We start from the raw sequence: 144,179 nt of genomic DNA, 5'->3' as shown, positions 1-144,179 counted from the left end.
AATACATGCTTTATCGATACTTTATAAAAAACATTTTCAGTAGATGAAAATATTGTACAACACAGTGCTCTATTAAAAGGTAAAACAAGAATATTCATTCACTGTTTTAGTTGTGTAACAAGCTGAAAGTCAGTCAAATCCATAAACAACCCTATGCTGATTCCTCTGCCTGCTCCACAACTCACTGGGCTTAAATGGCATCTCTTCGTTTTTTGCTCACATGGGTAAAAAACTCATTAATCAGAAAGTTTTTCCCAAGTATGGCAATAAAGTCAAAGGAATGATTGGCATTACACAGAACACTCTGTAACATACACACAGGAATATAGGCTCTCATTAGGCACAACATGTTAAAAAAAATCCAAAACAAAATGCTGTACATCTTTGCTTGTGCTGTATAGGATGCAGGAAAGGCAGGGAAAAGAACCACATGTAGGGAAGTGGAGGTGAATGGAGACAATTTGAGGGTTCTGGAATCCCAGCAGGAATAGAAGGAATCAGCTCTGGGGAATTCTGACAATCTGCCTTACTGCTATGGGGAAGGGCTGTAGATGGCAGAATCCCAAGGGAAGCTGCTTTTGTGCAGGACACTGAAGTAAGGATTTATTGGGACAGAATTACTCCATTTCTGCATGGCCTGTGTGAGGCTCTTGAGCAGCTGGTTCCATCCCCCAGCCACATCATATGTGGGTAAGACTTAGTGAAACTGGCTTTTTCATGAATCTTGCTTTTATCAAAGTGATACTGGGGCATTTTTTGCTGTCAGATCCCAGTACAAGTCTCTCTACCACCCACCAGAGAAAGAATCCTATTCCCAGTAATTTGGGATATACCATAGCTATTATAAGGACTAGACTAATTTCACAAAGCTATCAGTCGTTTAAAACAGCATTCTTGTGCTGAGGTGGGCTCATTCTAACTGTGTCTAACTAGAAAGTCAACTGAATTGTGGAGAGTAGGATGAAATATACCACAGCCAAATGTTTAGAAATAAACAGACACAGTGCTCATGGGAAACACACACAGTGCTCATGGGAAACTCATGCAGTTATATTACTCATAGAGTATCTTAAGTAAATAAATAGTGGCAAAATTTACAGCATTAACAATTACCACATTGGAACAATTCGGTAGCAAGCCTGGAATTTTAGCATAGTTATGTGGAAATGGGAAAGGGACAAAGAAAACTAGCAAGTGGAGAGATGGGCTTATGATTTGAGAGCAGAGACAAAGGTCGTCCTGGGAAGAAAAGGCTGAATACACCTGGGAAAGTGTAATCAAGAAAAATACTTATTTTAAAGAGCAGACCTTATGTCACATTTACAATTTACAATTACAAGCTGAAACATTGTTCTTTAATAACAAAATAGTAACTGCCCTTTTGTTTGTTTGTTTTCTGTGTGTGTGATATATAAAGGGAGCTTGAAAACCTTTTGTTTTTGGGGGTTTTCGTGGCCTTCTTAATCCTCAAAATATCAGATGTTAACTCCAGTTTTGCTGGAGGACATTTTTGCGTTTTTGCATTTTTCCTGTACTTTAATTGAACTGATAAGAGAGAGGGGACTGAACATTTAATAATACATTCTTCCTTCAAAAAATTAATGAAACAAGAGTATGAAACATTAATGGAATTACTTCATATTAAACTATCCAGAGAAAGTGCTAAACATGAAGGGCCTCATCATTGGGGTGATGGTGCGGGTTAAGTGCTCTGTTTGCAAGGATGGGGATTGGAGGAATCTGGGCTCCCCTGGACATTGTTTCATCTCTCGTCCCTACAAGGGGCTGGGCTGTTATATCCACTTGTCTGAAGCCAGGCAAGGTTTCAAAACATCAAACTGAAGACTCGTTCCTTTGTGCTGAGGGACACCTCAGTTCAAAAGCTGAGCAGAGGAAGGAAAAGCGAGTGGACTAAAAACAAGAGAAAGATATGAGAGAGAAGAAAGGGACTTTCTTGGCATCAGAGCTGACTTGGTGCTGTCTGATTTGAATATTTTGAAAGCAGAATTACTTCAATTTGGATGAACTCTGTTAAAAATAAAACATTTGGTGTTCATGTTGAGTACAAAGACACTCAGAAGCTGGTGTCTCTTTTGGCTGTAGAAGCCTTGGAGCCATTGTAAAATCCTGATTCTGCTATGACTTGGAATGCAGCAGCATTCATTTCATACTGAGCTGACAACAGAAGACATCCCATGTAGGAAAAGTTCCTATCTCTGAGAGCCTCCACAGAAAGAGTTGGACTGGCAATAGTAACTTGATTTCTAGACAATTTTTTTACTCTGATAATGAAGAAACAGCCGATGACTGAAGTTGGAATTTCAAGAAATTGCAGCTGGTGGCTTTTTTGTTTAACAGTATTGTGGTAATTTACAAACTGCCAGGTACAAAACTAACCATTTTAAGGTTACTTCTTCAGAGCATTTTGTCATTAGGATGACTGTATTCTCTACCAGTTGTTTTGCAGGAAGTTGTTAGCTCAGGAAAACTGGCAGACAAGTGCCCTGCTGGTGCCAGAGCAGTGATTCTTTGCTTACTTGGATTGTTCTTGTCATGCTCCAAAGAATTATCAACTTGTTTCACTTCCCAATGTTTTATTTAAATCTCAGTGAGATAATGGATCATGGGAACATACCTCCTATTTCATGGCTGAGCCTGCTTTCAAATCTGCAGGCTCAAACAGAATTGCATAGTGTTATGTGACCCTTTGCACTGCCTGCTCTGTCAAAGCTTTGGCCACATCCTGCCCAGGTGGTCAGTGATGAAGAGATCTCTGCCATGATTTCTGGATTAGAAATGGTGTGAAAATGCAGCTCTTCCATTAAAAAAAAATGAAACAGAGAAACATACAACTTGGTTTTGTTTAAAATCTTTTTCTACTTTACTCCTCATGCTAATACATTTGTGACAAATATTATTTTCCAGGATGACATTTGTACAGACGGTCTATAGGAAATGTCAGCCAGAGAAAAAAAATCCTGCATTAATCTGCATGCTGAAAGACTCCTCATTATTTCTTATTCAAACTAGGAGCTTAATAAATAACAAAATAGAATGCAAATAATTAAATAATGCAATTAAGCTCATATAAAGTTAGAGTCATCCAGAAATAGCAGGGAAAAATTGCACACCATATTTATGGGTGTATATATGATTTATAACAGAAAAAATGATGGGGTATTGATTTTAGGCACACTTCTTATCACTCAAAAAATATCTAAATTAAGGCAGTACTGTGCTATGGAACAGCTTACAGTGATGAAATCAATGGAATCTGTCAGGGGTCATCTTCATGGATTCTTTCAAAACAAATTTCTGCATGGGAACTGCAATGGGCAAAAAAAGGAAAGTTCAAAAATATCAATGTGTGAGATTTAAAAAATGAATGAGAGTAATTTCTCCATCTTTTTAGCAGATTTGATTACCCCTAATGTCAGCAAGAAATTATTTCCCAAATTTTTGTTCTGAAAAGTGGGACAATGAGCAATCGTTCCTTGATGACTTTCTTCATACTAGTAAAGATTATAGCAGCCTCCAGTTACTCCTGTTTTATCAACTCTTTCTAGTTCATGTCAGCCTTTCTCTTACAGAAATTCTTCCCTATCCTCAGTTGCCTCAATGATTATGCACAGATCCAGGGATGGACCCTCAGGGGGAATGTCATGGAGAACAGGGGAACTCTATACACAGTCCTAGTCCCCTAAGACATGAGAAATGCCCACCATGCCTTAGGAATATAAAACTGTGCAGTATTATAAATGTGCTTGTCCAGAAACTGAGGCACAGTCTAACACATTACAGAGTCTCTGTGCAATTTTCTTTAACAAGACAAATTGCTGTAATCAAAGGGATTTTTCTTCATATTTTATTTTAACAAGGAAGATTTAGAAAGTTCCTTTTACCAAAATCAAAAAGGGTCTTAGGGCGAAAAGAAACATTCTTTTGACTATCTTAAAAACAATCCAATTTAAGCTTAGAGCAGAGAACAGAAGATACTTGGTTCAAGAGGTTGAACTCATCCCCTTGGGGACAAGGAAATGTGTGGCCTGCATGGCCACATAGAGGGAAGAGTCTTTATAGTTTGGAAACCAGAAAAAAAAACTGCACAGCAGCTATTGATAGAACATAATAAGTAATAACTTTGTGTAAATCATTTCAAATAGATTAGAAAACATCTGTTTGTGGACAAGTGGTCTTTATCTAAATATTAGAGGCCCTTTCTTGAGTCAGGTTGTGAAGTTCATGCAGTTGTAAAACACTAAGAAATTAGTCTGAGGCAAAAGCCTTTCTTATAGCTGAGAATTTAAAATTATTTTTAAGTTAATGAAATCAGTCAAACTTAGAATTCAGATAATTTTATATTTAATCTTTAGTCTATTGAACAAGTAAACGTAAATGAAACTCAATACAATTGCAGGAATTAGTAACAGAGAATATCTAAGGAAGAAGAAATCAGCTCTTTTGCTAACATGCTAGGGATGATGAGAAATAGTCTTAATTTTAAATAATTTGAAGGGTGTTTAACACTACAGTAGGGACCAACCAAGTAATAAGACACAATTTCCTCTGCCTTCCAAAGGGTCCCTGTTTATCTTCAGTACTCTGCTCAGATTCACTAGTCAGATCTGACTACTGCATCCTACTTTCAACCACTCATTTATACCCTGTTACTCTTCAGCCTCCTGAGAGTATTTTTATTCTATCCTAAATTTAGGGACTTTTGAGAGAGCATTTGGGAAGTTGTATTAAATTATAATTTGTTTCTTCCTAATTTGTTATATTGTTGACATGCCAAAAGAAAGTTGGAAGTTGCTTACAGGTATTTATAAAGTGAATTATCTTTTAAATATACAAATAGGCACCGCTAGCAATGAAAACCTATCCCTTATGTACCAAATCATGAGCAACACGCCCAGGACATTTTAGACATCTCAGGAAAGTGCTTCAAAAGTCTCTGTTCTACAAAGACTATGAGAGTCTGACATAAAGGGTGATCTCTACTGAGAAGAGCAACAAAAGTGCTGCTCGTAATCGTGAGGGCAACTTTGCTCACAAAAAGCAGGAAAGCGGAAGGCACTGAAGTTACTCCCAAGGAGTTGCAAAGGTCCAGGTGTGCGTGTGATGCCCACCCCCAGTAGCTCCTCTGCTCCACAGCCATGGCAGCAATGTCAATAACAGACAGCCCGTCCTACGTGTCTGAGAATCCACAGAAGAGAATGCTCTGAAGAGTCTTGACAAGCAGTGCCCTGGGAGTTACTTTGCTTTCAAGAGGCTGACTGCACTCTTTGTGCTTTTGGCAGCATCACTAAAAAAAAAAAAAAAAAAAGAAAAAAAAAAGAAAAAAAAAAAAAAGGCATTCTTCGATCTCAATTTTGTTTTCTATTGTTGAAAATTATTTCTGAAACCAAAAACCAAAAGAATGCAGCCTTGCATCTGCTAGACTGGAACTACAATGTTAAAAAGATCAAAAACTTATTTGGGCTGGTAAACTGAGCAAACACAGTATTGAAGTGAAAGAGAAAACATCTACAGAAACGATGCTTTTAGACACTAGATTTTTGAGAGAGAGCATGTGTTAGTGTAAAAGAAATTTAACATACTTTTCCATCAAGTTTTTTAAAATAAATTTTGAATTCTCTGTGCATATTTTTGGGTAAATTCAAAATTTAACTCAAATTTGAAAAGCATAGATAGCTTGTTTTGTGCTGTGTCTCTCCCCTCCTTGTTTTTCTTTTTATCTGTTTCTCCTGTTGACAAAAAGTCAACAACTTTCAGTGTAGTATTTTCTAGTGTCACAAATGTGACCTTGATCACCCTTTCTTCTGTTAAGCCTTCACAACCTTCTTGTCACAGCCAGCCATACTTTTCCAGAATAATACTAAACAGCTTGAGAATTTATTCAGTCTTCAGTTCTAACTATATCTTTTTCTGCTCCCTCTGATCAATCTGTCTTGAGTGCTGCTTTACCCTGGTGTATTGTTTTCTTTCCTGCCCATATTTCTGAACAAGTCTATTTAGATAGTCTGTTTCATCAATTTTAACATCAAACTCTATCATTACCTGTTTTGCCTTAAAAAAAAAAAACAAAAAAAAAAAAAACCAACTTTGTGGAATCCCATAACATCCTAACTTCAGAGCAGCTGTCTGCCTAGTAAATTAAAGACACAACTTCATTATCATCTGTTGGCATCCCTGGTTAGCTAAACCCAGCTAGCTCTGGAAACAATAGCCCAACAAAGGAGGGTGCAGCACAGCCTTGTGAGGAGGAGTGCAGAGGATCCTTTTCCCAGGATCCTTGGAAACACTGCACTTGGCTGTGCAAAGCCAGCACAGCCCTTGATCTGACCACAGAAAATAAGGAACTGCTTTTTCGTGAAGACCTTATTCAGTGCTCTAGACTGGAAACTTCTTTCTTCCTAACTGTATTTAATTCATTCATTCACTGTCTCTGCCACTGCAGATCCCACCTACTGTCCTGAAACAAAGGCACAAGCTGTGAGTGTGGTCAAATACTTTGTTAATAAATTTTTTTTATCCCATAATAACACAGTGCAGTGTCATAACTTTTTACTAAAACATTTTCTGCACTGTTTAAGTAACATCCCTTATTTATCCTCACAAGAGGATAAACACATCTTCCAAATCAGGCAGAAACAGATGTCCTCTCTTTATGGTAATTTTTCTCTCACCTATACAAAGGCATATGACATCTCAGTGCAGAATTGTGACACAGTCTTTCCTGTCTGGATGTTTCCTTCTCACCCTTCTATCCACTGGTTTACACTTGGAAATAGCTCTATGTATTCTTTTCCCCTTTTCAAAGCCAGACACAGTTCTACAGTTGAGTACTAAACTTTTTCCTTTTTTTCTTCTTTTTCTTTTTCTAGTTGACTATGTGTTGCTGCATTTTAAAGTGCTATTCAAATCTGGAACACAATGCATTGATGAGCTGCTAGACTTAATATGTGCATATAAAACCACATATATATTTATATATGCTAATCCATTTAGAACACCCCTTATTTAGGAAATGTATTATTAATTATGATCTCAATAACAGCAAAACAACTAAAAATCAGTGCACTATGAATAATTCTGAAAGTAAAGATATTCTATTCCCTAAAAATTTTTGTAACAGGTATGAACTCTGAAACATGTTTTCCTGACTTTTCTTATTCAGAGAATATTTCTGAAAATCTCACTGGTTTAATTTTTTTTTTTCTATTTCTAACACATGATACAATAAGTGAAAGGAGGTCATAGGCCATGTTCTCAGCTTGTGAAAAATGGCATGGTTAAGTGAGAGATCCTTTATGCTAGCTGAGAATATAGCCCCAAATTTCTAAATGTTACTCATTTACAATTTAAAACATATTGTTAATTTAAAGAGAAATTAAGAGATCCAATAACATTTGATATATATACACAAGAAGCTGTGAAGCATACTGCCTACAATTACAAAAATGAAGGTCAGATTAATATATAATATTAGTTTTTGCTAGGATAATTTATGTTCCTTCTGGACAAAAGAAACACAAACGATTTTTTATCTGCACTTTAGAATGGAGCCAGGTACAATGCTATGTGGGAGTTATTTTTACAGTGGAATTTTTAAAAGAAAGTATGTAGGGAGTTCACTGAAGAGGAGATGCTGCTATACTGTTTTGAAGGCTGAAACAGTCAAGCTAAGAAGAAGTTATGTGTAGAGTATATAAAGTAGTGGTAAGGGGACAAATCACATGCAATATGTCTAAAAAATGTCTTGGCAATTAGGAATAAATGAGTCAAAGCTGAGAGTTAAAGTTTCAAACAAAGGGAAGCATCCAAATATGCAGAGATGAAAATTACACTGAAGGCTGGACTGATTTCAGTGACACAAAATGTAAAACTACAGAACACAAAATAACGTATTTAGGGACTAAATATGGAGAATGTTTATGCAAGACCAAGTTAAACTTCTGAGCAGGTTCAGTTTTCAGAATTACCATTAATTAAATATCTGCAGCCTGCAGAAGGAAGTTTCAGTACATGGTGGGAATGACACGTTTTAGGAACAACTTTGGAGCCATGAGGTCCAGGGCATGTTATACAAGAGCACAATTTCTTTCCACACAGAACAGAATTCTAACTGGGATCTCATTCAAGATCTTGAACTAAAAGGGTTCTATTATGTAGGGGGATACAATACAAGAAAATAAAGGTAGCATAGAAAGTAATCTTACCCCTAAAGAGTTGTAGCTGGGTTAATTAGTAGGGATTGGGAGCAGGCCTGATGTTAACAGGCCACACCTGTAGCCAATAAGAACAGTGTTATAAAAGAGTGGATTGGTAGGAACAGGAGTCAGTTGGCTGCTGTGAGGGTGAGGAAGAGTCAGTGTTAGAGGAGCTGCCTACAAGAAGCATCAAGCAGGTATGAAGCTCTGGCAACATGGAACCCTTGCAATGTAATGACAATAGAACTCTTGCACTATAATGACAATGCTATTAGTGTCACATTATTGCATTTTTCTAAGTCGCCGTCATCTTAGCTAATCTCATCCCTGGCACAAAGAGACTCTGTCTGCACTTGCTATCTTGTCCCACTTCCTCTGATGCTCCTGCTGTTAATACCACAGCAAGGCATGAGATTTGTAGGGTTTTATCCCTGGCAAAACAGGTCTGAAAACTGGGCTGAGCAGCCACTGCTCTTCAGCTTCAAATCTGGCTACCAGGTTTGTGTGTTTTGCTGGAATGTTTTATATCAGTGTCAGAATTTTAAAATTTTAAATATAATTACTCTATCAGACATAACTGATCATATTCTATAGCAAATAACTTATTTGGGAGCTTGAAGTTTTTGGCCACACCAAAATCATATGGGGATTCTTAAACATAAATCCTCTCTTCTCCCATAAGTCTATGTGCTTTACTGGAATTTTCTTCTCAGAAAAAATTCCTTTTTCCAGCATCAGTCAGTCCTTTATCTCAGCTCTGGCAATACTGTACAGAAAAGGTCAGCTCCAAGCAACACTATTGTGTGTCACTCTCTTGACCTAGTACTGGATCTCTCTTCTCATCTCTGCTGGATGCAGCAGTGCTGGTTTCTCTTCTTTCAGAAGTAGCTTAGGAAGAGAACTCTTCTCCATTTCAGAGTCTGCTGCTTTCCTCCCTTTTTATTTAGGAAAGAATAAAGCAAAAATATCAGCACCTCCTTCCAACATGGCACCTATTCCCTGGCACCCAAACAAAAAAAAATCAAAGCCACCACTATTAATGTGTTTTTTGCAACTGAGATAATATGCTAAAAGGACACTTTGTGTTCCTCTTATTAAGAGAAATGCCAGATAAAACTGTTACTGTTTAAATGGTGCCTAACTAAACATCATTAACATGTGGAATAGAAAAAGCAGTAAGAAAATACTTTATCAAGACGTTCCCATCTGGCAGTTCAAATCTATCCTACCAAAATTAGCTGAGAATGGAAATGTCATATCTGCCCTGGACATCTCACCTACCCTTCATAACTGCCAGGCACTGTAGTTGGCAACTCTGAGATTGGTTGTATTTTCACTCTCCTTTTCTCATACAACCTCTAGCCTGACAGTGTTTCTCCTGTCTTTTCTCTCCAGAGGTTTATTCAGCAGGTAACTTTTCCACTAATATAAGTTATTCTTCTTTTTCACATTCTAACTAATATCTTTAAACCTTTCATCCTCCTCCACACTTCCTGGTCTTTCTTCACTAACCATTCATATTTGTTTGAACTACTTCTTTCCTGTCAGAAGTTTATTCTCTTTCTCCTTCTTATTCAATGTTTTTCTCAATGTCAGTTTTTATTTCAATCTTTATCTTTTTCTGAAAAGTCATCCTGAATTTCCACATACATCCTTTTCCAAAAAAATTTAATTCTTAAAGTGATATTCCTGGTCCTCCTACTGGTAAGCCTCAGGTCAGCTCAAAACAATGATGGATGAATGTCTACAAATTTGCACTAAAATACAGTTTATTACAGTGGCTCTTTCCAGGGCTTTAAGTCCCTTCTTGTTTTAAAAGTTCCTTTACTGTGTTTAACTGCATCACTGTGGAGAAGCTTGGCATGAACTGACAGCAGTGGGTGTAAAGGCAAATTATGAAATGTACCAGCAATGGTTGCATATCTTACACAGCCCTGTCCAACATTATTTTACACAAAGCAATCTGGGCATTTTCTCCCCACTAATAACTAGCAGCATCTAACCTGTATAATCAGAGAACAGTATAACCACTTTAAATTTCACCACTTAACATTTCATTTACTAACCATGAGTATCTATTTTGTTTTTTAAGATTAGAGAAGTCAGTTTATAGTTGGTGGTTTTGTAATACAACAAAATTCTAATGAAAATAAGCACAGAACAAGGTAAAGACACTGCATTACAGAAGAAGGAGCCTTCTGCCTCAATGAATAATTCATTTGTGAGCCATGGAGGCCATAAAAATCTGAGAACAATAAATAAACATAATCTGCACCACAAAGCTTGGGAGTGCTGGGTGGGGGTTACTCACTTGAGCCCAAAGACAGTGATAACAGTTTGGTTCTGGCTGCCCTGCCAAAAGCTCCAGGACTGTGTTAATGTAATAAAAGCTCTGATCAGATCCCTTCACCCTTAAGTGCAAAGGAAACGCTGCAGCAGAAAAGCAGCTGTCAATTGTTTCTAAAACAACTGAAGAAAATAAATAGAACATGTTGCTAATCCAAGCTGATGAGGAGAATGTAGAAAATTAAGAGACCTTTACTCCAAAAAGATCTTCAGTGGCTGGAGGCAACGAGTGCAGGAAATTTACTGTGGGCTATAATAATTGCTGCCTGCCCTGGGAAACAGCATCAAGGCCAGAGCAGTCATGGCTCCATGCAAGCACATCCTCTAATTATTGAAAAACCTGTGTGGAGTCTCAATGTTAATCAGTCTCTCAGAGACTTCAGCTTTATGTAGTTAGTGCAGATTTATGGCATTTTTCTTTTCTTGTTATTAAAACTGATATTTCACAAAGAAGAAACTATCTCTAGACAACTGTTAAAATGCAAAGTTTCAGCCATAAAAGAGAAGTGCAGAATTATTCTGAGACTGTTCCACAGAGAACCCAAACAAGAAGGCTGAGAAACAAAACATCAAAGACACACGGAAAAATGGAAAAGATGAGACTTTAAAATATTAACTAAAGACGCAACAGTTGGCCTATAGATTCAAGAGGTTATAGTGTAATTAATTAAGTGCTTGTTACAATTAGGGAAATAAACAGTGCATATGCTAATGCAGCATGAATAATGCATAACTATAAAAAAGTAAAACAAATTGAGAGGTTTGCACAGTCACATTACCAGAGTCATTTGCATTATTGTATCAATGATGTACTTAAAAAACAAACACAGAACTTCAGAAATCTATTGCAAGGCTGGAGTTTGCTTCCTTTTATGATTGCTGCAATAATAGTATAATGTACAAATTCTGATTATTCCACTGAGATGATTTTATAATATATTTTGGTCCATAATGCTGAAGCAACTTTGAAACATTATACACAGTGGTCTTGGGCAAATAATATGTTTAGTCAATGTTTCAGATTTTCTAGCAGCTGGGTCTGCAGATTTCTGGAAAATAAAGTGGGAAAAGTTGTGTGTCTCAAGATCTTTTCTCTTGCATATTACATCAATCCCTACTTTCCAGAAGTACCTGCCACTTCATAAATAGATGAACCCTGGGAGAGTTCACAGAAAAGAAACCATAAAAATTGCGAACTTCCACATCACTGACAGGATTTGAGAAGGGTTTGGGGGTGGGGAGGGCAATAGATGTGTAATTCACACCTCATTTGGTTGTCATTGTTCTGAAAAATATGAAATAATAGGTCTGATTTGTCTACAGGTTTTAATTTACTGGTGATGGCTCACTGTGCTCTTCAGTGGCCTGAATTAGCATCAAAATAATCTTTCTGGAAAGATGTGCATAAATACTGCATAAAAACTGACCGTAGATTGCACTCATAGCCCAAAAGTGGTACATTTATTCTGTCTAGAAAAGGACTGTGCAAGATACCCAATTATCTATATGGGAACAGGAAGTTCAAAAGATGTAACTGGAATAAGCAGTGGGAATTTCTGAATCAGAGCACAAGACTGGAGTCAGAAAAGGAGATGCCAAGTGACACCTGACATCAGCTCTTTATTCCACTTAAGATGCTAACACTAGAAAAGAAAATAAGGACTAAAATACCATGGCCGTATGTGCAGGAAAGATGCAGAATCATTTGATGTACAAAAAATGTTATGCAAAAGCAAGCAATGTGTTCAAGAATTCTCTTATCAGTGTAGAAAGCTCTTAGATGTAAAGACATCTGGGACATTATTTTAGACTAACTTGCAGCTGTAACCTTAACTATGGTCGTATGATAACTTAAATCATGTCTTGCACTCAAAAGTGAATCACAGCAGATTTTACTGCTGGATTTACTCTAAAGGTGCCACCAGTTACGACAATGAAAATACATTAAAGCATTCAAGTGTTTTATCTTCTGTAAAGATTATGACCTTGTCCTACTCAGAATAGATATTTCTCATTTCAAGACTGAGTTTGAACAAACACCAGCTAATCCTGGGAGGGAAAACATGCAGTGGGATTGGCATTTTATTCCCAGAATGATATTTGAAAAATGTATCCCCATGTGAAGTTGGGTGTTACCAACAAATGTAACACCCAACTTCACATGGGGATACATTATGTCCTGATAAAGTATTTTCTTACTGCAATAATTGTGGCAATAGCAAATAGAAATAACAGGGGTAGGGTGGAAAGCTGTGTGTGCTGCTGTGTTTGGGAGCCAGGCTCTGCTGGCTTTGGCTGCAGCAGAGTTAATGTATTTCCAGTGGCTGCTATGGATCTGTGCTTTGGATTTGTGCTGAACACGGGGCTGACAATGTGGAGATGTTTTCTACTGTCATGCTGGCAAGGGGGTGTGGGAAGGTGGGAAGAGACACAGCCAGGACAGGTGACCCTAGCTGACCAAAGAGATGTTCCACACCATGTGACATCATTCTCAGTATGTTGAAGTGATGTTTGTCTTCCCAAGTCACCTGTGACAGGTCCCTGCTCTCCTGGATATGACTGAACCTGCCTGTCCATGGAAAGCAGGAAATTAATTCCTTCTTTTGCTCTTTGCTTTTTGTGGGTTTTGCTTTCCCTGTTGAACTGTCTTTATCTCAACCCATGAGTTTCCCAGCTTTTACCTTTCCAATTCTCTCCCCAGTCCTGCTGGTGGGGGAATGAGCAAGGGGATGCCAGAGGCTGGGTTGCTGGCTGGGGTTAAACAGTGGCACAGGCAAAAGTAGTTAGACCAATGATTACTAATTACAAATCATAACTCAGATGTCTATCAAAGAATAAAGCCACTCCATGATACTCAATGTGTTGCATTTCGCACTTTAGATCCACATATTCTTACTGGTGTGAAGTTCTGTTTCCAGCATTAGCTACCACTTTCTGCCTTAGTAATAAGATCCACATCCAGAAAAATCTGATGTCTTCCTTGCCCTTTTATAATAACAACATGCTGAAATGCAACTGTATGCAGATTATATCAATATAGACAGGGAAGTCTGGATTTTCACACTTGTTTCTCTATCTGCATAATTGTATCTTTGCACTTTATTATTTACCTGTTTGCCTTACAGCACATTAATTTTAAAACATGAATAACTGAGTTTTACTGAGTGAAATATGAAATTCCACCTTTATAAAATATCGTATTCTATAGTAATTACTGCAAACTGCAGTATTGCTCTTATTACTTAGAGTGTCTGAAATCATTGCTACAGAAATCCTGTAGAATTTTTAAAGGAGGAATGCTTGATTTGTGTAGGTACATAGGATTTTCAATCCCAAAACTTTTTTAACCCACAGGAAAATTAACAATAACTTATCAATTTTACTTTCAAATTATACATACAATTATCAGGTATATTTATCCTCTGTTTCAACTTTTGTGCAAACATCAAAAAGTATAGCATGTCTATTAATTCAACAATATATTATTGTCAATTACTGAAAATACAGCTGGCAGCTTTGAAGATATAAACAGAAGGTAAATTTTCTGAAGACTTGCTTCTCTGCTTTTCTAACCTGCCAATTATTAGCATTATAATAATGAGGGATTATCTCACCTTTTAAAATAAGTACAAAACTTTTTGGATAAGAAACTGTTTGAATGAACAGAATCTTTTAAGACTGAGTGGCAGATTTGACTAGACCTTCTTCACTTACAAATGAAACAGATACGCTACAAAGACTTAAAAATTTTAAATCAAAATTGTTCCATTAAGTGATCAGTGACTGTATAAGAACAGATGTGTGATTTTAATTTTATTTCATCATTTAATGGATCTTCATTCATTTCATTTTATAAACCACCTAAAAATTTATGTTGAAATTTTATGTTTGCCACTACTTTTACTAGACATTGTATGTGGTGTCATGATGTGTCTTCATGTAAGTAAATAAGCGATCTGAGATGAATGTTTCTTGACTAAATCTTTCCTGGGAAGAACAAAATATGTAATTTTTGCCTACCTTCCCCGTGCAAATGACTGTGTCATAAGCTGTATGACCTGCTTTTCTGGGCATGCCTGCCAGTGTTTCTGAATGATGTGCTGCCCTGTTTGCCTACTCCCTATCTGTATGGACACAGAATTATGTCCCTCTTCAAAAGACACCATAAAAATACTGAGAAAAATTCTGTAAGATAAAGACAGCAAAACCAAAGGACTGCTCTTTTAGGGAGAAGGTCCATGTTGCTATGAGTTCTAGAAAAACAAAAATTTAGCTGTAATGAGGGAAAGAAACAGCAATACTGGAAAACACAAGGAAAGGAAGGAGACACACAATGCACAAGGAACGAGACTCACCATCTCATCAGAAAAAAGCCAGGCAGCTGCCTTTATCTCTCACCCTTTTTTATATTGTTAAAATCTAGGTAGGATCTCAACAATGCCTGTATTTCATCCACTTCACTCACCATATTTCTCTGCTATTATACTTTGAGAACATTTGCCAATTAATTTGCAACTGAGAAAAGAAAGAAATTCCTGATGGCTCCTGGGGAGCTTGTCTTTGTAAAGTCTTTCTTGGTTGGTCAGCAGGGACCCAGCTCCCAGGGAGTGTGCAGGGAAAGGGCACGCTAAGGCTGAGTGCAGAGGCCAAAAGGCAGTGCCTGAGCTCTGCTCAGGTTAAAAAGGGCAAGGATTCACTGTGAGGCCTTGAGGAGAGTTCAGAGGCAAAGTTCACAGGGAGGACAAGAAGGTAGTTGTTAAAATTACAAAATTAGATTATTATAAGATTATAATATAGGTCCTTATAAACCTATATTATGCAAAATTCTTAACCCTGACCTTATGTAAATTGTTATGGCAGACAAGACTGGTTCTGCAAAGCAGAAGTATCTTGGCTGAATCCTCCATACTGGGTTCTGGACACCAGAAATTCCTCTCAACAAATCCAACACCAAGGACAGATGGATGCTGATGTTACAGTGTATCATTCAGGAAGATTTAATGTTGAATTTCATTATGGACATTTGTTTCCAATCTTTCTAGCAGTAAACTCAAATTATTATTTTTACTACTGCCATAACTCATCTCCCAGCTGGGCCGTGTTACTAAAATACAATTTCAGTTCAGCTTGTTCCATGTACTTAGCTCAAACTGTTTAATGAACATTGTTCAAAGAAATTGTCATTAATCACACTGTAAGAACATCTATCTGGCAACACTTAAGACAAAGCTGAACTGATGTTGTTACAACATAAAGGTAATTAATGGGTTGTTATAGAATCACAGAACCACAGAATGTTAAGGCTTGGAATGGACTTTAGAGATCATCTAGTTCCATGTCACAGCCATGGACTGGAACATCTTGCACTAGACCAGGCTGCCCCAGGCCTTATCCTACCTGTTCTTGAACACTTCCAGGGATGGGGCATTCACAGCTTCTCAGGGCAACCTGTGTAAGCATATCACTACCCTCATAGTAAAGAATTTCCTCCTAAGATCTAACCTAAATTTCCTTAAATTTTCTAAATTTCCTACCACTGCAGTTTCTACCAAAGAGTCCCTCTCTGGCTTTCCTGTAGCCTTGCTGTAGCCTGAAAAGTTGCTACAAGGTCTCCACACAACCTTCTCTTCTGCAGACTGAAAAGCCCAAATTTTCTTTCTTCCCAGCTTGTCTTCCTTCATAGGAGAGGTGCTCCAGCCCTCCATCTTCTTGTCCTTCCTCTGGACTTGCTCCAACAGATCTATGTCCTTCTTATGTTAGCAGGACCAGAACTGTGCTCAGTACTCCAGGTTATGAATGTTTTGAGTTCATGGTCAAGGCCCAAGAAAAGCCACCTTTAATATCATCCTTTCAGGAGCTGAGAAATTTAAAATTCAGAGCACTAGTAAATTTGTGGAAAATTATAGACAGGATAGAGCAAGATAGACAACATGGCTAAATTCTCTGCATCTTAGGAAGCAGTGGTGTAAAAAGGCTACACAGAAGTGTACTACAATTACAATAGCGTGAAGCTTGTCCATGGAAGAATGCCAAAACCATCTGTTTTCAATAAACATGCTCTCCCAAAGCCTGATTCATGAGAAATGGACACAAACGTCTGTTTCACATTTAGGGCAGAATGTGACTCAACCCTTTGGGCCTTGCAGCCACCACAAGACAAAGGCGTTTGCGTCAAAGCCTACTGCGACTGCACGTAGATCCAAGTTCTGCTCCTAGCGTAGTGATAATGCCTTTCTCAGGATTTATGGCCCTCATCTGTCATTTCCAGCTGCTGTCTTCTGCTTTATGCTCCAAAAGATTTTACTTTGGTCAGATAAGCAAGCAAAATAAGGGTAGAGTTAGACTGGACCAGTATTAACTGGAGTTACATTTGGACATCCTTGTAAACTGAGGGACAATAAATATCACCTTCATATGTGAACACTTTGTTTTGAGGCAGATCCATAAAGAATGACTGAAGCCAGTGGCATTTGCTGTGAAACTCCTGCTTCTCTGTTCTGAACATCTTGCAGGCAGCTAAAAATCTTCCTCTTCTTTGCGTGGTAGTGAAGGAAATCAAGCAAATGTTTCTGGTTCCAGTGAAGGATCATTCCAACAGCAGCACTTCACTGAATTATCTGGCTTTATCAGTTCAGTTATTATTTTTGTATTATCTGGTAATTTTGATCCAGTTATTGTAGATTCTTCAGCCTGTGTTAGATATTCCCTATATTCCCCAGAGTTTTGTATCCTGTTTTATACTTCTTCTCTTGTTTTTATCAGTTGTCACCTATTGTGCCTCAGTACTTTACTCTTGGGTACTTCAATTATATATGAATGTGATGTTCACAGCAGCTACTTTCCATTTGCCATCTAAATATCTTTGTAGATGAATGTAGTAACCTACATTTAACTTCACAGGCAGTTGTGCAAATCTACTGCGTTTCAGCTTTGTGTTTTGGTGTGGTTATTTTGTCTGCTTGCTTTTATTTGATAATTGATTTCTAGATGTTTTGGGGTTTTTTATCCTCTCTTTCCAAATCAAAAATCAAATGGGAAAAGAGAAAAAAACCAACTGCTTAGGAAAGTCACAGAGCCTATTCCCAAATATGAATGGAAAGAGGCTAGCTTGGGATATTAGAGGGCTCATATCTAAGGTTTAATCATATTGGCTCCCTTGGTGGTCCTCATTTCCTTAAGTTCAGCAATTTTTAAAGAAACGTTGTATTACAAGACAAGTTAGCTTGTCTGGTTTCAATGTCTTAGCAGAAGAAATAATTATTTGCAAAGCATTGGTAATGCCTCACCAGACTGATTTTCAGAAGTGCCTTTATCTCACAATTAAGCAGAATCTGTTTTCACTGTACTCCTATAAATAAGACACTTTGAAAACAGAGAGGCAAGATCCCTGCTCTAGTATTGCCTACAGAGATAAAAGCCAGGTAAAGAAGGTGGCAGGCATGTGAGCTGGCATTAGCATTTATAGGAATACTCTTTGACTTATTTCCAGAAAATATCTGTAATCTCTGAGACACAAATATTTGTACGATACTTTTGTAATTTTTTAATGTAAATAAAAACACACTGAAGGAAAATCAAGTATACCTCACATCATGCTTGCTTCCCTGTGCTCCTTAAAAAGTATCACAGTATAGTGAAATAGAATTTAGTATCAAGCTCTTATAACTTTGAGGTTGAGCTCTAAGTCTTATTAATTATATGAAATAAGAATCAGTGCACTACATTATTTAAACTGTTTTTATTTTTATCAGAGGGGTTTTTTTTTTCCCTTGGCTACTTTTAAAATATCTTTGCCTCAGTCTACAATATTTAGAAAATGTTCTGGGTAGAAAACATGTGTTGAAAAAAAATAAAATTGTACTGCTCACAAAGCTTATGACTGACCACAAATGTTTCAAGGGTGTTCTCAATTCTTAAAGTCACTTCACAGAACAGATAATGATCTTCTCAAACTCACCAAAAGTAGGGGGCTTTTGTGGAAAACTGAATTTTAGACTAATATAACAGTTTCTTTAGCAGTCATCTTCCTGCTTGAATCTAAAAATACATTTAATATAATATGCCAGTATTCAGGAAAACATATAAAACAATAAGCATATATTCTTGCAGGAAAAAAAAAAATCTCAGTGCTAGAAGAACAGAAAATAACTGCATTGGACAAAAATAATTCAAAAGAGAAGCCTTCAATTCATAGCAATAATACATCACATTTGTTTGGATTTTTGCTTTTCTAAATCCCATGAGTACCTAACATATCTTTTAGACTATTTTGAAATAATTTTAAAAGTAAATAATTTGGTAGGATTTTTTAAATCAATTGTTAACCCATGATTTGAGTGGCAGTCTGACTAATCAGGAAAACAGCATGAACAAATGGTAAGTAAATACAAATCAAAACACATCAAGAAATAAATGTCTGAAAAAAACCCCCAGCAATGCACTAGGGAATTCTCTGGCTTCAAATGCTCTGCAAATACAGATTGAACTTTAGATGTGTTGTTATTGGTTCAACAATTTTTAATGAAATATGAAGACCTATGTACTCTTAAATGGATAATTTATGTGCAATGTTATTGTCTCCCAAGGTTTAATTAAATGTTTGCCTTGTGGCTAATCAGCTACAATTAATAAATGAAGCCTATATTCATGTCACTGATAGGGAATGTTAAAATGGCCTCCATTGTAATTTCAGTATCACTTTTGTGTCTGGTTGATAACAACAATCTAATGTGTGAGAAACTTCCACAAAATAATTTGGTAGGGACACTATGACAAAGTTCTAGCAGTATAATGGACAGGTTTATAACAAAGGTTTGGAGGTAAGTACCAGTGGTACTGGATGTGGAAGTATATGCATACAAAGTGCTTTTCACCCCAAAGTTTCCAAAATTCAATTTAAACATCTACTCTACCAAAAAAGGAGCAACTGTTCTTAGCCTTATGGATAGAAAGGAGTTTACCCAGTGGAGCATAAACATCCATTAATCACCAGACCTACTGAACCCAAAGGATGTGAGCTATCTCTGGTGTGACACACCTAAATGTTGCCTTAGACTATGTAAGAACAACACATTATTTTCCTAGATGTGACCTTTCCATGCCTTTTCACTCCTGCTACTTTAAGTTATACACCTCTATAGGTAAGCCTTTAAAACGTAGGTGAGCCTCTACCGGTATTCTCCCATCTGAACACATCCTATAAATCGTGGGCTAACAGAGAACAGGCCAAAGGCAATGCTGGCTCTCACTGACAGTGCTCCAGAAGTCATCTAGAAAGATAATTTTAGATCTGCCAAACTCAAAAGACATCTGTTCTCTGTAGTTAGCATGTTGTTATTTGTTAGTTATCATTTCCACTGCACTAGTGCACACAGGTCTCAGGGCTGGGCTCCATCACAAAAAAGGATCTGTTGCCTGTATCAGTGTTTTAGATGTTGCCTGCAATGATAATTGTTGTTGTCTGTATCAGTGTTTTAGATGAGATGCAATCAATGGGTGTGACCAGAAATAGAAAATTATAGTGAAAGAAGAGTTTAGTAGCAATTAAGAGCAAACAATCTTCAGGAGCCAAGAGCAAAACTTAGGAGTTTCAACTTGTTGGGAAAAAAATAATTCATCTGCCAGCTGAATATGAGCATGTCTTGCTGGCAGTCTTTCTTATTATCTCAAACATTTTTTTTTCACCAATTTAAGCATAATTTATCATGCAAGGAACAGAAATGTACAGGATAATTCTGCTGTCATCACTTAAGTCATTCATTTTGATTGCACCTCCCCGATTTAGTTAGATTCTCATTCAGCCACAAGCCATACCACGTACAGCATCACGAAATTCACTCAGAGGAGTGTGAAAGGCTGTAAATACTGCTGTCTTCCATTAGGATAAAGAAAGGCATAATTAATTGCTGTACAGTAAGAATATTGGCTGCATATTTTGTCTCAGGAAATGAAAACTTATTTAAGAATAACTTATTTCTCTTAGGGTTGTAAAGACATCTTTATCTGTACATCACTGTTCTTTTACCCAAGCTTCCATTTATTACAGGATGAAGACTATACAAATTAATGTTTTAGAACTATTTAGCTCAGTTTTTTATGGCACAGCTTGTCCCAACACACACCAGAATAAACAGATAATTTCAGACTGAATACTGAAAATACAGTGGAGTTTTCTAAATGTGATTACAGTGGCTTTTTCCTCTTAGTTACTAATATCAGTCCTACACATAAAACATTTTTTTAAATACTCTATAGGATAAACAGCCATAACCTAATTCTGATTACAATTTTCTATTCAATCATGAAGGAGACCTTCAAACTCACTTGCCTGAGGCACTGAGAAGCTCCAGGTCTTTGACGCTCATGAAAGAAAGATAACAATCACTCTTCAGGGGAGAGAGATTTTATTATACATACCCCGTGGGTTTTTTTTATCCTTTATCAAACTGCACCTTTGTGGGCCTTTAATTTCTTAATGGGTTGTTTATCCTTTCCCCCATAATTCATGATGATAAGCTAGATGTCACAAAGATATTGTTATGGTGATGAAAAAGTTGTTCTGATGAGCTGAGTCAGTGATGTAGTTTGATTAACTTTTTATATAAATCTTTCTAGACAGCTTTCAAAAGAAGGCCAAACAAGTCAGTTGACATTGTAACAAATGTTTCAGTAGGTGAAAATCCATCTGATGCAGACCTATAAAAATACCTGAAATAAGTAAAGAGAACCAGGAGGAGATATCGATGGCATAGATTTTACTTTATTATAACATATAAAGTGCATGCTGGGCCACTTTTGTCTGTAATGCATGTAGAATTGTAGGGGGATACAGTATGGGTAAGTGAAGGTGGTACAGAATGTAATCTTATCCCCCAAAGAGTTGCAGCTGAACCAATCACTAAAGATCAGGAGCAGGCCTGATGTTAACAGGCCACACCTGTAGCCAATAAGAACAGCGTTATAAAAGAGTGGATTGGTGGGATCTGCAGTCAGATGGCTGCTGCAAGGACCAGGAACAGTCAGTGCTTAGAGGAGCTGCCTGTGAGAAACATTGAGGAGGTACCAAACTCTGGTGATATGGAATCCTTGCACTGTAATGATAATAGAACTCTTGATACATAAGACAACAGCATGATATAAAGACTTAGGAGTATGAATTTTGCAAAGCTGTATTATTTGGAATTTCAACATTCATGACTAAGTTTATTAGGTGCTCTCAGGAAAATGCCAAGAAAATCTATGTATGCTGATTGCTATCTGGTAGCACACTCAGTGTTGTCCCCCTCCAGTTCCCTGATTTTGTATTTTTAACAGTTTGGCCTTTCCTCCTTTTTTTTCCTTCGTACTTTTCGCCATGATACTTTAGTGTTCACCAAGCCTCTCCCTCTTCCCTCCCTTCTAAAGTGAAGGACTGGGGACGCTTCAGGCATTTTTGGGTAGTGGACAGGTGGATAAGTAACAGGAAAATCAGAACTACCATGGACCAAAGATGAATAGGTAGGCAGGAATCAAAACACTTTTTTTTTAAATCAGCAGTATTCAAGTATTCAGTAGTATCCAGATATGTCCTGGTAAGTTTTGGATATTGCCACATTTAAGCACAGCAATTTGTTTTCCATGTGACCATATTTCCTAAGGGTAGCAGCTACTCATAGTGATCCGTACACTGCACTTTTTGCCTCGCTAGGTTGCATTTTTGAATATGCCAATGTCTGAAATGAATTTTTTGTCAAACAAATTAATTCTTCACATAGTTTTTGCAAAGAGCATCTGCTATAAAATATTGTCATTCCTTGGAAATTATCATTACTTACAGAACTGGGAGAAAACCCACTCTAATGATAGGAACAAAAAAGTGCTAGCGACTGAATTTTTTTTCTGTGGACTGACATCCTTTCTCTTCAGGACTTGCAGGCCAAACACATCTAGGCAAATTAAATTGGTGCTAGAACACAGCATTGTAATAGGAGTTGGTTTCATCCTTAACCACAGAAAGGCCACTGCCTCTTCATATTACTATAGAAATGTAGACTGCCTTTGATTCTCTGCTAAAGAGTGTTCTCTCTAACTTACATATTGTTTGGCATGTAGGATCCTTTGAACACATCTCCATAAAAATATTCTTACTTTGCTTCCAAGTAAAATGAATTATATATGTTTCACACAGGAGATGTAGCCATGGCGTAAATGTCTGCTTGTGAAGTACTCCAGATATCATTCCAGAATATTAAGAGTAATTTTAAATCTTCTGGTTTATCTTTTCTGTTTTTACAAGTTTTCTTTGTAAGCTTGTGTACAGGATACAAATAATTGTGTTGTTGAAGTGTTTAATCCAAAAAGCCAAAATGATAATAAGTCAAATGCTTTCCTGAAATCGAATTAAATTACATCAATAAGCAAAACCTGCAGCCTCATTAAGACAGCAAAGTCTGATTGCCAGGCTCTATTTTTCTGCCAGGATATAAAGATTTTTTAGCAGGAGCCCACAGTAATTGGAAATGTCTTTTTTCTTTGACATTATTTGTTAACTGAGTTAACAATATTGTCTAATCTGTATTTTGCCTGATCAATGTCACACTGGAAAACGATTATCATGCCATTTATTCTTTTAAGCTATTAGAACAATACTAGCTTCACCTTCCTTAAAAAAGTCTTAGTGTTTCAAGAACTTCTGAATATGAACATTGATAGATATGTTCATTCCAAAAGCTCTTTCTTTCAGTAACTGAACCATTCTCCCTCATCTGTGAATAGAAAACAACTCTTCAACATATTTAACAACTTATTTAGGTCAGCTGCCATCTTCCCAAAGGACAGAACAAGTATGTGTATCTTTAACATTTGAAGTTTGTCACTGATTAAGGTTTAACCTCTCATCTTCAGGTCTTAATAGGGTCTTCTATTCAGATAATTTTCTGTATTCTATACTTGCAAATCCCCTCTAATTTCCTCATTTTAACTCAGTTGGCCATATGTGTATTTCCCTGATAACCTTTTACTTGCCACAGCAATTTTCTACAATTCCTACCTGTAAGTGTACATGAATGACACCACATTCTTTCTCCAGTTTTGCAGATGTTTGCCTTGTAAACCACCCTGGCTTTTCAGCAAACGTATTCCTTAGTTGTGGCATTCTGGCTGAGTGGGTATCTGCACTACCACCCTTAAACCACTTCCAATTATTATTCTCCCACTTCAGATTAAATTTCTTCTCCCAACAGACTTACCTTATAATAATATTCACCTTTATAAAATTAGCACTTCCAAAGGATTAGGTATATGTATTATTGGCTTGGACTTAATTCTGTTTGCACATATCAAATGTGATCAAATCATTATCAGTTATACCTAAGCTATGGCTAATTTTTAGTTCTGTGATCAATTCCTTTTCATCTGACAAGATGAGGTCTAATATAAAATTCCTCTGTGTTGGATGCAACATTTTTTGAGTTAGGAAATTGACATTTTAAATATTTTGAAATTCCAAGTACATTTTAACACTGGCAGCATGAGACCTTCAGCACATGTCACTCAGCCTGAAATTCACTCAGTCCAGCAGTGCTTTTCCTATGTGTTGTAGGTGGGTAAGGCATGGGTCAGGCTGTTCTCTAGTGTGATTTGATATCAGCTAAGTACCCTGTCAGCTTCTGACTTATCCACTAGAACATTGACCCATAAACATGCAAGATCCTTTGTTTTCGATTGCCATCAACTCAGAAACAGGTAATGACGTTTTTAAAGTGCTTTCTGTCCACTTGATCCTTCCAAAATAGATTATGGCAATTGATTCTGACATTCCTGTTTTCCAAACAGTTGTAGCAATAAAAACTAGGTCAAATCTGTACTAAAAAAAATGATCTCCTGCCACTGTCAAGTTTCCAACACGAAAAGAGAAGTCACTGAAAAATCTCTGCTCTTTATATTCTGTAACATCTCAATTGGGTTTCTCTTACAGTTTTCATTTGCACTTTGCAAAAGCTCATTGATTCCTTCTCAATATTTCCATTTCTGACCAGCCCCCAGACAGCCAAGCAGGCCAGTCCCTTAGAACAGCTCCTTTGTGACAGTATGTGTATCTTTAACATTAAATTTAAATTAAGCAGCAAACCCTCATCAAATGTCCTCAGAGTGAGGACATTTTCCACAAACCAAATGCCTTCATGTTGTCACATACTCAGAGATTCAGTCTAATGTTTTTTTCTACTTGCTCTTTCCCTTACTGAGAAGTCCTGAAGGACTTCAGGAAAGTTCAGAGGTCCTGAAAGGATGGAGGGCAACGGAGATGATTCAGGGACTGGAGCATTGGTCTTACAGGTAAAGGCTGAGGGAGCTGAGCCTGAGTTGAGATGACTGGGGGGAAACCTCATGAAGGACTGTCAGTATCTGTGGGAGGGATGCCAAGAGGATGGACCAGGCTCTGCTTGGTGCTCTGATGAGCAATTGGACAAGAAGCAACAGCAGAAACTGATGCACAGGAAGTTCCACCTGAATATGAGGAAGAATTTCTTTACTGTGCAGTGACCACACACTGGAACTGATAGTCCAACTGGAACTGATAGTCCAGAGAGATTGTGGCCTCCCTCACTGAGATATTCATGGACGATCTGGGCACAATCCAAATGCCCTGGGGCAGCCCTGCTAAAGCAGGGAGTTTGGACCAGATGAATAACCCACTGTGGTCCCTTCCAACCCTAACCATTCTGTGATTCTGTGAAAGAAGAAAACCTGCTCGCTGCAGGTGACCCTTGAGCATCTAAGAGCCTGCCCACACTTCCCTAGATGTCCGCACGATCCTGGCTCTTTGCTTGCCAGCTGTAGGAAGTCTCTCAGCTTTCAGGGACGCTCCCGTTTGAGGCAGCTCGTTCGGAGCCCACGTGAGCTCCTGGGAAGCGCACCAACTCCTCGGGCCGAGCCGATTCCTCACAGCCCCCGCGCTTCCCAGGGTCTAACCCGACTTCAGCGCCTGCCGAGCCCCCGGGAAGGGGTGGGATGGTCCGTGAGAGCTCCGGGAGCCCGGCCCTCAACGCCGCCCCGCCCCGGCCCCGGCCCCAGCGCCGCCCGGCCCCGTCGCCATGGCGAGGCCGCGGCGTCCCGTGAAGGGCCGGGCCGGGCCGGCAGAGAGAGCTCGTCGTGCGGCCGCACCATGAGCCCAGGTCTGTGCGCCGGGAGCTCCGGCCATGGGGGTACATTTTATCGGTACCGGAGCCAAGGGCCGGGGTGTGTAGCAGGCACACGCTGAGGTGTCCCTGGGCAGTGGTTGGTGGCAGCGGCGGATGGCGGCTGGATTCCCAGCGCCGCAGGGACGGAGGGCATTGAGGATACGGGTCGGGCTGAGGCCGTGACCGCGTCCAGGTCACTTGGAACAAATAGCATCTATCACGCTGGCTGTAGATTTCAAAAATGTGTTGCTCGTTTTTATTTTTTTAATCAATTTACACTATTACTTCCAGTGTAGTAAAGCTGCGTGCCAGTAAGTCTGTCCTGTCACTTTCTGATGTCCCTTTATCTTGCGAGGTGCCAAGTAGCAGCAGATGTGCCCACAAAGGTGTGGTGTATCCATGCCTGCTTCCTCTCCTCCTTCCCAGGGAGGGAAATCCTCAGCCTCCAGTTAATACCTCAGAAAATGTGTAGGAAGAGCAAAGGGGTTTCCCAAAAGGTGCTGGGAAAGGCACCATTGCTCTCAGCTGGTGTTTTACTTTGGTTTCAGTGCACCTGAGAGCAATTACATCCATGGGGAGATTCCCTCCATTGCGGGATTAAGTGAAGCACTTCTTTAGAAATAAACGGCACTACCTCATGTTTCACTGAATTCTGTGGGTGTTTGATGAAGTAAATGAGACATGGCTTGGACTTTATCATAAAGGAGCAAGATGTAAAGTGGTCTTTAAATGACCAGCAATGAAATTTACAAGACTGAAATAACATGAGTTTCAGAAGGATGTGATGCATTTTGTCGTGTGTCTGTGGTTGTAATTTACCTGTAAGAATCAGTTACCTTGGAAATGAGAGAAATAAGAGAAATACACCCTCCATTTCACTCTGAAAGCAATCTCCCACATCTAAAGTAAAAGTTCAAAGTAAAAGTTGGCATTGTTATGAAGCAGCTTGGGGTTTTTTTTTTTCCTCTCCCAAGCTTTGAGTTTGAAATAGGAGCCACGGCAGTATTTTAGTCCTTTTGAGGCAAAAACATGCTAAGGAAAATGTCTGCATATGTGCCTCATATGACACCTGTGTGCCTGATAGCCTCTTTTCTGTGAATTGGGAACATGGAGCATGTGAGCCAGCAGGGACTCATTGTGTGCTCCAGCCAGGTGCTTTGTGGCAGTCCCCAAATCACAGCTCCCTATCCATAGCTTTCCATGGCTGCAGTGGCTCTATGGGGGTTTCCTTGCAGCTGCTTCCCCCCCCTTTTCTGCCCCGTAGCTGCAGTCAGCCCCTCTGGCTTGCCATTCCTCAGCCTCCACTAAGGCATGGCTGTGTTCATTTTCCCACCTAATACCTCACAACAAAGCTTGTAGAAAGCTTTGCATCTTCTCTGGGCTTCAATATTGTTGTTCCAAAGACCAATTACTATTTCTCACTGAATAGCATCTTCCTAAAAAGGGGTTTTCCTTCCTATATAGTTTTTGTATACAAACCTGTCATTCTCTGTGAGAAGTGTAATCTTTTATAGTGATGAATTACCCATATGTTTTTTGTTCAATTGATTTTTTTCTTTTCTAGGACACACTTCTGTTAAATTTTGCTGCCTCTAATTGCAGACCAGTTTATCTATACATAATACCTATTTTCTTTCTGTAGAAAATATCATTAGTACAAGGCCCCAAAAGAATGACTTAGAAGAAAAATCCTATCCTGTCATCCTTTCAAAATATGATTCTCCTTATTATTCAGTTCTCAGTAACACAATTAAAAAAATTACTTCAATATAACCACAGCAAAATACTGCATCAATGAAATGGCTTTTGATCCCAGAAAGGCTAATATATAAAATATTTGCTAATCTGATGCTGATCATTCTGTAACACATTGAGTTGTATCTAATACCTCTTTCCAAAAAAATAAATTTCCTACTAAATGTAGCAAGTTTCTTGTAAAATGTAGCAAATAGTTAAATTCTTTTCCCCCTCTTATTATATTCTGTTTTTCCATCCCTATTAAAAGTTTATGCCTTCAGGCCTACCAGCAGGGCATGCAATACCTACATTAAACCAAATTTAAAAGTAAGGGTGCTCCTGCTGCTAACGTCCTCAGATCACAGACATGCAAAATGAAGGAACTGGCAGCTGAAACTTTAATGGTAGGAAGTGTAGACTGAATACTTGGGGAAAAAACACAGTAGCTCTATATGACAAAAAAGTCCTATTAGCATTTATGTACTTCAAGATGACAAGCCAGCCGTTTCTAAATAACTGTGAGGCTTTTGGCTTTTGTTGTAAGTAAAACCCGTGTTGTAAGTATAGCATTACTTACCTTTTTTTCCTTCAAAAGCTTTTTTTCTAGTATGATTATGTAGGATTTTGAACATTAACACAGTGCCTGTCGTTGCTTTGCACCCTGTATATTTCATCACCTGTCCACATTGTGTATTAAGTTAAAATATTATCACTACTTGGACCTAGATAGGAAGTAATGAGATAGCTCAGGGGAATCCCATGCAGGTATTGGTTCCTGAATCAGCTATCCCTATGGAAATCAAAAGCACCTCAGTGAAAGAGAGAAATCCATGGAAAGTTAAATAATGACCAGTCCTTTGTGCTATGTCCTACGGAAGTAATGCTGAGATTTGTGTGGAACTGGAGTTGGGTTTTAATTCACTGGAAATACCAGAGAGTGGCCTGGGAAGCAGCAAAAGAAGGAAAATAAACCACATTGCTGTGAAGGGGTTGTTTCAAGTAATGTTGGTTTTGTTTGTTTGTTTTAGTGCAAATGAAGGTGTTGCCTCAAGCAGTCCTCCAAAGCCCAGGAGAGCATCCCAAGTTCATAGAGGAGCCTCTTTGCCCCCCATTAGAGTCTGCAAGGTAGGTACCACTTCTCTTTCAAAGCATCATTTCTTCTGTGAACAGCTTCAATCAGCTGTGCCCCAGTGACAAATCATATTAAAAATATGCAATATTAAAACTACAAAAATCATAGGAAAGGAAATTCTCTCTTAGGAAAGTTCCAAAATTAAAAGAGAGAGAAAAAAAAAAGATTTCCATTGGATTAAAAAGGATTTCTTGTTAACAACTGAGTGATTTAAAATTAAATAGGAGCCAGCTTATAGGTGAAGCAGACTCTTTTTGTACACTTTGAGGTACTGTGAGTCATTATGGAAACACCAGAGAAATAAGGATAAAGTAGCTTGAAAAAGGCAAGTGACAACCTCTGGAAGAAAAGAAATTGTGTCTTTTAGCAAATGCCATCCTCATCTCAATTCTGTAAAAAGAAACAATGTCCATTCCAAGTCACAATCTCTTTTCTTCACATTGATTAATTAATTCATTTTAATGTTTTTAATTTTCATTGCATATAGGAAGCCATAATGATTTTCTTGAGCTGATGGAATTTCCTAGTATTTTTAACTAAGTTTCACCTGCCCATGTTTTCTGTGTTATTGCTACACTAGCATCATCCATAATAACAGCCTGAGTGTGATTATGTATTTGTATTTTTAGTAAGTATTTGTTATTTTTAGTATTTGTTATTTTTAGTAAGCTCAGCTCTTTATAATGGATGACCATGTTTGTAGTTGCATCAGTCCAATACAGGTTATTACAGAACTTCTGCAATACAGCAATTAGTTTGCAAGGTTTTGCTTATGGGTTTTTTTTTCCCTTGCTGTAGTTTTCTTTAAGTTTGAGGGTGTTGCCAGTCAGAAGTCAGAAATTCATACTTTGGCTATAAGGCAGGTGACATTTTAAATTGTATATGATTCTAAGGGCTTTCCCTCTGATTTTTTGATATTTATTTATTAAGGTACCTTTGTAAAGACAATGGAAAGGCATCAGGCTTTCCTTTGTTTCTTTTTGAGATGCTTTTTAACTGCAATGTGGATTGAATTGCAGTAGGCTGATAGGAATTTGCCTGCTGTAGTTCACTGTTTCTGTTTGGGGGTTTTGACTTTCCCTTCTTTCAAAGATCTTCCTAAATTTTTATCATTCTGAAAATTTTGATATTGAAAACATTTTGGTATTGATTAAAAGTGAATTTTCACAGCAGTATCATTAAGGTGTACATCAGCAGCAGCTCCTGTGGATTGTGTTAAGTGCAGCCTCGAAGCACAAGCCTCTGGTGGTGCCACTCAGCAGCAGCAAATTCTGGAACAAATTTAAAGGCACTATTTATGAGGGAAGTTTTCACTGTTACATTGTTTTAAATACAGATATGTCAAAATATCTCTGCCTTGCTTAGCTATTTTGTTTTCATTTAAATGAACTTTGTGAAGTGTCTTCAGTATTCTCAGAGCAATAAGGAGTGTGATGCTTATAATAGCTAACATTATGAAAAGAGTTTACTCTCATCACTGTAATGAAAGACAGCAGTGTAATACAGACAGAGAAAGAGCAAAGTAATGGATTTATGTGGAACACTAATGCTGAATTTCTTTTATCTTTGAGTGATTAACCAGACAATCTTTGTGCTCTTTCTCAGAAGGATAAAAATAAATTCACATTACTTTTATAAAGATAACATCCTCTGCAGTTGGGATATCAGATGCTGTTTATGTACACCTTATGGCCAGTGAGTGCATATTACCCTTTCCAGGCATCTCGTGTATCAGAGGGGAGATGCAAAGATATGGTGGCTGAAGTGAAAGGTGAAATGCTGCACAGTTCACATTTTAAACCTACATCCATGCATCCTGAACTTTGCTCTTTATTTTGATGACATTCAAATTATCCCCTCAGTGGAGAACCTTTTGCACTAAGCTACTCAAACTGTGGAAAGCCAGGGACAGTATTAAAAGATTGCATTGCACCAAGGAAAACATTTTGAGTTGGATTTGGGAATTCTTTTCCTGATTTGCCTTTGTTTTTAATTTTGGAGAAGCTAAATATGAAATACATTGTACCACTCTGGTCCATACTCATAATACAAAAATGTAACAGTTCTGATTTAGGAAACAGTTTAAATATGGATAGCTTAATCAATTATTACTGATTTAGCTAATACACAATTTCTTTTAGTTTATACAGAAATATCAGATAACCAGATCTCCTGAAAGCTTGTATCACCTCTGTTTTCTTTCAGAAATGAAGATTTGAACTAACTACAGACCAAAAAATTAAAAAGATACTTGTATGTGCTTATAGAATGTCTGATATATTACTTTGTCAATATTTCAGTGTTTAGCTCAACTTGGCGATGATAATACATTATACATGCTGCAGAAGTCTATGTTAACACCTTACAGTGCTTCTTTTAATTTTTTTCATTTAAATTTAGGATTCATTTGATCAAAGACAAAGATGCCATAGATGATTATTTGGCGAAGAATATCAAAGGGGTGTCAGCACAAGAAGCCGCAGCGTAAGTTGGCTTTTTCGAGGCATTTTAACATCCATAAGTTTATTGTTTCCTTTGTTTCTAGTCGTCATAGTAATTTAAATTTAAAGTTCCCTAGGCCCTACCCTTTTTAGTGGAACTTGGCATTTAAAAATTGAAGTTGATATTAAATAATGATGTTTCATTTCTCCTGATGTTAAATATATCAAAGCATTTATCTCCTTGGTTTTACTAATTTGTATATTTACCAATTAGAGCAGATTTGTAACATTATTGTTAAGAATGTGTCAGTAATTATATTGTGCTGCTGTTTTTTTATTTTCCCTTCTTTTTTTTTCTGAGCCTTTGTGAAATATCTCCTTTGGGGTGGGAGCTGAGTGTACTGACATACACATTCATGTAATTTTGAATTACTATTTAGCCAAGCCCAAGTGCTGACTTCTGTGGTGAAGCATTTAATACCCCATTAGTTATTTAAAAACCCAGTGAATGAAAGAAATCTAGATAACTCTTGATTTCTTACAGCTGAGGTATTTACATTCAGAAGTTACAAGAGACTATGACTAACTTATTCTTCTGGAGTATTTTAACAGATCTGGGGTTCAGCACCATCAAAATTAATGAAAGAATTCTAACAAACTGGATTGCTGGTTGCTTAAGTGAGCTGATTTATTTATTTCAATATTTAAATAATAAAAGGATGCATATACAAGGGCTCTAGGCACCTTAACAATGAATATTGCAAGATCACCCTTGCAGCATAAAAACATTCTATCAGTCAGACAGGAATTCCACCAACTAGTTTCTTGCAAAATATGCTTCTTTTCTCCTTCCTATCCTGGGAATGTGCCTGCAAAGCTTCCCTAAAAGCTTCCACGTTGAAATCTAGAAAATTACTGCAGGTGTCAGAGCTCAGGGAGCAAGCCCAGAAGTGAGCACCTTCCCTTACTGCCCCCCTGGTTCCACACCAGCTGGGGAACTGGCTGCTCTGCTCATTGCACTCCAACAATTGCCACAGGCTGAGGGGCCTTCCCAGGGAGCTGTTTGAGCCCTCAGCCCCAGTGGATTTCCACACTATGCCAGGGACACAAGTGTTCTCCCTGAGGTGATTACTCAGGAGGTCCCTGCTATTTTAGGAAGGCCTTGGGGCTTCAAAGTGAATTTTACAAACAAAAAACCAATGCAAAAAATCCTCCTAAGTGATGTTTTTGTATCCAAACCCGGAGTCTGAACATTGTGGCAAAAGAAACCAGTGAGGACATCCACAATGAAGTAAGAATTTTATCATCTGTCCTGCAATACCTATGCTAAATGGAGTTCCCTTACAGTTTTGTAAGAGGCTGTTTTTCCAAAGTTACCAACACCTCTTAGAAGGTTAAACTGAAATATCATATGTATTTTTGTTTATTTCTGTGGAGGTTTTTAAAGTACCTACTTTAAAAGGTTACATTCATGTTCTGTGCATTTAATTCTCCTAGAAGTTTAGCTTTTGATAATTAATCAGCAGTTACGAAATTTCTCTCTCCATGTATAATTTACTAATGCTCTTCCATAACCTTGATAAAATCATTTGAGAGCAAACAAAAGGTAGCAAGCTAACTACACAGTTACATTAGTATTATGCTAATCTAATTAGAAAAAACTAAATGCAGCAAATGTAATCTAAAACAAATTTATTAAGTAAGGCAATGCCATATCTATAAATGCTCTTACTGAAATCAGTTCAATGCTTGGTATGTCTCAGCAGGCAACGGTATTATTATTTTAAAAATATGAGAGAGGGCTTGTAATATGCTGTGTAGTTTTTCAATATTGCTTCCATTCCAGAAGCAGATTATTACACTGCTTTATAAAAGGACTGCATTTCTTTCCTCTGACATATAAAGATCTGTACTTTTGTTTAATGTTGAGGTTAACTTTATATGCCAGTGATTATTGCACCAAGACAAATTCTTGTAGCTACACTTCTGCTTAATATTAAACACCCTTTTTTTTTAAGTTTGCATTAGGTAAATAACACATTTATTATCTTCTAAATAAAGGAGTGTATAGGTAGTATCACATTTATGGTAAAAAGGGATAGTCTCTAAAATTTTCCCCTAAAATCCTATCTATCACAATATGAGATGAACTATTGAAGGAAAAATGTTGCAGTTATTATTGTATTGTAAAATATTGTCCTGTGTTCTAAACTTCAGCAAAAGAGAAGAATTCCATTGTGTCTTCATTATATAATCTCTTTTTCTTCCTGTGAAAAAATGACGAGATGTTTTTCGTTCTTTTTCTTTGTAATATTTTTTTTGTCCCAGGCTGATATGATAGACAAGGGAGAAAAATAGTGCTTGGGAAAGATAGTACTTTAATTATATTAAAACAGGATATTGCTTTGGTTTTTTTCATTGATTTTGTTTTGCTTCCTTCTCAAAGACTTTAAATTGAAATAAGAAGTAAATGTGATGCAAGGATCTGGAAATGGAAAAAAAGTAAAAGGTCGTTAATGCAGAATGTGAGTGCTTTCTTGCCACAGAAGCAGGCTTTTGCATGCAGAGATTGGCTGACTCCTGTGGCCTTCAGTGTTCTTTCCTTGATACCTTCTGTTCTTAGTCCTGACTCACCAAGTCATTACCAGCTCAAAATCAAATTGCAGTAAAAATTAAAAATAGTTCATATGACTGAACCAAGAGTCAAGAAGTTCATGATGAACTGTGAAGCATTTTTCATTAAGATTTCAGGATTGAATCTTCAGATTAGTTTAGAGCCTAAAATGGTCCAGAAATTGATATTGTCATTCTTGTTTCCTGACCTTTTTGTCAGGGCCAGAAAGATCAAGTAACAGTTCTCTCCTCTTCATACAAATGAAAATTGTCGAAAGAGGAGCACGTCATCCAAAAAGAGTTGAAGACCAGAAAGAGAAACTTTGAAATGTATTTGATTAGAGGAATAGCTTTGCTTAGCTGTAACTAAAAAAATAATTACATTAGTGATGTTACTACATGTATTTTAAATACATTTGAGTTCGATGATGGAGTTCTACAGTCCTCAAGGCTCTGGTGGTCAAAAGAAATCCAAATTGTTAGACAGAGATGGTGAAGGCTTACCTAGGTATGCAGAAAATTTGTATTTGTGTTTTGTGTCTCATGAGTGGTGGATCAGTGTGTTATAGAAAGCTTGCTTGATAAATCTGTGTCAGCAAAGACAGGCTGTGAGATGAATTTTTTCAGGCGGGAGACAGCATTCTCTTACACGCATTCTGTCAGATGTTTTTGACATACAGTGGGCTGTTCTGCTTAGAATTCTCCAATGGCTGGCCCACTTTAGGATTACCTGAAACAGGAAAAGGCAAAGGCTTTCATTCTCAGGTGTTCTGTGTCCTCCAGAGCAGTTATTGGCCATCTCTGCCAATGTATGGTGAAGGTGGATCATTAAACTATTTTTCAAATTGTTGGCTGCAAAATGGAACATAAAATTTCTGCTCTAGCAGTGAGGAGTGATGAATATAGTGAAGCATAGCTTCTGAAAATTCCCTGCAAAAAGAGCAGAGGGACTTTGACCCAAGCTTGACTGATCCAGGTTAATAACCCCAGCCTTGTGATTAGTTGAGCCCCATCTTTCAGGATCCAGACAAGTGCTTTAGAATAAGGTGAATTAGACTTTCGAAACACCTGTTTCTCTCCATTGCTTATAGAGAGATCATAGGGTGATGAGCTCAGATGTAGACACATAATTTACCACTCAATCCCATGCTGCAGAACTATGGAATTTTGAAAGCTGTAAAAAGGGTCTTAGAGACTGATTCCTGAGGCAACATTTTTACAGGAAGCTGTCAACTGCAGAATATAAGTGACCTGGCATCCATGTTAAAACTTCTGTTGGTGGCATCTGAAAAAAAATTATTTTTCCATTCTTCAGTCAGAGACAAATTATTTACTACTCTCCCCAAGTTTCTGCTCTTTTCAGTGTCAACATCAGCTAAGTAGAGTTAAGGAAGAAAGAAGTGGGGAAATTTGTGAGGGATTAAGTGTTAGAGGAGTTTGTGGAAATAAATTGTTTCCTACATCCATACATCTTCTAGCAGAGATCTCTGAATACTCAGCCCTATCTGTCCTCCAGGACTAAAGAGGGAGAAACTTCCTCACCTGACTAGAGGCCAGGAGAGTTCACTGAGGGAGAAAAATGGGATTTGTGGGCTGATGGAGAGGAGACCTACTATGAAGGTTTGTTCTGTATTTTCATCATAGCCATGATGGACTAGTAAGCCTTAGTTTTAGACTGGGATTTTCTGACCTTGTCCTTTGTTTGTAATTTATTTAAATCATGAGAGTTGTTTCAGCACTCAGTTTTTTATTTGCTGCTTTATCTGTCTGTATTCTATGCATTGAAGGAGCAGTGCTTTAAGGAAGCTGAACAGAAATAGCTGATTGGGGATTTGATTAATCCATACTTTTAGTAGCTGTCACCTCTACCACATAAATTAATAAGGTGACTTCTTAGGTTACTCAAAAACTAATTGGGGACCTTTTTTTCATTGACATCATATTGCCATGTTCTCTTTTTCTTTACCTGGAATTTTTACTGGGGCTTCCCAATTTGAAGGGGCTTGGTCTAGACACAGGGGTTTAATGTTGTAGGGTAATTGACCATTCCTCTGTTCCTGAGGCTCTCAAAGAGAAGCACTACCAGAAAAAAGGTGAGGAAAATTTCTTGTTGGTGTGGGATTAGGCAAGGAAGCACAAGGTGCATCTGCTATTACTAGCAAGCTTGCAAAAGGCAATTTGAGATGCAGACAGAGTGTAGGAGCAGATTCTGCTTTTCCCTTGTATTTCAGCACTTGATTGGGACAGTATTTGGTTCCAGTGATGCACTGCTGTGAACTACTTCCATTTCTTCTGTGTACAACGCTGTGGAGACAGAGGGAGAGAGGCAAGCTCAAGGAGATAGCAGCAAACAGAGAAAGAAGTAAACTTCTTTCCCTTTTATGTTCAGTCCTAGCCAGAATTTGCTGTTCTTCCTGATGTCAGTCTTTGGACAGGACCTGTAAGCACCTTATGGCCCTCTGTTCTCATTACTCTGGTTGAAAACTGGTGGAATGTTGTGTAAACTCATTTACATTTTATGAGGGTATTTCTTCACTTTTAGATACTAAAAACTATGGAAGAGGGTAAATCAGAACCAAAGAAATTTATCCTTTCATGGCAAAAGAAATTTTAAATTAAGGCACTCTGTCCCAAACTCCCTGCTGGTTGTGGAAAGGGAGATGGCACAAGTCACTTAGTGAGCTAGATGATAAATTTTAAATTCCTTTCACAATATTATTTAAATATGTATTTTTTTCAGTCTGAATAATTCCTAACAATTTCGCTTGCCATGACCAGGATTCAATGTTTATTAAACAACTTTCAAAAAGAGATTTTAGAACTTAGAGGCACACATTCTTTTTGGTCAAATGAATGATCTCTGTGAATTTTGGGCCTGATAAGCATATTATTTAGTGTAATTAGGCAGTGATCTAAGGAACAGAGCTGTGTAGGAAGCGAATGGTTTGCCTCTCTTAAAGAAACTTCTCTGTGCATTTGTGTAATGTGCAAGATTTTTCTTGAAAAGGTTAAAAAAAGTTCTAATCAACTTCTGTACATTATGTAGAACTTCATTTTCTAAACTCTGCAAAAGAAAGTTTCATATTTAATGGGAAATCATGAATTATTCCATTTATTATCTACTTCCTCCTTTCAAAGACATGATCTGGATAAAAGGCGGGGTGAATAATTTCAAAAAATACAATACATTTTTAATGGGAAGGTGCAAACTACAGATTCTCATGACTATTAGCAAGTATAGAGGAAACAGAATTTTACTTGCAAAAACTCATCAAACTCTTGCAAAGATAAAATACATGACATACTTTAATAAAGAAGAACACAGTGAGCTGAAGTTTTTCTTTTTTTATGTAACTTGTTGTTTTTACTAAGTTTGGTCTTACGGTTTTTTAGTGCTTTCATTTCTCAGTAGTTCAGCAATATTTACTACCGAAGATAATGTACAAGCAGTACAAAACTGACTTCTATTTTTAAAACACTCCATAAAGGTGAAGCATCTCTAACACACAAAAAGAAGCTGAGATGAAGAAAGATTGTCTAATCTGCCTTGATACAGTCATGACTTTTTCCTAATAATTTTTGCAGTGAATCCTGCATTGTGTAAAATCCTCGCCTTTCCTTTCTTATCAATCTCTTTGTGGTCTATTTGTCCTTATCCTACTGAGTAAATTCAGCTGGGGACTTGAATAAGAGATCTAAATAAAAGCGAAAGTACTGTGTGAATTGTTCATATCAATACTGCAAAAAATGCAGAGCCTTGTATAGGGTTTTATGAAATTTTGTGATAGCAGCTGGAGAGGATAGAGAAAGTAAATAATTACGTTTATCTGTCCTGCACACTGTAAAATAAACGTGCAGAGAAATTTAGTGACTGCTTTGATATCATGCAAGTCAAATGGAAAGGATTCCAAACTCACATGTTGCTAGCTCTCAGACCATCAGGTCAGCTCTGAAATAAAAGAGAGAAGTTGAGAAATACTTCATAAATAGCAGTCCATAAAATGTGGTTGGAATTGCTCTTGGTTAAGGAACATTATTAATTTGGAAATAAAAGTGGAAAGATTAATGATGATAATGTTGTTTTTCTGATTATTCTGGAAATAATCAAGGTGTGTTTACTTATGTAAGATGAACATTTTTATAAGGGCAGAATTTTTATCTTTAGTTTTAATGTTTTCTTTGCATTTATGTTTAGGGACAGAATGTTTCAAAAGTTCATTCCCAAATTTATATTTCCATTTTCTGGGTTAATGAGGATTCTTAATTATTACAGTGCTTACATTCATTTTAAAACACTTTTTATGTGTCATCCTTTGATGTTTATAATTGATTAATTTTTCATTTTATGTAGCTTTGAACAAAAGGAAGTGAGTTCAATATATGTGTTCTTTGCGGGATCCTACTGACAGGGTGTGCATCTCCCTTTGATTGCATGATTTCGGTTAAAGTGAGGTTTGACAACAATCCAGTGACTGAGGCAGCAGATAGAAAACACTGCATTGCTAAAGCTGAAAGTTCTTTTACATAAAAATATATGTATATAGTATAAAGTACCTACACCTCTTTTTTTAAATATATGCTTTATTTTCATCTTTTTGTTAATACTTCTGGATAAATAGCTCCATTTAAAAAATCTGTATTGTTACAAGTCAATTCCAAGTGCTGTTTTGTTCCTCCCATGGTGTGTACAAATTATCGTGCAATATTTTTTATTTGTAATTAGAATAGGGAATCCTTTTAATAATATTTTGGGGGGTTGTGGATTTTATTACTTTTTGTAATGCGATATTAGCTATTTCAAGTTTGTAATTTGGAATTAAAAAGCAGGCACCCCACCCCAATGTAATTTAACACTCAGCCTTAGTAGTAAAATATTCTGAAGTGTAAGCTGTCTATTACTGCTTAATGGCATTTACTGTACTGTCATATCTTTTTTTAATGAGATTACTATAGTCTACAATTTAACATATTACCATGCAGTAAATATTTCATTAAAAGAAAAGTATTTAAACGGACAGTCTTTAAAGCAGGATTAAAGAGGCTGTGCCCTGATGCAGTTAAATAGCTTTGTATCAGTAGCAGTACGTGGTACTGAAATGTGCTGAGTGCCTGGACCATACAAGGGCTTGACTTACCAAAATACTTGTGTGGATAAATTCTCCCAGAGAATTGGAATAGCACAGGCCTTGGATGTGTTTTGAGTTAGCTGTGTGCTCACCTTTGGTGGGTTGCAGCCCAGTAGACAGCAGCAGTGTGAATACAGGGGCTGACACCACTGGAACCTGGGTGCTAAAGGCACCTCACCTTCCATATTTCCCAAGTGTTTGCATGAGCCCTTTCTGTGTTCAACAATTCCCTGCACAAAATTTAGCTCATTTTGGGCATGGGTCGCCTGTGGTGTTACAAAACTGTTTTGGGTTTTGGCTGTCCAATTATAATGAAATAATAATTCCTCTTTCAATTCCTAGGCAGAGAAGCCTGAATGTATAAATTCTTACAGCATATTTGGCTTTTTTTGTATTTTATGTACTATATTTGTTTTTACTTAATGCATATATTTTTCAAATTTTAGGGAGTAAACTTTGATATTCCCATGTTTATGATGTGGGTTTTTTGCATATAGGTTAAGCAAAAAGTAGCTAAGTATTCACATACTTTATGTAATTTTAATTTTCTTCTAGATTTATAGACAGGAAATGGGGGGGAATTAAAATAAAATTGTTTAAATAAACATAAGCAAAAATATCTTTATTATTTTTTCATAATTTTGTGATGCTTATCTAAGGCATTTGTATCAGTCATTGACTTGCCAACTGCAGAAGGAAATCCCAAGTGGATGAAACCTATTTGAATACAGTTTTTAAACATTATAATAATTGGTAGAGTAATTATTTTACACTGGAAATGCACTTTAATATTTTATATACTATCGTTGTTTAATCCGTGCCATTTTGTTCTTTACAAAATGGGATTGCTACAGTACAACAACTTGTATTGTAATCAGCAGCTGGAATTAATTGGAAATACTAATTAAGCCCTACAAAATCAAAATATATGAAACCTAATATTAAATATATATAGCTATAAATATATAAATCTACTATCTGAAAGTAGTAGTCTTCTGGACTTATTTTGCATGTCTGTAATTGACCACATCAGACAGGAGGCATAGAGAATTAAGCTCCTGATAAATGATTCTGTTATGCTATGCTGGCTGTTTTGATTATTTCTAACACCAGTTCCTGCCTCTTGGCCTCTTATTTTCCCTTTTCTGTTCTCTCTTTCAGTTTAAAGGGTAGAATGCAAATAGCCTTGTTGTGGAGGATTTTAAGTTGGAGGGAATGTTGTAAGGTGCTGTGTTGATCTCCCAGCATTGCTTAGGGGTCTTGTAAAAGTGCACTACCATAATATAGGAAAGTCCTTGAGACTGGAACAAAAGTAATTTCATTAATCTCACTGAACATTGCTATTTATTATTCTTCCACTGGTAAAGAGAGATTAGAATCGGGTTTCTGTGATTTCTCAGCATGACTCAAGATTGTTTTGTAATAGCAATGATAATGCAAAAAGAAATCCATATAAGAAAATTACTGAAGCAGCTGTATAGTTTAGGAAAAATTCAAAAGTCTGTAGCAATATCTGAGTACACTTAACACAGTTTTAACAGCAGTGTCTTTTCCAGCTCACAGATCCACATTCAATAAGTAGCTCCTTCCACACATGTGATATTACATAGCGCAAATTTGTCACTTGTAGCAAGGTGCCACTAAAATGGCAATTTTAACTTTTGGTTATTTATTTGGTGCCAAAAACTCTTGTGACACACAACCCTCATCATGACACAGAGACTCTCAGAAGCTCACAGAATTTTTCAGCAATTTCTGATGCAGCACTGCATCACAGTAACTGCTGGTGTAGGATCAGATCCACCTGGAGCTTAGTGCCCTGCCCTGGTTATTTATGTGTAAATAAATATTTAGCAACAGCACGGGGTAGCAGCAATGACAGAAATGAGTGCACAGGCAGAGGATCGGGGGATTCTCAAAATCAGCTGGCTCTGTGGTAAGTGTTGAGGTTCTCATCTGTTGAGTTTCATGGATGAGAAAAGCAAGCCAATTGTCCTTTAAATTAAAACCTGATTAATTGATATCATTGTTGTAACCATAAATACATAGAGATGCTCCAAATTTAATTTTAAAATAGTTTGCTTTAAAAAAAATCCATCTGAAACCTTTTTCTCTGGCATGATCTCATGATCACCCTAGGGGAGGGAGGACTTTGGGTTTGCAGTCACATCACATTTCAAAACGAACCCCGGCTGCCCTTACAGAGCTGTCTGCTCTCTCTGGTCCGGCACATTGCGTGGCTCGCAGCGGCCGTGCGAGCCGTGGTGGCCCCTGGCCCTGTGCCCTGTGCCGGGGCCCGGCCCTTTGTTCCGCCGGGATCCGCGCTTTGTGCCTGCAGTTTCCCACATCTCCAGTAGATGCCCCCAGAGACCATTAAACCCCGAGATCGGCTCCGCTCCGGGCACCGCAGAGGGCAGGCAGTCTTCTCTCATTTCGCTCCTGGAAGTAACTTAATTGTTCCAAGGAAACCTCGAGTCAGCGCGGACGAATGCAGAAAAAGAAACTCGCTTGTTTAACAATAAATCATAATTTATTAGGTAGCAAGGTTCGAAAGTGTTTTGTGTAATGCTTATCAATGTAGAAACATACTACACTAATGCTAACAGTGGGATTTTATAAAATAAATCACAGAATCATAGAATATCCTGAGTTGGAAGGAACCTTAGGTATCATGTTTTGATATTGATATTAGAAATCAAGTAATCTTTATTTATCTAAAACAGGAGTTGTTCTGCTTAAACTCAGATTTTACAGGCTGCATGACATCATAAAAAGCAGGGTGGAAAGTGTTTTGAGGACTGAGGATTTATAGTTTATCTCAAGGTATCATGAAAAGTTTGCTGCTCTCATCTGCACCATGCCTCTGTTCAAAAGGAGTGTTTGATGGGGAAAAAAAGGACCCTGGAATTTTCATCTGGCAATGCTGATAACTGTAACTATCTTAGATTTCATTGCCGTGTCAAGCTCTTTTAGGGGATACAAATACCATTTATCCCCATAATACCATTAATCTCTTACCCAATTTCACTGTTTGTGTGTGATCAGTCACTTGTAGCTTATATATTACAGAAATGTAAGGAATAGTATTATTATATAGTATTACAATAACATTGTATTATAATGTTTTTTATTATTATTATTATTATAATACAATAGTATTATTATTGTGTGCTTTGTGCATAATAACTGACATGACTTTCATTTTTATGCCACTCAATTTGAAGGGTTTTACAATAGCTTCATTGCTTGTGTGCTAAAATCAGTCCTCTTTGCCTCAGAAAAAAAGTGCTCTGCACAGTAGAATTATCTCAGCATTATTTCAATTTCTCCATTAATTGGGATGGGATTTATTAAAACACGCTTGACACTGATTTTTAAAAATTACATGTTTTACTATATGCTTTGTTTTCCTGTACTGGTTTGCTAATAATGCTTTCCTGTGGGGAAAATATGCTTTGACTTCAAGTAAAATACATCAGTCTACAGAAAATAACATGGACAGAGTTTTTCTATTTGTATGAATACCAGTTCTGTGCCCAGTGAGTGTTAAAAATTACCTGAATGGCATTTGGGGTAGTGACTGCTGAGATCTTTTAGCACTACTTCCTTGTTATTTCTAATACATCTCCTGATCTATTGCAGGTGCACACACAAACATACACAGATCCCATTGTATAAATAAACAGGCATGTGTGTGCCTGCTATGCAGATTGTTATTCCACTTCTCTGAGTTAGATTACTGTAGCATTCAGTCCTAGGCCTTTGGAAATTGGTAGGAATTTTTTACCTATGCTCTTCAGGTTTGTTTTTGTTTTATTACATAGTATTTTTGAACAGTAAAGAAAAAGATATTCCATATAAAAAACAGAGAATACATTGCATAGTATTAGCATAGTATCTTTACAGTATTTTGAAGCTATATACTGTACATTTGGTATATGGCAAATATAGCATATTCTAGCAAATGAAAACTTAAATGTTTAAACATATTTTTCGTATACTTTTATATGATAAATGTTGCAGATTTTTATAGTACAGAATAGTTATATCTTTTCCCTTATCTGTGTGAGAAATGTGTGGTTTTCAATCTGAAAAAGCATCCATTTATATATTAAACACAAATTCAGTACTGTCTGGTCTAAATTGTATCAGGATTATTCAATATTTTTATGCTCAGTTCTGCAAGTGAAATGTACAAAGTACATGTGAAAGATTAATATGCATCTGTGTAGTAAGAGATTCTATTTTAATTATATCAAATATGAAATAATGCAGATTATTTTCTTCCTACATCTTACATTGCTGTCTATTTTATTGACATCTAGCTAAGAAGTTTTTCACATGACTTCCATTTTATCAACATTGTTAAAGAATTGCAGTAGCTGTTTTTAAGATCAAGGTATTAGTATCATTGGGCTGTTATTATTGCACCTGAATTTATTACATACAGTATAAATCTCATTTTTCAAAATTCCATCTTTATTTTAAAGCTAAGAAATTTGAATTTAAATTGCTTTTAATCTAAAAGAATAGTCTTGAAAACAGTTTGGTTACTTCATGGAATATACAAGATAAAGGTAACACATCTGTATCCTTGCCATTTTACTGAGGTGAAGGTTGGTTTTCCTAGAATGGACAACCATTCCTGCAAGCCTTTACATCTCTACCTTTATGTTGCGGTCCCACTGGACTCATAGTTTTTTCCAGAATAAGACACAATATAATTTTTTCATGCCATATAAAAGAAATATTTTGATTATTTCCATAAATAATACCTCCAAAGGTGTATTACCACTTGAGAATATTTGATTCCACAACTTTTTGATATTAATATCTTATCAGAGTTTATGAAGGCACTAAATTCAATAAAAATTCATCATAACATCATTTATTTGTAAAGTTAAGGAGAAATTATTAAACTCTTGCATCACTAAACCAGCTGAAGTTATACGCTAAATGGAAGGAAAATAATATCTAATTATTCTGGCATATCATATGTTTCTGGCATAGCATTTGTTTGACATTTTTAAGCCAAGCCATCCTGTCCTACACAAAAACTATTTAATGTATGTATATAACAACATATATGTATAACATATAGCAATATGTATATATAACATATAATAACAATGTTATATATAACATCATATATGTTGTTTTGACATGATCCTCAGTTTTCCCTGTGCACTGTCTTAAAGCAACCTAAGGGTTCATTGTGTTTTCATGGACTAATGTAAACATGGGGGGGTCCCCATCAGTCAGCCTTTTTTATCAAATATCAGCTAAAGAATAGCAGTGTATTTTTGACCATGTTTTCAATGTATATATTGGTATTAATTGATTATTGCCATGTTTGCTTCCCTAGGGTATAACATTTGCAAGCAGATTTTAGCAGATCTCTTTTTGAGCGGGGGAAATAATTCCCACTCCCTGCTACTGAACTGCAGAGGTCTCTTCCTGAAAGCTGTTGTAGTTATCTGCACTTATTTGGTAAGGTGGAGATCAGAATACAAGTTTAAAGCCTTAAAACCTCCCTTTCTTATTCCCAGTTACAGGAATTCATACAAGAAGAACATCTGCATAGACATGCTGCGCCGGGGTTATCACAAGTCCTTCTCTGAGCTCCTCACTCTGATCCAGAAGTGGAATGCCTTCAGGGAGGCTGCAGGGCCTGGGTCAGCCATATGGCATGAGAAGTCCCTGGAGGAGCAGCCTGATAAGCTGGATCAGCTTTCCCACTTCCTGACCGGGGCTGAGGCAGCCCGGCGAGCAGGTAAATGGGGGGATTGTGGGTAGCGGAGCAGCGGGAGCCGCAGCCGCCAGCGCCTGGGGGAAGCTTCCAAATTGTTTCATGTATGAATTTGAAACGCTACTGCATCTTAGCACATTGCAGCCTTAGTCAACTGAGCTGTATTTATAGAATAAATGATTAGGAGCTGCAGATATCAGGAGAGGTTTTGTGAAGGAAGGAAAAAAAAAGGAAAAAACACGCACAGTGAATTTTGATAACATCAGAAATGTTTGATGTATTTATAGCTTTGATAACATCTCAATTATTTTCTCATAGTTTCATTATTTATTGTTTTTCGTCCTCTATTGATTTGAGAAGCTGGGTTTGTATTAGAAAAATTTAATAGGTGAAATGCTGTTTCACACTAATACTTTTATAAATCTGTTTTTATTAAATACCCTGCTAACTGTGTTTGGATTTGTGACTGACTGAAAAAGGATTGTGAACCTGTCAAATAAAATACAGCACACAGATGTAACATGCCACCTGTGAATTACTAGATATTAGTGAAGACATAACTCCAAATTACTGTATTTTCTCTATTGCCTACTATTTACTAAGCACTATATTTATCATTTCCTTTTATTATAAATAGTAGCATAACTTACTCCATCTTTCTCCACTGGAATAATTGCAGGGATGGAGGCTGACAAAGCTCTACCTGCAATCTTGTTTCGTAGCTGAGTTGATATCAGTATAGTTGTCTTGTTTCAAGTTGCATTTTGATCATTACAAATATGAAAACCTACAGTAAAGCTTGTGAATTTGGAATCTAAGCTTTTTAACTGAAATTTAGAAACAGGCAACTTCATTTCAAAAAAAGGAACAGCAAAATAAACCCTTTTGGTACTTCCAAAAAATGTTAATTTTAAATGTTTATTTGATGCTTGCCATGAAAGCCAAAAGTTGTGTTTCTTTATTTAATTCACTGTAATTCTTAACAGGAAGGCCAGCCAACCATAATTGGAAGGGATCTTTAACTTTGCCTGGAATATGACTAAAACCTGGATAGGCACCCCTGTATCTTGCAGAATATGAGAGAGAAGTTTGAGGCTTGGACTGGCCTGGCAGAAGCATTCTGCCAATATCTGATGGTCAAAAAGTACTGGACATGGCTTATCTCAATGGGCCTGCTCCCTGCAGCCACTTGAGGAGAGCAGTTTGCCTGCCTTCAGTGCATGATATTTTTCAGTGTTACAGGCTGATGTGTGCCAGCAGAGATGGCAAACATGAGAGGCAAGGCATTCCCAGATGTGCAGTTCCTGCCCTTCTCTCACTGAGGCTGGCATTTCTTGTGTACTGGGCTCTATAAGTCTGTCACCTCTCCCAGAGACAAGGTACCACCACCAGCTGCCTGATTGCACCTTGCCTCTAAGAGAGAGTACCTCCCAACTTTGCCTGTTTAAAATGAAAGAAGAAAAAAATAATGAGGACTTAAGAGTTGGCAAGTGGTGTTACTGAATTGCTGGATCGGAGCATAATTTGTTTTGATTTTTTTCACCGGTTTCAATGCAAATCTTTGCAGACGTGTCTTGTTTGTATAAAATGAGGTTTGAGTTGCCTGGCAGATGAAGGAGTGGATGGTAATTCCTATTGCAGGTCTGAGAGCCAGCAGTGCTGTGAAGATTCACATGAATTGTGCAGCTCATCAAACACTAATTCAGTAGCTCTGCTAATCCGGTTACTCTCTGATTCTAATCAAATTGCTCGGGGCTCTGGCTTATGATCTCCTGACAACTCCAGTTGACACCATTTAAGAATCATTCAGCAGTTCACCTCAGCTAGAACTTACCATGATGTAGCAGCCACAACAGCAGCTGACCTGCATTTGCTCTTCAGCTGCCACAGTTCAAGCTTAAAAGGGTGAAGGTAATATTTGGGTCAGCAAGTGGTGAAAGTTTCATAGCGTGGTTGATGTTGCTAATATTAAGTTGGCTGAAATTTTACCTATCTCAGGTACCAATTGTGCTGAAAAAGTGACAGCAGCTGTACATGGTGGCCATAAAAATTCATTACTTGTAAGTTTTTTTTTTAATTGAAACGTCACAAAATGTTGTGTGGGATTTTAACCTGGAGTGGTATGTAGAAAGCAAAACGCTTACTTTGTCAGTAAATAATTTTCTTATTTGTTATTTAATTTTTTTCATCTGTTACTTTTGAATAGTAGGGTATTACTGTCTTAATTTTGAATATAACTTGGAACTTTGAATTTTAGAGTTTTATGATACTTACCGTAGTGTACAGAGGAAGCTATGTAAGCATTCAGTTTTCATATTTATTGGTGGAAAGTGTTAATATTGTAATGGTTCCCACAGGTTATTGTTCTAGGACACCACAATTCTGGACATAAATAATTTGCTTGAACTAAATCAGAGCCATTCATCACAATGTGCGGGTTGATATCAAAGAGCAATTACTTTCTTTACTGCTGTGTTTGAAAACAGTAGAATTTTGTTTACCAGCATTACACTGATTGCCTTTACACATGTCAGTAAAGGTTCTCTGTTTTTGTTTTTAATAGAATGTTTTGGTTGAACTTCAAATTATACAGGAGTTGTCTTATTTTTTTAATTTCCTATTACCAGTACTTTACTGTTTGCAAAGAAAACAGCTTTTATGGCCAACTTAAAGTCATTTTTGTTGCATTTGAATATCTCCCAAGTATTTTAAAAAATAGAGAGGGAACTTTAATCCTTGCAGCTTTTCAGAAAAATGACTGATGGGGTTATTTTGCCCTGACTTCAGCATTATTCTAAAAGCACTGGCAGAAATATTGCCAATTCTTGACTGTATTTTTGTCTTGCCTTCTTTATACAAGTAAAGTAAATGTTTCTGACTTCAAAATGGAGGGAGTTTTAATTATTCTTTGATGTTGCTTTATATTGGACTAACCTCTTTTTTTACTAGTTCTGGTTTCAGGAGCTTAGGGGAAAAAAGGAGGTAGTTGAGTTGTTTAAATATGTATATAGTTGTAGGTCTTTTTACAGAAGAATGCAGGATAAATGCCAGAGTAATGGATCTGCACAGCTCAGCATTTGATGTATCCAGTGATTTCTTGGCACATATATGGAAATACTGGGGATTCCTTCAAAAGGAAGCTGTATTTTGTATTTATCAGTACTGATAGTACTCTATCAATATAGAGTGAGCTGGTTTGCTTGTAGACATTAAAAGGAGTGCAAAGCAAGTTCCAGCTCAGGAACAATTAAAGGAAGAAGTGTTCCAGCTGTTAACTCTGCTTTGCCAGAGCAGGAATGCAAAACCAGGGAATGTGGCACAGTTCAGTGGCTGCAGCTTGTGCTGTGTGCTCAGCACTGTACTGCCAGATCACTGTGCCAAAGCCAGAGGATGGAATCCTTGGGTATGAACACCCCTTCAGAAGGGCAAGACACTGCTTATTAGCTGAGCCCTGCAGCAGCTGCTGGAAACCAGGAGTTAAAACCTGGGAGCTGCTGCCCTTCTGAGATTCCACCTGCTCCTGGTTGCTGACCCCACTCAACCTTTGTGCTATGCAGTGTGCTAAATGCTGAATCTGTGCATGTGCTGCAGGCTGCTGACCCTTGTTCTAGACAGTACCAGACACACAAATAGAAAGAAGTGACAACTTGGCTTTCTTTCCCTCACTTCAGTGTAGAGAAAAATTTTGACAGTATGAGTTAACATTTGTTTTTGTTGTAAAAGGTGTCTTTTCATAAAGTGTATGAAAGAAGCATGAGTATTTGATGTGCATGCTCTGGAAAATCTTTGTCCAGTATACTCAAGGTCGAAAACAGAGTTTAGCATTTTACAGTAGAAAGCTTTTTTGTAAGGTTATGCCTTAGGCTTGGGCTAGAAACATTGCAATAACCATGTTGCCCATGCTATTTTGAAAAAAAAAAATGGAAATAGGTTATGCCTTAAAAGAAAAAAGTATAAAAAACCCTCTTTTAATATTTGCTTGGATGAGGCTTAGTTTTGTTTGCTTTTGAGGGGCTGGGCAAGGGAATGCTGTTTTATTTTCTAAGCAGGTTTGTCACTCCCTACTTAATATTTTATCACAGGAAAAAATGCAGCAGTTGCTGGAGACCAGTGGAGAATTTTATTATTTTTGTAGTTATCTTACAAAATGTTGAAGTGATTCTGTCCAGGAAAGAAACCAAACCATCTCAAAATACAGCCACTTGTAGAACTACCATTAACTTCAACAGAAGGAGCACTTGTTAGAAGATTTCTGTAGTATGTTTTTGTTGCAATAGCTTGGAGTTCCCTTTTAGCATTCCAAATTACCAGTTAAAATTGACTCATATTATTATCTTTAGCTGGTTTTATCCTTTACCCAGTAAAATTATACCCTGACCATTCCCGTAGCATTTTTTTAATAGACTGTTCATTGATCAAGCATTTTTCCTATATGTTACCTGGCAGTGTTGGGAGTGATGTGCTCTGTGCACACTCTAGCAAACAGTTTCTGCCTGTAACTTGGTGTCATCGTGCTCACAACTCACTTTCTTCATTTGTGGACTTACAGCTAAACAGTCAGGAAAAAAGTTTATCCATTTGAGAATAAACTCTCTGGAAAAATGAGTGATTGAGGAGTCTTCTACCAATAGATATAGAAGCATCCTTTTTCTGAACAAGCAAAAGGGACTGATTCTTTGCCATGTATAGATCCAGGTGGAAATAACCAATTGCAGCATCATATTCAGCTGCAGTTTGTGCTTCTTTTTGGTCTAACATCTTCCATCCTGAATCTTTCTCTGTGTGAATTCTTCACAGCATCAGCTCTCTTTTGATTTTGATCTTTCTGGCAAAAGAAAAATTAGTCTTCCAGCACTGTGTCTCATTCTGACATAAAAAATTACTCCTAGTGATTTAATTGACCTTAGGCCACACCTTTATGTGCCTTCAAGAGTGAAGGGTCAGTTATAATCCAGTCATACACACTTTGAACAGCTGACTGCAGGATGAGTGTTAACACCTGTTGAAAAGTTTCCATATGGCCTTTGGCTGGAACAAAGCACTGACTGGTGGCTTTTTGAGTGGGAAATAAGGACTCATAGCTGGATGTTGAAAGATTTCTTTCTGATACCTGTAGTGTAAAAATCAGTGCAAGTTCTTCTTAATGGAAAATGGAACACCTGCCTATTTTATTCTTCAAAGGAAAGACCGAGCCAGGATCTCTTCCTGATGTTTTCATCTGTTCTCCAAAGACCATTCCTGTACTTCTTTCTCTTTCTTTCACTGCATCCTGTCACAAAGGAGATCATAGAGATATGGCAGCAAGTTGTACTTGAGTCACACTAGGATGGCTTGCTGGCTTTCTGTGTGTTTCTTTTCTCTCATGTTAGCCCTGTTGGGGTTCTCAAGCTGCACCTCACTATCCCTTGCATTGCACTACTTAGTAGTTGTCTAGCTGAGCACAGCAAGCATGCAGATATGGATCTGAGTGATCCTCTGTTCTGTGCACAGCCTTGCAGTTCTTGGGAAGAGTCCAGGAACAAAGGTATTGTTCAGTGGGCTGATCAGGGCCTATGGCTTGAGCACAAGAGGAGATGCTCCTTGGTAGCTGAGGTGCACCTAAAGAGGTCCTGATACAAAGCAGGAAATACCCTGTGTGTTTAATATCTGGGATTTAATGTTTAAGCTCAAGCTGAAGGTTTTTGGTTTTTTTAAATCTCTGTTTAACACAAAGATCACAGGAAGATTTGATAGGCCAGCACTCCTTTTGTACATAACACTCAGTTAGGGAGTTGGTTTTAATTTTTTTGATCAACAGATACCTAAAGATGACTTGCCTTACATGTATTTTATAATCAGTTGTAGAGAATGTACTCTACAAAACCAGAGAGTTCAAGGTTTTATAGAAGACAATATTTACCTATTCCTATATTCCTCTCCTGGGGGTGTAAAAGTTCACTTTCACTAAGTCTAACACTCTGGCTTTGCCACTGTCAGAATAGCATCAGTTAACTTCTTGGTCGGTAACTCAGACTTTGGATCCAAACCTGAATGACTTGTGAAAGTCTGGGGTGTGGGGTTTGTTTCATGGCCTGTGTATGGGGTCAGCCCTGCCCAAGGCAGGGCCAGAGCCAAGGTTGTCTTTGTGCACTGCTCATTGTTATGCACCGGCAGGATCCTCAGCACAGGTCACGTTAAAGTTCATTCAATCAAAGCCCTGGCAGTAGCTGGAGTCTACCTCGGGTCACTTCCATCCCTTGGGATTTGTAGGGCACTACCTGAAGTTATTTGCATAATTTTATGTCACATAAGTGCCTTGATACTTTGTAGCAATGATTTCAGAGGAGCAAATCTGTATCCAGAGTGTCTGTATCCAATGATGATCCAATTATCTCTTCTCTTTCTGGCTTATTGCAACCATTTGTATGCATCCTCTGGTATCTTTGAGTTCATTTTCACTTAGCTGTGATCTAATGTGTATTATTATCTTTATGTTAGTGGTTATAATTAGGTTTTGTTTTTTGCTGCTCATGTGATTGTGTGCTTGTAATCATGGGAAGCTCTGCCTCTACTTCTGAGATAATCTCTAAAAGCGTTCCCTTGTGCTGCAAGCATTGTCCAAGTCAGGATGAGATAAATCTCACCCAAGAAATATCTGCTTTTCTTCGCTGAGAGAAAAGAAATCCTAGGTAACTCCTATCTGTGTCTAAATTGGTTAGTTTGGATGAGTCCCAACTGGATGTTGACTTTATCTCTGTGTGTTGTCCTGGTTTTGGCTAGGATAGAATTAATTTTCTTCTCAGTAGCTGGTACAGTGCAGTGTCTTGGATTTAGTATAATGTTGATATGTGGGATAGATAATGATGTTGCATAGATGTATAAATATATGTTATATACAAATACAGGCATATATGTATACGTGTGTGTGTGCATGTACACAGGTAAATACAGGTATATTAAGCCCAACCCGGTTTTTTAATTTCCATTCCAGAGTCATTTGAAGATATTTTTATGAGGCTATTGTACCAAAATAGTCTTAATTTCTAATGTATAAATATGTTTTATATGATGTAGACTCCAGGATATTCTGAAAAAGAGGCACCCAAAGGTACTTTTTCAGTCCTGAGGTGAAACAAAAGGCATGAAAATTCACAGTCATGAAGAATATTCAGATTAGGAATACATGAAGTCTGTATATTGATAATTATTCCTCTAAAAGCTGAATTTCGAAACTTAAGCTGATGTTTTGGTTTAAAACCTTAGATGCATACGATGAGATGATAATCTAAATGTAATTTCTGTGCTATTTCTTTTCTGGTGATTTTAAAGAGATTGTGAATCACTCATTTATTGGAAAGGATGTTATCTCTTTTAAAATATTAAAAATAGAAATGTATATAATATACATTGCTTCAAAATAATAATTTTATATATTTTAATGGAAATTATTAGAAAGAAATCTGAGGTTACAACTTCATGGAAGGCAGAATTCTGAGAAAATAGATAAGAAAGCAAAATAATAAATAAAATGAATAAAATAGCACGTGCAGTAAAAAGTAGTATTGTTTACTATTAGAGGATGAATTTTTAAATCAAAAGATAAAAAGAGTGTTCAAGAATGGGGAAAAGGTTTCAGCTCAATTTCAAAAAACTTGAAGCAGGAAGAATTAAATGTTCTCTGAAATTACCAAGATGGAGAAAAAAGGAGAAACAAGTAGTAGATGAACATCTTGAAGACTACAGACATGATTAGGTAGTAGCCCTTTTTCTCAAAAGAATGAAGTCCTTACTGTATTGTGCAACACACTGAAGAACTTTATCAAGATAGAAGTCAAATAACAGTCGTGACAATAGAGAGAATGAGAGATTTACATTTCTTCAATTAGATTATATGTAATTTGTAATTTTAAGACAGAACATACTAGAGCTGATGCTGACAAATCCTTCTTGTGTGGTTTAGTGATGAATTTAAAATACTTGTTTGAGTAATTGCTGCTGTGTGTTCCAAATAGTGCAAGTGAGTTACATAGGTGATTCAATTTTGAGTCATTTAGCTCATCCTTTTGGAAGCTGGATTTCCCCCAGTTCTTCTTGTAGATAATGGAAGAAGAGAATCTTTTGATTGAAGTGTTTTAGAATGGCTGTCATAGTTTTAAAACACTTGGGAAAGATCTGGACTTCAAGATCTTGCCTACACTGAAAAGATTTATTTTTTATCAGTTGATTTCTGTGTGGTGCTCCATTCCCAGAATTAAGAGGGGTTTTTCTTTTCTCCATTCTCTCTCCTTTTGAGCAAAGCTTACAAATTGCAGAGCTCCTGAAAACAAAGCAGTTCTGTTCACACACCCAGTTTAACCAAAAAGTCTCTTACCTGCTGCCAGACATGTGCTTAACTCCTTTCTACCCATTTATGTGGAAATTCCTATTAGAACTGGCTGTTTGGTTCATATTCATTTAACAGCCACAAACACACTAAGTAGCCCACCAAAACTGCAATGGAATTTTACCTAATTTTTCACATCAGGTTCATGCTCTACTTTATTATTTCATAGATTTTTCACCATCATATAAGAAATAGATCTTTCAAATTCACTAACATTTGTCAGGAAAGTTTTAGATTCTATTCCAAATTAGCAAAGTTTTGGAATAATTCAAGGCTGGTATCTTGTGGGATTTTTTTTAAAGGTGCTCTTCCACAGGCAATAAGTTGTTATTCTGTAACTTTAAATTGTGGATAATTTTGTATTGCTGCATAGATTTAGGACTTGCAGATTTTTTGTAAATTTTAGGGATAATGTATGTTCATTCAGCTCTCTGAGATGATAAAGAGTAGAATCCAAACTTCAGGCCATGGAGAAAATCTGTGACTTAGAATCCACTGCTTTCCACATTTGTTTTGAGAACAATTCCTTGGTGAACTGGGTGGGGGGTTCCTAGGGAAATGGGTGCAATTTCAGTTTGTCTTTAATTTCTAAGAATGCTAAGGTATTAAACATGGGAATATACATGAAAACTCAAGGCCTCTCTTGTAAGTCATACTTTGAACATGTAAAATTATATGAATTAATGGATTGTGTTTGCAGAGTGTTCTTTTTGATTCTTATCTTCATCAAAACAGTTGTTACCTTATAGGTCCAAGGTTTGGAAAACTCTTAGGCCTTTTCATGGCCCAGAGGCTCAGACAAATGCTTCTCCAGTCTCACTCTGACTTGTCTTTTGACTAGCCTGGATAAAACTAGTGTTTTATCCAGGTTCTGCTTGATTTAACTGAATTCTGGTTTTGCACACAGAAATGAGAACAAAAATGTTTCCAATTGTGCTTAATTTGTAAGATTATAATTTTCCTCTTCAACTTCTCTGAGTGAACACATAGCAGAACTTGATGGCATTTGAATGGAAGAAATAGAAATAGCTCTTAATTTTAATTGTGATTATTGCTATAACATGCAAAATTTCTGAACACTGATGATAATATAACATTTTTATTTTGATTTTTGTTTTTAAAGGGCACTATGAGAAGGTGTATGATAACCAGCTTAGCTTGGCCTGCTGTTTCAATGACCCTGAGGACAAATGGTTGAGTAACTACTTCTATGAGCAAAGCTATCACACAGCTCAATTAGTAGAAGTTGATGGTGGGAAGAGAAAGGCACAAGGATATCTAAACATGGGCCTCCTTGAAGAGGAAGAAGGTAAGGCACTGACATCACAAAGCTGCTTTGGATGGCATCTCTAGTTACACAAACTGGGCTGCATTAAAAGAGCTGGGGACATGTAGTTCTGTAATGTTTAATCCTGCTTCTGATTTACGCTTAGATAAACATCCTGTATTTTTGTTCTTTTTAAAATGACCTTCTGGTTCTCTTGTCCACAAGTGACACCTTCTTTCTTTGTTCCTGACTGCCATATTGGTGTTTGCTTCAGACTTAGACCTCACCACCACCTCCCTTTTCCCATATACATCCTTAAACTGGGAGTCTGAAATCAGAAGATATTAATACAAGTAACTAGAATCATAGAACAGCCTGAGATAGGTCCCTCTGAGGGACCTTGACAGATGATCTGATCCAACCTTTCAAGGGAAAGGGAGCCTAAATGGGGTTATTTTAGCACCCTGTCAATTGCATCTTAAAAACCTCCAGTGATGGGGGCTCTACCACATCCCTGGGGAGCCTGTTGCAGTGAACAGTTGTTCTCACTGTGAACAATATTGCTTTCTTATATCAAGGTGAATATTGTTTCTGTATTTAAGAGCAGATATTACCTTTCATGGCATAGGGGTTTGTGCATGGATAGCAGTCTGAGTACAAAAAATGCATTTTCCTTTGTTTGCCTAAAATCCTTTCATGGTGTGGGAGGGCAAGCAATGAGTAAGCCTCAAGTAATTGAATAAAGCCTGTCTTCCAGTTCTAATTTGTAAATTTACTGCATGCCTAACTATTGCTTAAAATATGTGATTTGTGTAGCCACAATGGTTTTGTTTCTGAATTTGACTGTGGTTTGAAACAATTCCAGCTCTGAACTCAACTTGTGGCTGGTTTTTCATGTAAAGTGGCTTCTCTTAATAAAAAAAAAAAAAAAGACAGAAATTGAAATATTTTGTGGAAATAGTCTAATTCCATTAAATGTCTGGTGGAATGGATGTGTTTTGAAAGATGGCCCCATTTCCCAGCAAAAGTCTGGATATAAAACAAGAAGTCTGCAGCCCTTTTTATTTTATTGAAAGGGTGTTATCCTATTTTTTCCTCTTGTTCTCTTGCAGCTGACACATGGCACCTTTTTTTTTATATTTCCTCACATCTTTCTAGACTGATGGTCATTCACTCTGTTTTTCTGTGAACTGTTGTCTTATCTTTCTTGCCTGCAACGCTCAGACCTGGATTCAGTTTTAAAATTTGAGCACGTACCAATAATCAATCAAATGGAAGGATTAGTTTTCCTACTCATGGTATCATCCAGTTTCCCAGTTGATAAGATAAGAAATTGCTTAAAGCCCAGCCAGTTAAACCAAGTCATTTTCATTTTGAATGAAAAATGCTTAGGTCGGTTATCTATTCTTACTCAGTAGAATAAAATTACTGAAAATTTGCTGGATTTTAAATTTTTTTTGCAACCTTTTTGCTTGGTCCTTTAGTTACTAAAAAATAAAATTTTAAGGTGCAGACAAGCAAACATTCATCTCTACTTGTAACTTCAAAGGCTCTTACTGAGTGTGACTCACTGCTGTTACCCAAGCACTGCCTAAAAAAAAAATTTAATGTTTTCTACTTTAGGATGTCTTAAGTAAAAGTTGTTGAATACTTAAATATCTTGAGGCCCATTATAAAAGCACATAGGTAAAGTTATGAAATAGCCTGAGATAATCAGAGAAGCAGAAAGTTTATTTTCTGCTGAAGAATATTAGAAACTTTTAGAAGAGAAGCTTCTTATTAACAAGAACTAAAGCAAAGTGGATTTTCAGTGCCCAGGGAAAAACTTCACTGAACCTGTGGGCTCTGTCTGTTGAAAGTATTTTATTTCCAGAGAGAGGTAAAAAAAATAAAGAAGCTGAGAGAGTAAGCATAGGATTTGCTTTGAGGGACCACCAAGAAAAAAAGACAGCAGATGTATTCCATGCACTTTGTATTTTCAAGGGTGAAAAATTGATTCAAGGGCAAGTTTTGATTGGAGAAAAAGTATAAGGATTGGGATGGCATTATATAATATTCCATCAGTTTTAATGGTGTTAAAGGTAAAATTTTAATTCTGTTTTTTCTTTTGTTCAGTTATTTATAATTTGATAATTAATTTGTGAAACAAATTAGTCAGATTTCCTCTTCTCTGGAGGTGTATCTACAGGAATAAATGTAAACATCTGGTCCCAGTTATTTTCAGTTCTCTTATCCAGTAGTGTATTTTTCATTACTTGGGAAAGGAAGCTGTCTGTATATGCTTAGGACTGATTGCTTGGGAGTATAAAGTTAAACATGGACTTGTAAAGATTGCTGTTTGCCTTGGAAGAAAATCAATAAATTTGCTGGGTAATTTTTGTGTAATCAAATTTAAAGTTCTTTGACTTTCAGCCTGGTCCCTGTCCTAAAGGCTGGATATAACCTGATGTTCATTAATCTTCAAAGCTAAATATTTGAGGTGTTGGTGGTGTAGACTTCAGTCATGATATTTGGATGCAGGCCATTAGTAGCTGCCAGTAAGGGAAAGAAAACAATAAGTGAGTAGCCTGCTACAGAAACAAATGGAATGTTCTGCTTGGAGCAAACATTATTTTAATGGTATTTCTTCACAGAATGAGATTTTTTACCTCTTCCCTAAAATACTTTGCCTGTAAAATAAGGTGTAAAGCATTTACTGATTATTGTAGGAGTGTTCAGATTTTGATGCTGTTCAGTTAGCTGTGCTACCCACCCCCACCCCCCCCCCAGTTTTTCTTTCGTCAGAGGGCTGATAATAAATCATTTTATTACTTTTGTTACTCATTATTTTACTTTATTTACTCATTTATTACTTATTTTTTCACATAGCCCTTTAATGTGCTGATGTTACTTTAGAGATACTGAAAATGCAATGACATAACACATTTTTCTCATGTTAAATCCAGAATTACTTGTTGACTAAGCACCAGCTTTGTGATAGAATCTCTTAAGAAATGTGAGTTTAAAGAAAAAACTTTTCTTCCTGTGTTTTCAATGTATTTTCAGAAGTAATATCAGCCATTATAAGCATATAAGAGAGTAAGATTATAATCATAGTTTATGATAGATTATATTACTGTGCTTTCTGCTGAAGTTAATTGTGAGCTTGAGGTTTACAGTGTTGTATCTTGAAGAAGAAACAGTTGGAGTCCACTGAAAAACACACTGTTTAGTATGGTTTTGTACAGGTTCTTACCTCATTGCAATACTTGAGTGCTTTCTGTTTTGTGCTAAATGCTTGCTACCTATCATGCATGAAGTGATATGCACCTTAAATATATGCATCCCAAATTTTAAGATAATTTATGTCCATAAAAAGAGCACTCTGGGGGAAAACAAGGAGTTTGTACTTGTAGGAGCTCTTTGCTTCAAATATGTTACAACAAAACCAGATAAATTTCTATATTATTCAAAAGCATAGCTCAACCAGACATCTGAACTTAGGGTACCTGTCAGTTGCAGTGCTTAGGAACATTTCTGGATACACTTAAATGACTGTTTGAGAAAGCATATAAGTATCACAGTAGAGTCCAATGAATAAAACTTTCACAATTAATTGCAAATGTGTATCAGTGCCACTCCAGAACCTGGATCTCCCCTGCTATGAGAGCTGTAAGATGTGTGGAAATGATGCCATTATTCTCAAGGCAGTGGTGACTTAGAATTAGTCATCAGATTTATATTTTGCCAGCACAGAAGGATCAACAAAAGTGGAGGTAATACTTTTTCTGAAGTCTTTACAGGCTGAAAAGATTAAAGCTAGGCAGAACTGGTGAGAGAAAGGGAGCAAGTACAAAACAATGTTGGCAATCTCAGAGCTGATTCCCACAACATAGAGCTAATCCCCAAACCCAGTTTTGTCCATGTAGCTGTGTTTTTTAGATTGCAAGCCTTACAAGACCTCTATAAGAAATTCCTTTAGTTCCTTCTAAAATAGCTTAGACATTCCCAAAATCTGCCATATTCTGCAAGTTAATGAAGGGTTTATAAGTGTTCTGTCCTAATCTGCCTCTGCCTTGATTATAAGCAATGTTAAGGTCTGATTGCTTTTCGAACAGAGCAATGTTATGCCAGAGTTGATCACTTTGTACCTACCCCCAAAAAATTAATTAATTGTGCCTGATTTATTTGAAAAGGTGTAATTGTTTTATCTGTCATCCTGGATAAAATATGTTCTCTTTCATATATTGGAATTTGATAGAAACTTCTCTGGTTGAAAGACCTACTGAATGGGAGAGACTTTTAAGTGTCATTTATTTGTTAGGGAAAAAAAGTCACAGGATTCTTGCAGATTTTAACAATCTCGATTGAAACTGAGTATAGGATTTTCCCTGTCACTTTGCCATTGTATTGAAATTGAAGTTTTTATTAAGGCATTGCAGAAATTGATAGAAAGGTTCAGATTGTGTTTAAGGGGCATTTGACAGAATGTCTGGATTGGAAGGAACCTCTGAAGATCACCTAGTCCAAATTCCCTGCTAAAGCAGGTACACCTGAAACAAGTTGCACAGGATAGCTTTGAGTTATGAAGCTTAACTATTAATTACTGGATATATTTGCTGAACAACAACTTAAAGATGGATCATGACATCTTTTGGCTTTGGAACATAAAAAGTCTAAACCGTTTATTTTCTTGTTCTTAGTCAAGAAATTCTTGCTAAGAATCCATTCTTACTACGAAATTGTTGATTTCGTATTTTGAATTGTTTATGGCAAGTGCTTTTTAATTGAAAACTGTAATGTATAAATAATTGAGAGAAACTCAGCATAAATTCATGAGTATCTATGCAGAGGAAATATGCACGTTTAAGCAGAATTTCCCCAATTGGTTTGCCTTCAGGCAGAAATAATTTATATTCAGATATAAAAAAGAGAATGTTAATATTGCAAAATGAAGTACTAAAAAGGTTTAAAAAGGCAAAAGTTAAAATTGCTTGTGAAATTTCATATGCTTTTGTGTGTGTACAATTTGCAGCTTTATTTTAATTACATAAAAATATAGTTTCTTTTAGGAGATTGCTAAGTATAGCCAGAATAAAATTCACCTGTGGGATGGGTGGCCCACATGCACCATCTACATTAATAGAGCTTTATGATGTTATCTGTGCTGCAAGTCTGCCAAGCCCACTTAAATAGCAAATCCTCCATAGTATAGTGTAGAAACATTGTGCTTTACAATCTGATTGCCTAACTGCAAACAGCTGGTAAATAAAACAAACCAGGGGGACAGCATTTGTGAAGAGAGATTCATTTCTTCCTCACTGCCTGTGGAGTGCAGAGCTGTCACTGATAAGAGAATTGCTGCATTTGAACAATCCAGCCTAACTGTGTTATGTTTCCCCCATAAGGCTATGCCCAGAATCTGAGATCTCCATACGATTGTATCCACAAGCCCAGGTTAGACACTGGAAGAAGGCAACCTAAATTTAATCCAAACTCTTCATTCAGGAACAAAAGCAACTCAAATTATCAGCTAAAAGATGATTTTTCTATCCTTTTGTCTGTGTTGGAGATTCTGTTCTGTAAGCAACTTGTCTTGGTACCCAGTTACCTTTGTGATTTTTGATAAAACATGAAGCTTATTATCTTTCTCCTTTTTATAATGGCATTTGTCATTGTTGGACCAAAAAGAGGAAAGTATTCAAAGATGTATATTCCTATGTAATTTTTTAATAGGAAGCTTGCATGCTAGTTAAAACACGATAGTGGCCTAAAGAAGAGTCATAGTTCTAGAGATTTAGAGATTATCTATCCTTTCAGACAGGAACCACAGGTTTGTTCTGCATTTGTACAGTGCCCTTTCCTCTGTGCTTCTACAGCATTTGTACCAGGTGAGGTTTGGTGTGTGATGTGGTAAACTAAAGCTGGATGAGAACATGCTGCTCCCTGGCCAAGCAGAATGCTGCTGTCCCAACATGTACAGCAAGTTCTGCCTGCCTTTCTGTCTGTCTGGAGTTTGGATCAATGTCTATCCTCAAGATATTAATTTTCTAAAAAGTGGTGGAAACTTACTGTCCTATTGACTTCTTACCAAGTTTGGTTGAAAACTCGCTCCAAAAGTAGTTAAAGAACAGGACAATCATATAGATTTGTTCCCTGTGGAGATTACCCTAAAGGTTTCTCTTTGTACTTTCATTGTCTGGAGAGAACATACATATTTACATAACAGACCAAATTCAGTAGTAACCAACTGTCATTGGTTTATCATGATATTCCCCCCTCCTCGCCCCAGGTTGCATATCCCAAACTACAAGCTTCTCAGGTTTATTCCTAGTTGTGATTATTTTTTTTTTTCCCAAACAGCTTATTCAGGAAAAGGCATGTAGGAATAGTTTAGACCTAGGAACATACTCGCTTGTTTCCAAATCCTTTGTCTTTAACTACATAAACCTGTTGCTTAATTTTAAGTTATAAAGAGTCTCCACATCAGGCAACTTTAAAGACAGAAAGAAGCTTTCCATTAATGGGACATGAAATTCTGCATGCCCAGTTTGACCATTTAAGTTACTTCCAGTCACTGATTTTCAACTTATCAACTGAAGCTAATTCTGCTTTGTTATTCTGCATTTATTCTATCTCATGAAATGGTTATATTGTTTTCTGATTGCTTAAGAATTGAATATATAAGTTGGCTGGGAAAAACTTAATTGTAGAGCATAATTTAAGGAATTTGTGCAGCAAATTGCTAGGAGTTACTCTTTGGATATTCTGCTTTTCTCTGTCAGTGAGAAGCAGCCATAAATCCTTCTAGATTCTTGGCAGGACAGATTGAACAGGTTTATGAAATAATTGAGCTCATCCTCCTGCAGGTGCACAAAGTAGTTCCCCAGAAAATGATATCTTATTATTACAGGGCTGTTACTGGTATTGAGATAACAAGTACTGTCTTGAATTGATGTTACAGAAATTAGGAATATTTTCAGCTCAAATTAGCAGTCTTAAAGTCTGAAAAAAGCTTCTGAACACACAACATGAAAGAAAAAGGGGCCTGTTAAATTCATAAAAATATTCTTCATAAAATTATTTTTATTCTTATTTTTAAAAGGTTTTGGTTGGTAATGAAGGTATTTTGAATAAGAGAACTCAGGAAAAATTCTGTAGTGATCCTACTTCTGAATAGAAATCTGTGAAAATGTAATACTTTCTACATGATTTTACTTCACTGTATTTAAATCAAGTTTTATTTCTAAGCACAAGGAAGTAACAATATTCTTTACACTAAGAAAAAGTAAGTTTCCTTAATCCTTTCGTGGTCACTCCCACTTTCCTGGACTAACTCTTCAAATGAAGAATCTTTTAGTTCTGCTGTACACCTGGAGAGCAGTCTGTATTCTTGCTTTCTAATAAGCTCTTCAAAAAAACATTCACAGCAGTGCACAGGTGCTGATTCTGAACTGTCGTTTGCATTGTCATTAAAAGTTTTGACATATGAAAAAAAGATCCTAAATTAATTTCCATTCCTAGGTGTTCAATGATTTTAAGGTTCATTTTCAAGTCATAAAACCACTGTAAAAAGCTGTGGCTGTTTACTTGAACTATGAAAGATGTATCAGGAATATTTTAGAAAAAACATTTGGTTTGTGCTTGAATATCGTATGTTGCACTAAGGTGAACTGTTTATATAGATACTTCTGTACAAATCATATTCTAAATGGTTTTGGTATCCCCTATTGCTCTGTTTGCTTTATGTGCATGTTCATAAGACTATGACATTTAATGAAGAGATCTTTTTAAAGTATTGATAGCCATGAGTAAATTATACTGTGTTTGATCTGTGTTAAAGATTCAAAGTCCAAGATATTTGAATAGAACTTAGAATAAAAATGTAATTAGGTTACATCCCTAAAGTCTGATATATCTTTAAACAAGACTGCAAATGAAACTTTATTAAAACTTCAAATGAATTATTTCTTTGCTTTTTTAAATTCTTTTTCCCTCTCTTCTCTTTCATGTCTATTACTGACATTGCTGCTTGTATTTTACCTGTCTTTTCCAGGGTATTTTAATTATTTACTGCTTAATGACTAGTACTGAGATGAAGCTGCCCTCTCACTGAGTTTTTTTTCTTTGCTTCAAAGCTTTGAGAGGTCTTGGAATACTGTAGCTGGACCAGCAGTTGTCATCATAAACTTTCCTGGAGGCAGTGTTTCCTTTCAGTAATTGATAAAGGAGGCTGTTTCCAGAGGTGCCTTTCCAGTGTCACTGAGAGCTGCCAGGGTTGCATGTCCTCAGCCATTACCAATAATCTGGAGAAGCCATAGGTAAAGCAAACATGAAGCTGTTAATAAAAATATATCTTGCTCTTCAGAGAATCCTTCAGGTTGGCTGGGATCTTAGCAGGTCATTAATCCAGCTGCACTTCTGAAGTAAATCATCTGCACCACAGAACAGCTCCAGTGCTGGAGCGCTGCATCTGATAATAAATTTATCATTGGAAGCTATGGAAAGTAACAGGAACTGGGGGGAATCTGAATAAAATGTAAACACTGCCAAAAAAAAGTATTTAAACCAAGGCAAGCATTTGACACAATTTAGCAAAAAAAAATTAATTTGGTGAAACAAATCTGCTTCAGTGTCACTTCCTCTATTTAAAAGATAATGATCATATTAATCTTTGAGGTTGAATACTAATATAACTTGTTTTCATTATTTCTGTTGAACTTAAAAACTCTTAAGCCCTGAAAAACAGAATTCCAAAATATGTGCCATTCATCCCTGAGTTTTCTGCTCCCTTCTCATTCTGGATTTAGATATCCACCCATAGACATTAAAATATTTGTGAAACCTGAAATGGGAGCATCCCACTGAGTGTGGGCCTTCTCTTATCCAGAGCCTGGAGTCTTACAGAGTGTGAGCTTCCTGAATGCATTTTGAATCTTGGGCAGCCTTTGCATATTGAACAGAGCACTTTGATGCTCTGCAAGCATGAAAGAAGGCTTGCATAATACTGTGAAGCAAGAATTCCATTCTCTCTAAAATAGGTGTGTGATCATCCAGCTAATGTTGAACATTGTTTGAAATATTGTCCTCCAGATTAAAATGGATGTATATGAAAAAGTGTTTATTTATATGCAATCAGAAGGCAGCATGTGACAAGTACTGCTTTCATAAAATATGTTAACCTAAAAAGATAAAGGAACTTTAATTGTAAACCAGAATTTTGCAAGTTGGTTCATTTGAATATGAATGTAAGACAGACAAGTTAGTGGAATTTTCATCTGGGATCTGTTTGGTTGTCCTTTCTTTTCCCCTTGCTGGTCCACAGTACACCATTCCCAAAGCAGCTGTCATTTCAGCTGCCTATGGGAAAACTCTCCTGTTTTGTAGCTCAGGAGTGCTGGCAGCAGAAGAGGAAGGGATTAGAGAGCAGCCAGGCAGCCAGAAATCCAGCATTATCCCTACCTTGTGAGGTGTCTCTGGGAGAACCCTTTAAGTAAGCCCTTTTTAGAACAGGTTTGATATCCCAGTGTGCTGGTGGTGTGATACAGAATCTGTGAACTGTCCTGCTGCAGGTTTTGCAGTCTGCACTGCCCTCTAGGTTTGTGTGGGTGTATTTTGTGTGCTTGAGCTTTAAGGCAAGTAATATAGGTCCTCAGAGGACAAGACTACATATGCTCTAATGCTCACTGGATTACTACAGTTATGATTTTCTTTTCAGACAACACACATTTGTTTAAGTAATGTAAACAGTAATGTGTCATCCTCCAAGGTGCAGTACCTAAGACCAGCCTGGCAGTCCTTCACCCAGAGAAGGGAAGATAAAATACTGTCCTTTTCCACTGCAGTCAGTCAGTCTGCCAGTGCTACATCTCAGGTTGTGTGTGGCTCAACTTTCCTTTTCTCTCTTCCTCTCTCCTTTGTGCCTTCAAGTGCTCTACTTCTCAGGCATGGCTTCAGCTGGCCTTAGGCAAGTTGGACTCTAGGTAAAATCTGCTGGTGTAGTGTCAAACTGGAGGAATGGTCAGAATACCCCATGAAGAGCCAGCGTGTTCATTGCAATGTTCTTATTAACTACCTACATCATTTTGCTAAAGCTCATGTGGAATCTTTCTGAAAAAAAGGAAAAAAAATATCAGCTTCTCAAAAGTAAATTCACAAAAGGTTTTACCCATTATCTTAAAAATATTCACTTTGATTGTTGGCTGATGACTGGTTTTGTTTGAGATGGATCTTGGAGAGTTATGGAACCACAAAATTTTATCTTAAATCCTTTCTGCAGTTTTTTTTTTCTTGTTTTTTTTTTCAGCTGGCACATGAATTCAGGTTGTTGCATGTAAGGGCTGTCCCAGTGGCTTCTTTACAATTCATTTTACCTCAGGAGTCCAAGGTGGTTCAACTGAATGAGAGGTGTTTGCTGAATGAGAGCCTTGTTTTGTGTTTCTTGTGAACCTATCTTTGTTAAACACTTTTGTAACAATCTCTGTGGCAGACTTAAGTATTTCAGCATGAGTAGTGCTGTCAAAATTGAACAGAGAAACTGAGCTTAATACAAGTAGTTCAAGCAGTTAGACTGAAATGTAAGCATTTATCTTTTGAAAGACAATAACATTTTTGGTTTTTGTTACCATTAGCTGATGCTTCAACCAGATTTTGTGTTCTCATTGTGTAGTGAAATAACTGATGGCCAAAGATGCTCTGGATTAAAATATACTATAAACCACAAAGTTTATTTTACCTTTAAATTGTTTTAATCTACAGCAGAATATTTTCTGAAGCCCTCAACAACTGTTTGCAATTTAGAATTAAGTTTGCTTCCTGCTTCTAGTGGTGCTGCTGGGGCAGGTTACCTAACAGACCTGTCACTTTTCTTGTGCAGTTGTTTCTGTGGCATTATTTTCACTGGCAAATATACAAGCTGATAGAAAAGGAAATCATTAGGTGCTCTCAGTATTGCTGAGGCATGGAGCTAGAGCAGGTCAGTCACTGCATTTTGCAGATTGTGACATTTTAAATTACCTGTACACTACTGGAAGCAATCTGTGGACCTAATTAACATCTCACCTAATTAAAGTCAGGAATGTATATAGAGACTGCTAGATAGTTTTGCACTGCCTTTATTTGTTAAATACCACATTATTCAAATTTGAGTCTCTAATTTCAGTATTGAAAACTTCAGGTTTGTGTGCTGTTTTCTTAAGTGGGAGTAACTTTTTTTTTTCCTCCTTCAAGTAATCAATGCACTGCTGAATGAGTTCATTTTAATGCACTCAATCATGCCTCTAATGTTTGTAGCTTACGGGCGCAAGCATCAGTAATGCAGGAATGTTATATGGCTTTAGTTTGGGCCATTTCATAAAATATTCATGGAATCAAAAATGTGCATCAAAATAGCGGCTGGGAGAATTACATTTATGTGCCTGCTTTTATGGCAGCTTCACATTTAAACCCATTTGTGTTAATATCTAGTCAATCTTTCTACTTAAAAAAAAGGCAAAATAGTAGTCTCCATACATACCCCTTTTGGTTTGGTATCTATTTTGATATAAGAAATCTGTATTTTTGGATTGGGTTTTAAGAAGGAGAATTATGAACGAACTTTTAGATGATCTAAAAACATTTCTATATTGAAAAAATTGCATTGAATTATTTTGCTTGAATGAATAGATTTAATTTTTTAATTTGAACCGATTCAGTGAAAACTGTAGCAAAAATCCGTTAGAATTTCTTATATTCATATATAATTATTTAAAACAGATTTTCTACCCCCAAAATTATATTGAGACAATGTAGCCTCCCATATCTAAGATTAAGCTGTTGCTGATGGGATTTCCTTTGTTATGCCCTGAGTTATATTAAACTATAAAAAATTATTAAAGTATAAATTTGGGTAGCGCTAGTATGTATGTTGTAAGAGTTATCATTCTGGTTTTTGATTCCTTTTGTAAGAAGAGAAGAGAGACATCAGAGATTCTCCAAGTCCATTTGATATCCACTGAGATAAAATCTGCACGGCAGTGTGAGAATAAATATGCAATTGCTATTAATGTTGCCAACTGAAAATAGCTTTACTGCTTTGTGTAACATTCTGCAAATAGATTTTTCAAACATTTCCTAGAAACACTTTCTTGCTTTTCTCTTTGAATTCCTAGACCTATAAAAATACATTCCTGCAAGCTGTTTCAAGTGATTTTCTTACTCCATTGTTTTTTCTTCTCATTTTGCTTTTTTTGGTCTTTGTTTTTTGTCAGTTCATAATAAAAGTAATTTAAAACTCTGCATTTTCACTGCCTAACTAAGATAAAATGCTCTTATGCTCAGCAATGTTCTGCAATTGGCTAATTGCTTTCTTTTAATGTTTTTTCAAGATTTTCAGATGGTGTTCTATGAATGTCTGCAGGCAACACTTGCAGCAGTTCAGTGTTTAAAAATTAGAATGCACTGGCCTGATCAGTTCCAGCTGAACTGACTCATGACAGGGAGTAAACTCGCCAGCCCCCTGAAAATATTATTTTCCCAGAACATTTGAGTTTCACAGAAACATTATGGATTAAATAAATAAGCTGATGTGTCATTTGCCAGTGGCAACAAAGAATTTCAGTTTATTTTCTTGGAAGAATAAATTCCAAAGTCTTAAATGTTTTACCTTCCATGAATTTGAGAAGTCTCCAAATAGCTCTTTTGATTTGAAAGAGTCTTCAGTAAGCAAATTCCCTTGTAAGGGCTTTCATGTCAGGAATTCCATCTCTTCCTTGTTTAGGAAATGAGCAGGTGTTTTGGCTTTCTGTGAATCACTTTCTTTTTAGTATTTCTATGAACAGATTGTTTTACATTTTACTGTGTAATCTTTCTTGGTAATTCAGTGAGGCCAAATGTAATATAGATCCACTTGAATATTACCAAAAAATCATATTACTTTATCATTTTGATGCTTGATGTTGATGGGTTGTTTCCAAAGAGGTTTCACTGAGGTCTGGCATAAGGAGTGTCGGGTCTCAGCTCTTAGGGTTAGGTCAGCTCCTGAGAACTATGCGGGGTATGGAATGTATGAGTTCCCTTTCTAGTCTGATAGAAACTTTCTCAAGGGGATACTGCAAGAAGGGAGCTTGGTAAAAGTCACCACACCTGATAGTTCCAACAACCTGATCAATAGTCCTTAAGACTGCAAGTTTTATTTACCTAAACAATGTGTCCTGTTAAGTGATCATGTTACAGTGTCAGGAGAAACTCAGATACTGTTCAGCTTCATGGTGATACCACTCATTTGTTTGCTGCTTCCCATTCTTACTGAAAGTTCTTGAGTAACACATGAATCAAATTCTAGTAAAGAAGCCATTGCACATGTAGTTTATCCCAATGGCTCAAATGTATGATAATACTCTTTCAAAAGAACAATTTCTTTATTAATGAACTTTGGGGAGAATTCCAAGTAAGAGTGTATGTGCTTATGAGAAACCAAGTGAACAAAATGTTGGCTCTACCTATTAATGTTACATTTTAACTCAACTTTCAATCATTTGTCACAAACCCAACGTGAGTTTCTTCAATATCTTAAATCTGCCTTTAGCAACTTGAATAGCTGGAATGCTGTTGACTGCAGTGTTGACTGTGCCCTCAGAAGTTAGCTGAACTGGATAGACAAAAACTCAAATTAGAAGCCTTTTGAGAATAGATAAGGGTTTTCATCTGGCTTTAGCAAATCTGTGTGTCTATTGTCTGTTACATCTACTGTCAGGGAGTCTGTTAACAGCTTGTACTGGTTGTGATAATTTCCCTTTGCCTTTCTATTTGTGCAGTCTGATGTCTAGTGTGTGATATTTTGGGAAGAATGTATAGAATTTTTTCTGTTTTCCCAGTGCGTTGGGCCATCTCTTCAATACCTGTCCCTGGGTAGAATGGAACAGAATAAAGCCTGCTGACTCCCTTTTCACCTGGCACTGCACTGTTCAGCACCTGTTGTCTCCTCTGGGATTCTTACTTGAATTTTAGGCTGTAGAGCCATAAAATTATTTGTCTATGACACTCATTTAATTCATTGCGTCTTTGAAAGAGGAGCTTCTTGTGCTTGTCAGTTTTAGTTGAACTCGTTTTAATCATCAGAGAAACTTAATATGAAAATAAATTTAATTCTAATAAAGATGAGTTATGTTTTATATTGCAAAGTTGAAAGCATGGTTATAAAGGGGTAACATATGCAAAAGACAAATCTAAATTGAGTTAATAAGAGAAATCTGTCATAGCTGTTCTGCTGCCTCTAGGTTGGCTGGAGGCCTGGGGAGATAACCTCATTTTCTCAAGGAATGCTTAAACAAGATACATCTCCAAGCTTTTCTCCTCTCCTTTCCTATGACTGGGAAACAACTTTTCTGCTTCCTGGTTCTTTTTCAGTTTGAATTCAGCACTGTCAAAAAAGACTGCCAAACAGCAATAGTTCCTTGTGAATCACATCTCAGAAAAGGTGCAAACTACAAACATATAAATGAACCTATTTATTGGAGTTTTTTCAGCTGTTAATAGAAATGCAGTTAATATATTGGTGATCTATGGGACAAGATTCCTCCATCACATGCACACTTATGAAGGCAGGGTCACATTCACAGTTCTCCCTGCTACAGAAGAGTCTTTGCTAAACAAGATATTGTGACTAGAATGCTTTCTTTAAAATTATTTTTGTGTAAATAGTCTTATCTTACCTGCTTCCCAGCAATACCCATTATGTATGAGAAAAAGGTTTTCTGTTCTTTCCAAGAGCTTTGAATTTTCATTGTCCAGCAGGTATGGAAATCTCCTAGATTGATTTTTATGCACAGAGGTAAATCCAGCTGCAAGTAGAGGAAAAACGACTTGAATGTGAAAATGAATTGAATTCTATCTTCAAACTTTCCTTTGCCTTAAAAGTGTTTGAATAACTTACTGTTGAAGACCTTGGAGTATATTACTTCAGGCTCAGTAATTAATCTATCAATGGTTAATGCTCTTGCAGTAAATCTGCTAGATAAACTCACCAGAGTTGGCCTTGCAATAACTGCTGAATAAATTACCTTGCATGATAATTCCTTTTCTCATTGATTAATTTGTTTGAATGAAGGTTTTTAGTTTTTCTCCACAATTCTGATACCTTTATCTCCCACACTTCAAATCTTTCACCACAGGTTTTCATTATGGTAAAATAAACTTGAGGAATGGTTTCAGCTGTGATTATTTATGCATAGATGAAATTTTAATGTATAAGAACGACAAAGGCTTTATGAATCTAGAATAAAGTTATTTTCTAGAAGATCCTGACTTTGCATCCATGGAATCACACCCCCTCAACACTGGGAATTTACAAAGGAAAGCTAATTAAAAATATTATAAATTTAAATTAGAGCGTTACTGTGTACTGTGAAATTTGATTGTATTTTCCAGTGATCCGTGGGTTATGTATTGAAGAGTCTTGAAAAATCTGTGGAATGTTTGGCGACAACTTACTTATAATGATGAAATTATTATGGACTACAAACTTTAACAATTTCTGATGATTGCACTGATTTTAATTGTGAATGATGTTTTTCAGGTCATGTCACAAAAGCTGCTAAGCATTTTGAAACCTTTTATGAGCTAACAGAGGGCACATCCTGGAAGGATGAGACAGGCCACACTTACACTTCACTGGCGTGTCAGCATCTCTGGAGAATTTATACATTGCTAGCAGACAAAATGCTGGAAAATAAAGAACACGAAGAGGCCATCAAAATGCTAATAAAAGCTTTAAAGATGGCCAAAGAAGGTAGGTGGAAAACAATCTTTCCTATTCCTTCATTCAATGTGTAGGCCATGATTTTCCCAAGAGTAAAGGAGAAATTGTCAAGGGTTTGAATGGGTGATTATTTCCTATGAAACTCAAAGACAAATGCTGTCAATACTCTTGCAGATCTCACTGAAGCAGAAATGCCTTCTTGCTACCTACAAAGAAACTTTTAGGTTCCTCAAAGCTTTATCTCCAAAAAAACCTGACAACCTTGTGGGAACAATATAAAACTGTGAACCCACAATCAGAAAGTGAAGTCACTGATGGAAGCTGAGGTCACCGATTTTGATTGGCTAGTCACTGTTGATTTGGCAGTTTTTGACTTATATTATCTGCTGGAAAAGTTACCTTTTCACTCTATATAGTTACTTTATACTTGAAAAAAACAGGATTTTATCATAAGCAAATAAAATTTTCTACCTTAATATGCATAAAAACTTTTAAACCGAAAGTAAAAAATTACAGAATCGCAGAACAACAGAGGTAGGAAGGAAAACCTCTGGAAATCATATGGTTGTCCTGAGCAGGCTGCTATATCCAGTCTGGTTTTAGTATTTCCACAGGTAGAGCCTCCATAACCACTCTGGAAAGATTTACCACTGTTCGAACACCCTCACAATGAAGAAGGTTTTTGTTTAAATACATATTAATTCAATATGTATCAGTATCCATTAGGTTTTTTTAGTTTAATAATGAATGCTAAATATTTAATCTGTAGCCCAGTCTTTGACTAGTAGTTGGAATAGATAAACAGTCAAAAATGACAAAAAATGAAAACACTTTCCAAATTTAAAAATAAGTTCTGCAACAAATAACATTGTGACTGTATAGGTCATAATACAAGCTTGTAGTACTTTCTACAGCTATTGTCTATAATATATGCTTAAATTACAGCTACAGTTACACTCCTCTTAATATTAGGTATAGTGGTATAGTAGCTAGAAGAACTGCTATGAAATTACATATGAATGTCTTCTTAATGCTAGTGAGAACTGCTGGATATTAAGTGATTGTCAAAATGGATCTTACGTATTTCCAAAATTTATTTTGACCAGGCGGCTGTTCTGGTTCCCTTTTTTCAAATTTCAGATCAATCACTTTCACAGCTTCCTGAGGCATGTAGCACTATGCACATTATATGAGCTGTTGTTCTCTTTAAATTTAAGATTTAGGAACTTCTTTCTGAGGAGTTCTCCAGTCCTCATTCCAGAGCCATACTGGCTGCTGCATGTTATCTGTAATCCACTCTGTCCTTCTGGACCATCATGTGTGTTTATGCACTTTAGGAATGAGGATTAGATATTACCTGCTTCAGACTGTCAAATCCTCTTAAGCAAGGAAGGAAGTTCTTTATGTCCCTAGCAACTTTTAACTTACTATTCTATTGTGAAACTGTATTTCTGTATCCTTTTGTCTTATTATCCCTTATCCTTTTAAGAGGTGTTGAGTATTGGAAACGACCATCAGGTTTTTGAGTTACAGGTTTTTAATAATTGTAAGTAATATATTAAGTGCTATAGATAGAGCACTGATATGACCTCAGCAATTATTATCATTCAGAGAGTTTCAGAACTAGGTGTAGGCTTCTGTGTGTTTGGACAGAAAAAGTGTACAACTGTAAGCAGACAATCTCCCTTTTCATTGTAACTGTATTTATTTATGCATTTTACAAAATATCTTGATATGCACTTATTCTTCATGTTGATTTTTCACTATTTATTGTGTTGGAGCAGATGGATATTGAGCAACAGAAAAATTGGATTTTTGGCTATTTTTAATATAATTTCATCTTCAGGGTTTTTTTATGGCTACTCGTGATCTGGAGGGAAATTTTTGAATATAGTGTGATACTTTAAGAACTACATAATTAGTTTATATTTATTTTGGTATCAAATAGACTATTTGCTCTTGAAGGAGCCATGCAAAAGAACCAGCAAGCAGTGTTTGTTAGACTGGTATCAGTAAAATAAAACCTGGCATGGAAAGGTGGGATGCACCTTAGCAACAGCCTGTCCAGAATTTTCTATAAGTACTGCTTGCAAGTATAAGTTATTCATTTTTTTAGCTATTTTACCCCACAGTAGCTAGTAAAACAGGCAGGAGAATAAGGAAGATGAAAGTGGTCAACTGGTGGTTCTCTCTTGGTGTTTCACCAAGATTCACATTAGCAAAATGTGTGGGTTAAGATACATTTTGTGTTTATATATATGAAGGTTTATTACCTATTTGTAGCCACTTTTATTTTATATTGAGTCTACATAGGGAAACTAGTATAATTTTCTAATGTAAAGACACTAGGACCATGATTAAACAGTTAATGACACAGAACTTACACATGTTGATTTGATTGTACTTTATTACTGGAAAATATTTTCTCTGACTTTGCTAAACTTCCTTGGTGAACTCCATAGCCTTTATTTTTAATTACTACTGTATGTTTTCAGAAAGAGGTACGGGGCGGGGGGGTTAGGAAAGGGAAAAATTTACTACAGTATTTTGACATCTGTATCTTGTTTAAGAACCTGCAAGAGCTGTCTGTACCAATGTAATTTTGTTCAGATCATGCTGGTAACTCTACCTTTTACCCTTCCTTTAGGAGGTGATATAAAGATGCATGGAGAAGCAGTCTATTGCTTAAGTCTGGCATATCATTTTTGTGGAGAAAATGAGACAGCATTAGCAGTAAGTTTATTCTTTGCTTTAGCTTTCTCAATGTCTTCCTCTGCCTCCTCAGCTTGTTTGGCATTTGCAGAGTGGGAAAAAACTTGGAGAGACTTGGATCATGGACCTTTCATAACTTTATCTAGTTCTGTAGGCAGGAATCCATGTGGCTCAAGCATTTGTGGTTCCAGTAAATACCAGAACAGACTGAGTCCAGGTTTTCATGCTTGGATCTGTAGAAATAATATAAATTGACAGTTCAGGTTATATGTGACTAGGCTTCCTTTTCTTGTATATATGTGAATATCAAACAGTCTCTATTTACTACACCAGTTTTTTAAAACACCAATTTTGCAAATTAGTTTGGTACAGTGTATTTGTGAGAAACAATAAAAATATCAGTTCACACACTTACATTGTTAGAACATCAGTAATTTAGAAGAAATTTAGAAGCAATATGAATTGCTTTTGAAAAGCTGTAATGCTGATGCAATTTCTGCTGTGGATACTTGAGTTCAGACTCCTCTTCTGATGTTTCCCTTGAGCTTTAATAATTCTAAGACAATAAGAGCACTGCATGTATAGTTCTATTCTAAAAGGAGGGTTTCCTTGCTTCCTCATGGGTCAGTGTGAGAGGAAAGATAAGCAGCAACTTGATTCTTTTGAGCCTGTCATCCCTCACAGTCCTCCATGATACTTTTAGAAATGTTCTGTGGAAAATAAATTTGAATATTTTGTTCATGATTATTGCAATTAATCAGGTGGATAATTTCTCTTTCTGTTTGTTCTTTAACTGCAGAATGACTCAGTATTCTATTAATGAACTTATTTTATAGATGTAATTCATTGTGGTTATTTGTTGAGATGGTTTGTATTTTGTCTTTCTCAGAAGCAGACCAATAGAAGTCCCAGAATGAATTCAGCATGTGTATCAATATTACTTGCTTGGCTCTTGCAGTGTAGGATGTGTTCTAGATGTCTGTCTGATTTCATTTTTGTTACAATTTTTTAGAAGTTATTGACCACCTTTTTACATTATTCTTCAGTGCTGAAAGTCCTGTCTTCTGCATAAATCAATTGAATGATGGAAAGCAGGGGGCTGTTCTCAGTGAATTGCAGTTAAACCTGTAGCTGAATGTAAAAATATCTCAAAACTAAAAAGCTCCAAATAGTTTTATAAAATTTTATCTAATATTTGCCACATCAACAAGACTATGATATTTGATCTTTTACAAGAAGGCAGTGTAGATTAGACAAGAATTTTTTGTACTTCAGTTTACCTGTGATTATTTTTGCCTGACAAGCATGCTGGCCTTCTTACCTGAGCAACTTTTCTCAGACTCTCAGAAACTTAATTTAACTTCTCATTTCACATAATATACTGTGTGATTTCTGAAGAGCAGCAAGATAAACAAATGTGCTAAATGAAGAAGCCTGCCTCTTAATCTCTCCAGAATACACAAAGGATAAAACTACCCTTGAAAATGTTAAAAATATAGTTGTCCTGGCATTGTTTCCTCAGAATCAGTTTTGACTACATTTTGTAGCTATTCCCTTCCCTTCATTGCTCCCCCATATCTCTTGTTAAAAAATTACAGCTTCATTGGAAGTTGCATTTCCTTTTGTTGCATGCAGATTTTTTTTTTTAAGGAAGCTTCTGAAATCCTGAATTTTTTAATGTACTCATTTTAAATATGTAACCAATAGGTAGTACCTAATGTTTTCAGTCCTACCAAAACACCTGACAGTTAATGAAAGCAAAGTGCAAGGGCAAGAAGGTCTCTGTAGTACAAAAACAAGTTATACATTATGTTAAAAGTATAACATGTTATTTTAACAGTAATGGAAATACCAATACTTTTCAGTGTTAATAAAACAGTGGCATTTTCTAATATAATGGCATTGCCAATAATATTACATGAAAAACTTTTAAAGTACTTTTGTTCAAAAAAATACACTGTGTTCTCTGGGAAGAAGAAAAAAGGGTAGAGTTTTAGCTCCCTTTGTCCTTTGCAGTGATCAATTTACAGCAGTAAAATATCTGTGGTTGATAGTACTGTGGAGCAGAAGTTGTCTTCACTCTCCAGTTGGAAATCATTGCCTAAAATTTCCCCTTCTGTTCTCAGTTTAATGGTCTCTGTATCCGAGGGGAGCTCAGATGCTTACGGAGATGAAATCATTGCCTCCTGTTCCCAGGGGCCCACTGGTTATCATTACACATAACATGCAGACAATACTGCTAGGAGCCAGTTTGCCTCATGGTAATATGTAGTTCATCACCAGCTTCTGTAGCATGCTAAAGAGGTCTTGCCACACAGCTTGGGACTATTCGGATGTAGACTCAGGGGTCTCAGCAGTTATTTCCCTGCTTTGCATCAGTTTTCATCTTCTTTATCCCTTTGTGCCGTGGTCCACCTCAGGCAGTCTCCTTCTAGGGGAATCTGAAAGGAGCAGCTGTTACAGGCACCATTTCCTCCAATTGTTGCCACTTGGTTCCTTTTGCTCTTTAGCCTCCCTCCCCCAACATGCACACTCTGGATCATGCATATGAACTTGTCTCTCTCATTCATGTCTTCTAGCAGGGCAGAGAAGCATATGTTCAAAATAGTCATTATCTGATGCAGTAATTAAAGACTGAAATGACTGAGCTGCAGCCTATTCTATAAAAAAATGCAGTCACTTTGTATCAAACGGGCTGGTTCTGTTAGAGAAGGCTTTTTATTTGCTAGGGACTTCGTGTTTAACATGATTTCATTTGGTGTATAATTTTTATAAATAAGTTTAATTTTATTTGATACATATGATTGATTTCAGTGGAGCTACTTAGATATAAAAATATAAGTGTGTGCAAGTTTAAAAGCCTGAGAACTAATTACGTTCAACAACAGTGGGGTATGTTCGTAATATTTTTCATATCATCTGGTTTCTGATTTTATAATCAAGCCTAATGGTTTTACAACAAAATATTAGTAGTTCACATTAGATAGATTTAATCTTAAACATTATAGATTTTGTCATGGAGAGTTCTCCATCTGGGCTAATTTTAAAGTAAAAGTTACTGTTTACTTGTTTTTTCCTCAGACTCATTATACAAGCAGAATATTAAGTGAAATATTTCTGTGTCATTAGAAATCTTACATAAAGTATTATAATCTAATGCTTGATTTGTAGTTTTTTTCCTTAAACTGGGCTTTCAAGAATTCTTAAAAGTGTAGGGTATCATGGATTTTTTCTCTTTCAATTGGAGTTGCATCCCAAATCATTAGGAAAAATCCAGTCCTCGTTCCTCATCTAAGTGTTAGGGTTTTTTCTAAGTGTTCCTTTATTTTGGATATTGAATCTTGTGCTTTAAATATGTTACACATTTAAATAATAGAAGCAATGTTCATGAGTACTGAGACTCATGCCAAACTAATGTGGTAATTTATGACATAATGCTGTCTGCATGAATTGTCAGAATTACAATACACAAGCCACAGGCATAAAATTATCAGGAAAATTTATGAACTTGCAATGACATGTTCACATTCAAAATGACCCTGTTACAGCAATCAGAGGTGATTAATGGTGATAAACTTAATTTCTGAAAAAGTCTGTGTCAAAACAACTGGGAATTTTGTCTCCTCTCATGCAGCTGGGAAGAATATGAGTGGGGTGCAGGTATTCTGAATTTGGTATGTACAGTCTATTTTATCTGATTATATCTCATTATATGGATTACGCCCATATGGATGGATGGATGGATGGATGGATAGATTTGGTAAATCAAGGAGGATCTTAGCAAGTAAAAGAACTCCAAAAGGTAGATTTGGTAAATCAAGGAGGATCTTAGCAAGTAAAAGAACTCTCTTTTCTCTCAAATATTGAGTAAGGTTTTTGAGAAGAATGAGCATATGAAGTTAGAGGGCTGAACTTCAAGTCAGTGATGAATAGACAACTGAGTTTGGGTTTAAACTTTCATTATTGTTGCCCAAAAAAAAACCCCTCTCAAATGGGAACTCGCAATACACATCCAAAGATACTCTTCAATGGAAATTATTTCAAACTTCCTTCTTTTAAATCACACGTGTGATTTAAATCACACATGTGATTTAAAAGTCTAAGTGATCTTCAGCCATTAGTAATTAAGTGTAACATTTTCAGCATAATAAATGGCATCACATGCTTGGAAAAACATGTTAGTGTGCCAGTTTAAGAAGAAGTCTCATCATTCCTAGAGGCTCCACTTTCATTGAAGTGACTTTTAATCTGTTTTAAAAGCTCTATTCATGTAGGAATTTAGTGGTTTTCATGTCTGAGGAATAAAACCCCAAAATTTTGAGCCTTCTTAGAAGGTAGGCACTTTTGATTGATCTTGACACTGGCAATGGATTGTTTACAGAGAAATGAGTGGCCCATCTTTGAAACTGTTAAATTTCATGTTCCTGGAGGATCCCACTGCTGCTAGACACTGGTGAAGATAATACAAACAAAATTATGTGAGAGGATTAATATTGGAAGGGAACTTTGTCCTGAAAAAATATACTCACTCAAATGCTGAGGCAATTAAGAAATTAAGAATTATTTGTGTTGACAATACTAAAGAAGACCTAGAACTTCAGGAAAGAGATGAATGTCTGATCATTCAGCTAATTTTTTTGTTGTTAATTTAGCACTTAATTCTTAAAGAGAAGGACATGAAAATAACTTTTTATTTGGACATGAAAGTTAACAGTCTCTTAGGAAATGAAGGAGTTCTTTTGTGGGTTGAAGGTAAATAAGATTTTTCCTATCTTAACCAGTTCCTTGAAAACCTGCGGGGGAAAGGGTTCTAATTATGAGAAGCAGCAGTGCTACATTCCTTCAATACTTTTCTGTACACCACACAGTTTTGCACCTTGCTGTTATGGTGTCCACCATGCTTGCCTTGAAACATGGTGTCATTTTCCTTTTCAGTCTGTGGTTCAGATTGAATTTTGCTATGTTAATGGCAGCACAAGAACTCCCTTCATTTATGTGGATTTTTGTCAAGATAAATTTGCCGCAAGAATATCCTCTGTAAGAAAACACTCTTAAATGCAATCTTGCTGCAGAACTACAGTAGTTTAGTATACAAAAATTATAGAGCAAAAGAAACAAAAAATATTAAATACATTAAAAATCTATTAGCTGATGATGAGAAAAATCACAATTTCATGTTTCCCACAGCAACAATGAATGTTCTAGCAACTTGTTGATATTGACCCTACTCTTCAGGAATCTCATGTCCCATAAGAACAGCTACCAAAACACCATGAATGGCTGGATTTCCATGTCATCCATTACAGTTTTCAATTTATTCATTCATACACCCCAAAAGAGTAGGACTACTGTAGTGAGTTGAAAGTTTGACTGCTCAATCCATTAGGTAGATCTAAAGCACCTTTTCAGAATGTTAGATTTATCTGACCACTGGTGTTCTCAAGAATCTGAATACAAGTTGGTGACAAAAAGTTTAAAACCTCAATTTTAAATAGGGCTATACCTGGATGACATTGTTTTGTTTGTTTCTATTTCTGAAATGGATGAAAGTTTCTTCATATATATATATATTTATAAGATTATGTAGCCTTACTTAAAATATATATATTAAACATCCTGCATTTAGAAGTTCTGCTATTTAACATATCAAATGTGGTTTCCCAAACTTCAACATCGATTTTTGGCAATATTTTGACTCTACTTAAAAATTATAAATTCTAATATTTTATCATTATTTATTATTTTATTATTGCCTTACACACAAATGCAGGCACTTAGACACACTTTCTGTATGAGTATGGAAAAGAACTGGAGGGGAGTGCAGTGCAGCACTAGTTCAAGTGTATTTACATCATCATAGAGATTCTAAGATCAAGAGAATTGTTTGCATAACTCTGAATTATTTCTGAGAAATTGTTCCTAACTGTTGTGTTTGAACTCAGAAGAAGCAAAGTGCCCTTAATGGGGGTTTGTTCAGCTCTAATATCTTGAAAAATTGAGGACAAAGCCATAAAAATTCCTTGAGCTGCTCTGCTAGGGAATAAGAACACCTTTACATCTGGTTTTCACGAGGCATGGCGGGCAGAGCACTTGGCAGTCATGGAGCCTCAGCTCAGGTCTCACCTTTTTGGTGTTGCTGCTGGGATGGAGCAGCCTCTGCTCTCCCCTGGTGTGCCCAGAGCAGGTGGCTCTTCCTTGTGCTTTGCCAGGCAAGTTGGCATCCAGACTGGGGACACTGCTAGACAGGGTCTGCTTCTGGGACAGAAGGTTACAGTTAGCTTGTCCTGAGATTTCTGAAACTCCAGTAACTGTCTTCTGTCAGTTATAGGGTGTGATTTAGGCATTTGCTCTGGAATCTATTGAAACGTTTTTTTAGAGTAGCTAATAAAATATGCTCCTTTTTTCTTGTTATCTCATTTTTTCCTTTGTATTTTTTTTTAAGCAGCTGCCAATGTCAAGTTTCCCCTCATTTCATTCCCACATTCGATTTCTAGCTTAGGTGTGCTATACCTCAGAACCTAAATGCTGTACATAATTGAGGGAAAGGTATCGCTACAGCATGTCTAAGTCCATATTTTGTTATCTGATAACAATAACATACAAGATCTTAGGAACTGCCAGCCCGTTAGTGCCCTTCCATTAGTGAAACTGCACATTCTATACCCAGGGCTGTGGCAAATAGCTGAGAACTTGCAAGAGAAATTTTCTAATTTTTTTAGATAATCTACTTACAGAAATCAGATTCTTAATGTGTTGTGAGAAAGGAAACATTTGTACCCACACTGTACAAATTCAGGAATTTCAATATTTAAATGTAAATATATTCATAATCTGGGAGGTATTGTTTTCCATTGTATCATTAATTCTAATGAACAGATTATTAAAAAAACCTCTCAAAAGTAAGGCTTTTAAAATTAGATTGGTTACTCAAATTGGTCCAGTTCAAGCTACAGCAATTCACTTATTACATATGTGTTTAAATTTCAATTCAGTTATTCTCAATGACTTTGGGGGGACAAGTCATATGTTCAGGTATTCACAAATGCTTAACAACTTTGCTTGATCAGAATCATCCATGGCTAAATTGGAGAGTAGGTCTTGATTCAGGCATTAGATCTTGAGGAATTTAAAATTTATCACTTGATAGATAAATAACCTGAGAAGTTAAAACACTGAGGCATGTCTGTGTAAAACTGGGAGCTTGGTGCCTCCTTGCTAGAAGCAATTTGTTTTGCTGTTTTGCTTTCAGCTTATGTATTATTTCAGAGCTGATCAAAAGAATTGGTAGCAAAGTGTGAAATAAATTGTACTTCTAAAGAAATCGATTTCCCATTCCTTGGTGCTTTAAATGATTTTAGTAATATTAATATTTAAAATATTTCTGTCTGAAATCTTTTTATGACTGCATATACAGTAAAGGTCCCCATTTCATTCAGCTGTTTTTCATACTAGTATATTACACAGTAAACACTGTAGAAATACTATATTTTAGCACTGAAATGGATGCAAAAGATCTCAAGTGTCTATTTGCATCTATATGACTCAAGTTTTATTCAGTCAATAAGAAGTCTTTTACTGCATTACATGGGTTAAAACTTGAAGAATATAAGGTTTTCAGCTGAATGAGATCCCTTGTTGAACTTCTATATTGATTTACAGAAAAGTATCCACTACATTATCTAATTTAAATTGGTTTTATACTTTACTAGTTTATCTCTGCAGTTTTTACAATTGTTATGCAAATTTAACTGTTTGTTTGTTTGCTTGCTTGCTTGCTTGCTTTTAGCTAGGAAAGCTGTGTAGTTAAAAATATCTGTTCAAGATATTAGTAAGTATGAAGCAGAAAATTTATAGGTGCTTTGTCTAAGAAGTAATGGGCATTTAAGCATGCAGGTATATATATTATGGTACTATTAGCTTAGCAGACTACAGTGATCTGTCAGCCAGGTACATTCATGTAGACACAACAATCTGATAAAAGCAGTCCAGACATCTGGATCACAGTCCTGCATACAAAAACATTTCTTAAAAATTCACATTATTGCACTTACCCCAATTTCCAGTCCTGTCCACCCTTTTCTCCTTGTTTCTTCCCCCGGCTCTGCCTTTGTCTTTTATGTGCTTGCAGAATCTCACTTTTCCTTTACAAGTCACCTCCATCTGCTGATGTGTCAGAGTGGCCCTGGTGCCACACATCACATAGAGGAATTCTCAAGATGAAGGGCTGTATTCACATCACTACTTCTGTCTCAGCACTGTTTCATGCTTGTCACTGCTCAGCACTCAGCGCCACACTGCCTTGTTTTGTCAATAACCATTTATTTGTTGCTGGAATAGTAGCAACCATTACATCTGACCTCCCTGTTTCATCAATTATGAATAGATTATTGGATGTGAACATCTGCAAAAGCTTGCTGTTGAACTTACCTCCTGGCTGGGATTAGATAAAGTATTAAACTGTTGTTTATTGTCAGGCCAAAACTCTACTGGGAAGCCAGGGAATTCCAGGACTAGCAGACTCCCATCAGCAAGCACCAAAAATTGTTTAGTATTGCCACCGTTTCCCATAAGATCGTAGCCATTTATTATTTACACTTATTACTAGTTGTTATAACATACTTGATAAAAGCTCTTGGCAGGCACAGTGTTTCCAGCTATTGTCACATCTGTCAGGATGGAAAAGATACATAAACTGTTTTTTCCTCTTATATTGCTGTTAAAGGGTAACAGATGAAGCTTCTTCACTCCAGACTGTTAAGCCATGCTTTATTTTGAAGAAATATGTCAACAATGGCTGGCTTGGAAAACATTATATTCCTGTCCTAAATATAGATTGCAGTAACCTTCACTAGGGCAATGTCTTTTGCAGTGGAAATTTCAAATTGTACAATAATAGTAAATCAAAATACTTGGATTTGATGTTTGCATAGTTTTTTGCTCTGAAGGACCTGGATAACTTTTTGAAAATTTTTCAAATATGAATTAATAATAAAACCCTTTATTAGGTATAGGAAATAAGAAAATTATTATTTCCTTTCTGCGAAGTTGTTGTTTAAAGAATTAGAATTAATATAATTACTGGTGGCACAGAAGTGCAGAATTAAGGACAGTAAGGCAGAAACAAAAATTAACCTTTATTCAATCATCTGTACATTTCATCTCTTTAAGCTTTCTGTGCAGCAAAATGAAGCATACAGGGTGAACTCCTGACCTTATGGAAGCCAATAGAAGTTTGAAATTACTCTAGGGAAAGTAACCTTTTCAATTAGTTCCTTGTATTTACATATCATCCATTCAGAATCAAAGCAAAATGTACATGCCTTGAGTATTATATGAGGCAGACAAGACTTGATACAGGCAAAGAGCCTGAGGTCTGATCTTGATAGACTGTTAAGGAATGAGTGAAATGTTTGTCTTCCTGCCTTAATCCTTCAAGCAGATGCGCACACAAGTAACCTGAAGCATGTATTGCTGAGTGTTTGTAGAGCATGAAGGTAAACACTGTTCTTGATAGCCCAGTAGGTCGGGGGAGGAGGAGTGTGGACTGGATTAGTTACCCACAGGCAGAGTGGAGCCAAGCAGCACCTCGGTGATAGCCCTGTCCTAGCTCTGGAAAGCTTTCAGCAAGGATGTTCCCCTTTGTCATTTGGCTTGGACAGACTTCTGGCTGGCTTCTTCTACTTCCCTCCCCTGACCCTTGCTGCAAGATGTGTCCTTATGCATTATCCAAATAAAGTCCCTGGAATAGGAGTTCTGGAACAGACCAGTTTGACCAATTCCAGCTGAATTCCTCCTGTCTCTGTAAGAAGATTGACAACATTTGTGTATTTCTAGTAATTTATCCAGGACTATAGCCGGTGTAAGTGGATATGGCTGAGGGCAAGGAGTTAACATTCACAGGCCTGAGTTGCTGAATTTTAGTTGTGAGTAGGGGGAGAAGTAACAGTTCAGTCAAATCAGGCAGTGCTGTCTCTTTGCCTGGTGTGGCACCCACTTTCTGTATCCCTGAGCTGTGAGCATGCAGATGGAATATGTGCAGCTTCTCCCCTGGATGCTCACTATCCCTGAGCACATTTAGCATTGCACAAGGTGTGACTTGTGGTACTGGTGTGTAATATTCCTGGGATCAATGAGCTCTGCACATTGGGATCAATACATTTCATGAACAATACCCTTTTCTTTTGCTGCCCAACCTCTCCCATGCTGTGTTTTGGCAAAAAATAAGAATACATCTGGGTTTGTATTGTGAAACTTTTCTTTGATCTTACTCAGCATGGCCACAGGTGTGTAACCACTCAAATTATGGCAATAAAGACAGCACTTTTTTGTTATTTTTAAATATGCATTTCTGAGGCAGCTACTGGTCAGAGTTCATTGAACTGCAGAGTGCCTGTGCATACAATTGTATGGTCTCTTATTTTCACTGGACTACATCAAAGTGATTATTTAATAACCATCAGAACTACGTGTTTTTTCCTGAAAGTATTTAAGAGGTACAAAGTGGTATGAGTCCTGTACTCTCACTCAACTCCATTGTCTGTCTGCCAACCCCTATTGTTGGCTTCAGAAAAATACTGTCGGATGCTGCTAGCCAGGCTGGGCCTTCGTCTGCCACTGCAGTGCCTGTCAGGAATCATTAGCTACTGATCTCTTTGACTAATGGTCCAGTTGATTGTCTGATTCATGTTCAAGATCTGTAAATGAGGCAGAAGCATCTTTCCTGCTCACCAGCTGTGAAATGGCTAAACACAGCTAGATTTGCAGAAATCAAAATAAATGTATTTCCAATAAAGTTTGGCAACAATATCAAATCTAAAGCTGAAAGCAGAACTACATTTTTGTGTTTTTTAAAGTTCCAGTATTATAAATCAATGTTATCTCATGATGTGCTTGTCAGAGAAATGTATTTTACCAAAACAGTGAAATGCTGGTAGTAGCATTAATCTTGTGTTGAGTTGGATAGATGTTCTTTATTCAACATAAATTCATACTTTCAATATTTTCTCTTTTGTCCATTATCCCCAGATGTACCAGTGTTCAGCAGAGCCTCTGTGCTTTTGTCTGAGTCCTGTGTATGCTAATGGAGTCTGTGTGCATGTTTTTGTTCACATATAAAAGAATTACAGATGTGAAAAAAATAAAAAATAAAAGGTGGGATTTTGGATGGAGGGGGTTCTTGAGGGAGGAGCTCCTGTATCTGTTTTATATTGATGGAATAAACCCTGGAGGGTCAGCCTGGCTAATGCTGAGATAACTGAGAAGTAAATCTGGGTCTGAGAGCTCACTAATATTTTTCTTGTAAAAGGAGGTAAATGTGGCATTCACCCCTAGCTAGAGAATTAGTGTGAGAGCCATGCCACAAACAGGCTCTACTTTGTAGATTCAAGCAGACCTTAAGACTCTATTTTTACACTTTAATTGCAGATATAACAGACTTTAAAAGACACTGAAAGAGAGTTGGTTTTGTGAATGGATGTTCCCACAGGAGCTATCCTCTGGTCTGTTATGTGGAAGACAAAGTTGAAGTCCACCTTCCATTTCTACCTTCCAACATCCTGCACAAAGGAGGAAAAGTGATTGAAACCCACTGTTCATTTCTGTATTAGACTTTGACTTTAATGTTATTTGGGTTTTTTAAGCTAGTGTTCCCACAGACCAACAGAGGCAAAAATTTTGAGGTAATCAATGTGCTTGGTCACATTGATCCAAAAAATAACCTATGACCAGAATCAGTGTGGTTTTTGTAATTGTTATGTTGTTAAGCTTAGGTTACATTTTTGTATAGAGGTAGAAAGAACTGTACATTATTCTAATCTGTTCAACCTCATATACAACAGTCTTTTCCCACTAGTTGCTAGGAGTATCAAACTGTCTTTGAAACAATATGGAAATTTTATCATTTTATAATGGAGTCTAGTATGATCAAGATAAATCTATTGTAACAGCTTCCTTCCTCAGAACTCTTTGTACATGCCTAATTCTAAATATAAAGGAAAAAACAGACATTTTACTCCTTCAGTAACTCTAAATCTCTGGAATCTGTCTAACTTTAGAGAAGGAAATTTGGCTAAATATGTGTAATACCTAAAGTGGTTTTGATTATACATTACCAGTATAGATTTTTACGTAGTCCCATTAAATTTCTACTTACATATTGTTTTATATTTTTATTAATGCATAAAAGAATTAATCAATGCTTACAAAGGAAATTACCAAGATGACATTTTCAAACACAATATTTGCTATAGAATACTGCAGCAGAATCATCTTACCTTAATAAAATGGTTTTTCTTTTGTTGTCTGAACTTTTCCCATCCAGTAAAACTTCACATTTGTGTGGGAGTTTTCAGCATTAATTATTAATTATTCCACCTCTTCCTTGGATGTCATTTTCCCCTGCACAAATGGCCAATATATATATATATATATATATATATATATATATATATATATATATATATATATATAAAAAAATACCATTTTCTGGCTATGCTTCTTTCTAAAGGGAAACTTTTCATTGGGAACCTATAAATTCCATTAGATCCAAATGGTAACCAGTGTTCCCAATATTTATCCACTTTGCAAAGAACTGATAGATGATTGGCAGAGCCCTGCCACTCAATACTCTCTGCCACAGGTATGTTTTTCATAGGAGGTATCCACAGGAAGCCAGTTAGATGGACTGGTTGTCCCTATCCCATAAAAATAATCAGGAAAGTTTTCATGCTCATTTGTTGGTTTTTTACAGATTTTGGCACCCATCACTGTGTTGATTCCACTTGATTTTCCGGCATGTAAATTTTATAATTTTCTTGTTCTAAATGAAAATTTTAAATGTGCTGTAATTTCAAGACACACTGGGTGAAATTCTGTAATGCTTATGTGTTTACCCATCATTTTAACCTGTTCTATCTGTTCCTCTTTTTCTATCCTGAAATGTTTCTGGCCTGAAATGTTTCTATCCTGAGTGTTGAAAGTTGGGCATACATCACAGAAGGGAAGAACCCTCTTCACTTCTTTTACATAAATGGATACTGGGCAGTTTTGGCATCCAGGGATGCACAGCTCCTTTCCGTCAAGATCCTGTGTCCCTTTCTATGTCCCCATCTGTTACCTGAAGCTGGAGGAGTCATTTGAAATATAGACATAAAGAGTACATTTTTTATGGTAATTTATCAAGATTTCCTCCCTTTCATGGAGGTGATTTAATTAATGTTATTTCCTCATTATTTAGAATGAAATATCTGATTTGTGTACAGTAGTAGTAACCTGGAACCAAAATGAGCACTTTTCATCAATATGAATGAGGAGCTTTAGTTATTTACTTCCTTCTTTCTCGCAGCTGTTGCAGCAATGCAATGAACCAACTTTTTACTTCAGCTGTGCTTTGTATGATTTTTCCTTGGGTTTATCTGTACTTTTCAGGCTTTTTGATGTCTTTAATAGAAAAAAAATGTACAGTAGCCAAAGGCTTAGGTTTCTAAGTTACCTTTCTGTGCCAGATAGTAATGACTGCAGGCCCTGTATCCAAGATTAATATTGTAGAGGCCAGTTAAAAGTAGGAACTGTTTCAGCCCAGCACATAACATTTGTGACACCTCCTGACACTCTAATAGCAGGTTTTCTAATATGAGCACAATTATTACAACAAATGCTGTAGGTCCCCGGAGTTAAATGCAATACCAGGAATTATTTCTCAGACACCTGTGTGTTTCTGCTACCATCCTGGATTATTGGAAGGATATACTGCAGGCACTGACAGCATCATGTATGTATTCAGTTTAGGGAGGCTTTTGAGCTGATGTGACAACTTCCTAACTGAGGTGCCTTTGTACTCTTTCTGTCACACCCCATGCATTGATAACTCAATTGGCAGTGACCTGCAAGGATAGGATGCAACATTAGAACATTACTGATATGAAAGTACTTGAGGGATGATAAATAAGGCAGTGCACATAAATCTACTTTTGGTGCACACAGAGCTTGTGTAGCTAAAGAATAAAAGCCATGTCCAGGGATGCTGCTGCATGTAGTAAAACTCTTTCAATAACTAAGAAATCTGAGTGGAAGCAGCAACGGAAATGGTGTCACCCACAGCATTAGCACAGACAGGTTGTCTTCTCCTGAGCCGTGCACTTTGCCAGTGACAGGGATGCACTCTGAGTAGAAAATGCCCAGTCTTTTACCTCAATATAAATAGGCATCCTGGGGCATGCAGGATACTGTCATATGTCCCTGGGCATCTCCCATCCTCCTTCAGAACTGGTAAATGACATTCAGTACTCCTTTCTTGGAAATGTGCAAAAAGGATTTCCATAGACAGTCTTTGGAGATTTCCTGTTTTCTCATGTGTGTAATAGATTGGGTCAAGCAACAAAGAGGAGGGATGAAAGAATAAGATTTAATTTTATATGCGCTCTCCTGTCATCGCCATTGGAAAAAAATGGATGAAAAGAGGAATTCTGCAATACAGGTGATGTCAGTGTTAAATTAAATTAAGATCATATGATTTTATGCAGCAGCTGTAAGCCTTCAGTTATGGTAGGGTTCATAATAATAGAGTAGATTCCAAGTGAATGTTAAAAAATTTCTCATATGTGAATAATTAATCAGAAAAATAGCAGCATTATCTACAGTACTTTAGCCAGCATAGATTAACATATAACATGTAATTTATTCCGGTTTGGGGCATCTGAATTGTACTAAGATAAGTTGTGAGAAATTAGAGAAACAAAAATAATACTGAGTTGTATTTCAACGTATCATTCTAAAACAGCATGGATGCAAAGGACACCATCTTAAGTCATTGATTATCAGAAACTCATAAAAGCACAGGCTCTTAAAATCTTTTAAATTATGGATAAGGAAAATTGATACTGCAAATTAGGGAGTACTTCTTTGGTTTTCTGTAAATTACCAAAACACAGAGATATAATTGCAAGTTACATTTTTTTGATTTGTAATTATTGAGTAGTTTCAAACAACTATAAATAATGATCAAAACCCTAGTCTCATCATAACTAATTAGAGAACAGTTGTAGAAGTATTTTAATTTTGTGTTCTGTGTGGGCAGAGAGATTAGGAGGGAAAGAAAAAGTGGAAATTCCTGTTGGAGTATTTATTGTTTTTACCTTCCTGTTTCATAGGTTTTGAACACCTCTGTAGAAATCTTCACAAGCCTTTGTGATTCTGCTGGCCTGGGCAGAGCATATGCAGCTGTAGCCAAGATCCTGGCAAGGTAGGTTAGCACATCCTTGTCTGACTGTCAGTGCAGATTCACTCAGCTGTGAAAGACTTAAATTGTTAGAGGTCTGTCACTTTCCATTACTGACTGCTTAAATTTTAAGCAGTGCCCTTTTTGCAGTAAGTGACCCTTTCATCGAAAGTTATTTTAAACTGTTACACGTTTTTTAAAGTGTATGGTTCTAGTTTTTCTTGGCCTGTATACTATAACATGGCCTTTTTCTTCCACATTTTGAGGGCTTTTTAAGTGTTGGGGTTTGGTTGTTTTGGTTTTATTTTTTTGGTTTATGGGGGACCTTACCTTACTGGAAAATAGAAATGCAGACCTATTTTCCAGGTTAAGAAAGGAAATCTGGAAGAATGTAACAAGCTCCAATAGGTGTCTCAGTGTAATATTTTCTGAACTGTGAGTTTCCATTTATTGCACTCTCTTCTTCTGTGGAGGCATTTCTGGTTTGTGCATGTGTAACTAGGTAAAATTTTTTGCAGATATGATGCTTGTGTTCAATATTTTTATTTCGGCATCTGGCATTAAAATCTTCCTCCAGGTGAATTAGTGCAGGTACAAATAATTTTGACATAAAGTCGCCTAATGAAATTGTCGTATGAGATAGGGTAAAAAGAGATTAAAGTGAAAGTTGCTTATTCTTGACTTATCCTATGTTTGAAGACCTCAGTGCATATGATGCATGATAGAGCTTGGCAATTGCTTATGGAGAGGGACTTGTCACCTGATTTATTTCAGTGTGCAGTGCAAATTCTCCCCTTTGAGTCAGATCCCTTGTCTCTTGGCCTTATCCAAGCACAACCAGGGATTGGTTGTAGGGATCAGCCACAACCAGAGTCTTCTTCAGCTGTCTGATGCATAATTCATGTCTACATGTATTCTGAGCATCCTAAATAAGGACATGGGAAAAGATATTCAAAAAGACACAGAACAGACTAAGAATACCAGGTCCCAGTTTTAAAACCATGTTAATTTCCTTTCTGTGATTTAGGCATTCTGGAATGAGGGCCCATGCATTTATTTACTCAATTGTTTCAGATTTCAAGATCTTTATGAAATTAGTTTGCTAAACCCTTCATCTGAATGATCATGCCAATGCAATTGTTTTCTTAAAAGCAGATCTAAAGATGGAATGGCTAGTGATTTTCTCCTGTATCAAACTGTATTCCACTTCTTCTGGGAGCATTCTTTAACTATCCAGAAATGGCCAGTCCCACTGCTACCAGTTGTTGCAATTTGAAAAAGAAGGAAAACAGGAGATGAGGAGCAGTGGGAGCAGATACTAAGAGTAGTAAGACTCCACAGTTCAGTATTGAAGGCATTCTTCTGGAAGAGGAATATTCTGATTAATTTAGGTGGAGTAGGTCAATCTCATGTGTAGGATCAGGGATTTAATGTGTTGAAGAATAGATTAGAGAACAGATTGAGTCTTCTTGGTGACGACACAACCCTAAGCCCTTTCTCTGAAAAATGGCTGTTGTTTTACTTTTTATAAGACCCATCTGGTAGCTATGCCACGAGAGCATTTAATTAAATTAAACCTTACATATATACCTGCTCTGAAGAGTTTTGGGTATGTGATAGGCATTAACTGTTCAACCCTGTTGAATGTCACAATGGTTCTCAGCAACTTTCAGTTGTTTGAGAAGCTTACACTTGGAAAAGTCTGGGCACCTATGAGTCATAGAATGATAGAATCATAAAATAGTTTGGGTTGGAAGTGATCTTTACAGGTCAGCCTAGTCCACCCCCTGCAGTGAGCAGGGACATCTTCAAATAGATACAGTTGCTCAAAGCCCCATCCTGGCTGGACTTGAATATTTCCAGGGATGGGGTACCTACCACCTCTCTGGGGAAGCTGTTCCAGTGTTTTGCCATTGTAAAACATTTCTTCCATACATCTAATCTAAATTGGCCGTCTTTCAGTTTAGAGCCCTTGCCCTGTTGCAGCAGGCCCAACATTTGCTCAACAATTTGTCTTTATCTTTATTGTAAGCTCACATTGGAGCTGTAAGGTCTCCCTGGCAACTTCCCCAGGCTGTACAACCCCAGCTCTCTCAGCCTGTCTTCACAGGAGAGGTGCTCCAGCCCTCTGAGCATCTTGGTGGCCTCCTCTGCATCCACTCCAACAGGTCCATATCCATCCTGTCCTGAGGATGCCAGAGCTGGACACAGAACACTTTGGATAAATGCACCAGTAATTACTGCTGGTGACAGAATCCCCATATTCAGCTTGTTCAATTTTCCTTTACTAGTATTGTTACCTGATTTAGGCTAGATTTGTGTAAATAATTTTAAATTTGATGAATACCTTCTTCACAGGAAGATGACTGTTTCCAAAAAATAATGCATTACAACCATAATGTCTGTGAGAATTTGCACTTATTTCCTCATGACAGATTAGAGAAAGTGCCTGAGCCCTCCTGAATGGCTCAGAACCTGTCTGGCTTTGGAATATTTTGTGAAATCTTTGCTGCAGATGTTTCCAGAGACTATGGGAAACTGAAAATCTTTATCATGTGCATTTAGTCATGTCATTTTCCAGGGGAAAGAATCTGACATAATAGCATCATGTTCTTGACTTATTCTGCCAGTGTCCACCATGGTAATGACTTCTTGTGGACACATGATTTATACTTCCAATTCCATCACATGAGCAATCCTATAAAAGGTGCATATTTTCATAAAAGTCTAATAGGGGTAAAAATCTCATAGGGCATTTTAGCATGAAACTGGAAAATGAGTTGCTGTAGATGTGTAATCTCTTCTGCTGAAGTCATCATAACTGTTCTGTGGGATCATGAATGACTATATCTTTAGGAAATTGCATTTTATGCATTTAGGAAGGTGATGTCTAAGGAGATAGAAAGTGCATGGCTGTATAAAATAACATGTAGATTTTTGAAGGAACTATAAAATATTAGCCCTTTGAGTAGGAAAGACCTGTTTATCATGTTATCAGGTCTTGTGCAAAGTGTTTCAGTAATCCTTCTAGCATACTTTAAATATCTCGAGCTGTAGTGCTTTTAAAAGTACTTCCTTTGAAAAATTGTTAAACTGTTCCAACTGATTTCTAGCTGGCATAAGTGAAGTCCTAACAGTGAGAAATATCTTACTGATATGTATCAAATTGATTCCTGTTTTCCTCAAAGACGTTATATGCCCTAGCAATTTTCATATTTCCTATATGTGGAACAGAAGTTTTGATGTGAAAAGTAAAAAATGGCCAAAAATACATCAAAACATTTCTATTAATTCATGAAATTAAGAAAACCTTTTTACATTTTCTCCTGTCACTGATTCCATTTGCTTTATTACTTTCAGCCTCTAGCCCACAAACTTGGTGGTACAATCAACAAAACCCCTTAGTGGCTGTTTCATCTCTGCTCTATTTGATTTCTCCACTCTGAGTAAATGATTAAGTTTTCATGCATTGGTTCAACCAAAATCTATGTTCACTCAACCACATCCTTTATTGATTACTTCTACTGCAAACAGTAGGCCAAGTGTGATATACATAATTGGACAGTTGTCAGGGGATGTGGGTGTTAACAGTCCTGTTTTCCCAATTGGAAACTGGAATCACCTTGATACACAAATATTCTGCACTGTTTCATTCTCATTCCTTGGACCAAGGAGTCCTTTTCCTCAGAATATATGTTTTTAACTCTCAAAGGTCTGGTTGAATGGATTTAATGATTATACCATATAATATGCTCTTCAAGTTGCACCTGTGCACTGCATATAGAAAACTAGAAAAACTGGAATTAATATTTGTCTAACACTTTAACCTTGTCCTTTAACTTATATAAATCATATGCTGTATTTCTTTAGGGAAGCATTTGATTTTCTTTTCTTTGGAAAAAAAACAGGTTAAAAAAATATGTGCTTCTAATTCTAAAATTTAGAAGCCTTTTGACGTTTGGTAAATGTTTACAGTCTGGTATGTTTTGCATTCTCATGGTAATAATATACTTAACTTAGGAAAGTTTAGTAAATCTAAGTCTGCTAATTGACCTCTAAGCTTTACAGTAGCATATACTTGAGCATTTCAAGAATGTTAGTTTGCAGTGATTTAGCATTCTTTTGTAGTAATCTTAGCCTCTTAGTCACATACAGATAATCACTGCAGTATTTTAAATTTGCAGCTAAGCTTTGCTATGTCTCCTGTTTCATGGTAGGCTGTTATAATTACTCCAATAGCATAAAAGAGAGAAACTCAGAGTTCTGCCAGATTTTGAAAGCACATATCCCTAATATAGCTTATAATAAAAACTGTATTGTAAATAAATGCCAGGACATCATTTGCTGCAGGAATATAACTTGAAGGTAGTTTAAAATGGTGAGAAAATAAATCACAATTCTTTATTGCTTACAGAAACTCCTATTTTTGTGAATTTCTTAATTAAGACTGAATTTTCTGTCTTGGTGCCTTGACATTTAGCATGCTACATTCCTACATTAGTGACTCAAGTTCATGGCTAATATTGAGGTCAGCTGGAATAGCACTCCAGCCTTAAAGGAAAAAGGGCACCAAGCCTTATTCACAAGCAAGCTCAGATGTCTGTCTTATATCTTGCAATCACACTGCTGAGGTCTTATATTGTTAATATGACCAGCTTTATTAAAAAAAAAAAAAAATCTGCAAATGTTATTGTCAAAGTATGTTAGCCAATTTTCAAGTTAGATGCAACTGTGACCTCAGGTTGCTCTGAGCTCCCTGGGATTTGGGGGTGGCACCTGCAATCCATGGTTTATAGGTTTGCCTGTGTGACCCTGGCCACCTTTGATCCAGCCAGCCAAAGGGCAGTGCTGTGTTCAGGGAAAGGCTGTCAGCCCAGAACTGATACAGCCCTGTCATGGAGCTGCTGCTGCACCACCAGGTTCTAGAGCAGCTCTGAATGACAGAAAGCCTTACTGAAAAAATTTCCTTCCCCTATTTTGTCAGGATGTGAGGTCCTGCTAAATTGAAAATATTACCAGCAGCTCAGTAGAAAGAAAAAAAAAATAATGGAAAGTCCAAAAGCCCTCTTAAATCATCCACCTGTGTTTTTATTCATGGCCTTAAAAGATGGCACAATATTCTGAAAGTAAGTTTTGTTCTATTTTGCTGAAAGGATCCAGTTTTGCCCTCAGACATTCTGTGTGAAGTAGTCTCACTGGGCTCAGCACAGGTAGTGCTGGAGGCCATTTGGAAATAAAATCCAGTCATGGATGAGTCATCACAAAGTAAAGTTTCTTCAGAAAAGGGGGTAGATCTTCAGCATTTGAAGAAGCCATCTGAGTAAATATTTCATTTTGTCCCTGTCCTTTTCTTCAGTCAGGGAAAATCAAGTGAGGCTGTGAAGTACTTGGGAGAGTTTATGAAGGATGCTGAGAGTGCTAATCTAGGCCAAAGCCTGGTGGATGCAAATGTCCTACTTGGAAAAGTTCACAATGAAAGAGTAAGTACTGTTTGTAGTAATGATCTGAAACAACTTGATTTACTTCTTGGTAAAATCTGGTTATGCCTACGAGATGACACAGGAGGATTTGATCCAGGTGTTGCATCTTGCAGGAGCTACCCAAGGAGAAGTCACTGTGTGGCTAAATGAAATGTGCCTTAATTTTCTAAGAAAGGTGAAAATTTCACATCATATTTAACACACAGAGTTTTTTTCTAAAATAGATGAATAAAAAACTCCAAATTCAGATCAGGACAAACTTTACATGTTGTGAAAAATCCGCATCCAGATCACCATTGGGGCCATATATGCCTATAAAAAGTCATCAGTTAATGCAAATGAAATATTATTGCACTCTACATGAATGTATACTGCATTGCATACTAATGGGCTGTTTATAATCTTAGCTACATTTCTTCTTTACATTCTCTTAGCCAAATTTATGAAATGGGTTCTAGCAGCAAATAGTTTGTCAAAGGTCTGTTAGCAGTGGAAAGACTTTCTCTTGTCTCCACTTGCACTGCAGTGACACTTGGGTTTTGAAATCAAAAGGGTTAAAGACATTGCTGCAAAAGTGAAGGATTTATGCTTTAACACCTATTTTAGAGCTGAATTGCTACACAAAATTATTTAGATACAATAAGTAATGAAAAGAATTTGTTCTGTATGCTGGCTAATACGGAACTTAGGAAACACTTCCGCTACAAATAAGATAAAACTAGAAATACCCAGAAGACAGAATGTCTTCTGTTGCATATTTTTTGTCTCAGTTCTGTGTGTAATATATTGAACAGAGTACTTTCCCCTCTTCACTTACACTATCCCTAAGTACCTCTTTTTTTGTTTCCTGGGTTCCTCTTACAGAGAACTCCCACTACCAAAATTGCTGTCCTGTTTGTCCTGGTTTTATTTCATACACAGTAGAAATGTTTTTACTCTGTAATCTCTAAATTAGCCTGAGAGTTTTCTATTTACATGTGTTCTTAATATAAATGCTGAATTTCCTGTTGAAAACTAAGTTTTAAGGTCTTTGACAACTTGATGAAATAGCTGTAAAATGGGTCTGAAACTTAGAAGAAGTCATATGACACTGTGCTGAATTATTCTCCTCTGAATCTGAAAAATAATTAAATAAATTCTGTTTAACTACTTCTGTGTTTCATTCCTTCTTCCACCATTGCTAATAATCAATTCAATAGAACTTGTATTTTAATAACTAATCTCTATTTGATTCTTCTTCAAATTCTCCTTCTCAGTTCAGAATTTTCTACCTTGAGCTGAGGCAGTGGTGTAGAAGGGCACAAGTGCAGTAACTTAATCTTATTAATGTATATAAAATATTTAGTTTAACCATAAATTTAAAAATCTTGAAGTATGCAATTCCTTGTTTTCTGTATAATTTTTTTCTGCAAGGTCAGCAGTGTTTACCAAAACTGAGTGTGAATTAACATTTCTTCTTTTGGATCACTGCCTGCTGGTGTCAGCTGTCATCACCAGTGTTCTCTAAGTCATTATTAGGGTCTTTTTATTCAACTCTGTACATCCCCCAGTAATAAAATTTGCAGAAGTAGTCCATCAAATTAAAGATATTTCTGTTTATATCCAGATCTATCCATGGGGACCTTTAGTAAACCTGGGATATAACTCTTCCTGTTCTTCCAAACACAAATCACTTTGACCAAAATCACGTTGCTCTGTCCACACTGTTGCTGAGTCTTTCCAGTTCTCTTATCTCACTATTCCCTCACCAGCAGTATCTTTCTTTAATGCTGTACACACAGTTTGCTTTCTAGTCACAATTGTTTTACCCAGATGTTTCTTGTTTCCTAACATGCCTGGGTTTGTGTTCTGCAGGAGTAGTGGGTCTCATTTCCCCCAGTTCAATAAACAGGTTGCTTACTTAATATGTATACTCTGAAGTTTGCATGATAACTCTGTCATTTCTCATTTCATTTTTTCTGAGTTTCTTAGTCTGATTTGCTACATTCCTCTCACTAATTGCATCACTTAACCTGCTATAGTTCTCATGAGTATGGTAAGTAGATATTTCTGCTTTTTATTATATTACAGCTTATCATTCCTTATTCATTGCTGTGTCCTCATAGGCCTAATTCTGCTCTTCTGCTGTATTAAACAAAGCTGAAAGACTACCAGAATTGCTATTGCTCTTTTTTTTTCCTTTTTTAATCATAAGCACATGTTAGCAGTTATAGGAGTTCTCATCCCAAAAAGTGGTATCAAATGAAATAGATACCAGTTGGAGTCTCACTTCCCAGTCTCCATACAGAAGAGAATTTCAATCTTATTAAATCAAGGTGAGAGTGAAAGGATAGAACAGCTCTGAAAATGCTTTCAGTCAGGAAGTTTTTGCCATCAGAGCAGCAGAATTCCATGCCAATGGTAGGATAGAGAGATAAATTATTTGAGTTTTCAATTCAGCAACAGTTGGGCTAAATTTCTCCTACTTTTTCTCTTTTATGATTAGGAATATCCCTACTGTTTGTATACCCCTCCTTCCCCCATAAATTAAGTAAGTTTAAATTTCTGTTCTTTTCTGTGCTTTGTTTATCCCCTTTTTTCCATTTTTAGGAATTATTTTTTAAGATTTAATACTAACGTAAATTAGGACCTTTTCTTCCACAGGTATGTTAAATGCACGGAGACAATAATTTCTAAACAGCCTGACTGCAATCTGTATTAATACTTACTGTTCATATACTTGGATTTGTATGCTCAAAATGCTATTCAATTCAAATATATGGGCAGTGTTATCTGGATTTTAGAGGTTAGAAAACAGCAAGGGAGAGTGATTTCCTTAATGCCCTGCCATGAGTCACTTTGTGGGCTGCCACATCTCTGAGGTGGCAGAGGAGCAGGCTCTGATGTCAAAATAAAATACAGGTGACTACAAGTAGCTTTTAACATTATTTTCTTTTTTTCTCTCTTCTTTACTAGGGGAACTATAACGAAGCTCTGGAACATTTCAGTCAGGCCTCTGAGGCAGCGAAAGCTTTGAACAATTTGCCCTTGGTGGCTGAAACAGAGAGTTACTGTGGCATTGCCAAGGCTCATCAGCTGATGGTGCCGTTCAACAGCCACGTAGCAGCTGCAGCCGATCCCCTCAGCCTGCAGTGCCTGCTGGCATGGAAGCAAAACAGAAGTGACATGTGCACTGACCCTCTTCCAGGCGGTAAGGCAGTGCTTATGAAACACATTAGTGCTGCATTGTCCTCAACACTTAAGTCATTTTTCTTGTAGAGTTTTATTAAATTATTTCCCGGGTTTAATCCTGGTAGGGAACGGAGGTTGGGCTTTACCTCTTTGTGCGCTTGTTTTAGAGGCTGAACTAAAGAGGTTAAAATACAATATAACTATTAGACAAGTTAAAATACAATATAACTGGGAGAAATTGATACTAGTAGTTGCTCTGATGGTAACTTGCATTTTTTCCGTGCTGTTTGCCAAACACCACAGTTACCTGTTGTAGTCAAAACATAATTGCTTTAATCTTTAAAGAAAATAATAATAATCTCCATTTGCGGTACACTTTTCAAGTGCATCCAAAAATAAGATCCCTGTTACTAAAAGTGAGAAGTAATTTCTGCTTGACATAGTTCTGAATCCAGAAAAACACGCTGCTTTATTTTTGGCATCCTTGTACTTCACATTGGAGAGAAAGGGAAAAAATAAAAGCAAGTCTGCTTACTTTACTATGTTTCCTTATCTCAGAAAGAGCAGAGGAAGACTTGGTGTGGAGTAGCCCTCTTTCTTCATGGCTTAAATTTTCTTTGCTCTTTTTACCTTGTACAATACATTAATACAAGACAAACTGAATTATGCATTACCTCCAAGTACTGATAGTAGTAAAGTGTATTGTACTGAGGAAGGGGGAGGCATATGTCAACTCTACCTTAAAACTTCCTGCTCTGCATTCCTGTGAAGAGTGTGAATCTGGGCTGCAGTGGAAATAAATGACAACTGGGGCAGTCACAATATGGAGCTTCAGGGTTACTTTGTTATTCCCTCAATTACCCTGCTCCTAAAGACAAAGAACTGCCTGGCTGCTGCTTTCTTGTGTATCTCACCCTCTCACAGAAGTGGAAAATTAAGTATAACTTCAGTGGTGAATTTTGTATATAAAATAAGTGGTAATTGAAGATATTAGCAGTTTAACAGGAGCCAGGATGCCAGAGGCAACACTGGGAGCTACTGAGAATTAAGGAACAAGGGCATTCATTTGGAGGCTGAAGAGATAAATTAGATAGCATTCTGTTTAAAGTTCTAACACTTTGGTAACACTTCTTCAGTGGCTATACATATCTATATTTGTAATTTGTGTCTCAATAAGTGAACATCTAGCACACTGACAGATTTTATTGACTGTCAGAGTTATTTGGGTGTATGTCTCCTGTCTAGACCTGTAGTGCAAATGCCAAAAATTCCAACAGAGATGGTCAGAAAAATAATTCATAAAAGAATTTTATATTCATTTCATATAAGGATCACTAACTGTAGCTGATAAAAATAGGAAGCAAACAAAAATCAACATGGCAACAGCAAAAAAAAAAAGAAAACCCACAGGAACCTCAAAGACATGGAATGAACTTTGTATCTCCAATATGAATTTTAGTTCTTGCACCTAAAGGGGTTTTCTGTTCAACTTTTATACATGGCTTTTCCCAGTCAATTGCAAAACTCATTTATATCCTGAAATTATATGTGCCCCTTTAAGCTCAAGAATCCTGCTCCTCTTTAACAGTACTTCAGGGATAAACAGAGTATGATTAGAAAAGCCCTTTATATTCTGGCAAGCGTGGTACCACAAACAAGTTTTGCCTGCTGAGATTCTCTTCCTTCTGTATTTCTGCCTAGTTTACCCTCTGTTACTTTCAGTATTGCAGTTTTCATTTCAGTTCCAGTTCACTCCAGGAACCCTGTGGCTACTGCATATTTAGCAGCTCTTCCAGTTCAATATCATTCTTCTCATTAGTGCTCCAAGCTTACTCTCATGATACCCAGATTACATCCAGGAAAACATAGTGTCACACTGTCAGCACAATCTGTAACATTTCTCATGTTTCGTGTGCCAAATCTCTCGTTAGTACTGGCATTACATTTTTAATATCTTTGTCTGGCAAAACATGACCTGGCACCAATTCAAGATTAGGATTTGCTGGCTTTGAGTTTCAGGTACAGCCTTTATTCTACCTTCCAGGAGAATGTCTGTGCATCCTATGATGAACTCATCACTTAGGAAATTCCTGCTGTGATAATAGAGCAGTATTTCTAGTTTCTTTCAAACAGCTCAGTGTTGATAATCTACCAGATTTTTCTCAGTCTTTTTGAGGATAGAACAGAGAAAGACAAGATACAATGGTAGTTCTTAATCCGCAGGGAAATTTTATGAAAGGGAGAAGAAAGGCAGTGAATTTTTATTTCTAACTCTTCTGACTGAAAAATTTTCCTGTGTCAAAAAAATAAGAGTAGTTTCTGTATTCATAGGCAAAAGAAATACTTAAGCTAGTGGGGGAACAATTACATTTAAATTCAAGTATTGCCATATTACCTTATGTCTTTCAACCAAGACTTATTTTATAAATCAATCATTTCAATAACCAGGCAGGAGGAACCATTAATTACTCGATTTATCTCAACATTTATTAATAAAATTAGATGTTTTGACCAGAGTTGTCGTGGATAAAAGGGATGGGATTTTCAGAAGACAGTGTTTAAAAATGCAAAGGAGAATGTGTTTCTATCTGCTATCTTTGACTCAGTCACCTGACTTCTCTTACAGGAGAGTTATTTATATCATTGTGAGATGCCACTGCAACAGCAAATATGTTTTTATTGTTCTTTTTATGTTTAGTAAAATGGATAAAAACCTTATCAGCAGAATCAGTAGGCAAAAAGGATTGTGACTCCACATAAAATCCTGAAAAGGAGCCTACAGCATAACATTGTCTGATGAGAAAACATTTCACAGGTCTTTCAATAAATAATCACCTGACTTGCTGCCGTCTAGAGGAAAGAAGAATAATTAAAGGTGCTGAAGGCAGGAAATTTTTGAATCAGATTTTGCATGTTGATTACATGAAATGCTGACCAGAAATTAGTTTCTGTAGTCTGGCAACTCTCAGTCCAGGTTTTTGTGTCTGGCAGGGCTGTGCCTCAGCAAGAGCCCTTGTATGCTTGAAATTGTCTGAACACTTTTAAGAAAAGACTTAAAATACATGGTTTTCCCCATCCTACAAAGTCTTCAGTTGTTTTCTTGAGGAATAGTATGTGCTTTTGACAACAATTTAGATTTGCATTCCTTGGCTTTGGAGAACTTGGCAAAATTGACACATTTTATCATGGATTTCCTGCCTTTATTTTGTTGGAGTTTTTTATGATACCTTTAAATACTGCATATTGTTATCAATTTTGAAGTCTTATGATCAATGGAACTATCTGGTACCATCAACTTCAGCATAATCAGGATTATTTTTAGTATTCCACACCTGAGCAGACTTCAATATAATTTAAAATGCATGCTCCAGCTAAGTCTATAGCTTGGAAAATACAAGCAAATGAGCTTTTGTGCTTACTCCCAAATATGTCGTCCCTCAATATTCTTTCTCCAGCCTCCTTTCATGGATGTAAGGAATGGTACATTCCATAGTGTGACTGTGTCCTTTTGTGTTGTGTAAGAAATTACATTTTCATCCTACTGATTCACATTTTTGAAAGCTCTTTAAGATGTTTTATAGTCATGTTTCTGTAAAAGATGGAGCTAGCACAAAATTTCTAATGTTTTGGAAAACAGCGATCTGACCAGGTGCATTTTAGATTGAACGTGTGTGAACTTTTGTCAATCATTAATAAAAGGATTATCCATAAAGGATGGCAGAGTCAGAAGTGAGGTGTGAGATCAAGGATTATGCTTAACAAATTCAGACAACATTTTTCTACTGTAACTTACCAGAGCTGTGTAATTTATGGGCCATTTTGGTAATCATGTTTAACAGCAGAACAGACTGCTTCATAATGTGATAAACTGCTTTTTTTTACTGTCTCTTTTGCCTAAAGTACACTAATTCCAGGAAAACTTCTGATGTTACCTCTTCCCTCTCAGCAGTCTGTGCACTGTGTGCTCATCTGCAGATAGGGAGAAACTGAAAGGATTTTACAGACACATTTTGGGGTTTCTCAAAAAATGCAACTGAACATGAAGTAAGGGAATTATGCACACCATTGTTCATCATATATAGTGTGTATATAATTACAGACATTATTGCTCACACTGGTAAATAAGAACTAAGACTTTAAATTATATAAAGGAGGTGTGTGACCAAGTACAGACTCCAAGGCTGTCCCTGTGCCAGAGGCACAAAGGCTCACTTCTTAAAAAGCCCATTTTGAACCTAGTTCAAATGTATCAAGTCCCCTACTGAAATTCACAGGATGGCTTCTGTACCTTTTTATGGGATTTCTCAAACAGAATCATTTTCTCTCTTCTGGAAAAATACAGTAGCTAAAAAATCTGAAATATATGCATTTAGGGAAATTATTAGGAAAATTAAAAGTTGAGAGGTGATTCTGTCTTTTTTTCTTGAAAATGTGGTAAACTTGTGCTGCCTCTTCTTTATTCACATCACCTAGCACTCGTCGCTTTCTAAATTTTAACTTGTCTCACCTTTAACTTTTAAAAATATCAGTCATTTTTTATATTAATGCAATATATACTCTTAAATATTCTTAACTAAGTCTTAATGCAGCCTTAACTAAGTGTTGAAATAGACCATGCTTGTGTATAGATGTTTATGGCTCAGAACATGTTTCTGAAAATCAGCTTAAGTGGTTCATATATGTTATTTCTTATTATTTGGGATTTGTTTTTTTAAGTATGTGTTAAGTGTGCTTAGAGATACACTGAAATTTTTAGCAAGTGAGATGAATTACTGCTTGGACTACAGAAAGAATCAAGTGTGAAGAGAAGAGCTGAGGGTGACAGGGAGGGTTTTCAGCACATTGTGGTCAGTGGCTGGATGCAGCAGATTCTCAGTGAAGAGCGTGAGAACACGGTATGAACATCTCTGTCAGTTTTGCCAGAGCTGCAGTAGCTTGGTCTAATTTCTGTTGATGGCTGAAGTTTGTCTGAAAAGAGAGGAGTGCTGATATTCAGTGTTCTCATGCTTTGTTCAAATGCAGTATCCAGTGGGTTTTACAGTGATTTCTTTTAAATACCAATGTAAATAATTGGGAATTGCTAGACAGGATCAGATCTAGGTCAGGTGTGTGGATTGCCTGTACTATATTTAAGGGGGAAGTCATGGAACATTTTCATGTTTAACCATGGATTATTGTGTTAGAAGTTTCTTCCTAGTTTTTGCTAAGAGCTGGCAGGTTTTTATGACTAAGTGGTGTTATAGGTTCAAAAAAATCACTATCACCCTGACTATGATTGTGAGTGTTCTTGTCATCAATAGTTATATAAAAACATTTTACCCAGAGGAGAATGTGGATCTTATCTAGGCTTTTTGCCATCTGATGTTTCATTTGGAACCATCTAAATCTTGCCACACGTTTCCTTTAGACACATTCTGTGCTAAATATTGTTGGCATCCAGCTGTGTTTTCTCAGACAAGCTCCCTAGATCAGCAGAAAATGGTTTCCTAAATAAGGTGAATTGTTCTTTCTTGTGGAAAAAAAAAGTTGGAAGTGATGTTCAAACTGCAGTATATTGTCAGACCCTTTAGTGTAGCTTTATGCACTGAACTAGCATAGTTTTGTGCACTGCACTGTCAGTACTTCTACATAAGTGGAGTTCCTTTCCAGTTTAAAAAGCAAAAATTCTTGGGATAGAAGTTGAGTGCCGCTTGATTTTATAGAATGGTGCAAAAGAAATTGAATCTCTTGCCCAGCCTTGTTAGGCCATTTCTGGAGAAATCTTTGATTTGAGGCACCTAGAAGATTTTGGTTTGACTGCAGCATTGATGAAAAGTCACAAAACCAAACCAGTGGCAGGAGTTGTGCTCTGGCAGTGCCCTGATGGTGGCAGGACCAAAGTAGGAGCAGCCAGTTGGAAAACTTCTGAAGTGGCCCTAGGGCCTCTCCATGTGCCCATCCTTTCCTTTCCTTTGCTGCATACACCAGCAGAGGTGTATCTAGTGAGATTATGCTCAAAAAGGAGAATGGATCCTCATAAAGAGCCAAAGATAAGATTTTTGTGAGTTTGTTTAATATTGAGATGGTTGCTGTCATTAGACTTCATAAAGAGTCTTTTATTGTTGCTGTCTACAAACATGCCAACCAGTCTAGACCTCAGGCCAATGTGAAAACAGCTCTCTGCTGCAAACCCATCCTTACCCAAAGCTCCCCAACAATCTTTGGACACAGAAAATCAAAGCCAAGACAAAGAAACTGTGTTCAGTGCATGTGTTCTGTAACAGAGCCCTTAGGTCATCTCAGGAGTCACAGGCAGTGTATCAAACAGCTTCCTTCTCCTGGGTTTCCCAAGCCAGCTTTCTTTTCTGCATCCTTGAGAGGTTTTATCTGAGATCCTTTTCCCAGCCTAGGTACATTCTTTAATGTTCCTATTATAAGTAACAAATTGCTGGTTTTATTAAGACCCTGTGGTCTGAAGATAGTCAAGATTTAAATGATTTACATTTATAATAAGTCAATCTATTTTGAAAAGTGAAGTGTTGTAGTTCCACAGTTTTGTGTATTTATGAAACCATGTTTCTTTCATCCAAAAATCCACATCTCTTTATTCTTTTCTGTAATCACCAGAGATATTTTGTGATTTTTTTGAACTGTTTTTGAAACATTTATTAGGTTTTGTTTCTCTTCATTCCTTGTCTGTTCTCTTATGTTTTCTTTCCTGTTCTTCACTTTCATGCTGAAAATCATTCTTTCTCCTTTTTTGGCCTTACACCTTCACTCTGAATTCCAATTTTATGTATGTTTATGCCAATGTTTAAGGAGTGTAAGTCAGTTACCTCTATACCCAGTAGCTGGCATCTCAACTTACATTTTCTTAGGTGTATCTTTTGTGTTTGTATTTGTGGTTTTGAGAGTTTTTTCAGTGTTTTCCTACTGTTTCCACACTGTTCTTCATGCTCAGTGTTTTTATTACATTGGGATCACAGAATGGAGTGGGAAGAATCACACTTCCTATTGAGTATCTTGACAAGTTGGTTAATAGAAAATTGTGAAGTATCAAAATGGCCTTTAAATAGATCTTAATCACCTGTGGGAATGGATTGATGAAGTTTAAGTATACAACTGGGTGATTAATTAGCTTGAAGATCCAAATGCATACTTAAGTAGATGACCATGCCTCCAGGCTCATCCACTTGTTCCTACTCAGTCAGTTAAGCATTCAATATTATGTATAATACAGAATATTCCCATGCAAGGCCTCATACAGGTCTTGCCATAGAGCCAAATAATTATTCAGTATTTTTTATGGTGTGTCATGCAGGTATATAATTTTGAACATGGAGCTACTATCCTACAATATTGACATTAATAAGTATTCAATAGAGTAATTGATAGGGAGAGGATTATTTGAAATGGTTCTTGTTCAAAGTTTTTTTTTTGTTTTTTTTTTCCCATGTTTGCTACAGGGGTTTAATATAGTTCTTTTTCTTAAAATTCTGGCATATTTTTAATTTTGGGGATGTTGAGCTGCCGTGGATATTAGTCAAACATAATGTAGCTGGTGTCAGCTCTTGTGGGGAATTAATCTTCCACAGCAGATTTTGAAATGGGAACTGCAAGTGCCCAACACCCCTCAATAAGTAAACCTTATGTTTATTCATCTGCTAATGCCAATGTCTATGAAAGCCGATACTCAAGCCCTGTCTTGCTTGTGAAGGTGGGTTTCACTCTCTAGTATTTATAGGTCACATGAACAGAGGCTGGAGCTGCCTGACTGGGTCTGTGCATCCCAACTGGGCATGCTAGCACCGTGCATTGCTGATAGAAAAGCTGAAAAATGGAGCATGCCTGTGCTCTAGAGTAAATACTAGAGAGTGAAATGGCTCATGTTGGGCACATAAGGAATTTGATAAATAGGAACTTCAGACCATACCCAGGTGTCAAGGAAAACCAGTTTTTAGGAACCAGGAGGGGAGAGGGACATGTGCTGCACAGAATGCACTTTCTTATCCTGGGTGCAGCACTTGCAGCCCTCTGTTTACCTCACACTTCAGGCTCCTGCTGGAAAATGTCACTTCAGGGTTTTATAGTGCCAAGTTCTGTGACTCCAGGACCTTTCAACCTGCCAAACAGTGCCTTGAAACGTAAAATTCTCCAAGAGTGAGCTTGTTCTCACTAGTACCTTTAGCTCAGTTCTGAGAATAGTATTAAATCAAATTAAATTTCATTTTGTTGATATTCATACAAGTACATACATGCTGCAGTAAGAAGAGAATTGAGATGAAACATTGACAATTTCAAGCATTAAGAAATCAACTGTATATTGAAGGATAACTGGATTACTGTTCTTGTAATCTCTTATAGATCTTGAAAAGGCTCATTGTTCATACAAGGAAAAATAATACTTCAGTTGCTGTATTAAAAGTGTCAGTAATGACTGCAACAAGTTAACTGTGGTTACCAAAAGCAGATAGCTCAGACTAATGACAGAATTTATATGGATACATTTAATTTTGGTTTAGATCAAAATAAAATATTTATTTCTGTCACATACTTTGATAAGCTTTTAATGATTGTACTGCAATCCATTTGCCATTTGAAAGATGGATGTGCATTTTGAGTACATGAACATATACGTGTATACCTATGGAGAGAGAAACTGTATGGCAAAGAGAGGAGAGTGTTGCTTATCTGTTAAAAATTGTGCACCAAATACTGCTTTTTTATGTCCATAGAATATTACTGTTTTGAGGAGGGTGGCACAATTGTAACTACAACTAATTGATTTTGCCCCTTTGAACTGCATTATCAAAAACTTCAAGACAAGCAGAGGTTCAAATAATTGGGAGAGTTGCTAGATATGATATTTATGCTGGAGAACATAACCTAAATAAGAAGGAGCTTCTGACTGAGGCTGTTCTAATATCTGTATTTTAGTATGTTATATTTTGTATTTCTAAAGAATATTGTTGCTGGGAAATGCTGCAAAATGTGTTGCTCACTAATCATAGTTGTAGTACATTTAAGGAATGATCATGCAACTGAAATGTGGAAGATGCAGAAGTCCTAATACATCGTAGGAAAATATGGGGTTAAAGTGGACTATATTTTAAGCAGTGTTCAGTTGACTTGCTGTGTGGGGAGAGACTGAGCAGTCCTGGCTAATGACTTGTAGGTACTGAATCCTCAGGTCTCTCAGGTGGTTTCACTCGACCAGTTTCAGCAGGATGATGAAAAGGTTGAGATAAAATAAACTGACAGTTGCTACTCATCGCAGGCAGCAAGCTGTACCCTGGCAGATGAGACCCTGGGAGCCCTCTTTTTTAAACAAAGGCTTTCACTGCAGTGAGCAATGAACTCCACACAAAAAAGGAAAAGGAGAGAGAGATTGGCAGCTGGTGACCGACAGGAGGAGGGAAGGGAGGGAAACTGAGAAACACAGCAATTGTTGGCTAATTAGAAGCTATTCCCACCTACTTAATACCAACCCATTAAGCAGAAAACACTTTTCATCTTACTCTCGCTGCTACACATGACATTATACTCCAATCAATACCCTCCCACTGGCTGCCCCACTGCCCACAAATGAATACATTGCAGTTCAAGAATGCAGTAATTGAGTTGGGGCAGTGAAACTGCAGCTCACAGTCAAGATCTTTTTCTGAAGATATGAATGTAATGTTTGATGCTTAGATAAAGAAATCAAATCCCTGTATTGACAGCTGTCAACAATTGCCAAATGGATGAAGTCAGCAATGGATCCATTTTGTATTGAAGTGACAATAAGAGTTTATTTTCAAAGTGGGTTTTTTCTCCTCATTTGAATAAGAAATCTAGAGGGTTTGCACCCAGGTGTATAGATTTTTAAGGGCATTTTGAACTCTCTTCTTCAGTTATACCTACAAAATGTTTAGATACATACATCATTATGTGCGTGTAACAATACGTCTCATATTTACAGCCGCTGGATTTTTATTTATTTTTAGTTTTGTAGGCTACCTTTACTCAGGCTACTTTTTAATTTCATTTCATTAGGTCTCCCTATGATTTTTAGGCATGATTCTAAATTTTACAATTTGGTCCACAATAGTACCTTGTGCAGTGGATCTAGGCCTTACATTTCAATCGTTAGAACCTTGTATTTAAGTTCTGCATTTAGATACTTGCAACATGTCTCTCTCAAATTAAATCCCTTGTTCCCTGAGCCATCTGGAATTGGTAATACCATGCACAATCTGCAGCAGAAAGTGCAAAATGCAGTATAAGTCTTTCTTCATATCAGTTATGTTACATAGAATCAAAACTGCAGGACACTTACTCTCCACCTTGGCTGGACTGAAGACATCAGTGTCAGTCTTCTGGAACTGCTAGAAGGAGGTTCCAATACAAGACATGACATCTCTCCATCCCTTTCAATTCCAGAGAGAATTGAGTATCAGTTCAGGAACTAAGATTCCTTACAGTGCAAGGTTGAAAACATTTTTTTGGATGCAGATAAATTGCGTACTGTGACATCTGATATTTGCAGAAAGAGGCAGCCATCACTATTGATGCTATTCATTGTCATAGTGCTACTGTGGCATTTTCCACATGGCATTTCTTCAGATGCTGTTTGCTCAAGTGCTTCTTACCTGCATAATCATGGAACATGCTGTTATCTTGCCAGGCTGAGCCTTGAAGCCTCGAGTCAGACTTTATCTACATGAAAAAACCTACTGGCTCTCACCATTGAACTGCCTCTCTATATCCAAGTAGGAACAGTGAAAGCTGAGGGAAGTCAGTAAGGCTGACGCAACAACAAAGGTTTTGCATCTTTTGAAATTGGAAGCCAAATAACCACAAACTGCTACTTTGTTGCTTCTTTCCAGTTGTATTGTACTATTTTGAGTTTATTAGTTAAATAATCATCGATGTTAACTCATCTAATTTGCTTCCCAGTATTGTAAAGCACCTCTCAGTTATTTGGTTATATTCCCAGGGCTTCTTTTAATATATGTTAATGGCACCATTAAAAAGAGATTTGTCCTTAATAAAGTCTGGAAAAGGGAAATAATTGTCCTCTCATGGAGAGATTTGGGATCTTCACCACTTGTGAAGATGCAAGTGCCTCAGACATAGAAGTTGAATATGATAAAACATGGAGACAGAGATTTTCTTTACTTAGAGATACTTGGATAGAACAATCAAACCTACGTATAGTTTCCATATAGGTATAATCTGCTATTTAAAATAACCTGGTTCTAACATTTGTCTCTGTAAACTCTGGGACTTTGGTTCCTTTTAACACAGAGTGTACAAGTTCAGTCTTACTTTGACCAGATGCCAGTTAGAAGGATCAGAGGCAGGCTAGGGAAAAAGCAGAGAGCAGTTGGCAACCTTTGTGTTTCTCAGTGCCAAAGCCTGTGGGGTTAATTTGAAGATGCCCAAATCACCTTGGCAGCATCATCTCCAGTCTTTTCCAAAACTGTGGAATTTAATGAGCCAGGACAATAATAGGATAGCATAGGATCATAGAAAAATAGTAGTGGAAAGGACTTTAGGAAGTCGTCTTCTTCAGCCCCTATACAGCAGCAATGATACAAAGTTTTTTGTAATTTCCAAGAGAAGCTTGTCTTGTCTGTTCTTAGAAAAATCTGGCAATTTATTTTCCACAGCATCCACAAGCATCTGTTCTAAAGGATAAAATTATGCAGAAAAAAGGAATAAACCAGGAAATTTTTCACTTGTCTAAAGTTGTCTGTAATTGAAACTCTGTGTCTGTTCTTCAAATTCATCCCTTCCATATTTGCAGTAAAATCAGAGACAGGAATTATCTGTCACATACTGGTCTTTAGAATAAAATTTTCTAGTGATTTCTGAAGAGGATGGTTATAAGGATTACTTAGTCTAAGTATAAATTATATCTGATAGAATGTAGTTCTTCCTTATGAGCACGACTGATGGAAGGAGGTAGAGAGCGGATGCAAGGGTCCTGTTTCCCTTTCTGTTTATTTTCCAGTTATAGTGCCCAGTAGGACTAGTCCATATCACTCAGCTGAGCACAGGAGGTTGGTATCCACTCCAGAAGGGCAGGGTGAAGTAAACCAGTGCAGGGGGAAGGGTTGCTACATATTCTTAAATGATCTCCCTAAGTGCTGTGAAGCTTTGTTATTCAAAGTCTCCTACATAATTCAGGACTCTTCTCCTTACACAAGTTTCTGAAGCAGGAAAGCAGCAAGATTTCTCCATTCATTTTATCAAGTTAATCAACTCATACTTCAACGCCTCCTAGAGATGCAACTAATCTTAAAAAAAATACTTTAGATCCTCATTTATGGTTGAGGATTTTTTTTCTATAAACACAAATAGGAGAACTGAACAGACTCTTTATCCATTCTAGATTGGATGTTTTGATACTTCAAAAACCCAGGCTGATTTTTATCTAGTTTCAGAGTTCACTATTTCAATCCATATCCTCAAAAAATTAAAATTACGGTACTACTGTGTGCCTTCACAACTTTGGATTCTCATAAAGCTGTACCAAGTCCTGTTTGCCAATCTTCTGCAATGAAAAATCAAAATATTTACAAGCCAGATAGCTCACTTTTTGAGCCCTTGTCAAATGCTTTTATTCCCTTTTCATTAATTCTTTTTTTTTTCCCATTCCATAGCAACTTAATTAAGAGTTTGGGTGTTTTTCTCATCTTGGAATCTATTTTTAAACTATCTGCCATAGTTCCCTTGCTCCAGTTTCTCAAGTCACATTCATTTCTAAATGTTGCTCCTTTTTTTGTCCTAAGATCTAACAATAGCTGCCTTCATTAGTAGAAGTTTCCTACAGAGACACTTCAACCTAAGTTGGAAACTGGCAAGGCTCTTGTTTGCTTAGGATTCATTCATGGAAAAGAAAATCTGAGGCTGTGTTTGTCTTTTGCAGAAGCTATAACTAAGGGAAGAGAGTACAAAAAGCATCAATCTTCAACTAGATCAAATGATCAATAAACCCACTCAAACTGCAACCAGCAAACATTCTGCTCAAGGAGACTCTGCTTCAGAAAAATTACTTCATCATAGCTGAACAGAAAGTGTATCCTGTGGAAATAGTTATGGCCAGGCAGTGAGCTGATCTTCCATACATTCTTTCACTCAGTGTGAAATAGAGGTGTGTTTGATTTTCTTCTACCAATTTCAGTTGTCTCACTGTGCTCTGAAATCTCCAGACTGATTAATGGAGCTTCTCTGGAGAAAAAAGATGTTTCTCTCCCCTACTTACATCTACACTGCACTGCAGAGGCACACACTGGTTTGGTTGTTATATTGTGTTTGGGGACGTGTGTTCTTAATGGAAAAAAAGAAGAAAATTGTCAGACTGAAAATGAAATATGTTCTCCATCATTGATTTCCATAAACTTGTTCAAGTTTTCATAACCATTGAGTCTCCAATGCCTTTCTATCTGTAAACATTTTCAAGTATTTGTCTCTGAGGATGCATGTGTGGGACCTGCTCGTGTCTGACACAGTCTCAGTTAAGGGGAAAACTTTTTTCCCCCTGACCTTGTGAGCACTGTACACAGAACTTTGTGGTCTAGATATTAAGGAGGCTGTTGCATTTCTTTTTACTAGATGGAGGTTTCCCATGTGCCTGATAATCTCAGTTTCCATGGATAAAGCAAGGGCTTAAGAGCTTTTAAAGTAATCATTACTTAGAAGACTGAAGAATTGTGCTCTTACAGCACCTCTTACCTTGTTTTCCTGGAAACAGATGAAAAAAGTTTTCCTCCATCAGTGTTATTTTAATTGTGATTCTGACATGTCTGCAGCTGATTAACTTTGGTTGCTTTATATTTTATTTAATATTTTAAATAATAGTTTTCATTTTAAAAGGGATTATTCACAGACACATTCCCCAGTAAATTCTTTTTTTTTTTTTTTTGTTTGCTTTAATAATCCTAGGTCTTCCTAGATCTTTCCTTATTCCAAAGTTGTCTCCACTGGCTGATTTTGGTGGAGTGCTCTACCCTGTAGGTCCTGACTGCAGGAAATACATATAACACACCACATCTCTGCATGGTGTAACTCCAGTGTGTGCTTCTCTGCATTGGCACAGTGTGAGACAGAAGTGAGCAACACTTCCCTGTTGCAAAGTCACTCTTTATCCTCATTTTCCTGTCATATGAGCAGCACTGTAAGCAGAAATACTTGATACTACAAAGCACCTTCCTTAAATCAGTTTTAACTGAAACTGCAGCCACTAATGGTAATTTTTTATGTATTGCATGTCACTACAAGGAAACTGAGAGTGTTTCTGAACCTTCAACAGCAATCTCTCTGCAAATGGGAGATTCTTTTCAATTTAAACTTAAGGTAATTCAGAATTTCATGGCTTTATTATGCTCACTAGGGGGATAATTGCTGTTATCATTTAACTGCATTTACATACAAAATCCTGACACAAGCTCAGTCTTGTTTACAACAATGCAGTTATACACATTTGGAATTGCAAACTTTTGTCTAAAAATTTGGTCTGTCTTGATGACCAGAGAAAACCATGAAACAGTTTAGCATGTAGCTACCAATACATAGTATCATTTTAGGAAATCACAATTTTTATTAATCCTTATGTAAAGTAGGCTCTTTAATAGAAAATTGTGTCTTAATGAACAGAGTTCTGTGGTGGAGAGCAAAGTATGAGATTTAACATGACAGTATTGTTCTGAGGGGAATTTTGGTGCTTTTAGGTGAATTCTTGAAGTAATTTATATAGGAAAAATAGCTTAATACTGTTCTTGCCCCCAATTAAATGAAATTGGTATTCTTTCACACACATGCTTGCTTTAGCAAGATGTGAAATATGAGAAAAGAATCAATAATTTCATTGTAAGCTGAAGAAAAAGGTCCACAAGCATGAGCCTTTACAAGTAGCTTTGTCTTACTTAAATGACATTTACAAAACAGTTAATTTCCATTCAGCAGTGGCTCTCCATCATTTAATTGGAAATATTCTATACAAAGAAATTGTCTTTCATTAAGGATCACAGATTATTGCTTTCAGCTCTGGGGTCCTCAGCGCAGGGAAGGGATTGATCTGGAGGGAGTCCAGAGGATGGTCACAAACACGACCACAGGGCTGGAGCACTTCTTGTGGGGAAGGGCTGAGAGAACTGGGTTTGTTCAGCCTAGAGAAGAGAAGGCTCCTGGAGACCTCATTGCAGTCTTTCAGCACTTGAAGGGAACCTCTGAGAAAGGTGAGGACAAACTGTTCAGCAGGACCTGCTGTGATGAGTTGTAGGGGGATACAGCGTGGGTAAATGAAGGTGGTATAGAATGTAATCTTATCCCCCAATGAGTTGCAGCTGAACCAATCACTAAAGACCAGGAGCAGGCCTGATGTTAACAGGCCACACCTGTAGCCAATAAGAACAGTGTTATAAAAGAGTGGATTGGTGGGATCTGGAGTCAGATGGCTGCTGCAAGGACCAGGAACAGTCAGTGCTTAGAGGAGCTGTCTGTGAGAAACATCAGGAGGTACCAAACTCTAGAGATATGGAATTCTTGCGCTATAATGATAATAGAAGTCTTGATATACAAGACAACAATGAGTGGCAGTGGTTTTAAATGGAAATAAAAATAAGTTCAGACTGGATATAAATAAGAAGGTTTTTATAATAAAAGTGGTGAAACTCTGGGGCAGGTTGCCCAGAGAGGTGGTGGGTGCCCCATCCCTGGAAACATCCAGGGTCAGGTTGGATGGGGCTCTGAGCAACTTGATCTGGTTGGAGAAGTTCCTGCTCGTTGGACTGGATGACCTTTAAAGGTCCCCTCCAACTCAAACCTTGTGTGACTCTCTGATTATTGAATTTAGTACCCTTTTCCATGAAAATGGGGGAATGTGTCTTTTGATTGCACTTCGCTTCCTTACATTTCCTTGAAGTTGTGATGAGCTTCATGATGGAGTCCAGCCTGAGCAAGGCATGACCCTTTTACTGTAGGTAGGAGTAAAAAAATTCTCACTCTTCAATGAATTTCCACCCCTCTACAGTCCTGGACAGCAATGCCGTGCAGGGTGCACTCCAAAAGAGCACTCCTTCCCTTTTAGCATTTTACACCGAGACACCAGGGCAAAGCTGGTATTTTTAATACCCCCTGATGGCTGACTGTGGTGTTTTTGTTTGCAAGAGGTGACGAGAGAGCCCCTGGGTGCGGGCAGGGGAGCGTGGGTGCCGTGCGGGGCCGGGGCTCGTGTTCAGCCTCTAGAGGGTGCGCTTTGATCCCTCTTGATCACACAACAATTTGCTGTGACAAAAGCGCCGGGTGAGCGCAGGCACTTATGCGTGAGCTGCAGCATCAGCCAGCAGCACACGCTGCCGAGGCGAGGCTCCCGGCGTATGCAATAAACCATTGCAGCCCGTGTGTGCCCGGCAGAGATGGAACCTGCCTCCTTTTTTGTCACTGAACCGGGCGTTAGATATTCAATCAGCATTCAGATTTATGCTTCGGATGCTCATGAAAGAGGATGCTCTCCTTGGCGTGCCTGTCAGCATTGATGCTTGTGTGCGGGTTTTTGTGTTTTGGAGGTTTTTTCTGAAAATATTAACACAAGCATCCTGCCACATAAACAGATCTAGGGAGATCTGAAGAGTTAAGACATTTGCAATATTTTATTTTACCCTTTGACTTCCTCATAAATCCTTTTTTTCTTTCTTTAATGTGAAAGGTGTCTTCAGGAACGTAGCCTATCATCTTCCTGTGATATATGTGAGCTTTAAAATGTAGTCTAAATTTGCTGGGAGAAAATAGTATTCAGGATCCAGTAATATAGTTGGATTCAAGAATAAAAGGCTTATATTGCTACATTTGATTCAAAACAATGGCTTAATTGGCCAGGAAAATGTAGTTATCAGATGATAAAGATATGAAGTCAAGGGCAAGATATGCCTGAAAACAAGCTTTTTCCTGCCTAAAATTAGGCAAAGTTAATAGGTTAAATTTTGTTTATTGAATAAGAGAACCCAAAGTTGATTGATATAGTAATTTCAGTGTTTGCTATGGCAAATATTTAGCTCATTATCAGTTTTAATAGCATTTTGCAGAACAAGCCTTTTCTTGACATGCAGAAAATACTATTAAATTTCCCTGCATAGATACATTGTTATGACATGCAATAACTACTTGAATATAAAGGGGATTAATAATTTAAAAGGTGTTAACAAATTAGGGCCATCATTAAAAATAGACTTTGAACCATTTTGTAGAAAAATCAGATTGAGGTAATGCTCTGCTCTTATGATAAAGAATTACAGCATTAATTCTGCAAAGTGAACTTATTGCTCCTATTCGTCTCCAAAACCCTGGAGCATTAAAAGACAGGAAGAATGAAATGATCACTGCGTTTTTTCAGGCACAACAGCTCTAATATTTCCATCACAGTTTCACAGCTCAGCTTGCATGGTTGTGCTGGAGGAAAAACCCATAAACGTCATGCTTCCCTTTGTTTTGTTTTTGCTGGTCTTATGGAATCAGGTCGAATTTTTTCAGACAGTTTATATTAATATACTGGGAATTTTGCTTGTACAGCATCTGTGCAGAGTATAAAGCAAACATTTCTTCTGTATAGAAGCTGTTCTTGTCTTGGTTTTTAAATGTAATCCCCATGTTTCTTTTGCATTTTGTTTTCCCTTTCTTGCAACAATTGATGACCAGAGGCATTTCAAGGTTGAATTCTTGTTGCTTTGCAAATTATTAATTTGTTTTCTTTCCAACTTGAGATAAACAGAAGTAAGATCCCTTTTGAAGCCTTTTCTTCATTGTTTCAGATTGCATCTATGAAATATGCAGAAAAATGGTCCTTTTTTTTTTTTTTGTGCAAGTGTATTAGGAGATACATTTGTGATTCTTACTCATGTGAGTAATCCCTGCCCATATAGTTTCACTGCAGTGAGGGTCAGGTGTGGACCCTTATTTTAGAAATAGCTCAGTCAAAAGATTTAAATAAAATTTAAAAGGCTAACTTTAATTAGTGCTCATTTGCTTGTTGTTTACTTTCATATGCAAGTTGGAAAAGAAAAAAATAATTTATGGGATTTAAGTAATAAATTTCACATTTGAAAGACAGAGATACCAGGAGTTCTTAGGCCCCCAAAGGAAGCAAAACATTTGTTCTCCCCCTCTCTCTTATTCTCACTTGCCATGGCAATCATCTCCCTTCATAATATTTCCCTCTCATCCCCCTTCCTGAGTTTTCCCTCCCCTTCCCCTTGCACTTTCTGAGACCACAGAACCCAGATGGTGCCCTCACTGCTGCCAGACCCTGGGGGAACTGCTTCTGTTATACCCACCTCTCAGTAGCTGTACTAAGAAGCACGCCAAAAGTCCAGTGCTGAGATATGTTTAATTTTGTTATTGTTTCCTTTCCAGTGAATTTGTTTGTCAGCACCAATTTTTATCCCTAAACTCAAGTCTCTGATATTGGCAGTGGTGCGACATCGAGTTTAAATAAAACAATGAGTTTCTAGACATCTGATTGTGATTTTAGCAGAGTCAGATGTTGTTAAAGCACCAATCAATAAATGGTTAAAGCATTGTTTATATAGCACCTCTATTCCTGCTAATACTGAAAAATTCATAACATCAGGACATTTTTCAGGCAGACGTGTGTGTTTTGGTGCATTCAAGAAGTGCATCTCCTTTTATATACCAATATAACAGTGTTTGGGAGTTTTTAATTACACAGAATTAAATGGAGAAAGTAGAATATGTGGCAGAGGAGAAAAGGTTTGTGTTCTGATAAAATATAAAATAAGAGTAGCTGTGCTAGAGATACAGTGAACAAGGACTATCAATGATAGCAAACTACTAGCGCGTTATTAGCCAGTGGAAAGTCAAGGACAAGTAATAGTCTTCTCTGTGACAGAGGGGAGAAACTCTTAATAGATGACCTAGAGGAGGCCAGTGTGCTTTAATGCTTTTTTGGCTTTAGTCTTCACTGAAAAGGTGAGCTGGGATCATGTGGCAAACAGAGTTTATGTGTGCAACAAGAAAAAAAAAATCAGTAAGATCCTAGGCCAGAACAGGAGAAAGTAGGCTAGAGAGTACTTAGAGGAGATAGATCTTCAAATCAGATGGGCTGCAGAAGCTTGATCCTACAACCCTAAAGAACTGGCTGGAACAATCTTGAGGTCATTAGCCATTTCTGAAAACTGATGAAGTTCAAGTCAGGTTCCAGACTAATGGAAAAAGGCAAACCTGATGCCTGTTTTTAGAAAGGGAAAAGGAGGAGCCACCATGGAATTTCAGATAGATCAAATTAAGATTCACTCTTGGAAAAATACCAGAATCTACAACTAGGTGCTTAACAGATATCTAGAAGAAAAAGAGGAAATCTGCAACAGCCAAAATGGGTTTGCTAATGCTAATTGTGTCAAGCCAAAATAATTACCAAGCAGCAGGACTGCCAGGTAAAGAAGTTAAAATAAGGAGAATATATCTGATATAATCTGTCTGGAGCTTTTGATACGGTGTTAATATGCGACCTTTATAAGCAAGAAAGGAAGCCTAAACTGCATGAATCTACTATCAAGTGGGTGAATAATGATTATTAAAAATACCTCTGACAAATAAAAGCTATCTGTGCCTGTTGTTAGAAATGGAAAGCTGTTTAGCTTGCTGTTCTACAAGGATCTGAGTCTGTACTATTCCTTATCTGGAGACTGGAATAGTAAGTATGCTTTACCTTAGAAGAGAGCACAAACTAGAGAAGGAACATAAGCATCCTGTTCATGGTGGTGCAATTCTAAAGGATCTTGGCAAATTGAGAAACACATGTCATGTTTTCAGCCTTATGTGTGTGTTTGTGTGAGTATAGATAATCAGGAGTAATCAAAGGCAGAATGACAAAAAAGGAGCAAGTACCAGTTCTGTAGAGGGTGGGAAAAAATCAAGACCAGCAGTAAATTACAAGCTGAACCTGAATGAACAGTGTTAAGCTCTGTGAAATGTGCAGACATCTTCCTGGGGTATTAAAAAATGATGACTCCTCAAGTAATCCTTCCGCTCTACTCAACACCAGTAAGGTCTCAGCTTCGTATCATAGCAGTGCTGGGTTAAATGCTTTATGGAGTATGCAGAGCAACTGGAGAAGGTCCAGGAAGGATGAAAAGGAGCTAAGAATTATGGCCAAAAGAAAATATTGATTTAATGGTAGATTTGAGCATCTGTGTCTATAGAAGAGATTCAGGGTAGAACAAAATTGCAGGTCTGAACTTTGTAGAATTTTAAGAGAAGCATAAAATAATTAATGATTTTTCTTTTTGTCCATGATAGGTTGAACTAAAAGTAGTGGACTGAAAAATTGCAGAATGCTTCTGATTAGCCACTGGGAAAAACTTTACAACATTGTAGGAACTTTTTTCCAGTGGTTTATGAGTTGTCATTATGATGAGAGTGATTTATATATATATTTGACATTTATATCAGAATACAGGCAGATGCTGTAATTCAGGAGATAAGCCTGTGAAATGCCCATGACAGGATCTCATGGCCTAGAAAAGATAAAAAGGAATGATTTTCTGTGAACAAAAACCTGCATTTTATTTCACAATAAAGACTCATTTGCTAAAAAAGATGGGTAATAAATTTCATTTCTGTGTGTCTCACTTTGCCCATCTGTGAAGTCAGCTTTAAGGTGCTGATATGTCTTGTAAAAGTTTTCCAAAATACTCTTTGGATTAAGGATATTGAAAGATATTCCTTACCTACTCAGTTCATCCCCTCATCCTTTCCTTTCTGGAAGATTTCCAGCTCTTTATTTTTATCCATGCTCTTCTCCTCTGCAGAAATCGTTCCAAGGCTACCAAACCATCAAATTTTTCCATCCCATTGATTCTGATGGCAACAATATTTATTTTTGCTCATTATTGTAAAGCCTGGAATCAGTTTCCTACTCGGGTTTAATGTGAGAGAGGGCTATCAAGACTGAGAGTGAAATCCACTTATTAGAGCAAAGTATTGCACGGTTTTAACTCTTCCCTCCTTCCATTGCCTGTTTCTTCTCTCTCTGGCTAAAATAACAGACCAGCCTTTTTCACCTCTACTTTCCAGCTCAGGACCATTTCATCTCTTCCCATTGTTGGAGTCTTAGAACCCCTGGTATTTAGCATTCAAAGATGAGCACATGCTGCAAGTGAAATACCTGTTTCCTCCTACCTGGGGCCAGCCAAGATATCCATTTTCTCATTCAACATTTGGTGTGAAATGAAACTCCCAAGATTGTTTCTCTTGCTGCCAAGTCCTCTAATATAGCATGATGTTCATTAAATTTTATTTTTTCAATTTCAATGTGTTTCCATGTAAACTCAAGGTTAGCCATAGGTAGCTAACAAGTAAGATGAATTTGACAGAAATTCTATTGGTTCTGTAGTGTTTTCTTCCTCTACTCGTTATTAAGGAATCTACAACCCAAGAAAGGGCTTTTCAAGGGAAACTCAGCAGATAGAAAATGGGGGCATAGGGTGTATATTGTAGCATATTAAATATTTGCGTATTTTTCCATGTCTTTTGGCCTCTAGAAATCACAAATATTTATAGATCTGAAATTCAGACAACTATTTGAAAAATGAATTGTGTGCAATGCCTTATGGTTAAACTATATCTATAATTTCAGCAGTTTCCTACAAACATTTAAATTATTTGCTTAGATTTTGGAGGAAGATGAGAAAGAGAAAAAGAAAAGGGCTGCAGATTGATGGAAGTTTTTTCAGAGTCTGACTTAATAAATGTGACAATCAAATATGAGGATTTTTGGAAAGCGAGATAAGTGATGGTAGCCTGAAGGCTGAACTTAATGTCAAAGAGGGTGTTCATGCAAAGCAAAACAGTGTATCTAGTAAACTAGAGAAATATCATCTTTGGAGGAAAAAATCTCTAAAGATTTTATGCCACTTCTAACAGGCAACAACAAAAAAGCCCTAGCTGTACCTCAGGATATGATCAGTCTTTTTGAACTGGATTTGTTCAGTGCTTTTTTGTTCTTCAGCACTGTCTGCAAGCATTCCCTGTCTCAGTCATAAGGCTCAGAGTTTGGCAGTTTTATTTCTTTGTTATATTTTCATCATGTGAGATAAAAAGTCACGGATGAGTGATATAATGGAAACAAATGTTACCTGTGTCTGAGCAGGAGAAAAAAGCCCTCTGTTGCACTGTATCCATGCTCTTATTCTTTCATTAAATTGTTTGAAATTTTTTGAAAATGATAGGTGATTTTTTTTTTCCTTCTCTGCTCAGCCAAACTGCCTCTCTATGAGAAGGGGAGCTCAGTAACCACCTTAGGAAAAGCATTTCTCAGGATAGCTGAGGTTGAGACTGTTGTAGGCATGATGTGTTCAGACTCTGTAGGAGAGGATGAAGGCTGCATCACTCTCGAGTAGCCCCTGGAGGTTAGCTCAGAGCAGCAGTACAGCTTTGGAGGGAGCTGTCAGCCCTCTGGGCTACAGGGATGTGCTCTTTTTAATAAGTACATTGCACAAGACAGTACCTATGAGGTAAAGGGCATTAAAGGGTGTTTTTTCACAAGAAAGTATTTTTTAAAATAATGATTAATAAGTCCAAAGCTGCACAGTTAATTTGTGAAAAATACAGTGTGTTAAAAATACCAAGCAGTCCTGGATGTTTTACATGTGAATGGAGCCTAAACAAAGTACATTCTACAGAGGGGAAGTTTGGTTCATCCCTTATTCAGAGATTTGAATTTAAGCTCTATTTGTTTTCACCGGTTAGGAAGAAGGGGATTAGTAATATGAAGATCATTTAATAGTGTCTCTTCAGGTAAACAATATTTAATTTGATTAGTCAGCATATTCATTTTTGTGGTGGAAGAATTGGGAGAGCTCCTTGTTTAAAAACAGGGAATAATAGTAGGCATGCATTTGCTAGGTATCACAATGCCATGTATCTTCCAATCAATTGCTTTTCAGAATGTGGGATGCAACAGATTTTGAGGGTATTGTATGTAATTTATACTTTCATTTGTTCGATTTTTTTTGGTTTTTTAGTACATGGTTATGGCAAACACTTCATATATATCATGTTTTTTTCAAGTTTAGCTACTTCATTTAGTTACTGAAATGTTAGTCTCTTTTCTTGGACACATTAGGTAAACACATCAAAAAGTTGCTCAAAAATTAAAATGGAGCATAATGTTGTCAACATATTGAGCAAAACTCAAATGTTCACAACCAGCAATCGAGTGAGCTAAATCAGACAATACTTTAAATATAAAATGACATTACAAGGAGTCCCTTAGATTTTCTTTTACTTATTTTCCATTAATATAAAATCTTGAAGTCTAGTGTTCATATATATGATTCACTGACTTGCTCACTGAATTTGGGCAGTGGTAATCAAAACATCATTGATGAACTGGTGTCAAATGAAACTGCAAGATTGCCTAGTTTTTTATTTGCAGAGAAATGCATGTGTGCCAGAAATGAAGGATGAGGTTCTGGTTGTCCTAGAGTTATTACGAGTGGGAGATTATACGGACATATATGGTAGTGATGAACAGAGATCAGAGAGACCCGAACATCAAGGGGAAGGAGAAATGGGAATTAAGAGATCAAAGACTGTAGAGGAACTGGAGGGAGAGTTGGCTTTGTCTTCTCTGCCAAAAAAGGTGCGTTTTTTGTGTGAAAAAACTAACAGTAGCTGTATTTATTTTGCTGTGGAAGACAACAAAAGCCATGTAGCTTTCACTGTGATCTGGCTGAACAAGTTCAATTGCAGAAGTGAACTGTAACACCTCTATCCTTTGTATCCATTTTACCTAACAGTAAGGCAATTTTTAATGAATGAACAGGGAAAAAAATTACTCTGTCTTTGCTTGATTTCATTGAACACTATTCGGAGAGAAAACACATAACAATAAAGAGCAGTGTAAATTGGACAAAAGTCTGATTTTCATAGTAGGCAAAATTTGTCACCACAAGAAGGATTCAGACTACCAGAAAAGCACGTGTAGAGCAATGTCTGGAGAAGAAAAGGCACTGAGGGTGTGCACTATGTGATAGGAATTTATTTCACTCCATGCCACTGATTTGCTTTGCAAATGTTGACTCACCTTTTCTCTCTGATGCATCTTTTTCTCTTGTTTCTTCAATAATCACAGAAAAGCACAGCTATTCATTAATTCTCTTATTGTTTCAGGAAAGAGATCACTGAAACCTAAGGTCATATCTCTTTAATACTGGCTACTTATAATTAGGCAGTGAAAACCATACCTAAATATTTAAAGCAGTTTGAGATGTTGATTACCCAAATTCCCAATGGAAATATACGCTTTATTTATAAGAAGCCTGGGGAGAGAAGGAAATGTGTCTGATTTTTGGAAGTTTTGAAAGTTTATGGTAAAAAATCGTCTGACCAAAATGCCCCAGGTACAGTTGATTCTGATTCTGAACAGCAGTATTACACCAGGACCATTCTTTATTATCTTGAACTTCTTGGATTTCAGTCCAAGATGTGAAATTAAATGCTTAAATGGAGCAATCCAGTTTTAAAGACACTTTCCATAAATTATAGCTTTTCATATACTTTCTCATATAAAATTAATTGAAACTTTTAGGAAACTTGTCTACAATTTCCTCCTCAGTAGCAGACAAGACTTTGACAGAAAGCTTTGTATAAAGAAGAATCTGTGAGAGCACAGCTATGCTGGGTCATACCCTACGTTTCCCTTATCAGAGAAGTTTCTCTGGAAGGAATTTGCACAATAAGAATACTTTCATGAGAGTAAACCCACCAGAAGTGGAGTTGATCATGCTTGAGCTATGTTGGAAACAGTTGTTTCAGTTTGGGAAGTGTTTTAACTCTCTTAAATTTTCATCTGCAAATGTATACTGGAAGGCAACGCATCTACCACCAGAGAATATAGTGTACAATTCTCATTTTTAGTACCTGAAAATTATTAAGATAAAAATATCCTTATCCCTAATGTTAAAAAGCAATAGTAATACAGCTAAGCTGTAATAACTTTGTCTTCTGTTCTTCAGGATAGACCTCCAAGTAGCATCCTCTGGAATTCACAGCAAAATAATAAGTTTTTTAATAGAGTAAATTTTCCTCTAGGATTATGTGCTTATGTCTACTGCCAACCTTATCATGGGACTTGATTCTTTGTTTAGTATAAGTAGCATTGGGATCACAATAAAAGAAGAAGGCTGGTCTCCTTTGCTGTCTGCAGACTAGATTGCCTTAAGAGACATTGAGACCAGTAGAGAAAAAAGAAATTACACTGATCCAATAGATATACTGCTGAGAGGTTTCTATTATATTCTTACCTCAGACATTGTACCACCATTAAATTCACACTTTCAGGCCCTGGGAATCAGGTCAGCATGACAGAGAAGTTTGGCTAAAATGAATCTGCTATATTAGTTTTTGTGAAAATGATTAAGCTCTGCAGGTTTGAGATCAGGACTATTTTTCAAGCAGTCATTGTTTCAAAGCTAGGTAAATAAACCCTGATAGAAAGGAGAAAATCACAGGGAATCAGACCAAGATGAAATTGAGTATCAGAGTAAACAAACTACCTGAATACATGATCTCGAGTCAGAAAGCAACACGGAGCCATTCATTTGGCACAGTTAAAATTCAGCTGGCAGGCAAATTTTTTTTTAAGTATTTTAAGTAGACTGCCCATCAAATAAGCATAATTTTAATCAAAATTCTTACAACGTTCTCAAAATTCCTAAAGGCAATCAGCTCCACTCAAATTAGTAACTTGGATAAATCACCATTAATTAGCTAATATAAGCCAGCAGGTGGTTTTGAGCCCAGAGAGATTCCCTGGTTATTTAAATTATGTATACTATACTACACCAAAGATAGAATAAGTAAAAGGCAAAAACCAGGCACAAATCTGCTAAAAAATAAACAACAACAACAACAAAAATGCTCTGTAGGGAGGATGCCTACCTAAGGTCTTCTCCAACTCCTACACCCTACCCAGAGCAATACAAGATGTCTTTGACCCTCAGCTCAGATAGTGTCATCTAGGAATGTTCTGTATGGTTCCTATTTCAGCTCTGAAATATATGCAGGAAACAAAATCTGCAGTTGCTTGGAAAGGTTAGTTCTGAAGAATTTGTGATTACTAGGACAGAGAAAGCAGTGACTCCCTTTTACAGAGGTGCACCACTGAAACCACAGGGATGGCCTTGTCCCACACACTTTCATCCCAAAAACAGTGGGTGACTCTTTTTTGTGAGCTTTGTAGGCATTTCCAATTAATAAATAAAATTACATCTTTTAAAAAGGTTAATGTCCAAGTCTTCTGGGACCAATGCTGTTGTGGTCAGTTGTGGACAATAACTGTTAGGACCAAACCAAACACTTTCATATTAGTATCTCAGAAGAAAATTAGCCTCTTTTTTCAAAATACTGGTACCAATAGTGTCATGAAATCCAGAAATTCTTTGAGAAATCTGGCTCAAACCTTCCTACAAAACTATTGTCTTTCAATAACTCCTCCTTGCACTGTGTTTTATCCTAAAACTCTCAGGGATTGACATAAAATTCTGTCATAATTTTCTGCTACGCTTATGCTTGGTAGTCATGCAAAATCGAGGCTCAACTGTGTTTTAGTGTCTGTGATTGAAGAAAATTACATTGTGTAGGAAGAAACAGCAAGATCAGTCCAGATACTTGTATTTGTCCCACTGAAAATCTGGACAGTGATGCAGTAACAATACTTTAAAGGACTAAAACTCCTGCCAGCTTTTACTGAATGATCTGGTAGTAATATTTAATCCCAAAGCATGCTCTAGGATCCCCTGTGCCTTTCACATCAATCAGCTCAGTGCAATGTTGTGTTTACAAAGAACTGAGATAGTGTCTCATTGTATTCCTGCCTCTGTGTCTGCCAGAGGCAGGAATACAATGTTGCTGATATTTTCTTCAGGCTGAATGATGTGTTTTGAGGAACTTCTTTTCATACATTTATGCAGGCTTCTGGTCTATCCCCCTTTTTTTCAATGTAAATGATAAATGTATTATAAACCTGTTGTCCAATAACTGTTTAGCATTTTCATTCAAACACAAGTTACAGTAAATTGAGTCTGTTCAATATGACAAATAGCAGAAGAAGGAGGTTTTTCATTGCCATATTACAACCCAAATCCGGAAGTTATTATTTTTCTAAGCAGAGAAAACATGAAGCCTGTACCTACCTAAGCCTTCCCACCTCAGCAATAAACACATAGGAATTGGGCTTATTCCCACGTCAGTGGGGAGTCAAGGCAGTTCCTGAGTTACTTGAAAAAGCATTAAGACATGCTAGCAAAGTATGTAAAAACGGGAACAACAATAGCGAATTGTGTAGGTGAAATTAATTCCATGTAGGTAAAAGTAATATCACCAGTGTTTTAAAAACATGTCTTGCATGTTGTTTTAAAGTATCTTAAAAATTCTGTTTTTCTGGGCACAGTACAGAAGTATACAGCTGTTCAGGGAAAAAAAACCCACAGACTTGTTGTTCAACACATGCAACACTGCCCTTTGATATCTTTTTTTGGACTTTGTAATAATGCTGTAACTACCACTGTTCCCAAATATTTTATTTATAAAAACTGTCCTCCCACAGGGCGGCTGCAGATGATCTGCAAGCTGAAGACCAGCCTGCAAACTCCTCTCACTCTAGGAAATGGTGCTCCTATTTGTAAATATCAGTGCTTGCCTTGGGATTTTTAACAACTGGTGTGCTCCCAATTTCAGTCTATACAGCACAAGATCCAGCTCTTGAGTAAAGAGTGGAGGTGACAGTTTAACGTCCAGTCTTTGCATGGCAATGCTGATATGTTCTATTGTTGCTAGAACCATAGAAAAACAGTCTGAGTGCCTTTATGTTAGCACCACAGGCAGAATTCATGTTATTCTCTCAAGAAAAAATAGTAATCGTATCTTGGAGGGATAGGCACTCACAAACCATCATTTGTTAGTAGCTTTGGAATGAAAGTCAAACAGGTGTTAATGTTCAGAAAATGTCAAGTTTGATAGAATGAGTTTTAGTCACCAAAAAGATGAAATTGAGAGAATGATAAAAACCCCTGGTAGTGTTTAGCAGAGGTCATTTAAGTCTTGTTTCCTACATGGAACAATTGGAAGAGCTTCTCTGTAGGTTTTTTATGCTAACCCTTCTCTAATCGCCATGATTAAAGATCATGCTTTTCTAATACTAACATGATAATATGGAAAAAAGACTGTAGTAAGCTGAATCAAAGCCCAGTTTAGCCTGATGTCTGTCTAGCAGTGGTTAATAGATTAGGGAAAAATATAAAACCAGGAAATTTGGAAGGAAGACCTCTGTGTTGTATTCTCTCCATATCTTCAGCAAGAAGTCAGGGAATTCTTGAAGAAGTTGAATCTAGATCCCATTTTATTTAATAGGCTTTCCTGTGTTTGTTCATGAACCTACCCAGTGCATTTCTGTTACAAAACTGGCAGCCAAGGCATCCCATTGAATTTGGCAGCTAAAATGCAGCTTCCTTGGATCTGCCCTTAGCCCATTTTTTGCAGCTTCATCTGTTACCCCTCAACTTTTGCTCTGTAAGAAAGTAAGTTATCATTTCTCACTCATTTTGTTCATGGCACTCATGAAAATAGATACATCTCTTCATATCCTGCTATCAGTCATCTTTCTATCAAGCTGCAGCTTCCAATCTCCCTGTGCATAAAAGATATTTTACATATGTGCATCAATTTGCATTTATCAACACTGAATATTATCTGATGCTTTATTGCCTAGTCATAAACTCTTTCTTAAGTTCTTTAAAGCTTTGATTTTGATCACCCAGTACAATTTTTTGTCAGCTGTAAGTTCTGTCTCTTTGCTGTTCACTAACATTTTGAGTTGTTTGGTTGATTTAAATGTTTACAGAACAAATTCTGCCTTAGATCCCTGTTGAATTCACTACTGATGTTTCTCCATACTGAAAATCAATCCATCTATTTTTATCTTTATTTTCTGCCTTTTACTAGTTGTTAATCCGGGGAAGATATTCTGGGAATCTAATCAACCAGGTAATAGTCATTCAGATCTCTTGTATTCCTCAAAAGAACACAACCTCAGGAGACCTCTACAGAAGTGATCTTGACTTCTTTTTTTCATTATAACATTTTAATTTACTTAAATTAAGTAAATTAATTTAAGTAAATTAAAATGTTATAATGAAGAAATCATTATATCCTTAATTAGAGTTTTATCTAATTTGCCTGCTATGAAAGTCAGATTTTTGCTGGTCTCTCCTCCCATGACACATTCTAAGTTTTAATTAATGTTTTGTTTAACACTTCATGTCACTCTTGTACTGAGGCTGATTTAAGCAATACCTTTGTACATGTCCTTTAGACCTCTTGAGCAAATACTACTTTCTTGCCTGATTGATTTCTCAGCTTGTTCTAATCCTGCTCTAACAGTGTTTTGGTTTGAGACTGTTCCTCTCTTATCTAGAAAATAAAAATGCTGATCTCTTCTGGAGGTCTTCCTTAGTCACCCCCATCTCAAGAATACATTTCACCTTTCTGCTATCTTCTATTCCATGAGTTCTCATTCAGCTTTTGTGTGTGTGTGTGTGTGTGTGTGTTTTTCTGGGGAAAAAAAATAAAATGTAATTGTGCTTTTCCCCACTATTTTGTTCTTACGGCCACAAATAGAAATAGGAGAACAATGCAATCTGTGGAGATGTGATGCTTGATATCAATGCTCTATTTTTGTGTGTTCATCATAAAATAAACCACTGGGTTAAGTTGTACTTTTATGCCCATACCCTGAAAATTTCCAGCTGTTGTATTTAAAAAATTCTCTCTGATATCTTGGCACCATGAAAGTTCACACTGGAGTTCAGTTTAAAGCCAGGCAGTCATCAGCTGTCCCTAGGTGCAGTGAGGGGATTGAGTTGGTGTTCATGTGCTGCAGCAGAGAGCAGCTTTCTGTGTCAGAGGCAAATGAGCAGGATACAGTGATTGCAAAACAGCTGCAACCTCCTGGGCTATCCAGGGGAATTTCTGACAGGCATGCAACCTACAGATTGACAACCTACTGATTCTGCTTTTAATTGAGACCTCTACCTCTTTAATTGAGACCTACCTCTACCTTCCTTCTTGTATTTTCAAAGTTCAGGGGAAGCTTCCCTACCAATCAGTGCCAGAATACAACATCATGTGGTTACTAAACTTTTTGTCACTTACTGGTTTTCCCTGTATTGTCTTGTTTGTTACTTTTTTGGAAAATAAAAATCTGTATTGTTAATGACTATTTCCACTATTTTTTCCTTCATCATCTTTTCACATTTTTGCTGTCTTCAGGGTTTTCTTTCATCTTTTCTCTGCAATGCTTTCCTGGTAGGGACTTCACTCCTTTTTCTCTCCTCACAGCCCTGGCTAAATGATCAGAGTGAAGTTTGATTTGATAGTAAAGTGCTGTTTTTTGAATTTAGAGGTAACATCCTAATTGAAATGGGAGTGGAAAAAGATGCTTATTCAAGGATATTGCTTTAACTTGTCTGCAGAATTAGATATTAGATATTGGAAGAACATTCAAACCTCTTTGGGAAGCAAATGGAGGGAATAGTTCAGTCAAAGTCTCCTGGAAGGCTTTGGGTACTTGAGAGAAAGGGAGAGACAGAAATAGTTTGGAATACGTAAATGTGGTGAGACAGTAGAAAGCTCCAGCACTCAGAAGGAAAGAGTTGTATCTTCTGAAAGTTTTACCTGGTAGCCCAAAAAGTAGGAGCAGGGATTTGAAAGAAACAAAAAAATCAGTTTGTGATTCTTTGTGGGTCATTTTTGCCTGTTCTTCAGTTTGTACAGGAGTCCTGAAAGGTTCTAGGCTTGCTGGCTTGTTTTGGAAATTTCAGAAGAGGCAATGTGTGCTCTGTGGTGTCCTGTGTGAGTTTCTCAAAATTACCTTCAAAGCTAGCATATTACATTTTTGCCAAGGCATATTTTCTCACAAGTGTATGATGTATGCTTGAATTAAGATGTCATAATTTATTTAAATGTCTGGAAAAAAAATCTTGTCCTTTTCCAACAGCTTACCTTTTAACCCTTTGTTTCACAGTGTCCTAAAACTGCTGGTTTTTCTATTTCCTTTCTGTATATAGTGATGACCTACATTTATTTTAAAAAATACATAGGGATAAATGTAAACTTTGATTGATATTATACCCCCTGTGGTTAATGAAATGACTTGGAAAGTTTTACAAAGTCAGGATTTAGTCCAGACCTGAACCAGTAGTTTGGCTTGTATTAGGTTGTTAGTTTACACTTATTTTTGGTGAATAGGTATGTCCTTAGCAAATATACTATATACAAAACCATGAATTAGCATTGTCTTACTAATTTTAGTTGTCCATTAACAAATCCAGAACTCTTCAAAATAAATCTCTTATTTCATAATTTAAGCTTCTCTACTAAAACTACTTTTAAGATGCCAGTAGCTGTTGTTTGTATTGAATTGTAAATCATTTGTGTGTGAGATTAAACTTCAAATGAAGTTACAAAAAAATATTTTGTTTTGCTAAAGCATTACTTAAAAGCTCATAAGGGAACTGTGTTGTAGCTATTTCTAGCTGTGACGTGTTCCTATAAAATCAGAAAAGAAATTTCATACTAAACTTGCCTTTTCACATAATTGCTAATTGTGAAGCTACTTTGCCATTACAAATAATAATTTGAATGTAAATATAAAAAGGAAATGTGTATTTGAGATGTCTATGCTTTTGATATAGGTGAACTTAGTGATCTGTAACCTAACAATGACCTAGAAAACAGTAATTCCTCTTTCTGAATGCCATAGTATACCAACTCTTGAAAGAAAAGTACAAATAATGGATGCAGCATTGAGATCTTTAGTGTCAGAAAAAAGTAGGAGAGAATATTCCTTTTTTTGAAGTGGTATTGCTTCTCACCTCTGCACTCAGAAAGGGTAAAATCATACAGAAGGAACTAAATACTCATCACAGTGGTCTGATTAGTTTGCATATGGATAAGGTGCAAAAATGAACACTTAGACTTGGATTAGTATTTGAAAACTAATCTGAAGTGATGTTATTAGCCTATTAACAATTATATTAACAAATAGCACTACTGGTAAACAAACATGCAGTCTGAAGTTCTTACCCAGAAGAAAACGCCCAAAACCTGACTTCTCTCTTCTTTCAAGTGAGCAAACTTTGCACATAGGTTCAAAATGTTTAATTGAATTACTATTAAAGTTGAAATCAATGACTAGAAACAGAATCTAGAGCAAACGTGCACTGCAGCTTACTCTAAAGGAAGAAATATTGGGCCAATGAAAGCAACCCATATAGAATGGGAAATAACAGGCACGTGCTGGCACATTAGGAATGTCTCTTCATAGATGTGCAAGTTTTATTTCACATTGTCCTTACCCTTCTCAATAAGAATGACTGATAGCTTCACTTTGTGATTTCCCAGCTTTTAAGAGTCTATTTTTATTTATTTTTTATGACCAACCTTGCACTTGTTAAATGTAATTTTTGCTTTATGTAACATAGAAAAAAGCACATCTGCAGTATGCTGTCCCATGAATTAACAAGAATGACTGGACATAAGACAAGAAATCCTTTAAAAACATATGTTCACATTAAATATCTGGGCTAGCTCAGTAAAGGAGGTCTTATGGGGTCATTTTTGATGCAGTGCAAGTAAACCATTTCTGCTCTTCTGGAATAGTTTCTTTCAGGTTTATATTGAGCTTGTATAATGACACATTACATAAATAAGGGCTTAGTTTGTACATTAGTCTTTTACATCTTGGATTCTTACTAAATCCTTGTTTTTACTAACTTGATGCTTAAGAGATATTGATTTCTGTTCCACATGCCTATGGTGTTTATTTTGATATGTCTGGGATTAAAAACTAAATTAACACGCATAATCAGTTTTCTTAGAATTAAAAAGGGTGCTTTGGTACCTTTGGTTACATTCTTCTGAAGAAAAAGGAGAGAAGAAGAGATGTGATAAAAAAGGGATCAATTTATTCAATCACTGGGTATAAAAACATTAGCCCTGGGAAAGGCCCTTTCTCTAAGAGCTTTAGCTGCCCAGTCTCACTTGTGTGGCACAAAATAATTTGCATTTTTAGAGAAAATTCACGTCTTCTCCGAGCACTAGTGAAACATGAATAAATTGCTTTCTTTTCCTCTCTTTCTGATTTTATAAAGCTGAATCCATTAGGGGCTGAGTCAAACTGTAATGAAAGAAAGGCAACAACTGAGATGATGGAAACCCTGGATTAGATTTCTTAGTAGTCCAAGCCCAGCTGTCATGGCCTACGTGTCAAGTTAGTACTCTTTGGGGAGGCCTGACAGTACATGTGAATATTTTTCTTTAACTGCTGTGTTACAACAGGTCTCTAAAGCAGCTAGGAATTAAACAGAGATGTAGAGATTAAGAATTAAATAGAGCCACAGCAAACATTCCACCAGGGAGACTTGCAGTGGGGCAAGTAAACCTTCCCAGGGCTATTCCCCACTGCCATGCCTGGCAGGCTCACCTGTGACCTGGAGATTGTGGGGCTGTCTTATTCCAATTTATAGCAATGGATTTTGTCTGTTACACCTTGTGAGCTTTGCTATGAGGTAGGACTGTGTTTTGATCAGAACATACAGATCCCAGCATGGATTTTAAACCAGTTACTGTTTTTATAAGGAAGACCTGGTGTCAAAGCACCAACATTCATCTGAGTACAGACTGATGTTAAATTATCATATTACTGGTACCCAGAGTCTTCTACCTAATGCTTGGAATTTATCCAGCTTCCAAAGAGACTCTCACATCCTCCCATGAAGGGGCATGATGGCACAGTCAAGTGCCCTGGACTGTAAAGGATTCAGACACCTGAAATCATCTCAAGTTCACCATTCACTATGTGAATTTGGGGAAATCATTATATTTTCAACCCTAAGATAATCTCATAACAGATTTCCTCAATTGTGGGAACAGTTTATAAGAAAAATAAAATCTGCCAGAATCCCTATCAGACTTGTGCCCTGGGGGAAAATTCCTTTCTTATTTCTCAGCTGGTGGCTTTGCATGATTTCTCTCATCTTAGGAAAGCATTTCAAACCAGCAGCAGCTGGTGTCTGCCTGCACTTCCACTGGTGCCTTTGTGAGGGACAGAACTGAGCAGCAACACCTAAATAATCCTGTTCCTTTTTCTCCCTTTGCATTGTGGTTGTGGACAAGATCCAAAAGAAGCCAGGTCACCATTGCTGCTCTCCTTCCCATGCCTCCCCTCAGCTCTGTTGTCTGCCCTGCTGGGAGTACCTGCTGGTGACTCTCGTCACTGTGGTTAAGGAGTGGAATGGGAGGGGACATTTTTTACTTCACTAAGACATTTTGCTTTCCTGCTGCATACTTCTAATCTCTGCTGTTCCTTGAGCAAAACAGTGTGACTGGTATGGCATAATTCAAAGTGAATTTAAAATTTCTGAAGTCAAATGTTTTCTGAAAAGATCTGTTTTGAAGCAATTTGGCAAAGCTGACATAACCATGCTAACTTCAGTGAGCCTGCATTGGCTGCATCAGTTGAGAATTGGACCCAGACTAGCCAGAGCATTTATTTTTAAATTCTAGCTTCTGCTGCTTTTTCTTAAAAGTCTCTGTAGTTCTCTAACTTTCTAAAGTAGCTCACAAGTCTTGTGCTACTGCTAATAAAACAGAAAATCCATTTCCATTTTTCAGTGTAATCTTTTTTTCATGTGAATCTATTTCTCATCAAAAGAAGCGAATGACTGGTGTGAAAGCTGGAGCTCTCTACTTAGCTGTAAAGACAAGTCTTGGTCTTTCAAGTTGTCACACGTTGTCTGGGAGAGCCTGGCCATAAATTCAAAAACTAGGAGGGAGAAACTAAACACCCTGTGTTGCTGTGGCCAGCAAAAGTATTGTTCCCAATGCCCGGTGAAGAGAATTAGGTCTGATTTCTGATTCTGTGTCTCAATCTGTTGGTAAAATCAGCAACAAAAGCTGAGACAAAGGGGATTCTCCCAAGTGCCCATGGGAGAGGTATGTCCTATAGGACACCAGTGTCAGCATGGTCACTGCAAGGACCCTCCATAAACCAGGACTTTCATTTCCAGCAGCTATTTTTGTTGGTCACTTTTAAAAGATAAGTAGGAGCACTTTTCCTCTCAGTCACAAGAAAATTGATACTTCCATAAGGGATTCCATACCTTCTTTTTAAAGAACGTCTTCCAGACACTTCCCTACATCATCTCAGGCAGAGAGGATGCACTCACACCTGGGGTGCCTTAGAAGATGTAAAGCTAAAGTCAGGTAAGGAGAAGAAAAATCTCCATGGCATTCCTTTTTTTTTCTTGTAGCAGATGCATTGTTGGGATTTCTCTGCTTTGCTGGCTTCTAGTTCTGTACCCAGATGATACCTTTGGCTAAGCTCATGGAAGACAGTTTCCTAGGCAAAAAAACCTGCATTATAGAGACCTTAGATGATAAACAGTTTGCAAGCCACCAGGCAGAGAGATGGAGGTGGAGATCACTGGAGATGCTGAAAGTCTCAGCCATGAAAAAGTGCTCTTACAAGTGCAATTCTAGAAGGGCAGGTAAACTTTTAGAGACCAGAAAACAGCAGAGTCAATCCAAAACATAAAGAATGAGAGCTGCAGAACAAGAAACTCTTAACAAAATTACACAGGATGCTCATGTAAAAATACAGAGGTAAAGCAGAAAGAACTAAAATCAGAGATGTTTTAAGTCAGAGCAGTCTGATACTGAATTTAAGCCTCTGTATGATGACGGCATGCAGTTAAGCAAGAGGACGTCTTAAGTAATCTGTGTTTCCCAGCTTTCCTCCCCTGGGACACCTTTAAGGAACCTGAATTTCAGGGAAAGGAGTGCTAACCACCCTGTGACAGCCAGGTCCTTTGAAGGCACATCAAGCTGCATATTCAGAAATAAATATTACACACTGCCAGTGAGTAGCTCTTCTGCTCAGTGTTTTGCTCAGTGGGTAGAAGATGGTGTTCACAAAAGGCAGGCACATGAACTGTCCTGCTATGCTGTCTTGCAGGTTTTAATTGTGTTTTTATACCGAATATTTAACAGATAAAAAGCACTATGTCTGAGTAAAGGAAAAAGGATGAGGTTTTATGTGTAGTCGTACACAAAAGTTGCCCAGTAAATGCAAAAAGTAAATTCTCCAGCAGAGTATTTAAATTTACAGTACAAAGACTGTAGTGAATTGGGGGAAGACAGCAAGAATTTTTCAGTGTACTGGCTTTGTTATGAGTTGGAGTCAGAATTGTCACTGTGCCTGAAATCTGTGTTTTCACACCTACTGTACTTTATTTACTGAGAATCCAATATACCTGGCTTTGCTTTCTTGTAAGTGAAATAGCCATGATAATTCTGCACACAATTTAGGAACAAATATGCTGCTTCTGTTACGATCAATATGTTGTCAGAAACATCAGTCACTTACTGCTTCTTTGAGAGCAGATTTCATTCATAACTCTCAAGATGTGTGTAAAAACTTTGATGCAATATCATTGAGATAGACACATTTCTGTAAAAGTCTATAGGAATGCCTCTAAAATACTGGTAGATGTTCTTTGAGACAATAAACTGCCTCTTCTGTGAGCAAGGTAAGGGTTTTCTTCCATAGGGATTTCTGAGTAGATTTCGGGCTTGGTCTTTAGTGATAGGCAAAGGTGGAAGTAATAGAAGTGTTTTTATACTCCTTGTGTGTTCTCACCAGCTCCTCAGGGTAACCAAGAGCAAGTTTGGCTTCTACCAAAGAGTGAGCAGACATCCTTTGCTCAGAAGTTTGCTCAGCAGGTCCCCCCAGGACTTGTCCTGCCTTTAGGAGACAGCAAGTAGGTTGCAGTTGTGAATATTCTGCGTGTGGATGGGGACTGAAAGAAAAGAAACCCTTCTCTAGGCCATTGGGGAATTCTGCTTTGACTGTGGAAACTTTGATTAACCAGCTGGGCAGATGCTCATCTGCTTTGTGCTGCTGGAAAACTTTGCCTTTGACTGAGAATGTTTCAGGACACTAAATGACAAATACAAAGTCGAGGCAGAGACAAGATGCTGTCCTGAAATTTTAGGCTAATAGTTTGGATTTATTGTAGAACTTGTTGACAGTAAAGGTAAAACTATAAGCTAAAAACTGGCAGCAATTTTGTCCAGGTTTCCTCATGTTTGAAGTGATGATCTTGATGATTGTTTTCCAAAGCTGATTTTTCTGTGTCGCCAATATTTGTGTAGAATTTTTGTGATCTCTAAGTTCCAGATACACAAAGGACACAGTGTCATATTTTGGCCTTGAGAAAAATCCCTGGTTTTCTATCTACAGTCAACAATTTGACTTGATAGGACTGTTATTTAAAATTGATATTCAACAAATGGTTTGAGCAAAAGATGTCGCAGATGAATGTATAACAATGCACAGAACTGAAAAAGGTAAGATCAAGAGAGATTTCCATTGTTGTACAAATGTCTGGAACATGCCCAAACTACGTAAGAGAGGAAGATTAATTTGTCTGAGAACTGCTGAATATGAGTAAGTAAACAATAGAAGTTATTAGTCAGGGAAAAATTCATATTCCTGTTAGGTTTTCTCACCCAAACCAGAAAAACTTTGCACTTCTGTTATAGTGCCATAGTCTGAATTGGCTCTTCAGGAGCTTATAAAATAAATTCTGCTTCTCATTCGTAAACTTGCCCATCTGTGAAGCCTTTATTCAGAGAAATCTACCTGCTCCAGTGTTTGCTGTAGTTCACTAAAGGCTCCCATTTGTACTCATAAAGACTCATTCATTGCCCTGAATAATATATATGGTGTGCTGAAAGAGAACCAACTCTTGCTTTTACAATCTAAATTAAACAACTTTGTCTAATAAAAGAAGCACTGTCTCACTTCCAGTAGGCCATAAGCCCTAAGGGTCTTGTATTTGTGTGTTTATTATTTATTTATTTTTGCCAAATTGTCCTTCAAGGATCTGAAAGCTGACAGAACCAAGCCACTTAAATAGTTTCTTTCTCTGCCTGCTTAGAAAGACAGCGGCAAGCATGGGCACAACTGTACTGAAGCAAATACTCATCCATAAACTTCTTCTAAAATGCAATTGGATGATCTTCTGTCTTTTTCTCAGTCCCACCTTCTAACCTTCCTCATCTTGAGAGTCCATCTCTATTATGTGTGGCTTTTCCAAATGCCCATGATTAATAACTGCTGTGATTCATTAGCCTGTGTTGTTGGCAGTGTTTCCCAATGGGAGCATTTGCTATCTAGGGATAGTCCATGATTGCTCTGCCTCCTGCAACAGTAAGATGCTTTCAATCTAATGCTCTCTCCATGTTTTAGCATAAAATAATATTAAGGCATCCACATAATGGAACTGTCTGAAGATCCATTTTATTAAGCACTGGAAGAAGATGTGTGTGTGTGTGTTTGCATGTGCCAGGGAAGCAGAATCAGCAAACCTATTTCACCAGAAATGTCGTTTCTGTGAGGGTTTCATGTAAAGACACAGCTATTTTGAGGTGTAGTTCCTTGGCTGTGAGCATGAAAAAATACTCCACAGCCAATATCTTACCTGGTGCAATTAACTTACTCAAATTATATACAGCCTATTCGAAGAAGGAAAAATGGGAAACAGAGGTAGGTTTATTGTACTTATTCCATTTTGTGGGTATTTATTTTAAATGCAATCTACCTTCAAGTACAGAGCTGTGCTGCTCTTAAAAGATTGCTGCTTCAAGTTGCTCCACATACCTTAACATAGCATGGACCCTTTTTACATTATATGATCAACTTTTTGACAGTGCAGGGCCAGCACAGCTAATGGAATAATAGCCTGCAGGGTCCAGCTAAATGATATACGAATATAATCAACCTTTGTGATGACTATTCAAAAGTAATCCCTTTAGCTTTCAACTGCAACATATATTTCAACCAGGCAAAGCCATATGAAGAAAATCTCTGCAGACTCCACTGATACAATATGGCCTTCATATCCCCACAGTGTGTTTGCTGCTCACAGTGAGTTTTAAATTTAAGGTAATGGCTACTGTATATTCATGTGAGCATAGAACAATACCTTTGATTTGTTGGAGAAATGTTACATTAGGTACCAAGGGCCCTATTCAGTAAACTTTGACACAGCCCTTATATATGGTTTACTGCTTATTCTAAATGGAATGTGCCTGATAGAAATGGTTTGCATGCCCAAATTGTACAAATTCATTAATCTTTATATTAATGAAATCTCCAAGTACAACTCCCTCCATTCCATGAGAACCAAGTCAGGAAACATTGTTAAACAGGTAGGCCCAACATGCTTCTAAAAGGCATTGCATCAATTTTCATGTATCAAGACAGAAAAATACATCAGGAGATCATCTGCAAGTTTGGGATGAGCATGTTGTTTGCAGTCATATTATTTTCTGCTCTATCTCTATTCCTACACCATTACATCATTCTTCAGATTATATAACTCAAAGCACCTGTATGACCTTTAAAAATGCAAGTAATTTTAAAATACAGTAATGGGTTCTATCTCATCAGCTGTGTATTACCAACATGATAATATATTAAAATAGTCTTGCTCTCTCTCCCTTTTGTGACAAAACATGCAGTATTGGCTAGGGGTGGATCTGAATACATGCAAGTAATTCTGTTAAAGGAAAATAGATGTCATGAAAATGCTGTATTGCCTTATATTACAACTTTTGTATGTACACTATAGTCAGAGTTCAATCTCATCAGCAGGAGTTGCAAATAGGGCCTTGTTTGTGTACATCCACTTGAATCCATGTGAGAACATAACAACATGGTACCATGTCTTGTTTGAGGTGATGTGTTGGAGGATTCTGCTTAAGCAGGTGAGCTGTAGTGGAGGAGTAGGAGAGCCTGTGGGCTTTTCCTCTATTTGTTTGCCATGGCACTTCTTGAGCCCACAGGAAACTGAAGCAGGGAATTCCAGTGATGAGGTGGCAGTGCACAAAGTCCTTGCTTTGTATCCTAGCCCACCACCTCCCACTTTCAGTAGACCCTACCTCATTGTTTTAATTTGGAAAACACAATGAAAAATGGTTTCTGGGTCACCTCATGCTTGCTATGCTCACTCTTACTTTTGTCATCTTCTCAAAAAATTTCTTTCTTTTTTTTTTCAAACTAGTTTCAGCTGAAACTATACACCTGAAACAATAATCCTCTTATGACTTCATCACTTCATGGAGCTTTCAGTGGAATTCTTGTTTAATAAAGTCTAGCAGTCTTTGAATAATGCAAACCTTGCATTTGAATGGATTCCATCACATGGGCATGCAGTCTCATGCAGGTGTTGTCTGTTTCATTTTCTTTATAATCTTTTGAGAGAATGGTGCCTAAAATTCCTGTCCTCTCTGGAGTTAGTTGTAGCTTCAGTCTTTGTGGGTGTAGCCTTCTTTCTTTTGTATGGCTTTTCACTAATCATATAATGTAAAGGAGCTGCAGGTCTTCATTGTTTTCTCCCAAAAACATCATGAAATAATGAGATTTTTAGAAGTGTAGCATTCTGTAGATACACACATGGAAACAGAAGGAACAGAGATGCCAATTCTAGCTGCACTGAAAATCCAACCAGACAATTTTAATTATATTTTATCAACAGCAGTGGCAATCTGTCAGGGACATCCTATTATGATTAATTATATTTACATTCTATTAATACATATTAATGTTATCTCCACATTTTGCACAATAAGATGGAAGGAGAATGCTTGATGGCGTGATCTGTGGTGGTATATATGTATTATCATTATGAATATGAGATGCTTTTATTGTTTCCAAATAGCATAGGCCAAACAAATGCCAAGAAAACATTTATGGCTCAGTATTCCATCAGTTATCTTTGATATGCTTAATATGTGCTGGGAGAGCAGAGCTGTTAATCAGCCAATAATAGCTTGGTGCCCAAGTGTGAAGGCAAAAGGCCGAAAGGTGCACGAGAAAAGCAATTTCTGCTGTAAGTCCCCATCTGTCCTGTGCACATCCCCACTGTCTCTTGCACGTGTCAGTGTCTGTAGCTGTCAGAGACACACTTTTCTGTGTGTTTGCCTGGAAATACAGATGTTGCTGTACCCAGCCACTCTTTGCACCACCTTTCCACCAAAGTGCATCCACTGGAAAGAGCAGCAACACTGCACTGGTGTGAAGCTGGGGTGGGACAGTGCAGTTCTGACCCCTATGAGCACTTCTGGGCTGCTTGCCACAGGCTGAGTTTCTAAACCAAACCAAACCATGCAGGTTTTATTAGATTTTTTTCATTTAAGGCTTGGTCTGCTAGGAAAGGAATTCATTTACTTTAAGCCTGGTTTCAGAACGTGTTACATGGAATAATTACGTTGTTAAATACAGAGTAAACCACTAACACACACACTGCCCTCATACAAAATGAGACTCCATAGGGGAATGCCAATTCTCAGATATTTTTCATAGATTTACTTATCCTGTTCTTACTTGCATACAACTATGGATAAAGTCCTAGTTAGCAACTATACTTAATAAAAAGCTGTGAAATGACAAAACAGAAATTTTATTGAGTCGTGAGTCGTGCAGTAGTTTTAATCTGTTCCAGACATTGTACCAGCAGAGACACTGCTTCAAGCATTATTTTTAAGCCCCACCAGAACTGGATGATTTATTTCGGCCACAAGTTAAATTACAATGTCAAACAAACACTGTTGGTATTGCTGTGACTGAAAGCTAAAGTCCAGTTTTAGGCATCACAGTACAAAGAGGTAGTGACAAATTGAGGAGCATCCAGTTAAGAAAACATGAGTTCCTTTCAAATATTGAAGAGACGGTGTTTGCTTAGCCTCCAAAAGAGAAGATTACAGAAAGGAAAATAGTCTCTCAAGCTATAAGGAGTTATTCTGAAAGAGGGCTGCTCTCCATTGTTCTTTGTGTCTGCAAAAGGTAGAACAAGAGAAAAATCCATTTAATTTGCAATAAATATTTATCTTAAGTATTAGGGAAGAAACAGAGCAATAAGGCTGTGAAGCACTGAAACAGAGAGATTAGGGATGTTGGGAAACAGCCTTCATCAGAAGCCTTGGAGAATAGATGTCGGGGATGGACTAGATAGATCTGTGCGCTTTCTTCATTTGAGGAGGTGAAGCAGATCAGTGGTTCCCAAAATAAGGAACAATGCTCCAGGGATGGTGTAGGTGGAATGAGGCAGAGGGAAATGTGTTGCTGGAGAGTCCCTGAGAACAGAGCAGGAAGTGCAGCCAGGAGGTGGGAGTTTGGTGTGGAAACAGAGTGAGGAATGAATGGGACAGCATCACTGGAGCAAATGAACTCTGTGGCTGTCAAGAACTGCAGAGTCAAGCCATGGCCTCCCAGCCACCTGTTCCCTGTCACATCCCATGAGGAAGACCCCACTGAGAGGTCACAGCCTTCTCTTGCTTCCTGCCTTGCTCCATTCCTCCTCCTGCCTGCTATCTTTCAGTGCTCTGCTGGCCATAGTCTTTTCCCAGATGTATCTCCCTTGTTGGCTCCCCAGCTGCTCCCACCCAGACCTGTCCTGTTAATGAACTGCTGCACAGGAGTACGAGAAATGGAACCAGAAATCCCTGTCAGTTCCATGTTTCTAGAATTATATCTTATGTGACTCACCTTTGTGATTTTTAGGTTTCCTTTTCTTGTGACTTTTTTCTGTAGGTCATGTTTTTCAATTAATCCATTTAGGCCTTTTAACCATTAGAAGTGTTGTAAATCTAAAACGCTCATGCAGTTGGTTTTTTTTATAACAGAACATGGTAAAGAAACAAGTGCCTCAAAGCATCTGTGAGCCTCTGTCCAGGACATCAGTTCAAGACCTTCCTGGTACAGTATTTGCTCTTATTCTGCAAACTTTATACCAATCTGCTGATTTTTACAAAATGTCATTGCTATCAATACTTAAGCTGATTTTGACAGTCAATTACACATCATCTCTGCATTACTATGTCTAAATAATTATATTTTTCCTGCTCATAAATGAATGAATTCACGCTTCCCTCAGTTTTTTTACATATTCCCAGTTTTAGAATTTAATTGCCTTTGATCGTGTAATTACTATTAATTTACAGAAATAAGCCTTTGAGACAGAAACAAATCTGATTAATTAGATGCCAACCCCAAATATAAAACATGTAGATATCGATGTATTTACATAAACTTCTGACATTTTAGTATTTTTCTATTTGCTGTTTTTTGTTCTAGAGGAGGCCTGCTTATTGACAGAGGAGCTGATGTATAATGAGTACAAGATCCTTGAAGAGTAGTGCAACAAAGGAAGAATTTCAGATAAGGTTTTGTTATTAAAATGCTATTATTAAAAAAAGCATCTGTCATTTAAATAAATTGTTTTAAAAGACAAAGAGTCCAAGAATAGAAAGTTTTTACTTTGTGCCCAAAATCTTCCAAAGTGTCAAGATCTTCCTGTTAAGATATTAAACATGAATGGGAATCCAAGATGCTCAATGCCTTGTGAGATCAGGCTCCAAATGTGTCTGGAGAGTTTTCTGTAAATCCCAGATTGAGGTCCCTCTCAGAAAAACTTACTCATAGAGGTACCAGTGATTTTAGCATGTGTGTAATGGTTGGGGTTCAGCTGTAGCTGAAAAAGAATAGATCCAGCCTGGGTGGGACACTATGGTGCAATTTTGATCCAATCCATATCACAGGTTGGACTCAAAAGCACACCCAGGTTTGTTTAAAATCCATCTGCATGCAATCCAGTGCCATGTGCTGAGGGATAACCCTGCCTGGAGGTGGGACCAGATGTAGTCCCTCCCAGCCTGACCCATTCTGTGACTCTGCACTTCACACCATCAGGTAAACAAAAATTCTGCTTAGGTTCTTTCTGGTAAATAATCTGAAGCACAGATCTTGGAGTCTGTGTAAAAAATTGTGTCCGGTTTTGAGCTGATGAAACTCCTGACAGTGGGTTCCCCACATGACCCACTGACATCTGTGGTCTTCACAGTCCTCAGGGAACTCAGAGTCCTCAGAGCCTGCTGCTATTGCTGTTGGCATTAGCAAGAGTTAGAGGACAGAATTTGGAAGTTATCACTTTGCAAAATACAAATAAAACCAGGATTTGGAACCTTTGAATTTTATTTAGAAAATTGGTGATTTATAATTTCATATATTAGAAAACCCCTTCTTTTAAACTAAACAAAGAAAGCTTTATCACTCCCAATAGCCAACCATTCCTTTCTTTCAATGGAGGTTTCCAGACTCAGAGTTTGTAGCAAGGTCCATTAGACCTATAATCAGGTTTTATGATAGTGTTTGAGCAAGCATTAGCTTTTGCCATAGTAATAACTCAAGTCACAGTTTTCTTTAGGATTGTAATCTGAGTATTTGGTTGACATGTGACAATAGGGTTTCTCCCTGTTAAAGAATAGTAAAAATGTATCGTTAACCAGCTCTTATTAGACTATTTTTGATCCAAAATGCTGTATACATGCAAATTAAATACAAATAGCTCAATAATTTTATTCTTTTGTTTATAGGTCTTTATTGTCTGAACACCATGCTTATTATAACAATGTTAATTTAGAAGGCTTTTGCAAGGCTCAAAAGTTGTATAGAAATATTCCCACATGCAGTTATGCACACACATAGGCAACAAATCTCTTTGCTGAGTGTTAAAATTAGGTAAAAAATTTATGGAAACCAGAAAGAGAAATAAGGCTACAAATTAAATATAAACATCTGTATTGTTCATCCCTTAATTTTCCCCCTTATGTTTTAATAGTATTGATATGAAATAAGAAAAACATTCTAAAACCAGCACAATTTTTCAAATTATATCTTAAAATCCTGTTAATCTACAAGCTCTTCTAATCTCTGTAAGTATAACATGACTGCTCATTTTGGATTTTTGGAATTTCTTTTATCAAAATATTGTCAAAAGAAATTACATAATTGAATTTGGCCTTCATAGTAAAAAAAATAAGTACATAACATAAACTACGCCAATATTCTAGAAAAGACAATTATCAATTTATCAAGGGCAAGTTTCTAAATTCTTAATGGCATTTAACCCCATGTCCATTTCTGCAGGAACTGAACATTCTGGTTTTGTGTCTCAAAAGTTTTTGTGCAGTTGTGTTATGATTGTCACTATTTTTTGCCAATCTGTGCTCATTACTACATGATAACTCTGATATGCTTGTGAAAAATGGTCGTGAATTAATCCCCTAGAGCCTTAACTCTCCCATACTTTTTAACACTTTTTCATCATGCAGCTTTTGATAAAAATATGGGGAAATTTATCGTCCTATAGCAATGTGAGTTCTGTTCTTGAAAGTCAGGAAGCTTTGGGAGCAGATTGTGTTTCTTGTGCTAAATATAATTGTCTGCCATCCCAGAAACAGTTTGTCCAATGAGTAACTCTCAGTCTGGCAGAGTGCAGGCTTTGTTCAGCCCCTCGCAGACCTTTTCAGTGGGAAAATGAAGGCTCTTCCCCTTCAAATTACTGGGACCAGGAGGTTAGCAGGATGTTGTTCCCTACGTCATTGTTAGGACAGGATCCTGGAATAAAGCTCTCAGCTGCTGGGAGCAGTCAGAGCTGCACAGGGCACAGCAGCTTGGTGAACACCTCACACACCCCAGCTGACAGCACAGTCAGTGCTCGCTGCACTTGGCTGAAGTTCCACCCAGTGCTGCTGCAGAAGGAAAGTCACCTCTGAATTAGCAGAGCTCTCCCATCATCCCTTCCCTTGGCTGATCTCTCGTCAGACACAGCCCTGCTCGTAAGATCTGTGGGGATCAGAGCTCACATTGGTGTAATGGAGCTTCTGCTTTTTGTCTCTTTGCATGAGAGGTGCTTTAATTCCTTCAAGGAGCTCCTCTTTTGGAGCACAGTTATTCTCTACCCTGACTCCTTCTTTATCCTTGCAATCCTTCCTCCAAGTTTTACCAGAAAGCACCTGATCCCCTGACCCTTAATTTGCAATCAGGAAGGAGGACTCGTGAGAGAATATGGATTCCAGTTAACAACTTTCTCTGTGCTCTCAGAAATCACAGGCAGAGTTGACTTTAGTTAAGAAAGCAGGCAGATCAATTTAGCCTGTAATGCCAGTCTATTTCAAACCAGAGACTGGTCAAACATATTAGACCAGATGAATATCTGAATAGTTCTGAAGTGTAATGTCTGTAAAATCTACATTTTGTGGGCATCTAGGATATGTTAGGTTGGCAATTAAGGTGACTTTTTGAGTAATGACATTTAGTAGGTTTCACTGTGGATGTATCCAATGGTATTGACTAACACTTCGTAGCAGAGAGGAAGGTTGTATCTCAGAAAGGATTCTGTTTATAATTATGAAAAGCATGTTTTCTGACCATTAATAGGGCGTATCTTGTTAATTATGATGATGTATAAGGTATTTCACCTGTGATGCCATTTAGAAAATTAATGTTTGAGTCACAGAAAGGTCATTGCCATTCTGGAAGGAATCCATTCATCTCTAAATAGGCCATCTGAATATAGACTAAGAAATACTCTATATATAATTACCTGGAAATAGATGGAATAAATAAGATTGATGATAGGTATTAATAAAGCCACATGTTAGTTTCCTGCTAGGAAAAAGTAGATTGTAACTGGAAGAAGCAATAATAGACATGTAAAAATGCAAGAAATAGGTTAAAATCTTGAGTAGTTCTATGAGGTGCAGCTATTACTCATGAGGTAAGAACTCAGCCCTCAGAAGTGTTGTGCATCAAGGACTTTATCCTGAGATTCAGGCAGGTATTTCTGAAGACAGCTCCTACAAAGAAGAGAATGAAGACTTTTTTCTTTTTTTTTTTTTTAACAAACCGGAGTCTTGTTTGACTTCATAATACCTCTATATTTGCCACACAAATGCTTACAAGTAGATAGAATGTGTGTGTTGTCTTTGAAGATAAACATGTTCATGGGTATTTCCATGTGTGAGCCCTCTTTTAACACAGGCCTGGAGTCTCCAGGAGCTGAGGAGGATCCTGGGGGGGACAAGTCTCAAGTGGTGCCAGCAGCTGCTCATCCTCCAGCTCAGTTCTGCAACTTGGTCTCCTGCAGCATAGGAGATGTGGGACAGAAAACCAACATCCAGCAGATTTTCAGTAGCACATGGGTGAGCCAGAGACTAGGAACTGGAGCATCCTAAGAGGAGTGTCTGGGAGTGGCAGTAGCTCCTGACTCCTACTCAGCTCCAAGCCCAGCTGGGATTGAGTTCTCCTACCCCTGACAGACAGATGAGAGGCAGCCCTTGTTCGTGGGAGGCAGCTTTTGTAACTGCACATCCAGCCCCTCATTTGGGACATACTTATCCATACACAGAGGTAAATCAGCTTGGAAAGGCTGCTGCCTCCTGCACTGAGCTGTTCTATCCCTGGCAACATTGCTCCTGGTCTTCCTGGACTGTCAGAAAACATTGTCCCAACTGGCCACAAGTTCACAGTTTACAATTGTAGTGACTTAAATCTGGACTTAACTATAGCAATGCCTTTAAAAACATCTTCAAAGAGCCCTCCCTGAAGCCCAGTGGTCACTGTTATTTTGCTGTTTGCTTTCATAAGAGCTGTCTGCCTCCCGGCTCCTCGGTGTCACTTGGCTGAGGAAATTAGACACTCTCTTTCCACACAAGTACCAGGAGAAAATGTTTCCTTGGCACTGATAGCTGCTTGCAGTACAGATTAAACCAAAATTTATTTATTATAAGGGAAGTT

General features: G+C 37.1%; 1 protein-coding gene across 1 annotated transcript; it reads left to right on the top strand.

Annotated features, from left to right (window-relative positions):
- The first annotated feature begins 25,701 nt into the window (after positions 1-25,701).
- TTC29 (tetratricopeptide repeat domain 29) lies at positions 25,702-143,617 on the top strand. Its single transcript, XM_054295473.1, has 11 exons — positions 25,702-25,711; positions 28,483-28,579; positions 30,987-31,070; positions 44,316-44,539; positions 54,001-54,186; positions 69,677-69,889; positions 72,507-72,592; positions 87,718-87,809; positions 93,142-93,265; positions 96,221-96,455; positions 143,424-143,617. Exons 1-11 carry the CDS (start codon positions 25,702-25,704, stop codon positions 143,615-143,617), a joined length of 1,545 nt encoding a protein of 514 aa, XP_054151448.1.
- Positions 143,618-144,179: the final 562 nt, after the last annotated feature.

Source organism: Melozone crissalis, unplaced genomic scaffold (assembly GCF_028551555.1).
Source record: "Melozone crissalis strain CALT ecotype California unplaced genomic scaffold, PUWL_Pcris_2 ptg000006l_1, whole genome shotgun sequence".
NCBI classification, from domain to species: domain Eukaryota; kingdom Metazoa; phylum Chordata; class Aves; order Passeriformes; family Passerellidae; genus Melozone; species Melozone crissalis.
This window is presented reverse-complemented; position numbering and strand designations above follow the sequence as displayed.

What these genes read in the sequence shown, in the direction of transcription:
- TTC29 (XM_054295473.1), top strand. An exon ending in CCCCCATTAGAGTCTGCAAG is followed by an intron (nt 28,580 to 30,986) that starts GTAGGTACCACT and finishes ATTTAAATTTAG; the next exon opens with GATTCATTTGATCAAAGACA. An exon ending in GTAGCCAAGATCCTGGCAAG is followed by an intron (nt 87,810 to 93,141) that starts GTAGGTTAGCAC and finishes CCTTTTCTTCAG; the next exon opens with TCAGGGAAAATCAAGTGAGG.